Here is a 121,896-nt window from a genome sequence, read left to right as displayed (position 1 = left end):
TCTACCCTGAGGTTTCTATGAGAAGTAAATCACCTATTTAAATTGAGGACAATTTAGAATGTATCATTTAGTCAGTCTTAGAGCCGAAGAGGTGCCAGAAAGCAGGAAACAGTGGGAATCTGTAACACTGAGGCTCATTTTCCCACCCTTTACTGAGAGGCACAGAATTAACCGATATCTATATCTTGATAAATATATGGACTTATTCTTGTATATCAGGTTAAGCACTTCCACCTATACCCCCTTTGAAATAAAAAATTACCTCCATTTTACAGATGGAGATAACTTTAATACTCTGCTTATTTTTCATGATCCAAGTTTTCTAGGCCTCCAGAGATTTGTCTTTACATTTAACCCTTCTTAAAATCCAGTCAAAAATAAAAAGGTCTGTTTTTGTTGAGGAAAATGTGCAAAGTGCTGAGTTTTAAATAATTTTTAAATTTTTTAAATTCCACTCTACCTCTGTGGTTGACTTAGCACTGCTTCTGGACATATGAGAAAAGAAACTTTTGGTTATTCATTCCCATCCTGCAGAGTTTAACACTTTAGGAGTAAAACATAATCTCAAATTCTAGGAAGATCTAAACAATTGGGAGAGTTTCTTTGGGGAGAGGCAGACATCTTAAAACCAAATTACAGCTGCAGTTTGTATAATAGATAAAACAGCTTGGATTAAAAAGCAAAAAGTCGCTATTTTGGGCTTTGCTATTAGCTGGGTAACCTTAGTTCTTAGCCTATCTGCGATCAGTTGGTTCTTAATGGGAAAAATCACAGGGCTAAAATATACAGTGCCTTTCACTTTCAACATCGAATAAAGGGGTTACAATTACCTAGCATTCTCTATAGCACTCTTCCTTTTTAAAAATTTGTAGTTAATGGCTGAACTTTACAATTACTTAGATAAAAGAGGACTGGGATAATGGAGTTTTGCAAACTTCTGATGGAAATTCTAAAAACGATTATTATCTTTAATAGCTAGCGTTGGAATTCTTTCAACAAGTGATTATTTCCCTTTAGTCATACATTGTTATCCCCCCTTCCCATCCCACAAAACAAACTGAAAAGCACAAAATAAGTGAGAAAAAAAATCAGTCCAATTCTAATATTTAGGTAAATTCACTTTCCAATTTTTGTTTAAATGCATACAGTTGTACGTATTGCTTTGTAATATGTTTTGTTTCTCTTTGGACATATATTTCTTATGAGGATTTTCCCATGTAATAACATATTCTTAGGTTGCTTCTAAACAACTTCTTTCATTCTTTTCCTTCTTTCTAGGATACAGGGGCCGAGGAGGCCGAATCTTAGAGCGATGCTGGGTGTTCTGGTGATAGAAATAATATGATTAAGTTTTAGGGTGAGAGAGAGTGGTGGGGGCGGGAAAGATGCTTTGGGAGAGAATAAAAGAAGCAAGCTCCCCAGAAGACCTGAAATTTCCGACTAGAAGATTTGTATGTAGTTTTTAGTAAACTTCAGCAGGGGGCGCTCGGAAATTGTCGCCAGTTTCAGAACAACCTCCCAGACTTTACTCTCTAGAAAACTGTACAGTGTTTCCGGCTCTTCTCAGTTACAGTGGCTCGTTAAGTTTTCGGAGAAGCTCGGGGACTCTGGGTCTCGCTTTCCCGGTTCCAACGCCGCCAGTGCGGCGGTGCAGGGTCTGGGCTGGTTATGGCGTCCCCTTCTCGGAGACTGCAGACTAAACCAGTCATTACTTGTCTCAAGAGCCTTCTCTTGATCTACACCTTCATCTTTTGGGTGAGAGAGCGAGGCGCTGAAGGAGGGCGGGGGTCCCGGGCTTAGGTGAAGGTGTGACCTGAGCGGAGGGAACTTGGGTCCACAGTAGGGTGGGGTCTGGCGGCCCCCGCCGCGGGCGAGGAATGTCTGGGGCGTGAGCTTGGAACTCACACCGTGGTGCGGAATGAAGGTAGCCCACAGCCCGAGCCGGGCCCCAGGCGGGCCAGGCGTTCGCTGCGGCAAGGGAGGACTTGAATTAAACCCACAAAGCAGGAGGCAAGGCTTGTCTGGCTCCTTTGAGTGCTCGCTTACATAATAGTACTGTATCTTTCTTTTCCCTGCTTCATAAGAGGGGAGTGTTTCACAGGTAAGTATGGTATGGCTGCACTCCTGCCAATCTGTCCTTGGGTTTACTTTTGTAGACCATCCCTTTGTATCCTGTGTTCATCCCTTAACTGGGGGAGAGGGATGTTTCTGGAACTAAAACACATTTTTTGTCCCACCAGCATTTTCTTGCAAAGTCAGGGGAGTAAAACAACTAAGGAAGTTTTGATCCCTACAGCTAATATTGTATACCCCGGGCTTGTGTTTAACCCCATCCCCCCCAGATAAATTTAAAGTATTTTGGTAAGATGTCTTGTTCACAGCTTATCTTTGTGTACAGATCTCCTTCCCACCCTCTTCCACTCTCCCCTTTTATTGCACCCACAGGTCTGTGGCCACCGGACTGCTAAATTTTAATTCTCACACCCATTGTGTCTTAAATGCTTCCTGGTTTATGCTTTGAAGATACTAGTGTATAGAGGGCCTAACTATTTCTATTCTCTGATTTTTCACATAGATCACTGGCATAATCCTTCTTGCTGTGGGCATTTGGGGCAAGGTGAGCCTGGGAAATTATTTTTCCCTTTTAAATGAGAAGGCCACCAACGTCCCCTTTGTGCTCATTGCCACCGGCACTGTCATTATTCTTTTGGGCACCTTTGGTTGTTTTGCTACCTGCCAAGCTTCTGCATGGATGCTAAAACTGGTGAGTCCTTGTTTTCCTTAGAATTGATTCTTGGTTTTAGAAAAGCCTTATAAGTTGTAGGCTTTGTTTCTTGGATCTGGCCATAGCCTTTTATAATTTTTCCTGTTCCTTATGAAAACTTACCAAGTAACAGTTAAGCTGCCAATTTCCACTTTCAAAATAGACATTTTGATATTATTTTCCCTGCCGTTTTCATTAAAAGCACACTGAGCTGATTGAGCAGAACGTTTTCCCCCACTTTGACTCCCTTTGCAGCTGTTATATCTTATTTATGCTGACTTGCACTTTCTTTTTATCCCACAGTATGCAATGTTTCTGATTCTCATTTTTTTGGTTGAACTGGTTGCTGCCATTGTAGGATTTATTTTCAGACATGAGGTAAGCCTGAAATAGAGAAAAATAGAGAATCCTTTTGTTTGATACCGGGGATCGAACTCAGGACCTTGTGCTTGCAAGGCAGGCAGCGGCACCACTGAACTAAATCTCTGGCAAGAATCTTAATATGTTAAAATTTACCTTCTAAAAGATAAAAATGGATTAATTTAAGTTGCAGAGTTAGAGAATTTTTAATTGTTTAAAATCACAGCTGACTTTAGAGCTTACTTTTCAGCCTATAGCTGACAGTAATAGCTTTCTAATAAGAATTCTGACCCACTTTTAATATAAATGAAAATTTGGAAATCACCAGCAAAGAATTAAATTAAAGGTATTCAAAATTACATGGGTACCAGTTATTTTTCTTTATATAAATACTTATTCAAGAGGAAATAATGCAATTTATAACTTTGTACTGATAAGAAAATAAAATACAAAACTGATAAGAAAATTGAAACCTCCTCCACGAAAGCCACACATTGTTTTTTTTTTTTTTTTTGAGACAGGATCTCACCATGTAGTTCAGACTGGCTTTGAATTCATTATGTAGCCCAGGATGGCCCTGAACTCATGGCGATCCTCCTGTCTCAACCTCCCAAGTGCTGGGATTATAGGCATGCATCACCATGCCAGGCAGGCTATACATTTTTAAAAGGCTAGATATACTTAATGCAAACAATCAAAAGCTTAATATTGAATTAGAAATAAGCTTGACCTGGTGTTAGGAAATCAGTGTAGTGACAGTTCATCAATGAGAGCATTTTACATACTGTTAGTGCAGTCTCCCAAAGTAAGGTTTAGTAGCTTAATTCCATAGGCGTCAAATTTGTATTCAGTTTAAAGTGAGGAAAGATTGTGTGTGTGTGTGGGGAATAGAACAAGCAATATAGCGCTGCCATTGGGATAAGTACTTTCGCCCACAGCACTTTGAACTTTATAGTAGTTTTCATCTTATAAAGTTTTGCTTACTGGTTCCCTCAGCTAGACTGGAACTCTTAGTGGACAGAATTGAACCAATTACTGCATATCAAATATATTATCATTAGTCAGATGTAAGAATTTATTACTTGACCTAGAACTAGAATATTTACTGGGTTTTTTTTTGCTGTAGATTAAGAACAGCTTTAAGAATAATTATGAGAAGGCTTTGAAACAGTATAACTCTACAGGAGATTATAGAAGCGAAGCAGTAGACAAGATCCAAAATATGGTAAGAGTTTGTAGGTGGTGGCTTCTCTAAAAGGGGACACATTCCCTATCACCTTATTGAAAAGGACAAAGCCAGACCACTACGTGTTGTCCACCTGCATGGGAAAAAAGTGGGATAATGCTAAGTGACATGCCTGCATTTCATTCTCCTCACATATGTCCCTGTTCTCTTCCTCTCCACTTACATCATAGACAAATACTATTAGTGCCAACTATAGCAGGAAAGTAAGGCCAGTCCAAAACTCACAGCTGATGTTAGAATCAGTTGAGGAGAGAGATAAGTGTAGTAAATGTTTTGAGTGCAAACTTCAGATGATGTTACTTTGAATGTTTGACTACAAAGTTGTAATATGTACTATAAATGCCTTTGTTGGATTTTTCAGTTGCATTGTTGCGGTGTCACTGATTATAGAAATTGGGAAGATACTAATTATTACTCAGAAGCAGGATTTCCCAAGAGTTGTTGTAAACTTGAAGATTGTTCACCACAGAGAGATGCAGATAAAATCAACCATGAAGTAAGGAGCCTTTAAAAACTTACTTGAAAATATTTGAGGATTTAATACAGAATCAACTATACTTAATTTTTACTAACATTAGTACACATAATCTGAAGTAGATAGGACAGATAGGGCTTGATTTTATACAGCTAGCAAAAGTAGTATGATCAAAGAATTTATTCTCATAAAGAAAAGCAGAGATCGCTTGTGTTGTACTTAATGTTCTCCTCCCCCCATTAGGGTTGTTTTTTAAAGGTGATGGCCATTATTGAGTCAGAAATGGGAGTTGTTGCAGGAATTTCCTTTGGAGTTGCTTGCTTCCAGGTAAGTCCATGTAGTTCCATAGGCAATGTTTCATTTTCCTTATAGATTTTCACTTTTAAGCTTGAAGGTTTTGCTTCAGGGGCCTGGATCAAGTGAGGGCAATAAGAAAAGTCACATTTTCACAAAGCTGTCAGTTACTAGTCACAGTGTAAGGAATACTTTTATTTTTCTTATAGTGGAGTGACTTGTATGCATAGTATTACTGATTTTGGTTTGTGATTGGGTTGTAACTCGGGTTTTTTTTTAAGAGGGGGAGGGTATCTTAGATCTTTCCTTTTCCAATAGTGATCTCCACCACAACATAGTTCTCCAACTTTATATTTCTGTTGCTATGGCCAATCATGATTTGAAAGTACAAAAAACAAGACTTAGAGTTATCTCATACCAATACATGTCTTTTTAAAACTCTGGGAGCAAGCTCATGTGTGTGTGTTTAATTTTATTCATATTTTCTTTCCAGCTAATTGGAATCTTTCTAGCCTACTGCCTCTCTCATGCCATAACAAATAACCAGTATGAGATAGTGTAACCAGCATATACACAGGCTTATTCCTCTCCAACTTTAAGGTGCGTTTATTTTGGTCCTTAAGTCTGTTAACGATATTTACTCCAGCTGTGCATGTGATACATGGACTGAGTTTGTCAAGGTCTTTCTTGTCCAGCAACATATTCAAACATTGTTTTTGTTATGTAAACCCTGCCACAGGCAAGTTAGGTTCTTGTATATACAAGGCCTGGCCAGAAAAGAATAATTTAGCTTGTCTGTGCCACTTTCTCTGTTTATGCAACAAAAGGGTCCCTCTAGGTTTACATGTTTACATACACATATCAACCTAAACATCAGAAATGGTCCCCTTTCTCACTTAATTTTGACCTAGATTGAAGAGAAACCAATCATTGTAAGTGACCATATTCATGGGGTTCCCTGGCAAGTATACTCTGCTCTTGACCAATATTGGCATTTTCCTTCTCTCTTTACCTAGTTTTCATCCACCAGTCTTTATCAGTACTTGAGAATGTTGCTTTCTTTGCAAAAAGATTTGTTAGTAGCCGTGAACTCATCTAGCCTAACCAGGAACTAGATTTAGGGGAAATGGTGAACTATTATGAGAGTTGTTGACTAGGGCACACTTCACGTTTTAATTGAGCCACAGACTGGGAACACATAGGAAAGTATTCATAAGTAGGAATATATTAGAATGTAAGCAAATAAATACAGATATTGGGGTTTGGGTAATGAATAAATTAATTTTTTTCTTTTCTTTTTTTTCCGTGTACCAGGAATCAAACTCAGGACCTTGAGCTTGCCAGGCAGGTGCAGCAGCACTGAGCTACATCCCCGGCCCTTAAATTAACTTTTTTTCTTCAATTTTAGGATACCTAGATTTCCCTTTTTGAAATCTAAGATCACTTGGATGGAAGACTGGTGATATTAATTACCAGTAAGCTAAAAAACTATAGCAATAGACATTTAATCAATATATTTGTTTAGTACATTCTAAGTCCACCTCTGTCCCATTCATTTTATGTCATTGAAACCTTGTATCCTTCTGAAACACTGGAAGAGCTAATAATCTGTAAATGAAGTAATACTATTTCTCTTGAATTTCATTTTTCTCACTGTGGAGCTTTTGAAAGGCACTGTAAATTTGCTATTTTGATATAGTGTTGGTAGAAACTTAACTCCTCTGCTGAATTTGCTATTGATTTGATGTGATAGAAAATTGATCTCTTTGAACTGGCCCCTTCCCAACCAAGATTATTTGGTTTAATTGTGTAATTTGTACCAAGAAAATAAAATGTTCTATTAGTCTCTGTTCTCCTGACAGGCAGAATCACACTGTGTAATTTAATTCCAACTAGTCATTGGTGGTACCTTGTGCTTGCGAGGCAGGCGGGGGAACCACTGAACTAAATCACCAGCCCTCAACAACTAGTCATTGGATAGAACCTATCATTGGAGTTCCTGGGGGTGGTAACAGTCTAAGGCAGTGGTGGTGAACCTATGGCACACATTTTGTAGCCAGCCGGTGGTTATCATTGAAAGTTCTGAAAAGTTCACCATCACCGGTCTAGGACCTTGGGTCTAAAGCACTGAGAGTAAAAAGCACTATCCGTATTCTGTGATAAATAGGTTTTAGCACAATTTACATTTCCTTGCCTCAATATTAAAGCATCTATACTGATACTATATTTATACTTTCCTGATGGTTTGGAAGGTTCTAATTTTTGCCTTAATGGTGCCAGAATTATTATATTTTCCTTAGGAATTTAGTGGAACTTCATTAACTTTAGCTAGAATTTCCTTAACAGGTTGATATCACTTGTTAATATTATGGTCAACTTTAATAGTCTTCATTTTGATTTGTGACTTTGATTAGTAAATATAAATCTGTTACACAATAAATATTGTTTTCCTGTAAAAGAATTGTGTTTTCTTCTAAAAAATCTACTGAGATGACCATTTTACACTGGCAAAGTGAAGCTCCATATTTCTGCTTGGAAGTACATTTTTAGGTATGAAATGTGACAGGCTTTGACTCTGTTGTTAAAAATTTAACGTCCCTGTGTTAAAAATTATTTCCTGTGGTAGGATTGCATTCCATGTTATGAAATGGTATGTGCTTAGCATTCTCTTAGAGATTAAATTTTTTGTTATATATTTTGCATTAAAATGTATAGAAAAAAATTGTATAGGGAAGGATGTAACCTATATCTTCAATATAATAAGGAAATTAATAATTATTAAAATTTGTGTTGAAACGGGGCCATTGTTTACTTGGTTTTGAGTCTCATTATACATCCATTAGTGGAACCTATTTCATCTTTGATTGCCACATGGTTGCTTAATTGATGGTAAAGGGGAATCAATTACTGTTATAGATAAAATGGACAAAAACTGATTTAAATAATAATGAATTTTGGGTACATGTTTTAAAATGCTTGGAGTTGTTGCATAAGAGGGCTATTTTCCATTAGATTTGATGGGATAGCTTTTGACATAAGGAGTGATTAAAAACAAAATTCAAAAATAGTGTAATAAATCAGAGTTCTGGCTATTAATATTAGTGAAGGTAAAGAAGCACATTTTAAAAAATCATCAGAGCAATTTTCAAACAGGTATAGCCACTAGGATGGTATTGAGAAAACTTCTAAAGTTTTCATTAGTTTTTCCTCATTATTAGAAGGAAAAAGTATAGAAAATTAAAATATATGAAGTAGAAAGAGTAAAACAACATCACACTTCAGGTTGGCTAGTTTGTTTTAAAGGTGGGCTTATGTAAGATGGCCAGTTACAGAAGTCCCTTATAGCTGTGTGCACCAGATTGTAAACCTGAATTCTGAACGTAGTGGGTAAGCAGGCTTTACCTGATGTTAACTAATGCATTGTAAAGTTAGCATGTCTTTAATAATTTGTTAGTTAGAATAACTGATTAGAGTGAGGGGATCTAGTGATGTAAATCAAGCATAACCAGGATTGGCTGGATGGACATTTTTGCCTATGCATGGCAACATCCCTAATGGCAGAGGGGGTGAATTTGCTTAATGCTGCAGGCCTAGACTTTGGTCTTCACAATAAAATTCTTTTGAAGTTTTATTTTATAAGAATGGTGAATTTTTTACCATCTTCCACAATATATGTTTAAAATAATTATCTTTGATGTGCCAGTTATATCCTGTGGGTTGCCTTATTTCTAGGCATCAGATTTCTCACTGCAGAGTGGCTCTGAACTCCACTTTGAAAAGCGGAGACCTGTAGGTGTATATTCTGAAAACTGTGGTAAGCTTGGTAGCTTTCCATGGCCTATTTCACGTGGGTTTTAGGTTTAGGTAGTAGGCATCAAACTTTTGTGTAAATACCTAATACAATGTATAAAGACCATTTCTGTTTTTCCTCAGAGCTCACACAAGGTTGAGATTTGCTGTTTTTAACTCCTCCAAACCAGTACCTAGCCAGTGATGTGACCAAACAAATTTGTTAAATTATGAGATCAAGGCAATATAAACGTATTTTGTGTGTGTGTAAAACTGAGAAAAACTTTGGTTCCTTTAGACTATTCTGGATGGGGTTTTGTGTTTGTAGAAAAAAACCTAACAGGATATAAATACCATTTCTGCTTTTCCTCATTGCATACAGAAGATACTTTGAGATTTAATTTTTAAGTTTGCTGCCCCCTAAGTTGGCAAACTAAATGCTCCTGTTATAGTTGAATGGGCTAAAAATAGTCCAGGTTCTTGTGCACGACAAGGAGAGAATTGCGAAGCATACACCTCATAATAAGTAACTAGATTTATTGAAGAGCATGGGATGGTAGCAGCAGGAACAGACAGGAAAAAAGGAGGAGGAAGAGGAACCCCAATAACTCAGGCTTCCAGTATTTAAAGGGTCAGACATCTTTGACTCCAGATGTTTCCCATTCCATCCCTCACTTGTGTCGATGACATGCCACCTTTGACATCATGACCTCCTAAGCTTAAACATGGGTAAACATTAGGGTGATGTTATGTTTCCAGTTGAATGAAGGGAAGGGAGTGTCTTCTTCAACCTCTTGGTTTCTAATGGTACTACTCCTAATTAAAAAAGAAAAAGAAAAGGGTAGTACATCAGAAAAAATATAAATTGAAACAACTATGGGGAAATGAGACTCATTCTTAAGCACTTAATTTAAAACTTTATCCAGATTGCTTATGAGAAAGGAGCCATTGTTATTTAATTATGGCTTTTCTATTTGGAACCCTACCACACGGAGTTCAGTAGAGTTAAGCACTTGTAATGGCACAGTAAATACTAATGGAATAAATGAATGAATGAGTGTGATTATAAAGGCTTTTTAATGTTCTGTGTGAAATAAGATGTCAATCCAAATATCTTATTGTTATGTGCCCAGTCAGAAGCCACTTAACCTTAAAACCACTGCTAATTTCCTCCTGGTAAAATCACTTTTTGCTGGTTTTCTTTCTTGAATTTGTTGCTGTATTTGATAATACTGATTTTCTTTTGTACCAGGGATCAAACTCAGGATCTTGCACTTGCAAAGCAGGCAGTGGCACCACTGAGCTAAATGCCTGGCCCCTTTTTTTGTTGTTTTGACCTTCAAAATTTTCCTTCCCTTTTATTCTTTTGTTTACTTAACTATTCAAACTTCTTCCTCTTTTTCCAGCGTGGCAGCTCCCCAAGGATTGCATTTAGCTTTCTGCTTTTAGATTACAATGACCTTACTTTGAGGAATTAAATGATCAACAAAACTTACCTCTTGCTCTGAGGCTATGTTCTTTAGCTGTGTGTTGGTATAGCAGCTTACTTGCGTTCCCTTGCCCCCCCCCCACAACTAAAATCTTAGCATTCTGAACATTTAAACATCTAAAACATCTCTCCTATAACACCTCGTGCGTGGACAGTAGTAGGCACTCCTTGTTACAACAGATTGAGCTGGTTCTTTCATCAGGGTGACATGGTTTATGGGAGTTGGGGAAGATGGGGCAGCTGCTCTAAGAGTTATCATTGGCTCAGCCACATTAATTTATTTACATGAGTTCTTTGGGTAAGATTGTCACTCTTGTTCAGGTAGTGCTGTCATTGTCACATCCTCAATGTTTTTGTTAAAATTGAAGTGGTGAGTTGGAAAAGCATTTTTGTATTGCAACAGAAGTTTCTTACTACCTCTTCCCAGAAAACTAGTAGCAACACTCTCAAAGCTAACTGATAGGGCACAGATATGTACAATTCACAAAATAGATTTATACAGTGTAGATGAAAGAGCTACTCATGATCATCACTGAAAAGGTGGAGTAGCTACAATGTGTACATGGGACAACACATTGAGGATACACCACAGATTTTGAGAGCTGTGAGATGATATGCATTCATTTTTACTTTGTTCAGAAAGGCCATGTAACTTCCTAAGCAGGAAAATTGCATATAAGAGAAGGTAGCCTATTTGCACTTTTTTTTTCCAACTCACTTTCTTTTCCAGAGAGTAAGTAAGAGAACTAATATTTATTGAGCACATAGCAGTTGCTCCAGTTGGCTACCTTATATAGGGAGTTAGTGCTATTTCTCTTTTTCCAGAAAAACTAACAAAAAAACTGAGGATTACATTAAATAATTTCCCCAAAATCATACATCTGATATGTGGCAGATCTGGGATCATGAATTCAAATCTACCTCTGAATCCCATACATCTTTCCTTCCTTCCTCCCTCCTTTTTCTTTTGTGGTATTTCACCTTGAGCTACATCCCCAGCCCTTTTCAAATTTTTCTGTTTTGAGACAGGGTTTTGCTAAGTGGCCAGGGCTAGGTTCAAACTTGTGATTCTCCTGCCTCAGCTTCCCAGAGTGCTACGATTATAGGCCTGAGCCACCACACCTGGCCTATGCTTCTTTCATTGGATTTTGCTACATCCTGCTTTCTTTTTCAGTGTTGAGAATTGAGCCCAGGGCCTCTCCTATGCTAGGAAAGAACTCTACTTGTAAGCCACACTCCAGCCCTGATGTTGCTATATCTTAATAGCAAAGAGGGATTGTCTGATATAGACTGTAGCCACAGAATAGAAGTTAAAAAAATAAGATTTTTCTTTAAATATGTTTGGCTTAGTCTTTATTAAATATGAAATATTTCAAAAGAAAGTCTCATGATTTTGTAGGGTGTTCATATACAATAAGCACACTTTAAAAACAAAGAATACCCATTGTTATTCCTGGATTCCACAATATTATTGAACAAAGAAAATGATTAATATAAAGAGTTAATTACAGTTTAAGCATTAACTCCTCCAATTTTCTTTTATGCATCTTGTCACACGGACTAATGCTTCCTAAAGTTTATGAGCTAATATTTCCTGTTAGTAAAGATTTTTAGTAAATTAACTCTCCCTCAAATCAAAATAAATGACCCTCTGCTGCACTGACACACATTTTCCAGAGGCAGAATCACTCTCATCCTGCAGGCACAAATTCAAACTCATGTTTTCATTAAATGGATTTGTTTGCACGTGTGCACATGCATACAGGACAGCAGCAATTTCCCAGGCAACCATGCCCCTTGGTGTGATTCAGGGGATCCCAGGGAGCTTGATACCACAGCGCAATACAGCTTTGAATCCAGCCTGTATTTGCTACTTTCTCATTACTGGGACAAAATACCCAGCACTGAACTAGTTAGAGGAGGGGAGGTTTATTCTGACTCACAGTTTGTAGAGGTTTCAGTGTATAGTTAGTGGGCTGCCCTCCAAGGCAAGACTGAATGGCACAGGGGCATGGCAGCAGCAGGAAGCAGAAAGCAATAAAGAGAGAGAGGGAGACCCTCCCACACCATAGGCCCAGTGACCTACCTTCTCCCAACCAGTTTTCCCCTCCCAACATCACATTTAGCTACAAACTCACCAGTGAACTAATCCACTGATGAGTATCACACACTCATGATCCAGTTACTTCCCCAAACCCCCATCTATGAGCAGATGAGGCTTTGGAGGGACATCCAGATATAAACCATAACATTTCACCCCTGCCCCCCAAAGATTCACTTTCATCCCTTTATGCAAAATGCTTTTAGTCCATTTCTAAGAGTTGCCAAATGCTAACAGTTTCAGAACTGCTGAAAAGTTCAAGTCCAAAGTCTCAGATTTAAGGCAAACTGGTAGCTGTGAGCTCCTGTAAAAATTAAAAGAAAGTTAAACACCACCAACCTACAAAGGTACAGGGTAAACATCCCATTCCTAAGCTGAGAAATAGGGGGATAGAAAGGAATGGAACAAGAGCAAAATCGAAATCCAGCAGGGCAGACATCAAATTCAGTAGTTCCATGTCCAGCATCCTGAGCAAATTGTCATGAAATGGGAACTTCGAGGGGCTTGGGAAACCCCTCCCCTAGTATATTGCCAGTGGTTGTAGCCCTCACTACCTCTCCCTTGGGCTAGCTTTGCTCACTTTTTGTGGCTTTTCTGAGACATTCCACCTTCCTGGCTTCTCCAACATTCTGGAGTCTCTATTGCACTTTTGGGTTCACATTCACAATTTCACACATTACCTTCTCAGGGGCAACTGCCTGGCCTCTGAGACCTTCTTCTGAAATCAGAGTGAAAGCCTCCTAGACACCACAAACCTTCCACTCTGCATGCAGGTAAAACCAACACCATATGGATGACACCAAAGTCAGCTACCAGCTTGAGCAGTAGCTGAGTCCTTTTGCAGCTTGCTGGTGGTTGCAGAGACCTCTGAATTCTTGAATGGGTAAGAATGGTGAACTGAATTCTGGGGAATTAATTCCCATTCTCTAGGTTTCCACCATTCTGGAGCACAGTGCTCCAGAATGTGCTCTGGAACTTTCTTCTCTTTTTTCCACACTTGAGTGTTCAAAGGTTGGGGGCTTTAAATTCCTCCCATGTCTTCAAGTATCTTGGTTATTTTTCTCATTGCTGAGACAAAATACCCAACACTCAAAGTTAAAGGAGGAAAGGTTTATTTTGGATCACAATTTGTAGAGGTTTCTGTCCATGGTCATCTGAATCCAAGACAGAGGGGCATCACAGAGGAGAAACAGTTCATGGAAAAGCAGAACAGGCAGAAAGCAGCCAGCAAGGAAGTAGCAAATGGCAAGCAGCAGCAGTAGCAGCAGCAAGTAAGGACAAAGTAGCAAGCAACAGCAGCAGCTGTCTTTGTGTCCCTTATATTTCATCCAGGCTACCTGCTCTTATACTCACACCCAGGGTGGGACCCTTAATCCCAACAACATATCTTTAATCCTAGCATCACACACTTAATCCAAGCATCACACACCCTAGATCCAGCCCCCTCCAAAAAGTCCCATTTATGACTGTATGAGGCTTTGGGGAACATCTAGATACAAGCCATACCATCAAGCCATGCTACGTATCAAACAGATCCAAAGTACTTCACTTACTTTTAATGCTAGCCTTTTCAACAAATAAGCTGTCCTCTGCTTCAACTTTTTGGGCCCAAACTTTCCTTCCTGGTCAAACTCAATTTTTAAAAAGTCATTCAGCTGGGTCATTTGCTCTTGATTCTCAGTGTAGAGCTGGCTAAAAGCCCTGAGCAGTACCCAAGTCACAGCCTGAATGTTTGTGTTGAAATTTCTTCCACTAGATTTAGTCCATAATCCTTAATCTCAGTCTCTGACAAAGTCTCAGAACAGGAGTAAAATATAGGCAAATTTTCCACCAATTCATAACACATATGGCCTAGAGTCCAGCTGCCAATACAGTCCTTGTTCTCAACTAAAACCTTCTGAGCCTGGTCTTTACTGACCGTATTTCTACCAGCATTCTGGACTTCTGACCTCTGACCAAAATCTCCCATCAAACTGGGCTTATAGCATTCTAGGCCTGCTTCTCGCGCTAGCATCTATAAACCTTCCCAAAGTTCTTCATCAAACCAGTTCCAAAGGCTTCTGAACCACATGGTCAGGTAGTCACAGCAATGACTCCACGTTTCTGCTACCAAAATCAGTCTTAATTCTTTTTCATTGCTGGGAAAAAAATACCTGACACACACAAGTTTAAGGAAAGGTTTACTTTGGCCCATAGTTTGTAGAGGTTTCAGTCCATAGTCAGCTGGCTCCAAGGCAAGGTGGCATGGTAGCAGTGGGAAGCAGAGAGCAATCAAGTGGGGGTAGATTAGACGGAGGGTATATCTTTCCAGGCCACACTCCCAGTAACCCAGCTCCTCTCAACCATACTTCACCTTACAAATTAACATTTAGCTATAAACTTAGCAATGAACTAATCTACTGATGAGTATCACACATCTATGATTCAATCACCTTCCAAAAGCCCCACTTATGAGTACATGAGGCTTCAGGGGGACATCTAGATATAAACCATAACACAGCCCAATCATATTTTCTCCTAAGCAAAGCAAACAGCAGATAGCCTTTTTTCATGAGGTCTCCTTCAGCCCCTCACTCAGCCCTTCTTAGCTTCACCCCAATCTTGGGGCTTTGATATTGGCACGATGAAATGTAGCAGAAATACATCATGGCAATTATTTGAGAACTTTAACTAAAAATACACCTCAAAGAATTTGGAAAACATAAAAATGTTCAGGGGAAATTAAAAATGTATAGTTAAACAAATTAAAGATAACCACTGTGTTGATCTAAAAATAGATGTTTCCTATCCACAAAATGAATACATGAATCATAATAAAATGTATAAAAATTTAGAGTTCAATATCAAATAATATGTGAAAAGTTCCCTCGCCTGCTCACCCTCTTTCCTATGTCCCACAGGGGGTCATCAGTTAAAGTTCCTTCCACACATTACTACATACAAGAGTATCTGTACATTTGTTTTCCTTCTACAAATGGAAGCCACAGAGGAAAGCAGACTATAGAGTCAAACTGAGTTCAGATCCCATCTCTTACTGGCTGTGTGCTTTGTGGCAAATTACCTAACCTCTCTGTCCTTCAATTTCCTCATTTTTGAAAGAGGGATAAATAATATTATCTAGTTCTTAGGGCTGTTATGAGAATTAAGTGATTGCTATATGTCAAGTATTTAAAACTGTCTGGTACATACTAGATGTTATATAAGTATCAGTTCTAATTTTTACAAGGACTTTATTTAAATATATTTTATATATCAAAATCCATTTACTTCAAGTATACAATTCAATGATTTTAATAACATTACTGAGCAATACAATAATCACCATAAATCAACTTTAGAATAATTTCACCTCCTATAAGATCACTTGTGCCCATTTAGAGTTATTTTCTGATCCCCCCCCCCCAATTTAGGCAATCATTAATCTTTCTTTTTTGTAGACATTTCATATAAATGGAATCATACAATATTTGGTCTCTTGTGTCTGGCTCCTTTCACTTCATAAAATGCTTTCGAGGTTCATTTATGTTGTAATATATGTTAGCAGTCTGTTCCTTTTTATCGCTAAGTAGTATCCTATTGTGTGGATGTACCACATTCTGTCTGTCAGTTGATGGACATTTAGGTTGTTTCAAACTTTTGGCAATTATGAATAATGTTGCTGTGAATATTTCCATGTGAGTCTTTATATGGACATATTTTATTTATTCATAAGTATTTTATTCCATTTATACCATTTTAAATGAAATTTCATTCTCAATTTGATTAGAAGTGCAATTGATTTTATATGTTGATCTTATATCCGATTGCCTTGTTGTATTTCTAATAGATTTTTTGTTTTGTTTTGTGGATACTTTAAGATTTTCTATATACAAGATTATGTCACGTGAAAATAGACTAGTTGTTCTTCTACCTTTCGAGCCTGGGCAATACAGTGGGATACCATCTCAAAAACAAACAAAAAAGTATCCAAGTATTAATGTTTTATTATATATTTCTCTCTTGAATTATGTCAATTTTAACTCATATATCTAATCCTCTTTTATTAGGAGCATATATATTAAAAATATCTTTTCTTATTGAGTTGGCCCTTTCATCACTATAAAATGTCATTCTTTAGTTCCAATAACAATTCTTTTTGTCTTAAAGCATGAGTGTCCAAACTTTTTGCTTGCTTGAGATACACTGAGTGAAGAAGAATTATGTTGGCCACATATAAAATATATAACATATTTAGTGTATAAATAATAAAACTTCTATTTTAATATTTTAATTTATTAAGTTATTATATGAAAAAATAGAGGTCCAAATTTAATGAATACACTTTCATGTCTCCTTAATAACAATAAACACCTGTCTTCATAAACACACACATGTAGATAGGTTGAAATATGATTGTGAAAAATCACTGTGTTTTAGTTGCCAAGTTGCACAAGCACATGAAATATCTGATATAGGCGGGTTTCAATTTGACTGACTGTGGCAGGAGCAGGAGATAAAGTTAGCACTGAACTGTACCTTCTCGTACACAGCCTTTCATTGTTGCCTACACAGACTGTGCTTGAGTACTGTGCATTGGAGTAATGAAAAATATTGCTGAAAATCACATAACAACGTTAAAAATTTGTGATCCTGTGGGGCCACATGTGGCCATATATAGACTGTCCAGGGCCACATATAGACTGTAGGGCATAGATTGGACATGTCTGCTCTAGAGTCTATTTAGTCCACTATTAATGAAGCTACTCCAGCCTTTATTTTTCTTGTTGGTTACTGTTTGCATATCTTTCTGTATATACTGCTTCTGTATTTTTTTATACTTTAACTTTTAACCTATTTTGGTCTTTGAATATCAGATGTATCTCTTGTAAAGAGACACTGTGGTTTTTTGTTTTGTTTTGTTTTTTTGGTATCGGGGATTGAACTCTGGACTTTGTGCTTGAGAGGCAGGTGGTGGAACCGCTGTGCTAAATCCCTGGCCCTGAAATGTGTTTTTAATGCATTTTATCTTTGTGTTTTATTTGAAGAGTTTACTCCATTTACATTTAATGTAATTACTAAGAAAGAAGTGACTTTTGACATTTAGCTACTTGTTTTCTGTATATCTTACAGCTTTTACTGTACCTCTTTTTGCCATTACTTTCTTCTTTTGAGAAAAATAGACATACTGTAGTGTGCTATTTTAATTACTTTAAGGTTCTTTCAGTCACTTTGTTGTCTTTTATATATCTTTTGAGTTATTTTCTTAGCATTTGTCCTAAGGATTATAATTACCATCTTAAAACAATCTGTTTCAAATTAATAACTTAATTACAATAATAAATATAACCTTCGCATCAATATAGCTCCATTCCTTCTTTATTTCTTTTTGCTAGAATTCTCACAGAAATTTCATCTTTACATATTATTGATCCATCAGCACAATTTTATAACTATTTCTTTATGCAACTTTAAATTATAGAACACAAAATTTACAAAAATGTACTTGTACTATCTTTTCATTATAATATTCCTTTAATTTTTAAGAATATGCCATGTCTTTAAACATACTAATTATGATTGTCAATGTTTTTATAACACTCTAGTTATGTAATATAAAGATTTTAAGTAATTTTTCCCATGAACCCCATTCTTTTTCAATAAGCACTATTATTTTTTGTGAGCAGTTTTGTAAAATACAAGTTTGGGCTTTTTTTCAGGAACAAATAATGTCTATCACAGCAAAAAAGACTAATGAGAGTATATATTTAGAACTTCAAGCTAATACAATTTGTTCATGGACTTAATGTTAGATGGAAGAACAGGAGAGAAGTCATTGATGATCCAAAGCTTTTTGGCCTAAGCAATTAGAATACTGGAGTTTCTAATTGCTCAATTGAAGCAGGTATATGTGAGAAGCCCAGTTTGAGGGAAAGGGTAAAGCATTTCATTTTGGAAGGGTAAATTTTGATGTCTATATTAACACTCAGGTGAAAATGTCAAGCAGTTTATTGTGTATATGTTTGGAATACAATGCAAGCTAGAGATATACATTTGAACATCATCAGTATGTAGCTGATATTTAAAAGCGTTGGGAATACAGGAAATAATTCAGAGAGTGAATATTGACACAGAGAAAAGGAGGTCTAGGCCTGGGTTGTGAGACTTTCCCATAGTTATTGATTGGAAAAGTGAAAATTCAGCAAGGGATTCTGAAGAGTGCCATGTAAGATAGGTGGAAAATGCTCAGAATGTCATATCTCAGAAGAGAAATAATAAGAGTGTTGTTGTGGCTTGTGTGTAGATGTCTCCCACAAAGCCTCATGGAGTCTGTTTTTAGAGTTGGTTGAATCTGTAGAGTGTGTGATTGATTCATGGTGCAATGCTTAAGGCTTAAGGGCACTAGGATTAAGGGTGTGAGTGCTACCTGCCCTAATCCTGGTAGTCTGAATAATATAAAAGGAGCAGAAAGACGCTGTTGAGGTTTCCTTGTTTGCTTGCTTTTGCTGTCTTCTGCCACTATGAACTGTTGCTCCTCTGCCATGTGCCACCCTCCCTTGGACCCAGCTGATTTTGGACTGAAACTTCTACAAACTGTGAACTAAATAAACTCTTTCCCCTTTAACTTTGGATGTTGGGTATTTTGTCTTAGCAATAAGAAAAACAAATAAGATAAGTATTTTAAGAAAAGGATGTGAACAACTGGGTCAAATGCCTAGACAGATATGTGGAGTGGGGACTGATAATTACCCATTGGATTTATCCACATAGAAATTATTTTGACTTGACGAGAGCTGTTTCTGTAAAATGGTAGGTATGAAAGCCTGATTGAAGTGAATTCTGAAAACACTAGCAGGAGAAGAGGAGGACAAACAGGCATGGTTGAACTTTTCTTGGAGATGTGCTGTAAAGAATAATGAAGAAATGGGGCAGAAGCTGGAGAGGGGATGTGAGGTTGAAGGAAGGTGTCTTTGCTTTAAAATTTTTTATTTTTTAATGCACATTTTATTTTTATTAGTACATGTTTGGATGACAATATGCCTCATGGGGAGTTGGTACATGTACATAACAAATTTTAATACTTTTTCATCCCCTTCCCTCTCCTCTTTCCCCTCTCCCTCCATCCCTTGGGCACCTTCCCCTATGTAGAAGATCTGTCTTCCTATTTCCTATTATCTGTCTTTTATTTTGTTCTTTAATTTATTTATATTTTTTGCTCTTTATTCAAGAGAAGCCATGTGATATTTAAACTTGTGTCTCTGCTTTATTTTATCTAACATTAAGTGTTCAAAATGCATCCATTTTCCTACAAATGACACAAGATTATCTTTGTTTAGGGCAGAGTAGTGCTTCATTGTCTATAAATACCATATTTTCTTTATCCATTCATCTGTTTACAGACATATAGAGCACTTCCAAGATTTAGCTGTTATGAATTGTGTTGTTATAAATATGGGTATGCATGTATCACCATTAATGTTATGACTTCTCTTTTGGGAAGATACCTAGAAGGGGAATAGCTAGGTTGAATGGAATTTCCATTTTTAGTTTTCCGAGGAATCTCCATACTGATTTCCATAGTGGTTTTATTAGTTTACATTCCCACCAATAATGTAGAAGCGTTCCTTTTTTCCCATAACCCCACCAGAATTTATTGTTATTTGATTTCTTGATGATAGCCATTCTTTCTGAAGTTAAGATGGAATCTCAGTGTTTTAATTTGCATCTCTCTAGTGGCCATACATGGTGAATATTTTTTCATGTATATATTGGCCATTTTTACTTCTGAGAAATGTCTATTTATATAGTTTTTTTTTTTTGGTACCAGGGATCAAACTCAAGACCTTGCATTTGCCAGGCAGGCGCAGTGCCACTGAGCTAAATCCCTTACCCTATAATCACCTTTTTTATTGGATCTTTCATCTTGGGAGGTCTTTTTTTTTTAACTTTACTGACATTTATTAATGTTTTATTTTCCTATTTGATGTCCCAAAAAGGGGGGTAGAGCCAAGCGTTTTCTTTCACTTGGTTTTAGAATTGTATCCACTTCCTCTCTAGTCTAAGACTTTTCCATAAGAACAGTCACTTGCACCCGACTTCTACTGCATGGCTGGAAAAGTGGATATGCAGTGACTCTCTCAAGCTCCCCGATGTCTTTCTGTGCTCTCCCACACTTTTCACATGTAGGTGGCTGGCTCTGGCTTTTTCTCAGGATTCTTTCCTTGAGTGTTTGCTGTATAAGTTCTCTCCCTCAAATCATGCGTTCCTGGTGATCCTTAATTTGTATCTGTTCTCTTTCATTTACCTGCTTTCGTCTCTGTGCTTTCTGGATACCATGCTTTTCTGGCGTAGCTTTTGGTAACGTTTCACTGATGGGTTGTGGCTGTCTAAATGTTCTGTTCTTAAATCCTTTGGCCTGGCCTGTTTGATGTATGTGCCTTTCTATCTGTTTCCTCTCTCTCTTGGGTATTACATAGTAATGCTTTTGTTCCTCTATGCTTTGGGTTGTTTCCTCCTCCATTTTCATCTTCATTTCATTGCCCATTGCCTCTTTTTCCATTATGTCCATTATTCTTTTATTATAGTAGGACTCTGCTTTGGCAAGCCAGTAGGCAAGAGAACGAGCCTGCTCCCTACAGAGTGTTTCATACTCCTCTTGATATTTCTGAGTTATCAAGTATCTTGCTGCTGTTGTATACATCCCACCTAGGTTCAAGATCTTTTTCTCCAGTGGGGACTGTTGACCTGCAGCAACCCTAGGGTCTTTCGATGTTTTAGCCCAGGCCAATTCACGGTCACAGGACCAGGGCGACAGCGGTATCTCAAACTCCCTTTGAACGTTCGCCTTTCCCTGGGCTGTGTGACCGGGAGGTCTTTTTAAAAAAATTCTTTATTAGTCCTCTGTCCGAGGTGTAGCTAGCAACATTTTTGCCATTCTGTAGGTTGTCTTTACTCTGTTGGTTGTTTGCTTTGTGGTGCCTCAGCTTTTTAATTTGATATGATCCCATTTGTTGATTCTTGGTATTAGTTTTTATGTAATTGGGGTTCTGTTTAGAAAGCCCTTGCCTATGCCTATGTCTTCATGAGTTTTACCTATTGTATCTCCAGGATATTAAATATTTTAACATTTATATCTTTGATCAATTTTGATTTTAGTTTAGTACATGGTGTGAAATGTGGGTCTAGATTCAGTGTTCTGCATGTGGATACCAGTTTGCACATAACCTTTTGCTAAAGCGGCCATCTTTCCTCCTGTGTATGTTTTTGGCCCCTTTGTCAAAGTTCAGATGGATGAATGTGCCTGGGGTTGTTTCTTCTATCTTCTACTCTATTGATCAACATGCCTGTTTTTGTGCTGTGGGGTTTTTTTTTGGATAATATAATGTGAAGTTTTGTATTGTGTTGTGCTTGCTCTGTTCTTGTTGCCCAGGATTGCTTTTACTATTCTGGGTCTCATTTGGTTCCATACACATTTTAAGGTTGTTTTCTCTAGTACTATGAGGAATAGAATTGGTATTTTGACAGAGATTTCATTAATTCTGACTGTCAGTTTTGGAATTATGGCCATTTTGACAATATTGGTTTGGCCTATTCAGAAACAGGAGATGTCTTTCCATTTTCTGATGTCCTCTTTGATCTCATTTTGCAGAGTACTGGAGTTTTCATTTTAGAGGTCTTTCAATTCCTTGGTTAAGTTAATTCCTAAGTATTTAAATTTTCTTGATGCTATTGTGAATGGTATTATTTTCCCAATTTCTTTTCCAGTGAGTTCATTATTACTGTATGGGAACACTATTGATTTTTGTGTGTTGATTTTTTGTCCTGCTACATTGCTTAATTTGATGATGAGTTCTAGGAGTCTTTTGGTGGAATATTTTGCAGCTTGGAAGTAGAGCATCATGTTCTTTGCAAATAATGATACTTTGACTTCATCCCTTTTTATACACATTTTTTTCATTTCTTTCTCTTGCCCGATTGCTCTTGCCCGAGTCCTCAATGTTTTTGAGGACTATGTTGAACAAGAGTGGTGATTGTGGATGTTTTTGTCTTGTTCCTCATTTTATGGAAAAAACTTTGAGCTTTTCCCGAGGCATTATATTGGTTGTAAGTGGCTTTTATCAAATTAATATAAGGTCCTTCTCTACCTATTTTATTCAGGGTTTTTATCGTGCATGAATTTTGTCAATGGCTTTTTCTGTGTCTACCGAGATGATCATGTGATTTTTGTCCTTACTTCTGTTTATGTGATGTTTGACATTTATTGATTTGCACATATTGAAGCATCCTTGTATCCCTGGGGTGAATTCTACTTGGTCATGATATTTGATCATTGAGATATTTGATAATTGATTTTTCCAGAATCTTGTTGAGGATTTTTGTGTCTATGTTCATGGGCTTGTAGTTTTGTTTCTTAGCTGGGTCCTTTTCTGGTTTTGGGGTCAGGGTAATGTTAGATTTCAAGAAGGAATTTGGGAGTACACATGCTCCTATTTTATTAAAAATTTTGAAGAGTATTAGTGATAGATCTTCTCTGAATTTCTTGTAGAATTCAACAGAGAATTCATTGCATCCTAAACTTTTCTTAGTTGGTAGGATTTTTATTACTTTTTCAATTTCATTGCCTGTTATTGGATTATTCAAATCTTTTATATCTTCTTGATTGTTGTGATAATTTAAAAGTATTTAGACATCTATCCATTTTTTTCTGGATTTCCAATTTATTGGAGTACAGCTTTTTAAAAGTAGTTACTAATAATCTTCCGGACTTCAGTGATGTCCATTTTGATTTCATCATTTTCTTTCCTAATGACATTAATTTGAATCTTTTCTTTCCTTTTTTGGTAATATTAGCTAAGGGTTTTTCTATTTGGTTAATTCTTTTGAAGAACAAACTCTTTGATTCATTATACCTTTGTGTGTGTGTGTTTGTGTGTGTGTGTGTGTGTGTGTGTGTATTGTTTGTTTTTTAGTCTCATTCATACTAATTTCTGCTCTGGGTCTTAAAATTTCTTTCCTTGTACTACTTTTGGATTTGGATTGTTTTTGTTTTTCCAGGTCCTTGGGGTGCATATTAGGTTATGGATTTTGGCTGGCTCTGTTTTTCTGATGTGGACATTACAGAAGTATAAGCTTCTCTCTTATGACTGCTTTAATTTTATGCCATATCTTCTTTTAGGTTGTGGTGGCATTATCATTTTTATCTAGAATCTGTCTAATTTCTTCCTTGATTTCATCTATGACCCATTTATTATTCAAGGGAGTATTGTTTAATATCTATAGGTTTGCATAATTTCTGTGGTTTCTTTTGCCATTGATTTCTAGTTACATCACAGTATGATCTGATAATATGCATGGAATAATTTGGATTCTTTTGCATTTATGTAAGCATGCTTTAGGGGCTAGTATGTGGTCTATTCGGAGAAAGTTCCATGTGTTGCTGAAAAAAATATGCATTTTGTTGTTGAGAACAATATGCATCTTGGTACCTGTTAAGTCTATTTGTTCAAAAGTTTGCTTCAGCTTTCATATTTCTTTGTTGATTTTTTTTCTAGTTTAACTGTTTGTGGCATTGGGATAATGTAGCCTTCAATGTAATTGTGTTTATGTTTCCCTGATTTTTTATATCAAGTGGGTTTGTTTTATAAAGCTTAGAGTCCCAGTGTTTGGTGCATATACATTTATAATTATTACCTCTTCCAGTTGAACTTTTTTTTACCCAATATACAGTGACCTTATTTGCCTTTTCTGATCTGTTTTTGCTGGAATTCCATTTGAAAATAGGAGTTACTCCTGGTTGTTTTCAAGTTCCCATTGTATGGAAGATTGTTCTGCATCCTTTGACTTTTTATATGTGAATTTCTTTTTGGATTAAATGTATTTCTTGTGTACAGCATATCATTGGGTTTTGTTTCTTTATTCTGTCAATTTCTTTTAATTGGGGAATTGAGATCACTCATATTGAGAGTTATTACTGAAAGATATTGATTTATTTCTGTAATTGCATTATTTTCCTGTTGATGATTCCCTTTTATTCCCCTTATGGTTAATTGCTCACCCTTTCTGGTGTATTCATTCCAGTAGACTTTTTGGCATTGTTGCCTTCATTGTCCCTTTCTAGGATATCCTTTAGAACTTTTCTGTAGTGTTACTTTGGTGGTCTTGAATTTTTAAGGTGTTCTTTGTAACACAAAGATCTTATTTCTCCATCAATTTTGAAAGATAATTTTGTAGTGTATATCAATCTGGGTTTGAAGTTGTTTTGTTTTAGGATTTGATACACTTCACTCCAAGCTCCCCTGGGCTTTTAGATTGGTGTTAAAAAGTCAGCTGTAATTCTAATGGTTTTACCTATATAAGTGATTTTTTAACTTTTCTCTAATAGTTTTTACTATTCTGTCTTTCTGTTGGACTTCTGGAATTTAGACTATGATGTGTTGTGAAGAAATTCTTTTTTGATCATGGCTATATGGTATTCTCTATGACTCATTCACCTGTATGTTAAATTTTTTCTCCATATTTGGAGAGTTTTCTGCTATTATTCCTCTAAACAGGTTTTTATATAATTTGTGCTGCCTTCTGATTTTTCAGTAATTCCAAATAATTTTACATTAATTTTTTGTGCTGCCTAGCAGCACTTGGATCCTTTTACATGTTCTCTTGTTTCTATGGTATCTTTGAGTAGATGGTCACTGGCATCAACCCTGTCTTCTAATTCTGACACTCTGTTCTCACACAGTAATATTATATTATATATGTTTTTAATAGAATTTTTAACCTCCTGGATTTCTGTTTGGAATCCTTTCTTGGACTCTAATTCTTCGCTAAACTGGTCATTCATGTTTTGTATCATTTTGTTTAGCTCAGCTAGATATTTATTAGTGTGTTCCATAAACTCACTGAACATTTTGTCTATTGTCTATTTTTATTTCTATCTTCTTTGCACTTGCCAAGAACTTTATTAATGTAGATTTTTTTTATCTCTTCTTTCATCATTTAAAATAATTTTGAATAGATCTTTTCCTCTGTGGTAATGTGGTACTGGAAATCCTGAAGCCCATTTGTTTTGAGGCTTAAACAATTAACTCCTTTCCCAAATGGCTCCTAATTAAACTCTTAATTATGGCAGGTACTGCAATGGATTTCTTCTCCAATTCCAGCTTGCTATGCAAAAGGAATCACTCTCAGAGGAAAATCTCACACTGTTTTTTTTTCGCTTTGCACTAGGAGCTTTATTGAGGTATAATTGTGGTGCAATAAATTAGACACATTTAACACAAATTTGTGTAAGTCTCCACATTATACACTAATGAGTCTATCACCACAATCAGGGAAACGGGCATATTACATCACCCACAGGTTTCATTAAGCCTTTCCTTTTGCCTCTCCTGGTCTTTCCTCTCTTTGTTCCAGGCAACTATAACAATTGATAAGTTCGCATCTTTTATAATTTTGTAAAAATAAACATTTATTGTATGTACTTTTTCTTCTGTTTCCTTTTTTTGCTCACTATAAATGAGATTCATTCATATTGTTTTGCATGGTAATAATTTATTCATATTTTATAATTGTATGGATAAGGGAATATTTACTAATTTATGAATCAATAAAATTTTGAGTTGTTTCCACTTTGGGTCCACTGTAGATAAGTTTGTTATAAACAGTCGCGTGTAAAACATAATATTTTTATAATGCTATGATTTCATTTCTCTTGGTTAATAAAATAGGTGCATGCTTAATTTAAGAAACTGTGGAATTGTGTTTTTTTTTCCCTTAAATTCTTTTATTGGTGCATTTTAGGTAAACAATACCTTTACATTTATTATTGGGTGCTTGTACCTGTACATGATGTATTTTGGTTCTTATTTTTTCCCCATTCCCTGTGTGCCCTTCCCTATCTCACACTGTTTTTGCAGTTTATAGTAACCATAGGCTTTTCTTGGGGCTAGTGCTGCTGGCCCAGTCCATTGTTTCTCCCTGGATCCATTAGTTACTTTCTCATTACTGGAACAAAATACCCACAAGTTAAAGGAGGAAAGGTTTATTTTCACTCATAGTTTGTGGAAGTTTCAGCCCATAGTTGGCTAGCTCCAAGAAAGGGCAGTATGGCAGAGGGGCATGGCAGAGGAGAAACAATCCCTGACAAGGCAAGCAGGTGACATCAGGCAGCAAGAAGCAGCCACTTTCCTTCTGTCCCTTTATATTCCATTCAGGCCATAAGCCTATTGATTGGTTCCTCCCACACCCAGGGTGGGGCTTCTATTATCCACACCCAGAACTATGCTGAACTAATTTAGTTATGACACACTCTTTAATCCAAATTCACACATTCTCGATCCAGCCACCTCTGAAAAAGTACCTGAGTGAGTGAGGCTTTGGGGGGCATCTAGATACAAGCAATAACACTAGAGCTGCCAACCATCTCTGGGCTTCCCTTGTGTCAGCAGAGACAGGTCCTCCTCCCCAGGAGCTGGCGAGAGCTTTCCAGATTGCTTCGTTCTTTTCTCTATGTTATGCTCTGTTTCACAAGCTTCTTTGTAGTTTCTAGTTTTCCTGTCAGCTCCCTCCAAATTTTCAAGGATCTACCTTGTTGTTCTCCTCACCAAGCTGTAATTTTCCAGGTGTCTGGATTCCAGGTCCCAGAGAAGCTGTATTTTGCTGCTGGTCTTTACTCTGACATTTTAAATTCCCCACTGTCTTTTATATTTATCTATATTGTTATTACTGGTGTTTATTTGTGTGCATTTGACTTACTAGTCAGTCTTTTACTAGTGAAAAATACTTTCAGGTTTTTAAAATCTGGAAATGCATTAATTTCGGTTTCAGTTTTGAAACTAAGTTTTGCCAAATATAGAATTCCTGACTGACAATTATTTTCCTTTCATTGCTTTAAGTATATCATCTCAATCAATCAACTCTGGCCTCATGGCTTCTGATGAGAAATCCACTGTTAATCTTACTGAAGATCACTTGTACATGATGAACTTGTTCTCTCTTTCTGCTTTTAAAGAGATTTTCTTTTTATGTTGGGTTTGTTCTATTTGGACTTTATTGAGCTTCTTTGATACATACATAGATCAAAGTTCTTCATGAATTTTGTGACATTTTTGGCTATCGTTTCTTCAAATATTTGTTTCATTTTAAATTAATCTTTCTTCTTGTTTTGCCATTCTTATTGATATGCTTGCTGCTATCCTACACAACTTTGAGGTTTTGTTCATTTTCTTCATTCTTTTTACTCTTTGTTACTCAGACTGGATTATCTCACTTATCTTTGTTTTCTCTGAGTTCTGATTTTCTGCCAGCTTAAATATGTAGTTGAACCCCTCTAGAGAAGTTTTCATTTCATTATTGTACTTTTGAACTCAATGTTTTAATTAGCTCTATTAAAATTTTTTATATTTTTACTGACATTCTGTATTTGGTGAGATGTTATCATACTTTTCTTTAATTCTTTACATGGTTTCCTTTAGTTTTTTCAACATAATGTCTAAAAAGTGCTTTGATTCATTGCCTAATAAATCCATGTCTGATTTTACCTAGGAGTTTGTATTGGCTACTTTTCTACCCTATGTATGGGCCATAGAGTCTTTTTTATTATTTATTTTATATATTTTTGGTCAAAGCTGGACATTTTAGATAATATAATTTGGCTACGCCAGATCACATCTTTCTCCCTCCACAGAATTTGATGTTGTTGCTGTTTTGTTTTCCTGTTACTTTCTGTTATTCTTTTGTTTATGATTTTTCCAGACTAATTCTGTCAGTTTTATACTTCCTTTAATATGAGACATCATAAGTCTGCTCATCTCAGTGATAAAGCTAATGATTTGTTGGATATTTCCTTAAATGTCTCAAAACAGTAATTTACCACCCTTTGACAGAAGTGAGGAGGCTCTGTGCCATTTGGGACATTCCTCCAACATTCAGGCGGGCAGTTTATAATTCTTTCCTGGGCATGCACACAGCCCCATTCATGCATGTGGCTTGAAATACCTGGAAATATCTCACAACTCTTAAAACTCACTATAGACATCTAGATCTTTCTTTTAAGTTTCTTTTGAGTTATTTTAGGTAGCCATCATGTTAAACAACTGGAGTTGATTATTGTTGACAAGTGCACTACAAGCTTTTCTCATGGAGAAATCTTTGAGTCAAGTCAAATAATGAAAAAAAAAACCTCTATAAATGAGCTTTTCTCAGGGACCTATGAGACAGGTTAAATAGTGATATACTCTAGAGAAGGGCTTTATGAGGAGCTCCAAACCCAGTCTATCTCCTTTGGTGGCTATAAGGTTATTGTTTTTCATTTCTTCTATGATTATGAATCTGTTAGTTTTCCAGGTGACTGTGGTGTTGGGGAGAGGGACATGGGAGTAGGCTAAGTTAAAAATCTCATGAAATGTTCTTGTGGAAGTTCAGTAGTTTTTCTTGAATAAATGTTCCTTAAATTGTTTTAGGTCATTGGTTAATTTCCAGATTTATAAAAAATTTGATTTTTATAATTTTGCTTCTTTTTTGTTGCTTTTTTGGAGGAGCCATTCTTCCACTCCAGAAGTCCCACCTAATTAGCTATTATTTTACTTTACAAGCTATTTTTCAGTTTGCTTTCTGCCACCTCCAATTTTAACAATTCTTCTTGAAACTTTATTCTTTAATACCAAGTCATGCTCATTTTGTGTAATGGGGATGCAACATTTAACTATAGGTAAAATGCAGTTCCTTCTGAATGAAGATCTGATATACCTAAATGCCAGGTAAAGTTCAGAGTGACATGTATTATGGCAAATGTAAAGAAAACACCTTCTTTGTCTAGGGTGATGCCTACAATTATATTTGTTATCTTTAGGGGACTTATCACAGCTTCCAAAAACTTTGCCAAGTTTGCTTGATGCGTAGTTTTGTTCTTTCACATCCTCCATACATGGTCATTCCCAGGCTATGGATATTATGTTACTCAGAGAAGGCCAGCATGGAAAATTATTGAGTAAGGAGAACACAGGGACTGGGATGGCAGCTTGGAGGATAAGTAGATATCTTACTATGCTGCCACCAAGGGCTCCTTGCTGACCTCAGAAAAATTGTTTTAATGTCTCTGTTTCTAAATCTCTTAAGTGATTCAATGAATTAGCAGGAAGCACAAAAAGCATTAGAGAAGCACTGCAGTGGTTCTTACCATGATCATACACTATTCAGAGAAACCGAGTTTGATCAAATAAACCGCTCCTAAAACTAAATCTCTTCTTCTCCTCACAATAACTTTTTACCTTAGTGAGTTTAAGAAAAAAGTTACCTTTCCCTTTGAAATTTGGACAGTTATTATAGCGTAGTAATTAGGTGTGTGAGCTCTGGAACCAGGATGCATGTTCTGGTATCCTGGATCTGCCAGGGTATATAACCTTGAGCAATGTCTTAGTTTCTTTAGTTGTAAAATAGAAATAATAATAGTTCTTATCTCATTCATGGAATTTCTATAAAGATTAAGTTAGTTAACAAGGAAAGCACTTAGTACTGGGCCAATAATAAACACACAATAAACACTAGCTATTTTTCAAAATTAATTATAAATGCCCTCTTTTGCCTAGGCCCCAAAGAGAAGCCAATAAGACAGGTGGCAGCAGAGAGCTAGCAATTATGACAGCAGGGAAACCAGAGGCTTTTTTCCAATCCTCTGGAGAGGATGTCTAACAGAGATCATAGTTCTGATGATGATGTTGCTGACATAATAGTCAGTAACTGTTCTGACTATGATATCTGGGTGTTTTGTAAAATATATGAATGTTTTGGAAAACATATGCTTTGGCTATTTGCATCAGAATCACCAGGGGAGGGAAGAATTGGTAAAATACAAATTCCAGAAATTTATCCCAAAGTTGAAGAATCAGAATTACTGGACCACAATCTAAGACTGTATGTTTTAAATAGGTACACCCAAAAGCTTCTCAGATAGACTGCATCTTGAGGATCACTGGACTCTGTATACTTAGATATAGTTTGGCCAGCACACAGGGAGCAGGCATTAATACTGACAATGATGTCAAGTAGTGCTTGTATATGAATCAAGATAATGAAAAATGCAAGTTTTGAACCCAGACAGCAGGATATCCTGTTTCTGAGCATGATAAAGAAAATTTTAATTCCTAGTTCTATAAGGCTTTTGTCAAATAAATTTTTGATACTGGCTGTAGCTCTTGATTTCACCAGCAGAGAGCATAGTTATTCTATTGATTTTAAACTTTGCATGAGAAAAAAGCCTGAGATGGTCTTTTCTCTCTTTACTATGGAAATCTTATCCTCCTAGTTGGATAGTAGGAAACAAGGGCCCCTCTCTGTGTTATGGCAGAGCAACTGTCATGTAGGAGTGCTCAGTTTTTAAAGATGACAGAATGAAACTGACAGAATAAATTTCACTATATATGAAAAATATGGTCTAGACATACCACTTCACTCCTTGAAATAAAGCTATTTTTTTCATGAATAACATGGGTTCCAATTGAACACTTTGGACGAGTGTGTGAAAAATATAGAAATATGTAAGAAAAATTATGATATGCTGAAAACAATGTGCTTGAGCAAGTGTAATTAGATACCTACAGGGAAATACTTGAACCTAAGATTTCAATTTTCTGCAGTTGATGGTGATTTTTTTCCTCAGCTCTCTCAGACTACTTAAATATGATCTAAAAAAAAAAAACTGGATGGGCTGGGCCAGTGGCACACATATACCTGTTATCCCAGCACTCTGGGAGGCTGAGACAGGAGATCACAAGTTGGAGCCCAGCTTGGGTAATTTAGCAACTTAGTGAGACCCATGCCTCAAAATAAATAAATAAATAAATAAATAAATAACAAGTAAATAAACAAATGAATAAATAAAATTTTAAAAGACTGAGGATATAGCTCAGGGCAAAGGTCCTGGGTTTAACTCCCAATACTACAATAAACAAACAAATGACTCCTGGAAAAACAAAACAAAACAAAGCAAAGAAAAGCAAAAGCAGCTGCATGGGCACAGGTTTGATGGCTTCAGAAAAATCTAAAACTTGGGTTAACTTGCCTTCTCCTTGTCCCAACTCCCCAAAGTCAAAATATCTGAGACCACCATAGAAATGTAGTACCCTTAAATGAAAAACCCATGTCAGTGTTTCCTTCACAACTTTTTATACAGTCAAAGATAAGAATTAATTCATTAATAAAATGTAGACACTGGGAAAAACAAGTTTTATAATAAAAAATTGTATTGAATGTCAAGATAATTAGAATTTTTATGAAACAATATCTCAATACTTGAAGTAGGCTTCATTGTTAAGATGCCTAAATGTAATACTGGGTCAAAACACTGTTGGTTAATATTTATTGAGGGTCCACAATGAATGTTCAATAGGGAATTGGATTGTGTTAGTTATCCTAAAAGCTAAACAAGTTTCAAAATAATACTTTTTTTCTCTATTTTCTCTCTGGTGACCTAAATAGTCATCATAGTTTCTCTAAATATAAAGGCTTATGCTCTTGGGATTTTTGTATAAATTGGTTACAGCCTTTTATATCTCTAAAATGATATTCATTGGAATGACTGATGGGATCCACTGATGGTGCAAAAGATGGAGGTATAGAAAAATAAGTGTGAATTATTGTCTACTGGAAAGAAAAGGTAAATTTCCCTGGGTGATAGTAAAATAAAACTTGTGTTTTCTGGCCTCAGATTCTCACATCTGCTCTGTGTATGATGTGTCATGAAATTTGCTCTGCTAGACACATTTTGATACCTTGCAAAGTAGAACTTGAACTTTCTCCAGTCAATTTAATTCTGTTGAAACAAAACTTATTTAATAAAAAATACCATTTTATAAAAGCCTTACTCCAAAATCTAATGAAGATTTTTGAAAGAAACCTGTTCCCACACTTTTATTCAAAAATATGATTTACTTTGATTCAAGAGAATGAACTATGGTTTTTCTAAAGGTTTTCTTTCTTTCTTTTTTGAACAAATTCTAAATCTTTTAGTATCCCCCCTTGCTGGTAAAAATGAAAAACAAATAAAAACCTTGAAAAATATAATAGCAAATAGAATTGCTTGCTTTTTCATATACTATCTTCGGGTATAATCTATAAACTATAGTAATTACATACCACTGTGTTAACTTAAACATATGTGATCAGTCTAAAAAAACCCCCACAAAGTCAGCAAAATTGTTCTTGGTTCTCTTCCTACTCTTGGCCTTTCCACATGTACTGCCTTGACTTCATAGAGCCCTCTAGATGCTTTTCCTTAACGTGTCCTGTTTCTCCATGAGTGGTTTTGGTTCCTTTCTGATTTCATTCTTGAGAGAAAAAGTTAATCTCCTAGACTGTTTTGCAATCCTATGAGAATGAGTCTTAATATGTTAGCATTTTACCATATTTGGGAGGCCTGTCATTCCATCCGTGAGTGTGCGCAGATCCCAGGCATCAGCTGTGTGGCCCAGACTAGAGAGGCTGCAGGCAGATCCCAGCTGGGGGTCTGCCCCAAAACCAAAGGCTCAGGCACACACCCCCTGGGCCAGGAGCCTGCCCAGAGAGAAGCTGCACAGGCACATAGGCTCCCTCTGGAGGCCCACGATTCCATCCCTAAGTGCAGGCAGATCCCAGGGAAGAGCTGTGTGGCCTGGAACAGCACAGCTGCAGGCAGAGCCTAGCCTGGGCTCCACCCTGACCCCAGAGGCTAGGGCACATCTGCCCAAGCCAAAGGCCAGCCCAGAAAGGGGCTGCATGGGCACACGGGCTTCAGCCAATGGCTAGCCATACCATCAGCCACAGCTAGGGACCCGCCTGGAGAACAGCTGTACAGGAACACAAGCAATACCCAGAGCCTAGCCCTGATACCATTGATAAGTGCGAGGAGACCCTAGCCAAAGCCTGTACAGACAACAGAAACTGGGGTGCGCAGCTCCCAACCAAAGGCCCTCCCAGATAATAGCTACATATGGGCCCCAGTGAGAGGCACACCTAGATACCATCCCAAGTGTGCTCAGGCCCCAGCCAGAAGCCAGCTGAGACAACAGGTCAGCTCAGGGATCTAGAAGGCCACCACTCTGAACCTAGGAATTGGTATACTGGTGAGCAGCAGAGTAAAGGCCGCTCAGTGGCTTGCTGAGAGTTCAAGACCACTGGTGAGCAAAAAGTCACCTCAACAAAGACACAGCAGGCTGCATCTGTTGAAATAAGAAGACACATTAATAGGTCCCAAAACCAGACTTCCAGACCACCTAAGGGAACCCCAAAGGGCAAAGAGATGGAAAAATCTGATACTCAACCACCTGGACCCCCTGAACTGGCAACGAAAGGGGACCTGGAAAAAATGAAATCAGAAATAAATTCTCAGATAACAGCAAAGATTGTGCCCATAGTACAAGACATGATTAATAAATCTAGAGAGGACACAGATAAAAAAATAGAGGAGCTGAGGAATATGATGGAATCCCAACATAGGAAACAAATAGAATCCATAAAATAGATGCAAACAGATTTCCAGGAGATTAAAAACTCCATTGAAAGGTTATGCAGCAGAATGAGCCAATGGTAGAATAAAATTTCAGATGTAGAAGATAGGATTGTAATTAGTGACCAGGAAAAGAAAAATTTCTTAAAAATAGTAAGGGACTATGAAAAATCAATCCAGCAGCTGCTAGACAATGCAAAGAAGAATAACATCAGAGTGATTGGAGTCAAGGAAGAAACAGGACAGAGTGCAGATAACATAAAGAAACTGTTTACAGAAGTGATGGCAGAAAACTTCCCAAGCAGGGGTAAAGAACTTGACATACAGATAAGTGAGGCATATAGGACTCCAACTAACCTTGATAAAAAAAAAATCTACACACAGGCATATAATAGTTAAGATTCCAGAAACCCAACAGAAGAACAAAATTCTACAAGCAGTTAGAGAAAAGAAACAAATGACATACAACAGAAAGCCCATCAGAATCACAGCAGACTTCTCAACACAAACCCACAAGGCAAGAAGAGTGGGGAGTGATGTATTTCATGCCCTACAGGAAAAAAACCTCCAATGCAGAATTATGTACCCTGCAAAACTATCTTTCAAAATTGATGGAGAAATAAGATAGTTTCATGACAAAGAGCACCTGAGGAACTTCATGACTACCAAACCAGCACTCCAAATTTTTAAACTATATCCTAGGAAAATACAATGAGAATCACAACCCCAGGAAGCCCTGCAGAATGAATCCATCAGGAATGACAAGAAATTAAATGCAAAGGGGAAGAATCCAACAAAAAGAAAAAGTCATGACAAGGATACGTCAATACATATCAATTATAACCATCAATGTTAACTGTCTCAACTCACCAATCAAAAGAAATAGACTGGCAGAATGGGTCAAGAAGCAAGATCCAACAACATGCTGCATACAAGAAACACACTTAATTAAAAAAAAACTCATAGACAGAAAGTGAAAGGGTGGAAAATCATATTCCATGTGACAGGAACCTGAGAAAAAGCAGGAGTAGCTATCCTCTTTGAAGATCAAGTAGATTTCAAACCAACACTGATTAAGAAAGACAAAGAAGGACACTACATCCTTGTAAAGGGAACAATCCAAGAGAAAGAGAAGACAATCATAAATACCTATGCACCAAACACTATTGCACCCAAGTATATAAAATAAATACTAATGGACATGAAAAATCATATAAGCACAATACAATAGTAGTGGGGGACCTTAATACCCACTCTCACAAATAGATAGATCAACTAGACAAAAAATAAACAACAAAATACTACAACACAATCAAACTCTTGAACAAATGAACAGATGTTTACAGAGTGATCCACCCCACAAAATCAGAATACACATTCTCTTCAGCTGCACATGGGTTGTTCTCTAAAATAGACCACATACTCGCTTATAGACTATGTTTAAGTAAGCACAAAGGAATTGAAGTTATCCCCTGTATATTGGCTGACCATAGTGCGATGAAATTCGAGATCAATAGCAAAAGAAACCACAAGAATTTCATAAACACATGGAAACTGCACAACACACATCTGAATAACCAATGGGTCACAGAGGAAATTAAAGAAGAAATCAGACAGTTTCTCCAACTAAATGACAATGCCAATACAACATATCAGAATCTCTGGGACACAAAGAAGTCTTAGGAGGGAAATTCATAGCAGTGAATACTAACATTAGGAAAACAGAGTGAGCCCAATTAAACAACCTGATGCTGAATCTCAAGCTTCTAGAAAAAGAAGAGCAGGACAAACCCAAAGCCCATAGAAGGGTGGAAATTATAAAGATCAGGGAGAAATCAATGCAATGGAGAGTAAGAGAATGATACAAAAAAATCAATGAAGCCAAGAGTTGGTTCTTCCAAAAGAATAAACAAAATTGACAAACCCTTAGCCAACCTTATCAGAAAAAGGAAAGAAAAAAGCCCAAATCCATGCAATTAGGAATGAAAAGAGTGAAATTACAATGGACGCAGCAGTAATCCAGAGGATCATTAATACCTACTTCGAGAAACTATATGCCAATGAGATGGAAAACACAGAAGAAATGGACAGATTCCTAGATATGTCTGAATTACCAAAGTTGAACGAAGATGACCTAAAAATTCTAAATGACCCAATATCAATCAATGAAATTAAAAATGTAATTTAAAACTTATCAACAAAGAAAAACCCGTGTCCTGATGGCTTCAATGCTGAATTCTACAAGACATTTAGAGAGGAACTACTGCTGCTACTGTTTAAACTCTTCAATGAAATTGAAAGGGAAGAAATACTCTCCAGTTCATTCCTGGAAGCAAGCATCACCTTGATCCTCAAAGCAGAGAAAGACCCAACCGAAAAAGAGAACTATAGGCCAATCTCACAAATGAACATAGATGCAAAAATCCTTAATAAGATACTGCCAAATAGAATGCAGAAGATCATCAAGATGGTCATGCACCCTGACAAAGTGGGATTTATTCCAGGGATGTAGGGATGGTTCAACATATGCAAATCAATAAATGTAATACACTATATTAATAGAACCAAGGACAAAAACCATATGATCATTTCAATGGATGCAGAAAAAGCATTTGACAAAATCTAACATGCATTTATGATAAACCCCCCCAAAAAACCAATCCAAAAATTCGTTTGGAACAAGAAGAGACCTAGAATAGCAAAAGCAATTCTAGGCAACAGAGACATGGCAGGGGGTATCACAACCCCCAACTTGAATCTATAGTACAAAGTCGCTGTGATAAAAACAGCATGCTACTGGAAAAAGAAACAGGCCCAAGGACGAGTGGAACAGATTAGTAGATGCAGACACAACTCCAGACATACTCAGCCACCTCATCTTTGACAAAGGAGCCAAACACCCTCACTGGAGGAAAGATAGCTTCTTTAGTAAGTGGTGCTGGAAAAATTGAGTTTCAACTTGCCAAAGATTAAAACTAGACCTATATCTCTCACCATGCACTAAACTAAAATCAAAATGGATTAAAGATCTAAATATTAAAACAGAAATACTAAACTGGCATGAAGAGAAGTTAGGAAGAACTCTTGAAAACATTGGTGTAGGAAAAGATTTTATGAACAAAACCTCAGTTGCCCATAAACTAGCACAAACAATCACCAAGTTGGATCTCCTTTTACTAAAAAGCTTCTCCAAGGGCAAGAGAAACCACCAACAATGTGAAGAGAAAACCCACAGTGTGGGAATAAATTTTTCACCAGCTGCTCCTTCGTCAAAGGTCTACTATTGAGAATATATAAAGAACTTTAAAAAATCAGACCTCCCAAATTTAAAGGCCCAATCAAAAAATGGGCATCTGAAATGAACAGGCATTTCTCAGACAAAGAAGTAAAAATAGCAAATAAACATATGAAAAAGTGTTCAACATCAGTGGTCTTTCAAGAGATGCAAATGAAAACAATACTGAGATTCCATCTTACCCTAGAAAGAATCGCTGCCATCTTGAAATCAACTAATGACAAATGCTGGCAGGGCTTTGGGGAAAGAGGAACCCTACCTACTCCACTGCTGGTGGGAGTGTAGACTGGTGCAATCTCTGTGAAAATCAGTATGGAGTTATCTTAAAGAAGTAGGACTGGAAGTCCCATATGACCCAACTATTTCCCTGCTGGGTATCTTCCCCAAAGAATTAAAAGAATCATACCACAGTGATATATGTGCACCCATGTTCATAGCAGAACAATTCGTGATAGCTAAATCTTGGAAACAACCCAATTGCCTATCAGCTGGAGACTGGTTAAAGAAAATGTGATTTTTAAAAAATAAAATGGAGTATTATTCAGCCATAAAGAAGGAGAAACTGGAGGCATTTATAGCTAAAAGGATGCACATTGAGATGATACTCTTAAGTGAAATAAATAGGACACACATGTGTAAATACCGAATAGTTTCTCTGGTGTAAGAAACTGAAAGTGTAAATAAGGACTAAAAGGTATAATAGATAATGTGAAATAATAAGAAAAGGTGCAAAGGGGAAGAGGAAATGGGAGGGTTAGAGGAAAAGAAAGAAGGAAATGGAATTAATATGAGAAAAAAATGGAAAAAAAATCTTTATAGATAGGAGGGGTGGAGGGGTTGAAGGGAGGGCAGGGGAATGGGGAAAAAATAAGAACCAAGATGGATTATGTAAAGGTGCAAATTTTCAATGATGAATGTCATTATATTGTATACCTTAAATGTACCGATAGAATTAACAAAAAATATTTTACCACATTCAAAGCAATATATTTGCATGTAACAAATTTTAAGCGACAGAAACTTAATACAAAAGGAATAACTTTTTAATAAGAGGGAGTCTAGAGCCCATGACAAATTACTAGATATTGCCAAGATTGCTAGGACTACCGCCTCTAGTATGTCTTTTTACCTTTTTCAGTAACAGTTTTGATTTTTCTTGAAATGATAATGCACCCAGAACAAAGACTATTACAAGTCTTCTTTGAAGCTATGTAAGGTGAAGTCTCCATAAAAGATAAGGGTGGCCTTTTGTCCTGTTCAGCTTCTTTTTGATGCCAATTTGAAATTTGTATGTAATAGCTAGAATAAGAGTTATTTTTAGGTCAGGAGATTATCTTGAGGATGAAAACCATTATGTTGAGGATGGTAGAACAGAAAGAGGTGGTGCATGAGTCAGTTTACTGGAAAATTTGGACTACCTGTTTCTTCTTTAAGTTACATATTTTGGGGATTTGGTATATACAATTAAACTTGATTCTAAGGATGAAGAAAACAAATATCTTTGGAAAATCAGGTTTTGCAATTATCTCAGCATAATTGACAGGCTGATTCTGAGAAAACACTGTTGGCTTTTGCAGGAAGTTGTTTGTTCTCTGTGAGCACATAAAGAATTATTGTTGCCCTGAATCCTCCTGAAAAAAATTCTGTCTCCCACTTTATTAGTTGTTTATAGGGTATAGATCTTATCATACTGAACATTTTATAAATGACTGGATAAACAAAGAGAACATTATTTTCTATAAGCTATGTCAGTGTCAAAAGGAGTGCTAGAATTTTCATATCTTGTTGATCATATTAGTGTAACAATTACTCTAGGTTATCATGCCCTTGTAGGAAGAAACTCTCAAAGAGAGAAGTAATTTAAAGGAACAGTAAATATAAAATATAGAGCACAAACTGTTCTGATTTCAGCATGATACAATTTAGCACAATCAAAACATCAAAAGCTATTATGAGGACATGGGGGGTTTACATCACAGCAGTTCACTAGATAGACGTGGCAAGAAGAGGATTACTGCGTAAGAAACAATCTCCAACCCAAAGAATTGATATCAGTAAGCACGGTGAGTTTGTGAGTCACCTTACCACATGGGCTCCTGTGCAACATAAATAAGCTCAAATATTCCTGTTCTATTTCTAAATAGTCATACTGCTGCTTTTTGCTTTTTGCTTCAGCAACTCAACCATGTCCAGGTCTTGCACACTAAATCTCTTGCCCTTGGCAGATGTCTTATTTATTGCTTACTGATGATGGATGATATGCATGTAAGTCTGAATTTTGATCTAGTAGCCAGCATCTCTGTAAGAACAGCAGAAATACTGTAGCTGGTAGAAAATTTAGAATGGCAGATGATAGCTTCCAGCAGAAGATAAATATAAACAAAATATTAATATCACTTTCAGAGATTATCTCAGCACTATGGAATTGCTATTTTGTTGCTATTTGTTTGTTTTGGTTAAATTATTTACTGTGGCTTAATCTGATTCCCTTATTCATTTTGGCTCTTTCTGAACCCTTTTAGTAAGAACAACAGGCACGAGTATATAAGGAGAGGCTAGAAGAAAAAATAGGTAAATGGAACCAAATATCAAAGCAGCAAGTAAACAAGTAACAGCATTGGGCTACAAATGCTAGAGTTTAATATTGATCTAGACAAGTTATCATTGTAGTCAGTGGTAAATAGCTTTTGTACAAATTGATTAAAGATGTCTTAGGAGAGTTTGGAACAGGACTTTATAAAACCAGGAGCAATATTTTTATGTGTACATTCATATTTAGCTTTTAAATATGGAACCACTTTCCTTCTTGTTAGGGAACAGCATGCTGTCAGCAAAATTAAGCACCAGGATGAAACTTCTTCAAAAAAAGTAAAGCCAAAATAAAATCATTTTTAAGGGTATAAATAAAATAGATCTACGCATTTCCTGACAGCCTGAATGAGAAGGTCCATATTTATCTCAGTAAACTTTCAGTGTTAGACTTTAGGAGCCAAAATGACAGTTTTGGACTCATCCAGACAGTGATCCTTATATATAAAGACTCAAAATAGATTTCCTTTGCCCCTAGTCCTGCCAAAGAGCCATTTTAGGTGTGCAGGAAGGTGCTGAGCACACTAATGCAGTGTCCTTATGCTGAGTGGGAACAATGGATGGCTTTGCCTTGTCTTTTCTTGATTGGAATTTAGATCCCTAAAGAATATGAAAGGTAATATGATATTTCTTGTGATTTCACAGCAGATATGCTTTTTCCATTTTTCTTTTTTATGCATAGAATCATTGAAGATTGCAGTGAAAATGCAAAAAGGCTGCCTTTGTATAATGGAAATAGATCATGAAGCTTGGGCAATCATCGATGCATATGATCATTCTGGGATTAGAGGGATTTCTCACTCTTGTAGAAATTGTCAAAAGATGAGGAATATAAAAATAGATTTAAGTAAGATATGAAATTTTACCCTCAATTTGGATGGAACTCAAGACCAACTTTTTGAAATAAGGGTCTGAAGAGCTTTGTAGCTGTGCTTTTTGCAGTTTCTTTTTCTTCTTCTTTCTTGCCCCCCCCCCGTCATTTTACTCATTGCTCTTAATTAAAACATTTAAAGGTCACCTATATATTTTAGATACTATACCAGCTTGTAGACTGCAAAATGAGACAGAATATACATGTTTTTCTTTTTTTTTAGAACACACACATCAAAGTTATATCTAAAGAGCATGTACATTAAGCAATATTAACCTATACAGGTATAGAAGGAAGTAGAGAATATTTATATTTCATGTTTAGGGAAGAGGAACACGAGATTTAAAAAATCTGCTCATATTACTGTGAGAAAACTCTGTAAAAGAGGTAAGAGATAGGGTAACTGGACAAATAGAGTATGAAGCTAAGGTTCCTGACAAAAGCCAAGTGGGTCAGTGGGAGGAGAGAAGGGATAAGAGTTGATACTTGTGAGTGGTTTGGTTAACGACATCTTGAATGCAAGTGAGACTTGATCCTTAATATCATAAGTAGCTACTAGACTCTCAGAAAAAGAAATAGCATTAATAAATTCTGTAAGTGAAAAATAAACTTTGTGTAAAAGCATTTATGTTAGTTTCAATCTACAACCTGGCAACTTCAGCAGGAAGGAGGTAGCAATAGCTGAACTATGAAATAGACTGTGGCCAGGACTATAAGCTGGGCTCAGGAAAGACTAGAAGAAGTAGGAGAGGCTGCTGTAGCTTTTACTGAGTTGATCTGAGGGCAGTATAAGACATGATTTAATGAGTCTTGACTCAGGATTCAAATAAGAGACAAAAGTCTATGACAGGAGAGATATCATAACTTATTTTCCCACCTGGCCTCAACCTAAGGTGAAGTAACAGACTGGTGTGTTTGGGATTGTTTGATGTTTTTTCTTTTTTAATCTGAGTTTTTTCTTTTATCTTTTTCTTTTCTTACCTTCTTTCAGTCCTCTTTGAGCATGATCTTGCTTTTCTTTTTAACCCATGGTCTGCCTTATTAAGGGATCATACTTTCCCACTGTGAAATTACTTAGAGATTGAGGTATTTAATTTGAACAAGAAATGCTTTCTGAAGTAAAAGAATGTGAATAGGAACTCTGAGCCTGAAAATGTGATATGGCCTCTTCTAGCATGTATGTGTTTATGCACATAGCATATGAAACTATAGTTAGATGGGTGTAAGTTACTGTATTGGTGCTTATGTAGTTTGAATATCTTATTTTTCTTTAGAAATAGTTTCTATTTTATTTGTATCTCCCACAGAGCAGGGTGCATATAGTATACTAGAGATTTCATAAAGTAGAGTGTCTCAGAAATTCAAAATTATTGGCTGATCTTTAAAAAATATTAAAATGAATGATTTATTTAAAACAATAGTAGAGAACATCACAAAGTCCACAAACCTCAAATTAATCCCATATTTTACATTTTTCTATTTCAACTATAAATTAATATCTTATAATAATCTAAGCACTCCAAAATGATTAGATGGCTTCTGAATCAATAAAAAAGAAAATATGTCTATGTTATACATTTTTAGATATATCTTATTGTGCTCTTTTTCTCTGTGAAAATTAGTATTCCAAATACAGCATGTATACTATCAGTGACTAGCTAATCTTCACCCTGAGCTATATCCCTAGCCCTTTTCTTATTTTTCATTTTGGGACAGGGTTTCACAAAGTTGCTAAATTTCCTAGGTTGGGCTCAAAATTTAAGTCCTCATGCCTGAGCCTCCAAGAGTGCTGGGATTGTGTGTGTGCCACCCTGCCTGGCTTGACTAGTTCATCTTAACTCAGCCTTGGGCAAAGCTGTTTCTATGTATTCTCTCAACTATTAAATGGGAGAAAATGAATCTTGGTCCACAGGCACCTTGGTGAAGATTTTATTTGAAAATATCTTTCTGACAGAAAGGTACAGACAAGTAATTTTAGGACACAATAACTTTGAAGTTGACCAATGAAAGATGCTACCTTCAAATGAAACTAGAAGGGATGACAGATTGGTAGAGCATGAATTCTGAAAGTTGACTTGGCTTGGACATCAAGGTTAACATTACCCACTAAGCAATTCTTTTTCTTTCCCCTATGTCCATTTTCCCCTTCCCAAGCAAAATATGGGAAACTGGAAAGTAGGCCTTATCCTTTCTTTAAGCAAGTGGCATATTGCCAGTTTCCTATAGTTTGGGAGGGGAAATGCTATTTATTTCTTCACCTGAGTAACTTCCTACCATTCCTATTTCTGTGAATGATATTTATCAGTCCTGATTTTCAGATAATTGCTTTGTAAAGTTGTGTAACTTGACACAGATCTAAAGAGAAGTCAGCCATAAAAGTTATACAATACTGAATTTGTCCAAAGTTGAATTTCTGTTCATAAGAGGAGAGCATAGGACCCTTTTTCTAAGTTAGTTTTCTCTTTTTCTGAGTCTGAGCACTAGGAATATTTTAATTTTAGCCTTCTGTGACTCACTTCCTGTCCAGTGGCTTAATAGATACTGAAACAGGCCCACAATATGTCTTTCAGATAATGAAGCATTGGGGTTATGCACAAAATGATATATTTTTATGCATCACTTATGGGGCCATTTTTTCATCATTCCCACATTTCTACTTTCTCAATACAGCAGAGTAAAATATGGAATTTGACAATTATTATGCCTTATCCTTTTCTACTTTCAAACCTGATAATAAAGTGCAACTCTCCATTGTTGCCATCCATGTTAGACAGATCTGCTCCATTTTAGTTACCAGGAATATTCTTAGCAAACACTTACCCAGCATGTTCAGCAGCAATCAGGCCATTGGTGATGATGTAGATGTTTATTAGAACATGAAGAGAGGAATTACCTACAAGCAGTTCTGGAGAACTGGCTATTAGGAACTAAATGCCTCATAGGCAGAAATTCATTGGATAGCATGCATCTATTATATGTTGGCTGACAGAAAGTTAAGTATTTGAACTCAAACTTCCTATTAGACCCTCCCCAGCATGCGGGCCACCCACCAATTGCAAGGCATGATGACACGACAGATGACTCGTCCTCCTTGGTAGCAGTATGGATATGGGTAATAACCTAGTAAAGGTTCACAGACGCGACGGCAGTAGCGGTTGCCTCGGCGGCAGTATATACAGCAATAACCTCTCTCATCCAGCATGGGGTCAAATTCTATTCCATTTTCACTCTGAAAGATGAAGAAGACAATATTGGAAGGAAAAGTTTACTAGGAGAGGCCCTATCAAGCAGGGAAAGAATTACACCACTCTATGAATTAAGGGGCTCGTGAGAAATTAAGTTTCTCAGGCTGACCATAGCCGTGTATCAATATATCAATATATAAGCCACCTAGAGATTCCAAGTTTCTTATACATTTGTTTGTTAAAACCATGACCATGCTGCCAATGATTGTGATCTGAGGGGAAGTAAGTTTTATGAAGGCTTTTTGATCCTCCTCTAAAAAGAGTAAGATGAACATAACTCACATAGTCATTTATTGGAAGTTCTTCCTCACTTGCTTGTCTGGTGTGACGGGTCTTCTCCACCTTTACTTGAGGAACCACCCACTGCTCATTTTGTTCAATTCCCTTTTTTCCATTTGTAGGAAAGTGAAGATCTTCACCATCTTCCTCTAAGTCTTGTAACTCAGAAACTAAGACAATAAATACAAGATTGTGATGCAACTGTTCTGCAAGTGTTTCTGAAAGAAGTGTTTGGGGAAAATAGTAGTTGAGGATACAGATTTTCATTGTGTCTTCTGACTGGCATAATTTAGGCTCATGTGGACCACTTTTCCAAGCTTCTTCAATTGACACCTTGAGTATTTTCCAAAAAACTTCACCATTCCCATACACACAACTTCTTTGCTTGTTTGACATTAAACATCTACTGCTTTGCCTTATTAGTGTACTACATAAAAAACTGAAAAAAAGGAATTTCTATGTATTCCACAATGATTTATGCATAAGTACTCAAAAATATTTCTTGGTTTCCTAATTTGATTTGATATCTCTTTCTATCTCTTCCCTTCTCTTTTCTAAAAAGTCTTAATTTTAAAAAATTCCCTACTTAGAAATAATCTTAGATTTACAAAAGAGTTGCAAAGATAGTACTAAATTTCCGTATACACTTTACCCAGTTTCTCCTACTGTTATCTTACATTACCATGGTAAAAATGATCAAAAGTAAGAAGCTAGCATTAAATTGTCAAAAACCAAGTTAGTGACTTTACTTGGACTTCATCTGTATTTCCACTAAAGTCCTTTTTTTCTGTTCCAACATCCAGTCTAGGACACCACATTGCATTTAGTCACTTTTTTCTTAAACCTCCAAAGAATATCAGTAGATGCAAACATTCATAGGAGCATCCTCTATAGAATAACAGTACTGTGTGCTGTCAACCGTGCAAAACACGAAAGTTTGTATTAACTAGACAGAATAAAACGTCTAGGGACCTCGCTGGGCTGAGTAGAAGTTGAGGGCTAGACTTTTCTACTCTGGACCGCTAGCCCTCACTTGATTTTATAATGATTCTTAAAACAGTCACAAAGAAATTTGTACTGCAGTGATTGCCCTGTCTTCTGCAGAGAATTCCATCATTTGACATAGAGAATCCTTGAGACAACATAACATTGTTTTGGCCCTTCTCTCCTGTGTTCTTAAGTTGGACCCACACTGGCTTGAGTAATTGTGTGGTATTCCTTCTGCAATGAATATAAATGTTCAAAGAAAGACAGATTAGCCTTTTGCTATCATTAGATGCATTAAGGTGGTGTTACCTCTGCTGAGATATTTAAAAGCCTGTCAGCATTCATTTATCTGATTTATAACCTGGCTGTGAAAAATTGCCTCCTTATTGGCAGTCAGCACATACAGTCTCATCCAAGAAGATATAAGCTGATCATTTGTTTTCCTAGAAGTGTAGTTTCTCAATGGTGGAAATATTAATTGTTACTGTGTTTGGGAGGAAGAGAAGAAGGAGGATAAGATGTATACCTGCTATTAGAGTGGGATTGATCCAATACATGGTCACATTATCACAAATTTCCAGAATTTTGGAATTTTTAAGAAAGTCTCGGTTTTCAATAGGCTTTTCTGCTGGAACCCAAATTACTGACTGTTCAAAGAAAGTTGTGGTAATTTCTTCATTCTGAAAGAAGAAAATGATTCAGGGTGGGGATTGGCAGAGAAATTTTAAAAAGAAGAATGAGACCTTTGAATCTGAATAACAATTTCAGTCTAGAACTGATGGTGAACTACCTCTGTGCCCGCGCTTACAGTAGATACCATTGGGGGAGTCAACAACTGATCTTTCCCTCCTGGGTCTAATAGCAAGGCATCTCACTGCAATAGGAGATTTCTTTGCTACCTTTTCACTTAAAGTCAGAAAGACTTTCTATTATTCTCTAGGATTCCCCCTGGGCTATGTATGTTTTAATTTGAACTTCTGGAACCCGAAGTGATTTACATTTTCTCTCTTTTAAACAGGTGCTATGAATGTCTGCTTTATTTTAAGCTTCAGCTAGGTTGCAACCAGGATTTGCTTTCAAACTGAAAAAAATCCTATAATCCAAACTAGTGAGATCAGTTAAACAGCAACTGAACATAATATTTTGCTTTTATGAGATTTTGTGTTAATGGCAACTCATTGTGGTACAAAAGATGTCTTTTTATGTTTTAAAGTCCAGTCTCCAACTTATGACTTTGCTGGACTCACCATTATTTTATTCCTTTCATTCTAAATGTGTAGGATTTATCTCAGAGTGTTTTTTGCTTTAGGAAGCCTTTCTAATATTATTAAGAATGATATCTTTTTTTCAGTTCCTAGTGTTGTCTTACATAATTAGTTCTTACTCATCATTAAGGCTTCAATATTCTCCCATTTTTAATAAAGCTTTTTCTTTTCTCCTTTGTTTCTTTTTAGCTTTATGAGCTCAGTGTTTTCATTTATTCTCTGAAATATACCTTTGTTAATTTTGCCCTAAGTCATTTACAGCTTTCAAGTACTGGCTCTTTTGCCCTTGAGTCTGTAAAGACCTTCAGATGGATTTAAGGGTATTGTGTAAAACGAGGGTGATGTGTTAACTAGCTTTGTTAGCAAAATCAGGTTTATTTATATTCCTGCTCTTCATGTTTAACGTGCACACACCATGGATACAGAGATGAGGGAAGGATAGAATAAGAAGGATTTTTTGTCTTACAGGACTACAAATTTGATTGATAAAAAATCTGTAGTTTGAATACAAAAAAATAGAATTTTCTTCAAGGTGCAATAATTTTACTATCATGAAATGAATACTTGTGTTATTTAAAAGATTTAGCAAAATTAACTAAAAAGTATATTATGGCCCAACTGAAACTTTATGAGTTTTTCATTCATCTCTTTTAGAAAAATAAATTGTGTTATATCATTTGAAACTTTCATTGGTAGCTGGCCATACTCAAATTCTTACAATATTTTCTGTAAAAATCATTGTATGATATTACAAAAAATATTAATCCTATCGCTTGTCCTTCCTTTTTTATTTTTGGAGTTTTTGAGACAGAATCTCTCTATGTAGTTCAGGCTGGCTTTAAACTCACGCTGTTGTCTAGGCTGGCCTTGAACTTTCAGAGATACTCTTGCCTCAGCCTCCTAAGTGCTGAGAGTACAGGTGTGTGACACCATACATAGCACTGATTCTCTTTTTATCCTATCATTGTTTCCTATAGTCATTATTAATACCTTGGAAGTTGATTTGTTTCTCAGAAGCATCTAACTTAAGCTTATTTAGAAAAACAATGACAATGTCTGTTACTTTCATAGACCTTGGGAGCAGAGCATCATCTTTGGTGATATTTTCTTAGAAATTCTAGCAACGAGACTCTGTAATTTCTCTAACTGTAAGGAGACCAGTAGCATGAAATGGTACTGTGGGAACCAATGACAGCTGTGAGATTGGGGTAAGAAGAAGGAAAAGGGGCTCCCCACCCCACCTCCCAAAAAAAGAAAAGAAAAAGAAAAGGATAAATGAGCCATTATGAATAATGATGAAGAGAGTTGGGTTGGAGAAAAGTGAAAAAGAACAGAGTAGAAAGAGAAGAAAAAGAAAGAGGCTTTTGCATCATATAGAGGTCACTATGCTATTATCATAATCCAGTTTAGAATTGCTGGTTAAACACTAAACCAAAACAAGTCAATCTAAGCTAAACAAATGCGTATTTGTTTCTTTTTATAGTGGGGATATGCTGTCACCATATGGCTTTAGCTGAGGTTTTTCTTCTCTCCATATTATAGTTACAGACAGAATACCAGGGAAAAATAAAAAAAACCTCAAGAGCTATAATGATGGTTTTGTTCTAGGTAGTAGTGATCCATCTCCCACTAGGCTTTCAAGGGCCATTCAGTGATTGCATCATGTTATGGTTTGTATCTAGATGTCCCCCCAAAGCCTCATGCAGTCATAGGTGGGGCTTTTTGGAGATGAATGGATCTAGGGTGTGTGCTGATGAGATCAAGGATGTGATGGTGGGATTGATTCATGGTGCGATGTTAGGATTAAGGCTGCCAGACCCTGGGTGTGAGTGCTAGCTCCTGAAAGGGTGAGTAAGTCTGGATAACATATAAGGGACAGAAAGAGGGTTGTTGCTTGTCACTTGTTGCTTCCTGCTTCTTTACTACTTTGTTGCTTTGCTGCCTTCTGCCTGCCATGAACTGTTTCTCCTTTGTGATGCCTCTCTGCTATGCCACTCTACCTGAAGCCAGCCAACTATGAACTGAAACCTCTAGAAATTGTGAGCCAAAGTAAACCTTTCTTTTTTTAACTCTAGGTGTTAAGTATTTTATCTCAGCAATGAGAGAAAAGTAACTAAGACACACTGATATCCTAGGTTCCCTCACCCTAGTCTAGTAGTGTTTTCAGAGAATTCATATTGTGTGAATTTCTCACATTCTTTGTTTTACCTTTCCTAATGAGGAGTAATATGGTTTATTCCATTAATAACTCAGCCTAAAATGGTAAGGTGAAAAAACAGAAATCTTTAAAATAGGTGACTGTTGGAGTGTGACAAAAGTGGTTAGATGCCATGTGGCCTTGGGACTTATAATTTTAAAAGTTTATCCTAGGAAAGATTGATTTTGTCCCTCTGGCTCACGTTTCTTGCTTCAAATCTTTGGTTTGGGAGCAAATATACATAATGTTGATGGGTATACAAGTATAAAAAATACAGTTATACACAGAAAAGCATAAACTTTAGTTCTTTGAGTTCAAGACCCTGATCTACTACTCACTACCATGGGACCTTGGACAAGTTATTTTTGGTTCTGAGTCTTAGTTTCCATATATGAAAAGGGAGATTATAGTAGTGCCTATCAGTAGGGTTATTTGAGAACCAAATGAAATTATAAAAAATAGTACAATGTTTGACACGTTGTTAGCACCCAGATGATACTGTTTACTACCACCATTATTCTTACATACCTCATCTATTTCCTCTTCTGGTTCAGAAAATTCAGGAATCACTTTAATCTGAGTTTTGATAAAACATTTTTGAAGACCTACAAAGTAGATGCCAGTATATCCCTATAACAAATAAAACAATAATAAAATTTCCTGAAATAGTCACAATAAACAAGTTTGATTATCTGTCAGGGCCACAGACTAGCTAAATTTAAATTCAAAGGAAAAGCTTTGTCTTTTAAATTTAGTGAACCTAAAGACTATTTTTAATTTGTCTCAATTGTCCTAAATTTTAAGTGATAAATCTTACGGGGAAAACATCCAACTTACATTTTTAAAGTCATGCACTTCCAATGTTTCTTCAGTGCCATTTCCGCTTCTGAATATTTCAGTTTTGGTCATGGGATCAATTTCCATGTAAATCTTCTTTTTCTCTCCATTGCTGTAGAAAGTATGCTCCATGTCATAGGTCTGGGAGAGCAGAAGAAAACAAACTCTGATATAATCACTGTGCCCCTTCATAAAATACTTTAATTGGGTACTATCTGAGGCACCTTCTCTTTCTGGAGCCTTTGTAGTGAGGTGTCATCTCAGCTTGATACTGGAAATTTGCTGAAAATTGAGATTAAAGTGGGGTGGTTTGGATAATATGGCTGTTTCAGAGCCAATATTTTGTATTCAAGCCAAGTAGCCGAGCTAATTACTAAGAATTCCAACAATTTTCTTGGCAGCATTGACTAAATAGAAAATGATATTCTGCAAACCAACTTGTAAAGTATGTTCTCCTTGTGTTAAGCCAAGGGGTCAACTACAACTATGCTGTTTTTAAAGCTACCACTTCCTTTTACAAGTGCTCTGCAATCGCCCCTTCATTTCTCCCCTCTCCATGAAATTTACTGCAACTGAGAAAGAAATTTGAACATGTTTGGAGTAGTTAGGTGTTACTTCCTATCTTTCTATCTATGAAGGGCTTTAATATTTTCTTGATAGTCTTGGGTCTGTCCAGTTTAGAATCTAAAGAGTTCTCCCTGATCAGTGTTAGAAAACAATCTTATCCTATTCTCATTTGATTCATTTTTCTCTTTAAACTTCAGGAAATATTTATTGCCTTTCCTCAGCTTTCTGTTTTATAGGCTAATCAACCCTACTCAGTTTATTCCTGGCTTCTGTTTTCCAAACCTTATTGCATTGTCTTCAAGTTCTCTAGATTCATTTTCTAGATATATATGTGTGTATATATATGATATATGCACATATATATGTATATATATGTAAAATTTGGCAACTCTGTGAAGTGTCATGCATTAAGTAACAAGGAACTTCCCAAGAGGAGTGCCTTGGAAAGGGTCTTATGAGGTCTTTCTAGAGTGGCTGAAACAAAACCTCAGACTTTCTTTTGCCCTCTAAAAGAGATAATTCTCTTTGTAAAGACTAAGATGCAATTACCATAAAATTTAGGAGTAAACATGTAACCTGTAAATTAGGACATATTTATAGCTAGAAGTAAATAAGTCTAAACGAGTTTGCTACCTGTCACAATCTAGGGCAGATTTGCTGGTGCTATTTGGATGACTTACTTCTATTTGTTCTTAGGAGGTCTTTATCTATTAAATTTCTTCATATCCACTTGTCCCTGTGAAAAAAGTTTGGAAAACTGAAAGCCTAAAAAAGTAAGTTGTGTATAGAGCTAGAGCTGCTTTCTAATGATACATTTTCCAGTGACAGCTTTGTAGAGCCTGCACTGAGTTGGGTTGTTTTTTAGTGTCTGTTGATTTCCCTGACAGCATATTAGTTTAACCTGGTCAAATTTTCCCCAACTCAAGCAGAAAAACAAGTTAGAAAGCTTTGTAGAAATGAGTGTTATTTCCAGAGTGAAAAGTCTAATGTAGCTGCTCACTAGAAAAACAGAGGCAATGTGATTTATCTCTTTGTATCCCCGCAGAGCCTTGGACATGGTTGGCAGTTGAGTATTTGTTGAACAAGTTTTCCCCACCAATGGTACATACTTTTCTTCCTAAAGAAAGATTTTGAACATTGGCAAGGTCTTTTGAGAGATCATTTTTAAAGGAAAGGAGGAAGATAAGATCTTTCTCAAAAGAGAAGGGGATCCAGAGATGGAGGGAAGGGGAAAGAGGAGAGGAAAAGGGGATAAAAAAGGAATTCAGATGTCTTATGTACATGTACCAACTTCACCCAAGGAATGTAAACATTATGTACTGCAAGCACGTACTAATAAAGAATAAATTTTTAAAATGGGAAGGAAAGAAGTATTGAGCTCCCTTCTGGAACTACACAGTTAACTCTGAACGTCTGACATGGTTTGTGACAGGTAGTAAATTCCTTTAGGCATGTTATTTGCTTCTGCTTATAAATATGTTCTCAGTTCCAGCTCTGCAGCCAGCTGGAGAAGAGAAACTTGTACCTATAGCAACAAATTGAGCTTTTAGTCAGTCCGACCTAAGCAGAGGACAGAGGCATCTAGGTCAGATGCAGTCTTGTCAGGTCTCCCAACAGGGGGTAGTTTCCTTAGAAATACTATCCATTGTTAAGACAAATGTTGACACTACTAGTCGTTGAATGTTGGGAGAGTGTTTATTTTATAGGTAGCAACACTGATAGATTATTGCTTGGAAAAATTAAGTTAGAATCTAGGGGATTTTGGACTGCTGCCTACCTGGGCAAAACAAAAAGTACAGGCTGTATATTCAATCATTGGTAGAAGACTATGGAACCATACTGGTGACATTTAAAATGTTCAGTGTACTTCTGTGGAATGAGTTTTCCTGCACTATTGGCAATGTACTACTTGGACACCATGCTAAATGAAAACTATTGGAAACTGCCAAGCTCAGCAGATCTTGATTATTTTCAACATTCCTGCAGAGGTTTTTCTTTTCCTTTTTTTTTTGTGCATGAGAGAGAGGGTTCTATTTTGATTGGTTCCATTAACTAACTTGGTTTTATGTTAGAAATGATATGTTGCTAAACAGAGTGAGATCAGAATGACTTCATATATGTGTAAATCCTTCAGGGACAAGAATAGGAAGCTATATATTTACCCAGGTGGAATTTCACTATACTACACTTGATCTTAGCCAAAAGGCTGAGAAGCGATTTAGAATTTCACTGTAAAAGATATCCTTTTGGAACAGGTTGGTTGTCTTTTGTCTAGGAAGATGATGCCAGTCACTCACTTTGGACTGTGTTGGGATGAGTTTGAGCAAATCCAGACATACTGTCTCACTCTAGTCCCTGTGGAGCACATCATTTGGGTAATGGTTATGCAAGCTTCACCAGCTCATATGAAGACTGAGCTCATACCTTTGGCATAAGAAGTGCTTTGCTCTCTACTAAACTCACTGTCTAAGGGGTTGAGGGTCCTTCTAGTGATGAAGGAATAAGTGTCTTTGTCCTCTCCAGGAACAAACTAAAGCAGAGACAGCCTGGCTGGTCTGATAAAGGTGTGGGTGGACTATAAGCAGCTCATCTAAGGCTATATCCCCAATTCAGCTTTATTCAGGAAGAAAAGCCATGAGAGGAGTATACTACCACCAAATTGGCAAATACTGCTAGGAAAAGTTAATGTTTGTGCTCCCCTTTTCTGGTATATTTTCATATCCTGTTCACTCTGTATCCTCAGAGCTTTTCTTCAGGGTCTTTCCATTTCCATCTTATCTTAGTTTCTTTCTTCATTGTTGGGACACATTACCCAACACCCACAAATTACAGAAGGAAAGTTTCATTATGGCTCACAGTTTGTAGAAGCTTCAGTTCATAGTCAGCCAGTTCCAAGGCAGGGTAGCATGAAAGAAGGGCATGGGAGAGGAGAAAGAGCTCATGGAATGGCAGCAGAATCAGCAAGATCAAGAGAGGAGGGAGAGAGCTATATCATTCTAAGCCATGCTCCTGGTGACTCACCTCCTTTCTCCAGGCTTCACTTTCAAACATCACATTTTAGCTATAAACACATCAGAGGACTAATCTCCTGATTAGAATCATGAACCTATGATCCAGTCATGATCCCCAAAGCTCTACCTATGAGAGCATGAGGCTTTGGGGGACATCTACATATAAACCATAACATTCCACTCCTGGACCCCAAAAGATTCATGTTCACCTTTTATGCAAAATGCACTTTTAGTTCATCTCTAAGAGTTGCTAACGTCCTAACAGGTTCAGAACTGCTGAAAAGTCCAAGTCCAAAGTCTCCTCTAAGATTTAAGGAAAACTATTAGCTGTGAGCCCCTGTAAAAATTAAAAGAAACTTAAATATAGCTGACATACAAAGGCACACTGTCTGGCCTCCAAGGCATTGTTCTGAAATCTGGGTGGAAGCCTTCCTAACCTCACAACTCTTGCATTCTGCATGCACCTAAAACCAGCACCACATGGATGATGTCAAGGTCTGCCTCTGGCTGGAGCAGTAGCCACGTTTCCATCTATCATGGCTGGGTGTCTGGGTGGCTGAGCATTAGGAATTGAATCCTGAGTAACAAATTCCCTAGTCAGCAACTACCCTGGCGGATGACACACTGGGGCTCTCTTCTCAAAGCAGTCTTTCACCTTTGAAATTTTGAGCCTGCCAAGGACAGTAGCCTTAGTGGTTCCTCAAATTTCCTCAAAGCATTTTTCCTATTGTCCTGTTGTAAAGTAGTATACTTGGCTTCTTTTAAATGCTAATCTTTTAGCCCCTAAGCTCTCCTCTACTCCATCTTTGCAGGCCCCAACTTTATAGGAGTTTCTTTTCTGGTGAAACTCAAAACTTTTAAAATCATTCAGCTGTGTCTTTTGCTCTTGATTCTCAATGTAAAGCTGGCTAAAAGTCTATAACAGTTGCCATGCCTCAACATTAGAATGCCTCAAAATTTCTTCTACCAAATATATTAGTCCACCATCCTTACTCTCAGTCTCTCATAATGTCTCAGGACAGGAGACAAATTTTCTGACAAATTTATAGACAAATTTTCTGTCAGAGCATAACACATATGGCCTGGAGTCCAACAGCCAATACAGTCCTTGTTCCCAACTGAAATCTCCTGATCCTGATCTTTACCAGCTGCATTTTTATCAGCATTCTGATCTTCTGAGCTCTGTCCAGAATTTCCCATCAAGCTTGGTTTACAGTATTCTAGGGCTGCTTCATAAGCCAGCATCTCCAAACCTTTCCAAGTTCTTCCTCCAAGCTAGTTCCAAAGGCTTCTGAACCACATGATCAGGTAGTCACAGCAACAGCACCCCTTCTCTGGTACTGAAATCTGTCTTACTTATCTTCTTTGTTGCTAGGACACAATACCCAACACCCATAAATTAAAGGAGGAAAGATTTATTATGGCTCACAGTTTGTAGAGGTTTCAATTCATAGTCACCTGGCTCCAAGGCAAGGCAGCATGGCAGAAGAGAAAGAGCTCATGGTATGGCAGCAGAACCAGCAAGATCAAGGAAGGAGGGAGAGAGCTACATCCTTCCCGGCTGTGCCCCAGGTGACCCATCTCCTCCCACCAGGCTTCACTTTCCAACATCACATTTAGCTATAAACTCATCAGTGAACTAATCCACTGATAAATATCATGCATCTATGATCCAATTGAGGGAGGAGACTAGGATGTGGCAAAGATGGCTGGGAAAATTAAGCATGACATTTTAATTACAGAATTCTAGGACATGTGTGCAGAACAGTTCCCAAAGCTTTGCACGTTAACTTCTAGAGAGAACTGGCACAGGTTTTCAACAGGATGGCCCAGACCTGATATCAGTCTGAGGAGTGGGTGATACAAAAAGGATGGTCAATGTTGAGCTCCTTGCTACTGTGTTCTTTCATAGTAGTCCGTTCTTATGCTGTAGAGTGTACTTTTTTTTCTTTTACTTGGCCCAAACTTACTCTGCAGAACATATTTCTTTTCCTACCTTTAATAAATGTTAAACTTTGTTACCATTTGAGCTTGTTGTGACAATTCTTTACTCAGGACAGAAATAACTGAGAAACCACTTCTAGAAAGAGAGTCCAGCACCCCAAAATCTGGTAACACCATCACTTCCCAAAAGCCCCACCTACAAGAGCATGAGACTTTGGGGAAACAGCTAGATATAAACCATAACACATTTGTCTCCATCTCTTGTCTAGACATCCAGGAATTTCATGGTGCTTCAAGTACCTTACATAAGACAAGAAATAAATCTGAGAAATATTTCACATTTAGATATTAACAATAGATGTTTATCTTTTTAAAGAGTTGGGTGCAGTACTTTACTTAGAGTAACGAAGTAATAATTGAGGATTTTAGGCAGTGTCACCAAGAGCCAGAGATATTTAGGGGCAAATGTATCTATCACGCAAGAGGCAAATAAACTCTTGCTCCATTTACAAATAAGACTGGCTGTATTCACACATAAGGGCCAAAATGTTGGAACAGGACAGGGCAGCCAAAGGCACAGGATACAAATTAGAAGGGATATGAGACTGATGTATGGTTAAACTTAGGCAGTAAGAAGACTATAGTGACAAAATATTGAGACAATACAAACCCATTTCTCTTCCCTGCCTAGAAATTCAGTCCTCAGTCCAGTTAAATCCTCTACTCAGGGAGCAAATGAGCCCTAACATCCTCCTTTCAGTTTTCTGTTTCCTTGCCTGTATTTGTGAGGATCTCTGAGATCAGAAAAGAAGGCTTTTTATAAAGAATTAAGCTGCCTTACACTTTAGTGTGATGGATCTGCTTTAGTGGCAAATAGCTTTAGCCTGTTCTGACAGGGATTTGAGGACATTTGGCTTAGGTTTGTTTTTGGAAGCTTGTGATTAATCTTGCTGCTGTTCTCTCCACCTTCATCCTTTACTATCTGTTTATGAGGTATACGTTCCAAAGGTGAAATACATGCTCAGAATAGCTGGCTAGCAGGTGTTAGGCTGGAAGGAAGGGAGAGGACAGCACTGTACCATATTATTATTGACCCAGCCTGTAGGAATTAAAGGGCCTCTAGATGTTTCTTTGCCAACACAGCAGACAGACTGTTTCTTACTCAAAACTGAACTTCTGCACCTTCAATCACCAGTTCTCAGCCCTGAAAAAAATTGGCATAAGTGGCTAGAAATCCTTTTTCAACAAGAAAATGCTATTTCTTTCATCTACAATCTTGAGCTAGCTGGGAAGTTTCCCCTATCCACAATCCCCACCCCTGGTTCTTAAATGCAGTTGAAAAATACTAGTGGAAAGAGTATTCAGACTAGGTTCAAGTCTTACTCTTAGCTCAGCTACATACAAGCAATGTGACTTTGGGAAAGTCTCTACATGCCTCTGAGGGCTCGGTTCCTATCTTTATGCCACATCTTTTCCTAGCTGCAATGTTGAAGAGGTGGCAAAAAACTAGGTGCTTAATTTGGGCTGATATCTGGCAGGTTAATTTGGACTTCTACTACCTGCTATCACCTGAACTATTTTCTCCTATAGTTCCATTGCCACTTGAAGTCATCAAGAACATCTCTCTTTGAAATTTCAGGCTCTCCTTGCTGGTGCAATATAAGATGCTCAGCAAAGGCCACGTTAGGAAAATGAAAAGGTAAGAATGTACCCATCAGAGTCTGGCTTCATGTAATTGGTAAGAGTCTGAGTTGTCCAGAGTAGTAGCTTGCTCAGTGAGAGCTGTGCAAGGCTGGACTTGGATTTTGCAATGCTTTAAGAAGAAAAGAAAATGAAGAGAGGTTCTCTTTTCTAAAACGCCTATGCAACTGGTGAAGATCAGTTTCCTTGCTAAAGATTCCAGCAACATCTCCAATTTTTTTTCCTTGGGGATATAAATGCTTCATCAGACCCACATTTCAACCTCCAAACTGTTGTGTATGAAAAACCTAAGGAGGAGAGTTTTCTTTTTATGTACCTAGAGATGAAGAAAGAAATTTGATCTTAGGTTATATACTCTTAGAAAAATAAACACAAAGAGAGCGGGACCCAGACTTGGCAAGAAGGTACTTCTTTGGAGTAGTGGATTTCCACTTTAGGATCTTATTGGGCTCAAAAGACTGGGCAGGACTATTTTAATGGTTCTCTGCAGTTGAGGTGGGGGTAAGGAAGGCAGAAGAACACCTATCTATCCCCACCACTTCTCATCTCATACTGGTAGTATTAGAAGTTGAGGGAACATCTCCAGGAATCTTCTGATTGCTGTGTGGGTCTGATGGCTTCTAAACAACTCTAACCAAACCTGAAGGACCTATTTTGTTTATCTAATTTATTGGCTTTCTACCTCATTCTACAAAAGATTGGAAGGATGGGTTACAAAATCTGTTTTATGTTCTAAACTGTTGGTTTAAGGGTGGAACTTTTCTGATTTATCTTCTCCATGTTGCATTAATTAGCTAGGAATTTGGCTTCTAATTATTTCAAGTTAAATGTGGAATACAGGGAGCCTTAAGTAAAAATGTTTCTCTAGTGAATCTGCTTCAAGGGTCCCAGGGCAGTCACTGCCTGGGAACGAAGCCTTAATTTGATGCTCTCTTAAAATCTTTGAGTATGAATTCGGTCTCTTTGGCTTAGTTAAGTAAGTTGAGTAGAGTGCCTTATAGAGCTGGCTGTTATTTAGCTTAAGCGGCTCCTATATATGGCTGTGGCTTGGGGGGTGGGACCTAGAAGGAAGTATAGCAGCTCACCCAGAATTAGTCCTCCTTGTTTCATTTTTACTCTCCAAAATGTGTGTGTGTGTGTGTGTGTGTGCATACACACTCATGCTTGAGCTTTGTGAGAAGTCCAACTTGGCTTGCTCCCTTTTTGGGAACTGGAATCTGGATCTTGTCTACATACCAAAGTGAGAGGGAGGGAAAGACTTACTAGCATGCTAGCATGGAAATGTCAACACCAGATGTAAGATGTTAAACAAGTATTGTTTCTTATAAACAGATGTAAAAAAAATAAAAAGGAGGTATGCTGGGCGCTGGAGGAGCAAACACTAGCAGTTTGGAGGAAGCCCAGGGACAACAAAGAAATTACTTCTGTCAATAAGCACAATTGTATCAATAGCTCTTTCTAAGGGCCCCACACTCCTCACAAGTACAATAGGCTTGGGAAGGAAAATATAGAAGAGCCTGGATTTCAATCTTCTATCTGTTGTTTCTTGCTAGGCCACACTTTTAAAAGGAGATTCTCAAATTTGTACAAGATGCAATTTCTTTACCAATGTTCTTCCAAAATTAATCTGACTATTCACCTCCTCCTAGGATTCCTAACTCTGTTTGGCGGCAGCCTGATTTGCACTCTTAGCTATTGGGAATGTGAATGGTCTCCGAGGCTCCTTTAGGATTTTAAAGGTAGTAGTAGTATCTGCATTTCCACAAGATCTCCTAATTTACAGTGGACCCGATCTCATCTTGTGATGAAAGCCAGACTTATGTATCAAAGACTGTAAATTGCAATTCCCCATTAGAAGGAAAACAAACAACCTTTGTACATGATAGAAAAACATGCCCTAGGAGACACTTATTGTCTTTTATCTGGATTGCTTCATAATAGCTTTGTTCATTTCAAAGAATCCCTTTGTTGAAAATTATATCCCAAGATAGATTACTTCATGAGAAATTTGATTTTTGATAAATTTTATTAGTGTAATCCACCTTTTCACTGTAGGCACTAAGTTTTACTTTTGGTTTGAGAAATCACAGAATTGATGTCTAAAATTTATTCCAAGAAGAATTGGAAAGACAAGCAAAGGTGATAAAATAAGGAAGCAGAAGAAACCATGAACCATGGTAGTGAGTTTGGAACCTTACAAGATAAAGGCAAGGTCCCCACCCTGTCACTCATAGCTGGACTGAGACAAATAGCACTACATGTTTAAAAAATACATAAATCCTTTCAGAATAATTGTGCTACCAATGGGTAGAATAAAACAAAAAAGGCCATTTGGCTTCCTATTTAGGCAGTCATCTATGGATAGCCAAAGGATTAGCTACCTACCACATCCAGTTACATACGTTATAGTCATGAACAACAAAAAGATTTGTGGTCCTCTAATGCATGTACAACTTTCAAGAGGATACAAGATTCAATTTGTGAGGTGGCAGTGGGTTGGACCGCTAGAACTGCAACAAAATAAAATGAAGCAGAAACAAAAACAAAAGGTCAATTTGTGGGACAACATGTTTACCTTGGTAATTACTTAAGTGGTACCAGAATTGTTTCAGAATGCATTTTGGCACACTGATTCATTTGGTATTTCCTTCATGATTTTGATTGCTTTGTGTACTCTGCTAGTTTGAACAGAGGTGGCTTCTCTAGAAAGACATTTGAACATTAAGTGGTTTAGAAGTGTTGGAGATGGGGTATGGTGCTAACTATAAGCATTAGGTGATGCTTGAAATCCTTTCTGGAACAAAGTATAAATAAAAAATGCAAAAATGAGTATGATAGAGGTGGAGAATCCAGGAGTAGCTATAACATACTTCTCTGTTTCCTTTTGGATACTTAGCCAATTTTTTTCTATGTCTCCCTCTCTGCCTGGCTTTCCTTATCAATTCACATTCTTTGCTCTCTGCTCCTATTGTTCCTTTGTCTCCTAATGGTCTGTGCCAACCCATTTTCTTTTCTATCTCATCCTCCCTCCTAGATTGCACTTTTTATCCTTGCATCTGCGGCCAAATATAAATGAGCATTTGGGACAACAAATTAGCAGCAGCAGGAGCAGCAGCAGCAGCATCAACAACAACAACAACAACAGCCCACACAGAGAGAAAAACATGACAAAGCCAGAAAAAACATTTTTATACTCTGTTGCCTGTACATTTACTAATTTTTAATGGAAATTTTTATTATGTAAAGGTTGTGATTTTATTTGGGTCACATCTAAACTTGTCCATTGCCTGTGAGCCTGGGAATAACAATAACAGTAAAGCACAGTAATGCAGTCTGCAATAGTTAACCAAGCCTCATTGGATGACTCCAGCATCAAAAGCTTTCTGACATATCTGTGATTGATGACTTGATTTGCTTGCAGAAGCTTTGTGGCATTACTAGCTCAGTGGGATAGTGAGGATTGTGGTAGAGAGGAGCTAAAAAGCCCTCATTTTGTTTTCTTTTATGTCGTAAATAAATGTAAACTCAGGTAGGAGAATTACTCCTTCTAAAAGGAGTTTGTTGCCTATCTTCACAGCAGATACATTAAGTCAGAAACACAATCCCTGAAAAATCCTTTGTTGCCATTTCTGGTTGTTTCTCCTTATGTGGTGGTATAATCTTTCATCAATTTCTGCCCAGATAATTGAAAGAAAAAAAGGAAGTATTTTTTATTACAGTAAAAAATTTGTTTCTAGAAGGAGACTAAACTCCTTAAAGTCAAGCATTATAAAAGAATGAGTAAATATACATGTTATAATTACTAACTGAAATGCAGAAAACAATTTTTCTTACCAAAATAGGCAAATTAAAGAGAAAATCTTGATTGTTTTTTATACCACCAGAAAACAAACACAAAAGGGACTTAACAATTTTTTATTTTCAGAGTAGTTTACATATAAACTATTAGTGAATTTCAATTGAACTCAGCAGAAGCATTGGATAATGATGTGCATTGACTTTACTTACTTTCTTGGGTGCCTCCGGCCACAAGTGCTTACTCCCCCAAAACCAGATGATTAGAGTTAAGGCCAGGATACTGAACAGCAGTCCACAAATCTTAAATGATTTACACATCTTCTTGGATTTAAAAGCTTCTGCCTAAGCAAGAACAGAGAGAATGAAACAATGCACAATAACTCTGAAAATAGCAAGCCATAATTCAAAGTCTCCTTTGGTTTCACTTTCTAGTGTTCATACCATAATAAAATAAATCCATGAAACCATGCTTCTCCTCAAAAGGGAAAAAATGTGAATCAACTTACATTTATAATGTGACAGTCCTCACAGTTCTCTGGGCGGTTCTTTGCCATGTCTCTCAGCACACAGTACTCTTTCCCTGCTTTGCGAGGACTGAGAGACTACTGCTGAAGTGGAGTTGCAAGTGAGTCTGCTAACAGATGCCAGAAGAGAAGTTCAATTTATATGGCTCAAATATGTCATACCAGAGCCCAGGGGGCTCCTGTGCTCTGATTTGTTACATAGATATATCCATATATGCATATAACTTCTGTGCACAGAATTTCATTCAGAATGGTAAAGACAGAAGGTGATAATGAAGGGGATCAAGCCTAGGACACATTAAAATGATTTTTCATTATGAACTTAAACTATCAGTGGCAATACATGCTGCACACATTAGAAATAAGCAAACAAAACAAAAAGGGAATGAAATTCTAATTTTAATTCCATTTAATTCAACAAATATTTATTATAAGGGTATTAAACGTCAGGTTGTGCTTGATATTGGAGATTCAGAAATGCATAAGATAGGATCTCCTCCACTATATAAAAAAATCACTGATTATTAAAACTACTAAGCACTCAAGTAATTATAATTAAAAACAGGATACAATAAAGACTAATTATGAGCTTTCCATCTTTATCTTATCTCTCTGATTATTTTTCTTTCTTGAGCCCCTTTTCTCAGTAGGTTCCCTCACATTGATGTTCATTGTGGTTATATCCTTGATGGTATTTTCAAGTTACATACAATTTTTAGATAATCTCATCCACTCCTATAGTTTAAAATATTACTTGTATATCAGTAGTTTCCAAATCTGTACTTGTAACACTGTTTTAAAATTTCAAAGTCTTTTGAACATCTCTACCTGTTTGTACCTCAGGAATTTCAAACTCTACATGCTGCGTATCAACTCTACTTTCAACACTTCCTTCCTGCAACTTACTTTCTTTTCCATAATCCCAATTTTGATTGTGGCTATATTAGTTTTCTAGAGTTACCACAAAAAAGTATCACAGACTCAGTGGCTTAAATAATAGAAATTTATACAGTTATATATCACATGCATGTACATTTATACTCTTGTGGGTCTGGAAGCTAGAAGCCCAAGGTCAAGATGTCAGCCAGGTTAGTTTCTTTGGCCTCTCTCTTTGCCTTGTAAATGGCCATTTTTATGTTTACATGGCATTCTTCCTCTATGTGTGTTTGTGTTCCAAACTCTTAAATGGACACTAGTCATGTTGGTTAAGGGCCCATCTATATTTTAATTATTTAGTTGAAGGTCCTATTTTCAAACACAGTCAAATTCTGAAGCACTGGGAGTCAAAGATTCAACATATGAAATTTGGCTGAACACAATTCAGTCCTTAGCAGTGGAACAAACATCTGGTCTTCAAAAGTGAGGTTTGTATAAAAATCCTTACACTTTTTTACAATCCTTTTATCCAATCAAGTGCCAGGTTCTATCCATTCTAAATTCTTACTTCTTTCAAAGCTGTTCTTTCCTCATTTTGCTCATAGCAAAAGCCTTAGTTTAGGTTGTCATCCTCTCTGACAAATCTCAAATCCATAATTCTCACTGGAGCTGCTCTCTCTGGGGCTTCAGACCTATGTGTCCATTTAACCTACTAGATATATCCACTTGCAGATATCAAATACATGTACCAAACTGAATTAGTTATATCCACTTACAAACATTTTCTTCCTGCTGTACTACCTCTTTGATTAACTTACACAATCATCAATCTCTAGATTAGAAACCTCCAAGTAATCTTTGATTTTTTTCTTTGCTTGTTCACCCCCACATCTAGTTAGTTACTAAGTCTAGGAAATTCTGCCCCTGAATTATCTACAATCTTATCCTCTGCATCTTCTATATTACCTTAGTTGAGTGTCTATAATTACTTTTACTGATGTAAGAGAATTCTTACAATTTTCTTGCCTAAAATCCATTGTCTTCAAAGTAGTCTTTCTTTCTTTCTTTTTTTTTTTTTTTGGTACCAGGGACCGAACTCAGGTCCTTGCTCTTGCGAGGCAGGCGGCGGAACCGCTGAGCTAGATCCCTGGCTCCAAAGTAATCCTTCGAAGACACAAATCTGAGGATAATCTCTCTGCTGAAAGTCTTTAATATCTGTTCGTTGTTTGGAAAATCCAAACCACTTATGGTGTTACAGTAGTCACTTCATGGTCAGGACCTTATTTATCTCTATAGTCTTGATTTTGAACAATTTCTTCCAGAGAGAGAACCAACTAGGGGTCTCTGCTGGGCAGGGCAATGTGGCATATACATATGATTCCATTTACATCCTCATGTCTCAAGTAAAACAATTTTCTCTTAGAGATGTTGTTATGCATGTAATTGATTATATGAATTTACTTTGTTAAATTCTTTTATTGGTACACTTTAGGTATACAACACAATTACATTTCTCATTGGGAATTGTACCTTTACATAATGCATCTTGGTTCTTATTTTTTCCCCATTCCTAGCCCTCCCTTCACGCCCTCCACCCTGCCCTATTTACAAAGACTTTATTTCCATTTTTTCCATTTCTCATCATTTTTCCTTTCCCTTCTTTCCTTTCCCCTCCCCCTCCCACTACCCCTACCCCTTTGGACCTTTTCTTCCTATTTTACATTATCGATTATTCATTCTAATAATTGGTACATTTTAGGTATACAATATAATGACATTCACCATTGGAAATTTGCAACTTTACATATTCTCTCTTGGTTCTTATTTTCACCCTTGCCCAGCCCTCCCTTCCACCCCTCCAGTCCTCCCTATTTACAAAGATTTTGCTCCTATTTTTCCATTTTCTCACATTAATCCCATTCCCTTCTATCCTTTCCCCTAGCCCTCCCACTTCCTTCCACTTTGCCACTTTTCTTCCTATTTCACATTACCTATTATACATTTAGTCCTTATTTACACTTTCAGTTTCTCACACCAGAGAAACTACTTGGTATTTACACATCTGTGTCCTATTTATTTCCCTTAAGAGTATTGCCTCAATGTGCATCCACTTAGCTATAAATGTCTCTAATTTCTCATTTTTTATGGCTGAGCAGTGCTGCATTTTATTTAAAAAAAAACGATATTTTCTTTATCCAGTCTCCAGTTGATGGGCATTTGGGCTGTTTCCAAGTTTTAGCTATCACAAACTGTGCTGCTATGAACATGGGTGCACATATATCACTGTGGTATGATTCTTTTAATTCTTTGGGGAAGATCCCCAGCAGTGGAATAGCGGGGTCAAATGGGACTTCCAGTCCTAGTTCTTTGAGGTATCTCCATACTGATTTCCACAGTGGTGGCACCAGTCTACACTCCCACCCACAGTGGAGAAGGGTTCCTTTTTCCCCACAGCCCTGCCAGCATTTGTTACTGGTTGATTTCATGATAGCAGCCATTCTTTCTGGAGTGAAGTGGAATCTCAGTGTTGTTTTTATTTGCATCTCTCGAATGCCCAGTAATGTTGAGCATTTTTTCATGTATTTATTTGCTATTTCTACTTCTTTGTCTGAGAAATGTCTGTTCATTTCAGATGCCCATTTTTGGATTGGGTCTTTAAATTTGGGAGGTCTGATCTTTTTAAGTTCTTTATAGATTCGAGATAGTAGACCTTTGTCTGAGGAAGAGCAGGTGAAGATTTTTTCCCACATTGTGGGTTGTCTCTTCACACTGCTGGTGGTTTCTCTTGCTGTGCAGAAGCTTTTTAATAAGAAGAGATCCCACTGATTGTTTGTGCTAGTTCATGGGCAACTGAGGTTTTGTTCATAAAATCTTTCCTACACCGATGTCTTCAAGAGTTCTACCTAACTTCTGTTCCAAGTGGTTCAGAGTTTCTATTTGAATATTTAGATCTTTAATCCATTTTGATTTTAGTTTAGTGCATGGTGAGAGATATAGGTCTAGTTTTAATCTTTGGCATGTTGAAGCCCAATTTTTCCAGCACCATTTATTAAAGAGGCTATCTTTCCTCCAGTGAGGGTGTTTGACTCCTTTGTCAAAGATGAGATGGCTGAGTGTGTCTGGCGTTGTTTCTGCATCTTCCAATCTGTTCCACTGGTCCTCAGGTCTGTTTCTTTGCCAGTACCATTCTGTTTTTATCACAGTAGCTTTGTAGTATAGTTTCAGGTTGGGGATTGTGATACCCCCTGCCATGTCTCTGTTACCTAGAATTGCTTTTGCTATTCTGGGTCTGTTCTTGTTCCAAATGAATTTTTGGATTGTTTTCTCAAGGTCCGTGAAGTATGCTGCTGGGATCTCAATTGGAATTGCATTGAATCTATATAGCAGTTTTGGAAGTATGGCCATTTTCACTATATTAATCTTCCTACCCAGGAGCAGGGGATGTCTGTCCATTTTCTGATATCATCTTCAATCTCTCTTTTCTGAGCGCCATAGTTTTCAGAGAAGAGGTCTTTGCTTTTTTTCTTTCCCCCATTAAGTTTATTAGTACATTTTCGGTATACAATACAGTTACATTCATCATTGGGATCTTGTACCATTATATGAGTCTCTTGGTTCTTATTTTTTTCCCCTTCCCTTGCCCTCCTTTCAACCCCTCCACCCTTCCCTATTTGCAAAGACCTTGTTTCCATTTTTTTCCTCTTCTCATATTTTTTCCTTTCTCTTTTTTCCCTTCCCCTACCCCTCCCAATTCCCCTGCTCTTTTAGACCTTTTCTTCCTGTTACACAATATCAGTTATATATTTTTAAAATTACAATATTAAGATCTAGGAGATATTACCACAGATTTTACAAAATTTAAAAGGATATAGAAAGCATATTACAAAAAACTTTTTTGAAATAAATTTGACAACTTCTAAGAAGTACCTTGGAAGACAAATTAATGAAACTAACTCTGGAGGAAATATAAAATTTGAATAGCACCTATTGAAGAAAGTATATTCCTAGTTTGAAAACTTACCTATATGACAATAGTAGGCTCATAAACATTTTAACTGATATATTATATCAAATAATTAAAGCAGAAAAAAGAAGGAACACTTCTCCCCTCATTTTAGGAACTCAACATTGTGGTAATCCTAAAACTGGGTAAAGATAATAGAAGAAAAAAGTATGAACATAGATAGACATTTGTTTAACAAAACAAACTATTAGAAGTCAGATCTGGCAGTATGTAGAAAGTGGTTTTGTTATAGAGATGGCAGTGTTGGTTCAGCATTGGAAGATCCACCCCCAAAAGTCATCATTTTAACAGAGGAAAGGAAAAAGCTATATGATCCTGTCACTAGTTGGAGAAAAAGTATGGGACTAAATTCTACAGCTGTTCATGGTAAAAGCTATCAGGAGATCAGAAGTAGAACAGAACCTTCTCAACAGATCAAAGACAGGTACTCCATACTTCCAGAAAAAATACCTTATAATGAATGGAGAAGATAGAATGCTTTCACTCTAAGGTGGGGAACAAGGGCTAATATGCTGACTCCTCACCTGTCAATTAAACTTTGAAACCTAGGCCTAAACCAAAATAGTCTGGCAATAAAATGACACAATTAGGAAAGGATTGGCAAGATAGAAGCAAAATCTTTATATGTCATGACAATATTTGTTCTACAATTCTTTCTTTAAAAATGTCATGAGAGGCTTGTGTCCTATATGAACCCAGAAGTCAGCTGCTTCTTCAGAGTTCTACCTTGAGCACCCGGAAAGAAGCTCCCCCACTGCCATCCCAAGCTCCTAGGGCAGAGATGGTGAGCCGCATGGGTGCCAGAAGCAACACCCCCGCCCCCCCCCCCCGGGGAAATGAGAAGACTCGTAAACAAGCCTCAAAAACAGACTTCTGGATCACCTACAGAAACCCCAAAGGAAAATGAGATGGAAAAATCTGATACTCAACCACCTGGACTCTCTGAATTGGCAACAAAAGAGGATCTGGGAAAAATGAAATCAGAAATAATTACTGAGGGCTGAATCACCCCACTGCAGACAGGCAGGTCTGCCCACACCCTACCGAGGTCCCCAGTTGCATAGAACACACGCTGAATCAGCCCGCTGCAGACAGGCAGGTCTGTGCATGGCCTACCGAGGTCATGGATCACGCGGAAGACATCAAATCACCCTGCTGCAGACAGGCAGCCACCTGATTCCACACTACAAAGATGCAGAGGACAACAAACCACCAGACCAAGGTACTGAGTCCCACTGTTCCAGGCCCAGAGATAGGGGCTTCTGAGCTGTCATCCCACTGCTCCTGGTCCAGAGGAAGGGGCTTCCCAGTCACCATCCCTCCCGCTGCTCCCAGCCCAGAGGAAAGGGCTTTTGGGCCACCTTCTGTCCCGCTGCTCCTGGCCCAGAGGAAGGGGCTTCTGAGCCACCATCCCACTGCTCCTGGTCCAGAGGAAGGGGTTTCCCAGCCACCATCCCTTTGGCTGCTCCCAGCCCACAGGAAAGGGCTTTTGAGTCACCATCCCTACCACTGCTCCCGGCCCCTGTCCCACCTCACCCAGCCCAGAGGTAATCCATGCAGGTGGTAACAGCCCCCCACCCCAGTCAAAATGAGAAAACACATAAATAAGTCTCAAAACCAGACTTCCAGATCACCTACAGCAACCCCAAAGGGAAATGAGATGGAACACTCTGATACTCAACCACCTAGACCCACTGGACTGGCAACAAAAGAGAATCTGGAAAAAATGAAATCAGAAATAATTTCTCAGATAACAGGAGAAATTGTGCCCCTAGTGCAAGACATGATTAATAAATCTAGAGAAGACCTCAGGAACATGATGGAATCCCAACATAAGAAACAAATGGAATCCATAAAACAGATGCAAATAGATTTCCAGGACATGAAAAACTCCATTGAAAGTCTACACAGCAGAATGAGCCAATGTGAGGACAGAATTTCAGATATAGAAGATAAGACTGCAATTAGTGACCAGGAAAAGAAAAATTGCTTCAAAATTCTAAAGGAACATGAGAAATCAATCCAGCAGCTGCTAGATGATGCAAAAAAAGAATAACATAAGACTGATTGGGCTCAATGAAGAAACAGGAGCGAGTGCAGATGACATAAAAATTCTCTTCACAGAAATAATGGCAGAAAACTTCCCAAGCAGGGGAAAAGAAATTGACATACAGATAAGTGAGGCATATAGGACTCCAAATAGCCTTGATCAAAAAAAATCTACACATAGGCATATAATTTCAAGATTCCAGAAACTCAACAGAAGAACAAAGTTCTCCAAGCAGTCAGAGAAAAGAAACAAATCACATACAAAGGAAAGCCTATCAGAATCACAGCAGACTTCTCAACGCAAACTATCAAGGCAAGAAGAGCTTGGAGTGACATATTCCAAGCCCTAAAAGAAAACAGCCTCCAACCCAGATTGATGTACCCTGCAAAACTAGCTTTCAAAATGGATGGAGAAATAAGATACTTTCATGACAAAGAGCACCTTAGGAACTTCGTCAATACCAAACCAGCACTCCAAACAATTTTACACAATATCCTAGGAACAGACATTGAGGATCACAACCCCAGGAAGCAAAGCAGAATGAACCCATCTGGCATGACAAGAAATTAAATGTAAAGGGGGAGAACCCAGCAAAAAGAAAAAGTCATGGCAATGACAAGTCAATACATTTCAGTTATAACCATCAAACTTAATGTTCTCAATTCACCAATCAAAAGAAATAGACTGGCAGAATGGGTCAAGAAGCAAAATCCAACACTATGCTGCATACAAGAAACACACTTAATTCAAAAGGAAACTCATAGACTGAAAGTTAAAGGGTGGAAAACAATATCCCATGTAACAGGAACCCCCCAAAAAAGCAGTAGTAGCTACCCTCTTTGCAGATCAAGTTGATTTCAAACCAACACTGATTAAGAGAGACAAAGAAGGACACTACATTCTTGTAAAGGGAAGAATCCAAGAGGAAGAGATGACAATCATAAATATCTATGCACCAAACACTAGTGCACCCAAATATATAAAACAAATACTAACGGACATGAAAAGTCATATATGCACTAATACAATTGTAGTGGGGGACCACAACACCTCACTGTCACAAACAGATAGATCAACTGGACTAACAATAAGTAATGAAATACTAGAACTCAATCGAACTCTTGAACAAATGAACTTAACAGATGTTTACAGAGTCTTCCACCCCACAAAATCAGAATACACATTCTTCTCAGCTGCACATGGGTCATTCTCCAAAATAGACCACATACTCATACATAGAGCATGTTTAAGTAAGTGCAAAGGAATTGAAGCTACCCCCTGTACATTATCAGACCATAGTGCCATGAAATTGGAGATCCATAGCAAAAGAAACTCAAAAAATTTCATAAACACATGGAAACTGAACAACACACTTCTGAATAAGCAATGGGTCACAGAGGAAATTAAAGAAGAAATCAGACAGTTCCTTCAATTCAATGACAATGACCATACAACATATCGGAATATATGGGATACAATGAAAGCAGTCTTATGAAGGAAATTCATAGCAGTGAATATGCACATTAGGAAAACAGAACGAGCCCAATTAAACAACCTGATGCTGAACCTCAAGCTTCTAGAAAAAGAAAAGCAGGACAGCCCCAAAACTCATACAAGGGAGGAAATTCTAAAGATCAGAGGAGAAATCAATGCAATGGAGACTAAGAGAATGATACAAAAAATCAATGAAGCCAAGAGTTGGCCCTTCGAAAGAATCAACAAAATTGACAAACCCTTAGCCAAACTTGTCAGAAAAAGGTAAGAAAAAGCCCAAATCCATGCAATTAGGAATGAAAAGGGTGAAATTACAACAGACCCAGCAGAAATCCAGAGGATCATCAATACCTACTTCAGGAACAACACGTCAATAAGATGGACAACACAGAAGAAATGGACAGATTCCTAGATACATATGAATTACCAAAGTTGAATGAAGAAGACCTAAAAATTCTGAACAACCCAATATCAAGCAATGAAATTGAAAATTTAATTAAAAACTTATCAACTAAAAAAAGCCCAGGCCCTGATGGCTTCACTGCTGAATTCTACAAGACATTTAGAGAGGAACTGCTGCCACTACTGTTTAAACTCTTCAGTGAAATTGAAAGGGAAGCAATACTCCCAAATTCATTCCTGGAAGCAAGCATCCCCTTGATCCCCAAAGCAGAGAAAGACTCAACTGAAAAAAAGAACTATAGGCCAATCTCACTAATGAACATAGATGCAAAAATCCTTAATAAGATACTGGCAAACAGAATTCAGAAGATCATCAAGAAGATCATACACCCTGATCAAGTGGGATTCATCCCAGGGATGCAGGGATGGTTCAATATATGAAAATCAATCAATGTAATACACTATATCAATAGAGCCAAGGACAAAAACCATATGATTATCTCCATAGATGAAGAAAAAACACTTGACAAAATCCAACATGCATTTATGATAAAAACCCTAAAAAATTGGAATAGATGGTCTCTACCTCAAACTGATAGAAGCCATCTATGAAAAACCAACAGGCAATATCATACTAAATGGTCAAAAACTGAAATCCTTCACACTCAAATCAGGAACAAGGCAAGGATGTCCACTATCACCACTCTTGTTCAATATACTTCTGGAAACATTAGCCATGGCAATTAGACAAGAGAAAGAAATAAAAGAAATAAAGATAGGTAATGAAGAAGTCAAATTGTCATTAATTGCAGATGACATGATACTCTATATAGAAGACCCCAAGAACTCCACCAAAAGTCTCCTAGACTTAAGAACCAAATTCAGTCAAGTAGCTGGTTACAAGGTCAACACACACAAATCAATAGCTTTCCTCTACACCTATGACAGAATCACTGAGAGAGAAATAGGGCAAACAATTCCTTTCACAATAGCATCCATAAAACTGAAATACCCAGGAATCAACCAAACGAAAGAAATCAAAGACTTCTTCTGTGAAAACTATGGCACTCTGAAAAGAGAGATTGAAGATGATATCAGAAAATGGACAGACATCCCCTGCTCCTGGGTAGGAAGGATTAATATAGTGAAAATGGCCATACTTCCAAAACTGCTATATAGATTTAATGCAATTCCAATTGAGATCCCAGCAGCATACTTCACGGACCTTGAGAAAACAATCCAAAAATTCATTTGGAACAAGAAGAGACCCAGAATAGCAAAAACAATTCTAGGTAACAGAGACATGGCAGGGGGTATCACAATCCCCAACCTGCAACTCTACTAGAAAGCTACTGTGAGAAAAACAGCATGGTACTGGCAAAGAAACAGACCTGAGGACCAGTGGAACAGATTGGAAGATGCAGAAACAATGCCAGATACACTCAGCCATCTCATCTTTGATAGAGAAGCCAAACACCCTCACTGGAGGAAAGATAGCCTCTTTAATAAATGGTGCTGGAAAAATTGGGCTTCAACATGCCAAAGATTAAAACTAGACCTATATCTCTCACCATGCACTAAACTAAAATCAAAATGGATTAAAGATCTAAATATTCAAATAGAAACTCTGAACCACTTGGAACAGAAGTTAGGTAGAACTCTTGAAGACATCGGTGTAGGAAAGATTTTATGAACAAAACCTCAGTTGCCCATGAACTAGCACAAACAACCAGTGGGATCTCTTCTTATTAAAAGGCTTCTGCACAGCAAGAGAAACCACCAGCAGTGTGAAGAGACAATCCACAATGTGGGAAAAAATCTTCACCTGCTCTTCCTCAGACAAAGGTCTACTATCTCGAATCTATAAAGAACTTAAAAAGATCAGACCTCCCAAATTTAAAGACCCAACCCAAAAATGGGCATCTGAAATGAACAGACATTTCTCAGACAAAGAAGTAGAAATAGCAAATAAATACATGAAAAAATGCTCAACATTACTGGTCATTCGAGAGATGCAAATGAAAACAATGTTGAGATTCCACCTCACTCCAGAAAGAATGGCTGCTATCATGAAATCAACCAATAACAAATGCTGGTGCGGCTGTGGGGAAAGAGGAACCCTTCTCCACTGCTGGTGGGAGTGTAGACTGGTGCAAGCTCTGTGGAAATCAGTATGGAGATACCTCAAAGAACTAGGACTGGAAGTCCCATTTGACCCCGCTATTCCTCTGCTGGGGATCTTCCCCAAAGAATTAAAAGAATCATACCACAGTGATATATGTGCACCCATGTTCATAGCAGCACAGTTTGTAATAGCTAAAACTTGGAAACAGCCCAAATGCCCATCGACTGGAGACTGGATAAAGAAAATGTGGTATTTTTATAAAATGGAGTACTCCTCAGCCATAAAAAATGAGAAATTAGGGACATTTATAGCTAAGTGGATGCACATTGAGGCAATACTCTTAAGTGAAGTAAATAGGACACAGATGTGTAAATACCAAGTAGTTTCTCTGGTGTGAGAAACTGAAAGTGTAAATAAGGACTAAATGTATAATAGGTAATGTGAAATAGGAAGAAAAGTGGCAAAGGGGAAGGAAGTGAAAGGGCTAGGGAAAAGGACAGAAGGGAATGGGATTTATATGAGAAAATGGAAAAATAGGAGGAAAATCTTTGTAAATAGGGAGGCCTGGAGGGCTTGAAGAGAGGGCTGGGCAAGGGTGAAAAATAAGAACCAAGAGAGACTATGTAAAGTTGCAAATTTCCACTGATGAATGTCATCATATTGTATACCTAAAATGTACCAATGATTAGAATGAATAATTGATAATGTAAAATAGGAAGAAAAGGTCCAAAGGGGTAGGGGTAGTGGGAGGCACAGGGGAAAGGAAAGAAGGAAAAGGAAAAATGAGGAGAAATGGAAAAAATGGAAATAAAGTCTTTATAAATAGGGAAGGGTGGAGGGCATGAAGGGAGGGCTAGGAATGGGGAAAAAATAAGAACCAAGATGCATTATGTAAAGGTACAATTCCCAATGAGAAATGTAATTGTGTTGTATACCTACAATGTATCAATAAAAGAATTTATTACAAAAAAAAGAAATAATTACTCTGATAACAGTAAAGATTGTGCTCATGGTGCAATACATGATTAATAAATCTAGAGAGGATGCAGATTAAAAAAATAGAGGATCTGAGGCACATGATGGAATCCCAACAAAGGAAACAAATGGAATCCATAAAACAGATGCAAACAGATTTCCATAGATTAAAATCTCCATCGAAAGCCTGCGCAGCAGAATGAACCAATGTGAGGATAGAATTTCAGATATAGATGATAAGATTGCAATTAGTGACCAGGAAAATAAAAATTGCTGTAAAATTGTAAAAGGAACACAAGCAATCAATCCAGTAACTGCGAGACAATGCAAAGAAGAATAACATAATATCGATTGGAGTCAATGAAGAAAGAGGAGAGAGTGCAGATGACATAAAAACCCTGTTCACAGAAGTGATGGCAGAAAACTTCCCAATCAGGGGAAAAGAACTTGACATACAGATAAGTGAGGCATATAGGGTCCACCTAGCCTTGATCAAGAAAATCTACACATAGGCATATAATAGTTAGGATTCTAGAAATCCAACCAAAGAATAAAATTCTACAAGCAGTGAGAGAAAAGAAACAAATCACATACAAAGGAAAGCCCATCAGGATCACAGCAGACTTCTCAATGCAAACTCTCAAGGCAAGAAGAGCTTAGAGTGATGTATTTCAAGCCCTAAAGGAAAACTACCTCCAACCCAGATTGATGTACCCTGCAAAACTATCTTTCAAAATTGATGGAGAAATAAGATACTTTCATGACAAAGAGCACCTCAGGAACTTTGTGAATATCAAACCAGCACTCCAAAACATTTTAGACAATACCCTAAGAAAAGACAATGAGGATCACAACCCCAGGAAACCCAGCAGAATGAATCCATTGGGCCTGAAAAATTAAATGTATAGGGTGAGAACCCAGCAAAAAGAAAAAGTCATGACAAGGCTTTTAAAACTTTTGACTTCATCTCCCTAATGAGTGTATAATTCAATCTTGTTATTGTACTGATTAGTATTTTTCTGATTCTAGAGTTGCACACCTTTCCTTGTGCTATACTCGCTATTTATCATCTTCTTATATCTACTTTTTAATTGGGTTGCTGATTAATGAGCTGTAAGAGTTCTTTATGTATTCTGGTCATAGGTTATATGCATTGTAAATATGGTCTGTTTTAGGACTACTTTTCATTTTATTGATGTCATTCAAAGTTCTAAATTTTGATGGAATCTCATTTATCAAGTTTTTTCTTTTATACATCATGGTTTTTGTATCCTAGGTAATTCTTGCCTACCCTGAATTCATAAACATTTTCCCTTATAATTTCTTCTTAAAGTTTTATGCTTGTAGGCTTTCATATTTAGGTTCATAGATCCCTTCATGTTATTTTCATGTATGGAAATAAATGGTTAAGGTTAATTTTTTATATACAGATACCAGGTGTTCTAGTGCCATTTGCTGAAAACACTATCTCTTCCTTGGCTCTTGAATTGAGTTTATATTCTATAAAATGCTAATGTTAAATAATCTTTCAAAACTCAGTGGACCATATATGTGTGATTCTATTTCTAGATTCTCTGTTTTATTCCAATGACCTATATGTCTTTCCTTACACCAAGACTGCCTTGATTACTGTAGTTTTTTGTCTTTTTATTTTTTTTAACTTTTCTAGATCTTTTGTACTCCTACATAACTTTTAAATTTCAATATCCAATTCTTCATTTATAGGAAGTATACATAGACCTGAATTTTTATATATACGTTGTGTGTTCTAATCCTGCTAAATTCAAATACAAGTTCTAGGGGCTCCTAGAGATTTCTTAGTATTTTCTCTGTAGATGATCATTTCATCTACATATAAACATTTTTCTTCTACCTTGCCAATCCTTTCCTAATTGTGTCATTTTATTGCCAGACTATTTTGGTTTAGGCCTAGGTTTCAAAGTTTAATGGACAGGTGAGGAGTAGGCATATCTGCCCTTGTTCCCCACCTTAGGGTGAAAGCATTCTATCTTCACCATTCATATAAAGCATTCTTGCTGGAAGTATGGAGTACATGTCTTTAATCTGTTGAGAAGGTTATGTTCTACTTCTGGTCTCCTGATAGCTTTTACCATGACCAGCTGTAGAATTTAGTCCCATACTTTTTCTCCAACTAGTGACAGGATCATATGGCTTTTTCCTTTCCTCTATTAAAATGATGACTTTTGGGGGTGGATCTTCCAATGCTGAACCAACACTACCATCCCTATAACAAAACCACTTTCTACATACTGCCAGTCCTGACTTCTAATAGTTTGTTTTGTTAAACAAATATCTATCTATGTTCATACTTTTTTCTTCTATTATCTTTATCCAGTTTTAGGATTACCACAATGTTGAGTTCCTAAAATGAGAGGAGAAGTGTTCCTTCTTTTTTCTGCTTTAATTGTTTGATATAGCTTATCATTTAAAATGTATATGAGCCTGCTGTTGTCATATATGTAGATTTTCAAGCTAGGAATATACTTTCTTTAATAGGTGCTATTCAAATTTTATATTTCCTCCAGAGTTAGTTTCATTAATTTGTCTTCCAAGGTACTTCTTAGAAGTTGACAAATCTATTTCAAAATAGATTTGAGGTTCTATATCCTTTTAAATTTTGTAAAATCTGTGGTAATGTCTCCTAGATCTTGATATTGTAATTTAAAAAATGTGTAATTGATATTGTGTAACAGGAAGAAAAGGTCTAAAGGAGTAGGGGAAGTGGGAGGGGTAGGGAAAAGGAAAAAAAGGAAAAGAAAAAGTAAAAGAAAAGGAAAAAAATGGAAACAAAATCTTTGCAAAAAGGGAAGGGTGGAGGGGTTGAAGGGAGGGGGAAAAGGGAAGGGGAAAAAAAATAAGAACCAAGATACTCATGTAATGGTACAAGATCCCAATGATGAATGTAACTGTATTTTATACCCAAAATGTACCAATAAACTTAATGGGGAAAAAAGTGTCATAAGTGCTGTTAGACTAAAGAATCCTATGTTTACTTGGTCAAATAGTGTCTTTCAACAATGTTACCCTATACCTCTAATGCCTCCCTCACACTTTATATTTTTTTTATTCATTAAGTTTATTGGTACATTTTAGGTATAGAATATGATGACATTCATCATTGGGCATTTGTACCTTTAAATGATATATCATGGTTCTTATTTTATTCCCCATTCCCCTGCCCTCCTGTCAACCCACCCCCCATTTACAAAGACTTTGTTTCTATTTTTTCCTTTTCTCATGTTTATTCCTTTCCCCTACCCTTCCCACTTCCCCTTCCCCTTTGGACCTTTTCTTCCTATTTCACATTATCTATTATACATTTATTCTGGAAGAATATGCTATGCTTGTACACACCATAGCTTATTTGAGGGGAGGAAGCACTACGGGTTGAATGTAGGGCCTTTCCACTAAGCTACATCTCCTGCACGTCTTTATTTTTATTTTTTTAACCAGCATCTTGGTAAGTCTTAAATTGCCCAGGCTGAGATCCAACTTACTATCCTTCTGCCTCAGTCTCCAAGACTGCTGGAATTAAAAATGTGCACCACCACGCCCCATTATACACCTTAGCTCATTTATATATGCTATATTCATTATGTGGATTTCCCTTCCTCCACCTTATTTACCTGTGAAATTTCCATTTAGCCCTGAACATTTTACTTAGATGTTACTATCTTCTGAAAGCCTTCCTTAATCTCATCTTTACCACTTCATTGAGTTTATGACTTCTTCCTTGCTCTAACTTTGTATCTTACTCCCATTTCAATCATTGCACTTAGTACACTGTACTATAGATAAATTTTATATATTTCTTTCCTGAACAGATTTTGAGTTTTTTATAACGTGCCTTCCCTTGTTGAAAAGATTGAAATAGAATAAGGGTCAAAGCCATATGTCATGGAAAAATTGAAGGAGGAATGATTAATTCTAACTTGGGAGAGCAGGAAAAATGGCACAAAGGACATGGTATTTCAATAGGTTGTTAATTTATTAGCACATATTTATTCAGTGTTCTCTCTGGGGCAGGTGCTGCAATTGGTACTGGATATTTAGTATGCTAAATTTCAGAGTCTAATGAATGAGCCAGATGTTACACTAAAAGTGAAAAACCATGCAAATAAATAAAAATAGAAGTTATGAAATTTTGGACTGAGTTTCCCAGTGAAATTCATGCTTACACTCAGAACTGAATAATGAATACAAGTGAGCTAGAGAAGAGTGCAGCAATGATTACTCCAGATAAAAGGAACAGTACATGCAAACACCCTGAATTAGGAAAAGGGGTGAAGTGTTCAAAGAATAAATGGAAAGTCAGTGTAGCTGAGGACGAAAGTTGCATGAGATAAGGTTGAAGAGGTATGCACAGGCCATGTCATCCAAAGTTGTATCTATGAGGACTGTTTTGGCTGCTTGTAACAGAAACAAGTTGTGGTGGTTTTCTTACATAACAAGAAGAGCCTCAATTATAGCTGTCCAGGGCTAGTTAAGTGTAAGGACCCATGGTTCTTTCTATTCTGTGATCCTATGACCATAGCTTCCATCATCACCTTCTAAGAAGTTGCTCCACCTCAAAGAAGGAAGAAATGGAGATGTCAAGGTCCAAAACAACATGGACTAGCTGAGTTTATCCCTTTCCATCAGTAAAGTAAGTTTTTCTGGAAACACTATCCAGTAGAGTTTTGCTTTTTGTATTGACCAGAGCTGGGTTGGATAACCACCCCTAACTATAATCATCTGCAGAAGTTTGATATCCACTCAGCCTATACTACTAATAATATTTGGCCTTTGGTATACGAGGGGTATAAAATTTTTGTTTCAGAGTCATGGTAAAGGTTTGAGGTTTATTCTAAGAACAATGGGAATTCATTGAAAGGTTCCAGAAGAATTCCTTGTATATTTATTAACATCTCTATGGCTGCTGTGAGAAGAACAAACCACAAAGGGACAAGAATTTTGTAAGATTACAGTTAGAAGGAAATTGAAAGAGGTAATAGTGGTTTGGACTAGGGAAGTGATAGTATAGAGATGGAGAGGAGTAGACAGATTTAAGAAGTAGTTTCAGGGTAGCATATACTTGTTGATGGATTAGGTATAGAGGCAAGAGAAAGAAAGGAACAAAACATAAGTACTAGGTTTCTGGTGCACTTGGATGGAAACTTGCACCATTCACTGGGATTTGGAAGCACTGAGAAGGCCTAGGTTGTGGTAAATGATTAATATGGTTTCAGATATTTTTTTATAATTTGTTATTATTTAATTTTTATTTTTATTAGTATACAGTTTCTGTACATAATGATAATATTCATTGTAGGGAGTTGGTACATGTACATAACACATCTTAATTCTTTTTTTCCCATTAAGTTTATTGGTACATTTTAGGTATAAAATACAGTTACATATATCATTGGGATCTTGTACCTTTGCATGAGTATCTTGTTTTTTTTTTTCCCCCTACCCCTGCCCTCCTTTCACCCCCTCCACCCTTCCCTATTTTCAAAGACTTTGTTTCCATTTTTTTCCTTTTCTCATATTTTTTCTTTTCTCTTATTTCCTTTCCCCTACCCTTCCACTTCACCTGCTCCTTTAGACCTTTACTTCCTATCACACAATATCAATTACATATTTTTTAAATTATAATATCAAGATCTAGGAGACATTACCACAGATTTTACAGAATTTAAAAGGATATAGAATCTCAAATCTATTTTGAAATAGATTTGTCAACTTCTAAGAAGTACCTTGGAAGACAAATTAATGAAACTAACTCTGGAGGAAATATAAAATTTGAATAGCACCTATTAAAGAAAGTATATTCCTAGCTTGAAAATCTACATATATGACAACAGCAGGCTCATATACATTTTAAATGATAAGCTATATCAAACAATTAAAGCAGAAAAAAGAAGGAACACTTCTCCTCTCATTTTAGGAACTCAACATTGTGGTAACCCTAAAACTGGATAAAGATAATAGAAGAAAAAAGTATGAACATAGATAGATATTTGTTTAACAAAACAAACTATTAGAAGTCAGGACTGGCAGTATGTAGAAAGTGGTTTTGTTATAGGGATGACAGTGTTGGTTCAGCATTGGAAGATCCACCCCCAAAAGTCATCATTTTAATAGAGGAAAGGAAAAAGCCATATGATCCTGTCACTAGTTGGAGAAAAAGTATGGGACTAAATTCTACAGCTGGTCATGGTAAAAGCTATCAGGAGACCAGAAGTAGAACATAACCTTCTCAACAGATTAAAGACATGTACTCCATACTTCCAGCAAGAATGCTTTATATGAATGGTGAAGATAGAATGCTTTCACCCTAAGGTGGGGAACAAGGGCAGATATGCCTACTCCTCACCTGTCCATTAAACTTTGAAACCTAGGCCTAAACCAAAATAGTCTGGCAATAAAATGACACAATTAGGAAAGGATTGGCAAGGTAGAAGAAAAATGTTTATATGTAGATGAAATGATCATCTACAGAGAAAATACTAAGAAATCTCTAGGAGCCCCTAGAACTTGTATTTGAATTTAGCAGGATCAGAAAACCCAACGTATATATAAAAATTCAGGTCTATGTATACTTCCTATAAATGAAGAATTGGATATTGAAATTTAAAAGTTTTGTAGGAGTACAAAGGACCTAGAAAAATAAAAAGAAAAAGAAAATAAACAGTGTTGGAAGACATTTGGTACCTAATTTTAAGACAAGACTTCCTCTAAAGCTACAGTAATCAAGGCAGTGTTGGTGTAAGGAAAGATATATAGATCATTGGAATAAAACAGAGAATCTAGAAATAGAATCACACACATATGGTCCACTGAGTTTTGAAAGATTATTTAACATTAACATTTTATAGACTATAAACTCAATTCAAGAGCCGAGGAAAAGATAGTGTTTTCAGCAAATGGCACAAGAACACCTGGTATCTGTATATAAAAACTTAACCTCAACCCTTTATTTCCATACATAAAAATATCTTGAAAGGATCTCTGAACCTAAATATGAAAGACTAAATGTATAAAACTTTAAGAAGAAATTATAATGGAAAATGTTTATGAATTTAGGGTAGGCAAGAACTTCCTAGGATACAAAAGACATGATGTATAAAAGAAAAAAAATTGATAAATGAACTTTAGAACTTTAAATGACATCATTAAAATGAAAAGTAGTCCTTAAACAGACCATATTTACAATGCATATAACCTGCGACCAGAATATATGAAGAATTCTTACAGCTCATTAATAGACAACCCAATTAAAAAGTAGACACAAGAAGATGATAAATAGCTAGTACCCCACAAGAAAAGGTGTGCAACACTAGAATCAGAAAAATACTAATCAGTACAATAACAAGATTGAATTATCCACTCATTAGGGAGATGAAGTTAAAAGTTTTAAAAGCCTTGTCATGACTTTTTCTTTTTGTTGGATTCTCCCCCCTTTGCATTTAATTTGTCAGGCCCAACGGATTCATTCTGCTTGTCTTCCTGATGTTGTGATCCTCATTGTCTTTTCCTAGGATATTGTCTAAAATTTTTTGGAGTGTTGGCTTGGTATTCATGAAGTTCCTAAGGTGGCCTTTATCATGAAAGTATCTTATTTCTCCATCAATTTTGAAAGATACTTTTGCAGGGTACATCAATCTGGGTTGGAGGCTGATTTCCTTTCAGGCTTGAAATACATTACTTCAAGCTCTTCTTGCCTTGAGGGTTTGCATTGGGAAATCTGCTGTGATCCTGATGGGCTTTCCTTTGTATGTGATTTGTTTCTTTTCTCTCACTGCTTGTAGAATTTTGTTCTTTTGTTGGGTTTCTTGAATCCTAAATATTATATGCCTATGTGTAGATTTTTTTTATCAAGGCTAGCTGGAGCCCTATATGCCTCACTTATCTGTATGTCAAGTTCTTTTCCCCTGATTGGGAAGTTTTCTGCCATCACTTCTGTGAACAGGTTTTTTTTTTTATGTCATCTGCACTCTCTCCTGTTCCTTAATTGACTCTGATCAGTCTTATGTTCTTCTTCTTTGAATCGTCTAGCAGCTGCTAGATTGCTTTCTCATCGTCCCTTACAATTTTAAAGCTATTTTTATTTTCCTGGTCACTAATTGCAATCTTATCTTCTATACCTGAAATTCTATCCTCACATTGGTTCATTCTGTGGTGTATACTTTCAGTGGAGTTTTTAATCTCCTGGAAATCTGTTTGCATCTGTTTTATGGATTCCACTTGTTTCCTATGTTGGGATTCCATCGTGTTCCTCAGCACCTCTATTTTTTTATCTGTGTCCTTTCTAGATTTATTAATCATGTCTTGCATTATGGGCACAACCTTTGCTGTTATCTGAGAAATTATTTCTGATTTCATTTTTTCCAGATCCTCTTTTGTTGCCAGTTCAGAGAGTCCAGGTGGTTGAGTATCAGATTGTTCCATCTCGTTTCCCTTTGGCGTTACTATAGGTCATCTGAAAGTCTGTTTTTGAGGCTTGTTTACATGTCTTCTCATTTCTACGGGTGGGGGGTGCTGCTTGTGCCCATGCGGCTCACCTCCTCTGCCCTAGGAGAAGTGGAATGTTTTCAGGTATGTTGAATTTGAACTGTCCATCAAGCATCCAAGAGGAAATGATTAATTTTCATTTGGAAATATGTGTTTGGACCTCAGATAACAGGTCCTGATGTGGAATATACATTTGTTGCCCTTTGCCTTTGGGAAAGCTATGGGAGTTGATTACACAGTCTAGGGAGAGAGTTCAGAATAGCAAGTGAAGAGGGTTCAAGATTGAGCCTCAGTGAATCTTTATAATTATTTATTTTTAAAAATGCTTTTAGAGTGGCTTTCAATTTTTTTTTTTTGGACAGCATCTTACTCTGTAATTTAGACTGGCCTTGAACTCATGGAGATCCTACTGCTTCATCCACCTGAGTGCTGGAATTACGGGCATGTTCCACCATGCTCGGCTCTCATATATTTATAGGAAAATAGATCTCATTATACAACAATAAAAAAAAGAAAGTACCAAAAAGAGGGAAAATCTCTTCAAATTGCACTAACCAGGAATAGCTATTATTGTACCAAATTTTACTTCTCTGAATAAAAGGAGGATTAAAATAGCACTTATATATAAGGTTGTTGTGATAACTTAATGGAGGTAATCCACTTCAAGTGTACCTGGAAAATAGTGACCATTTAATAAATGGTACCTGCTTTAGGATTAATGAACATTATTCTGGGTATCACTTTTATTATATAATAGGATTAAGTTGCTAGACAATTTTAATAGGAATAACGTGCATGCTATTTTTTCAAAGTATGGTTTTTAAAAGTGACAGTGTCTTGCTATGTTGCTAAGGCTGGCCCCTAACTCCTGGGTTCAAGTGATCTATCTGCCTCAGCCTCCTGAATATCTGGGACTATAAGCATTATTGCACCCAGTTAAATGTATAAAATTTTTTTAAATGCTTGAATTGTACAAAAGGAAAATAAATCCAAGTGGAAAGTAAAGTAATTGATAAACTCCAGATAAATTTTTCCCTTTGAAAAACTTGTAGTCTCTGAAAGATTATTATAAAGGTAATATTTATATTGAAAAATAGAAACATGTTTCAGCAGCTTTTGGTAGTGTTGTTTCCTGAGTAGTTGGTTAAGAGAATGCATTCTAGAGCCAGCCTAATTGAGTTCAAAACAGTTCTACCACTTACTAGCTATGTAAAGGCGAGCTAATTATTATTTAAATTATTATTCAGTTCACTCAACTCACCTCTGCAATAGGAATTATAAAGTACCCACTTCTTTGGGTCATAAGGAATAAATGAGCTAATACTTGTAAAATACTTCTCACCATGGTTTGTAGATAGAGAACCATTATTATAAATGTGAAGAAATTAGCTATAATGAAATACAAGGAAATATCTCTCTGTACTTCCCCTCTCATCTCTTTATTTCTCTTAGCTATATTATTACTTTTTCTTTCTTATAGTTTATAATATTTACATTCTGTTCCCTGGCTAGAATTCTGTAAGGTTTTTTTTTTTGGTCTTAGTTCTATGTTTAAAGGAATTCAATATTTAAAACTAATTCTTTTATAACAGCTTCTTTAGTCCTAAGATTTTATTTTGTTACTTCTCTTGATTGTTTAGATATTATTATGTATTAATTAAAAATAAGTACTCATAGTAAACTATTATTATGAATATGAGAAAGTTAGCTCATATTTCCATAGTATGTTGCATTTCTCCAACTTTCTTGCATGCTTCAGTCTGCTGAAGGGCAAAACAATAGGATACAAAATTATTGGGTCTCAATGTCATTTTCTCAGGACTTGGTCAATATCGCTTCATTGTCTTTTCATATTATGGATTACAGTGAGGTGTTACAAAAGCCAAGAGAACAGTGTATCTGACAAAAGCGGCAGCGATGAACTGTGTCAAAAGCTTCTGCAAGGCTTTGAGGTTGTGAAAGATAGGATTTTGGTGGGGAGAAATGTGGAAGAGGTTTCTGGGCTAAAAGAATAACATGGGCAAAGTCATACAGGTCTATAACTATGTATTTGAAATGGGAAAGTAAAATAGTTCTGTGTGGATGGAATATTGGTTGTATGAGAGAGAAGAAGTTAAGATACATCAAGTTGTCTAGATCTCTTAATTTTTCCCTGGCTGTCCTGTTTTTCCGTTCTGCCTTCCCATTTAGCTTTACATCTGGATTTTTAAGAAACATTTCTGAGTTATATTTTTTTTCTCCTTCCTTTACTGTCTCCCATCTTTCTCCATTTTTTCCTATGGGATAAAAGAACAAGGTTTCCAGTGATGTGTCCATACATCAATTAATAAATGTGATAAAATTTGAATATTATCTAGTAATACTACAGTGCATAAGATAGTATAGTGAAGGAGACATGTAAACCAATGATCAGAGCTCCGTGTGTAGTAAGTACTATCTTGGGGCAGCATAGAGTGCTTGGGGATATAGAGAAGTGCCTTGAATGTAGCTTTGCAAATTTATAAGAAGAGGTGGGTGATATTCAGGGTAAGCTTCTGGCAGAAGGTGATAAAGAAACCAAGATATATGTGATAAATAGTGAAGAGAAATGGTCAGAGGGTCTGTTCTAGGCAGAAGGAAAAATTAGGAGCAAATGCTTAAAATATGAAAAGAAATACTTGAATAATTGAAAGAATTTTAGTATGGTAAGAGGGTTAACATTTTTCTTACAAAAGAAGCACGTGTTCACAGATAAATAATCCATCAAAAGTAGGAAATAACTTTATTTCAATTTTTTCCATTTCTCACCATTTTTCCTTTCCCTTCTTTCCTTTCCCCTGCCCCTCCCACTACCCCTACCCTTTGGACCTTTTCTTCCTATTTTGCATTATCGAAAAAATAAGAACCAAGATGCATTATGTAAAGGTACAATTCCCAATGAGAAATGTAATTGTGTTGTATACCTACAATGTACCAATAAAAGAATTTTTTTTAAAAAAGTAGGAAATAAAACAAAATTAAAGCTGTTACCCATCTCAAGTTCCTAATAACCACTGTTAACAATTTAATGAGCATTATTTCCTATTCTTTTCTATTTTTATGAAAATATACATTGAGATGTATGTACAGGTATATGTATATAATTTTCTTTATTAGTTTTTAGAATATATGCCTTTATTAAAACAGTTGGCTATTGTCTGATTGACTTTGTCCCCCCTAAATTCACACGTTGAAATCCTAACCTTACTCTCCAAAGGTGATGGTATTAGGAGGTAGGGCCGTTGGGGGGTGATTTGACCACAAGAATGGATAACTCATGAATGAGATTAGTGCTTCTATAAAAATGGTCCTAGGGAGACCCCACACACTTTCCACTAAGGAAGGACACAGGTAGAAAGCACCTGTATGAATCAGGAAGAGGCCTCACCAAACACCAAGTCTGCCAGGATCTTGTTCTTGGACTTCTTAGCTTCTTATGAAAGATTTATAAACTTATGATTGTTTATAAGTCATCTAACCTAAGGTATTTTGTTATAGCAGCCCAAATGAAGACACATTCATATGTTTGTTTGTTACTTCCTCTTTATTTAAAAATATGTCATAGATGACCTTCCTTATCAGTACAAGAATGCATTCGTAAATAACTGTATAACATTTTATATACAATGAGATGTACTGTAATGTATTTAACTGGTTAGCTATTGATGGACATTTAAATTACCTGTGGATTCTTTAAGACTATAAAGAGTGCTGGAATGAATTCACTAGTACATTATAAATATTTCTGCTTGCTTCTGCAAGCACTTCTCTACAGTACATTATTACTAGAGTGTGTTAGTTTCCTAGGAGTGCCATAAATTACCAAAACTCAGTGTCTTAAAACAAAGGAGATTTATTATATTCCAGTTCTAGAGACTAGAATATTCCTAAATTAAGGTCTTGACAAGGCCATGCCACTTCTGAAGGCTCTAAGAAATAATTCTTCCTTGCCTTTTCCTAACTTCTTGGGACTCCTTATTAATCCTTGCCATCCCTTAGTTTATAGCTGTATCACTGCATTCTCTGATTCTGTATCATATGGCCCTTTTCCATGTGTATGGATCTATGTATCTACAAATCTAAATATAAGGACATGATTCACTAGATTTAAGGTACACCTTAGTCTTAGAATTTCCTTTTAACTTGATAATGTCTACAAAGTTACTATTTACAAATAAGGTCCGATTTATAGGTACTGGGGAATAGGTCTTCAAAATTTCTGGGAGAAAATACATTTAATTCACTACATAGGGGAATTCTGAGCCATTAAATGTGAATATTGAAATCTTGATTAATGTTCTAATATTGTCTCCAAGAGGTTGTACCAATACACACTTATTCCAGCCATGTATGATTGTACATTCTTGTGCCATATAACAAAGTTTTGGTCGAATATGGATTACGTATATGATATGGTCCCATAAGATTGTAATGGTTTGTGTATTTACTATAATATGCATTTTATTATTATTTTAGTCTATACCTTATAAAAACATTTACTGTAAAAGACGATGGCATATTAAATCAACAGTTTCATACATTTTGTGCTTACTGCAGCTCTAGATTGCATCAAGAGTCCATATTGAGTGATTGACCTATACTGTTTAGTTTGTATAAGTACACTCTAAGATGTTCACACAGATGAAATTGCCTAATGATGAATTTCTCAGAATGTATCCACGACATTACATGATGCATGACTGGTCCTATTTTGCTGTATTTTTCAAAGATGGGCTAGCACTCCTATTTATCTTTAATATTTTTTATAATCTGAGAGACTAAAAATTAAGTCAACTTAATTTTAGTCCTCTTCTGTAAATTTTCTGTTAGTATCCCTTACCAAATTCTGTTTTTAATTTAATTTTATAGAGATATAATTCAGACCAAAAAGTTCACCGTTAAAAATTTATGATTCTACGGTTCTTAGAATATTCGAGAGCTGTGCAAGTAACATCACTATCTAATCCCAGGACGTCATCATTACCTCCAAAAGAAACTTTATATCCATTACCAGTCACTCTACTTTTCCCTTTCCTCAACTCTTGACAACCACTAATCTACTTTTTGTCCATATGAATTTTCCTAGACTGGACATTGTGTACAGGTGAGATCATTGGTTGTGACCTTTGTGTGTGGTTTTCTTCACTTTCCATAATATTTTCAAGTTTCATCCACTCCTTATCATACATAATTATTTTGTTGTTATTACCAAACAATATTTCATTGTGTAGGTGTAGTACATTTTGTTTGATCATTCAATTGAAATTGGACATTGGCTTGCTTACATCTTTTGGTTATTGTGATTAATACTGCTCTGAACATTTAGATACAAGGTTTTGTGTGAACTTATGTTTTTAAATTCTCATATGGTGACTGTGTTCAATTTTTTGAGGAAACAACAAAGTATTTTTCACAGTGACTGCATCATGTTATATTCTCATTAGCGATGTACAAAGGTTCTAGTTTCTCTACATCCTTACAATACTTGTGAATGGTAATTTATTTTCATATTGTAGTACCCTACTGGGTGTGAAGTCATATCTCATCATGGTTTTTATTTGCATGGCCCTAGTCTGTAATGATTTTGAACATTTTCATATGTGTATTAACTATTTGTATATATTCTTAATATCTATTCACATATTTTACCTGTTTTAAAAAAATCATTGAATTTTAATAGTTTTTCTTATATATTCTGGATAAAATCCCTTGTTAGGTATATGATTTGCTAATATTTTCTCGCATTTTATGGGTTACGGTTTCATTTTTTTTTTTAGTACTGGAGATTGAACTACCATTTCACTTTTTTAACAAGGGTAACCTTAGACAATTCATACTTTTTTGCTTTCAGAAAGCTACAGTGATCAAGACAGTGTGGCATCAAAACAAAGGCAGATATATAAACCAATTGAGCTGAATAGAAAGTCAAGAAAAAAAACCTTTGCAGAAATGGCCAAATGATTTTTGACATGGATGCCAAGATGGTGAAAAGTCAGTCTTTTCAACAAATGGTGCTATAAAAATTGGGTGCACATATGCAAAAGAATGAATTTGGATGCCTATCTCAAACCATATCTATAAAACACTGCCTGAGGTTATTTGTATTTTTCAAAAAGGTTTTTGGCTATTATAGATCCTTTACATTTCCATATAAATTTTAGGCTGTCAATTTCTACAAAAGAAGCATAAGAATTTTGATGGGGATTGTTTTCAATTTGTAGACCAATTGATTGTCTTCTTACTCTGGAATATATTTCCACGTTTTTAGGTCTTTAATTTTTTTCAATAATTCTAGTTTTCAGTGTAAAATGTTACATTTCTTTGGTTACACTTATCCTTCATATTTTATTCTTTTGATATAATTATAAACAGAATTATTTTCTTAATTTCATTTTTGGACCATTCATTTCTTTTTTTAAAAAATTCTTTTATTGGTACATTTTAGGTATACAATACATTTACATTTATCATTGGGTGCTTGTACCTGTACATGATGTATCTTGGTTCTTAATTTCTCCCCATTATCTGTGCACCCTTCACCCCTCCACCCTTCCCTATTTACATAGACTTTGTTTCTATTTTTTTTCTTTTCTCATGATTTCTAATGTATAGAAATTCAAATGGTTTTTGAATGCAGACAGTCTTCACTCATGGTTTGATTTATGCTTATTTGACTTTACAATGGTATAAAAGTAATAATATCAGGAGAAATCATACTTCAGATTTTGAATTTCAATCTTTTCTCAGCCTAGCAATATGCAGCTTGAGAACTCTCTTATGATGCTGGGTGGCAGCAGAAAGTTGTAGATCCTAGCCAGCCATGGGATCACGAGTGTAAACAACTCGCACTTTACAATGTATTGTGCTGCCATTGATTTTTGGATACAGGTATTCAATAAATTACATGACATATTTAACACTTTATTTTTTTATTTTTTTATTTTTTGGTACCAGGGATCGAACTCGGGTCCTTGCGCTTGCAAGGCAGGTGATGAAACCACTGGGCTAAATCCCCGGCCCTTTTTTTTTTGTTTTGTTTTGTTTTTTTTTTTGGTACCGGGGATCGAACTTGGGACCGTGTGCTTGTGAGGCAGGTGCCGGAACCACTGAGCTAGATCCCTGGCCCTATTTAACACTTCATTATCAAATAAGTCTGGTTTTAGATGATTTTGTTCAATTTGAAGTTACTGTATGTATTCTGAGAATGTTTAAGGTAGGCATGGCTAAACTATGATGTTAGGTAGGTTACACGTATAAAATGCATTCTTAGCTTACAATATTTTCACCTCATGATGGGTTTATTGGAATGTAGTCTGTTGTAAATTAAGGAGCACCTATATTGATTTTGTATTCTTAAGCCTTTATTGAATTTATTAGCTTCACTATTTTTTAGTGGTGGATTCTTTGGCTTTTTACTATTAGACTACTTCATACACAAAGATGATTTTAATTCCTCCTTTCTAATCCTTTTTAAAAATTCAATATTTATTGACAATTTTTAGAATACAGAGCTTTGCAAGCTATAAGGACATCAACTTTCAGAAAATTTTCAGCAAGAAAAATACTGACTTGTGTAATATCAAAAGTTCAGAAATAAGATGGAGATAGATGTTACTATAAACATTCAACATTTTCTGGAAATTTTAGAAAACCACATAAAATGAAAAATAGAAACAATAGGTTTGTCTTAATGACTTTTATCTCATTGCTGAGACAAATATCCAATATCCACAAGTTAAGGGAGGAAAGGTTTATTTAGCTCAGTTGTAGAGGTTTCAGTCCATAGTTGCTGGCTCCAAGGCAGAGTGGAACATGGCAAAGGGCCATTGCAGAAGAAAAAAATAGTTCATCTCAGGCAAAGACAGCAAAAGCAACAAGGGACCACAACAGTGTTTTTCTGCCCCTTTTATCTTATCCAGACAATTTAGGGCCTGTGGCACTGACACCCTTAATCCTAGTGCCCTTGAGCCTAGCTTTGCACAATGAATCAATTCCAGCCTCACACACTCTAGATCCAGCCACCCTTGAAAAAGCCCCTCCTATGACCACATGAGGCTTTAGGGGGACTTCTAAAAACAAGCCATAACAAGGTTAAAACACTGAAAAGAAAGAGAAAAAAACAAGCTGGGAATGGTCATGGACTCCTGTAATCCCAGCACTTAGGAGGCCGAGGCAAGAAGATAGCAGAGAGTTCAAGGCCAACCTGGGCTACATGAGTTCAAAGCAACTTGAATTACCAAGCAAGATCCTGTCTCAAACCACCTCCCCCCAAAGGGAAAAAAACCAAATTGCTATTAGATAATATGAATATAGACATTAACAAATGATGAGTAATAAGAGCATTTCCAATCCTTATACTCTTCCTTCTTCCCTCCTTTCTTCTTTCCCTCCCAATGTGAGTACCTTGATCTAAGACTTATCAGATTCCAGAATTGTGAGAAATGTTTGTTGTTTAAACTACCCAGTCTAGACTGGACACTCCCCTCCCCGCTCCTCTGTACAGCCCACCTGGTTCCACACTACAAAGACACAGAGGACACCGGACCACCAGACCATGGTACTGAGTCCCACCCCTCCTGGCCCAGAGGTAGGGGCTTCTGAGCCACCATCCCACTGCTTCTGGTCCAGAGGAAGGGGGTCCCAGCCACGACACCTCCTGCTGATCCCAGCCCAGAGGAAAGGGCTTTTGGGCCACCTTCTGTACCGCCACTCCTGGCCCAGAGGAAGGGGCTTCTGAGCCACCATCCCACTGCTCCTGGTCCAGAGGAAGGGGCTTCCTGGCCACCATCCCTCCGGCTGCTCCCAGCCCATAGGAAAGGGCTTTTGGGCCACCATCCCTACCACTGCTCCTGGACCCTGTCCCACCTCTCCCAGCTCAGAGGAGGTAATCCGTGCAGGTGCCAACAGCCCTCCCCCCAGATGAAATGAGAAAACAGGTAAATAAGTCTCAAAACCACACTTCCAGATCACCTACAGCAACCCCAAAGGGAAATGAGATGGAACACTCTGATACTCAACCACCTGGACCCACTGAACTGGCAACAAAAGGGGATCTGGAAAAAATGAAATCAGAAATAATTTCTCAGATAACAGGAGAAATTGTGCCCCTAGTGCAAGACATGATTAATAAATCTAGAGAAGACCTCAGGAACATGATGGAATCCCAACATAAGAAACAAATGGAATCCATAAAACAGATGCAAATAGATTTCCAGGAGATGAAAAACTCCATCGAAAGTCTCCACAGCAGAATGAGCCAATGTGAGGACAGAATTTCAGATATAGAAGATAAGATTGCAATTAATGACCAGGAAAAGAAAAATTGCTTCAAAATTATAAGGGAACATGAGAAATCAATCCAGCAACTGCTAGATGATGCAAAGAAGAATAACATAAGACTGACTGGAGACAATGAAGAAACAGGAGAGAGTGGAGATGACATAAAAAAATCTCTTCAGAGAAATAATGGCAAAAAACTTCCCAAGCAGGGGAAAAGAGCTTGACATACAGATAAGTGAGGCATATAGGACTCCAAATGGCCTTGATCAAAATAAAATCTACACATAGGCATATAATTGTTAAGATTCCAGAAACTCAACAAAAGAACAAAGTTCTACAATGAGTTAGAGAAAAGAAACAAATCACATACAAAGGAAAGCCTATCAGAATCACAGAAGACTTCTCAACACAAACCATCAAGGCAAGAAGAGCTTGGAGTGACATATTCCAAGCCCTAAAAGAAGATAACCTCCAACCCAGATTGATGTACCCTGCAAAACTATCTTTCAAAATGGATGGAGAAATAAGATACTTTCATGACAAAGAACACCTTAGGAACTTCGTGAATACCAAGCTAGCACTCCAAGGAATTTTACACAATATCCTACGAACAGACATTGAGGATCACAACCCCAGGAAGCAAAGCAGAATGAACCTATCTGGCATGACAAGAAATTAAATGTAAAGGGGGAGAACCCAACAAAAAGAAAAAGTCATGGCAATGACAAGTCAATACGTTTCAGTTATAACCATCAAAGTTAATGGTCTCAATTCACCAATCAAAAGAAATAGACTGGCAGAATGGGTCAAGAAGCAAAATCCAACACTATGCTGCATACAAGAAACACACTTAATTCAAAAGGAAACTCAGATTGAAAGTTAAAGGGTGGAAAACAATATTCCATGCAACAGGAACCTGAAAAAAAGCAGGAGTAGCTATCCTCTTTGCAGATCAAGTAGATTTCAAACCAACACTGATTAAGAGAGATGAAGAAGGACACTACATCCTTGTAAAGGGAAGAATCCAAGAGGAAGAGATGACAATCATAAATATCTATGCACCAAACGCTAGTGCACCCAACTATATAAAACGAATAGTAACGGACATGAAACATATATATGCACCAAAGACTAACGTGCCCAACTATAAAACAAATACTAATAGACATGAAAAATCATACAAGCACTAATACAATAGTAGTGGGGGACCTCAACACCCCACTGTCACAAATACATAGATCAACTAGACAAAAAAAAGCAATGAAATACTAGAACTCAATCAAACTCTTGAACAAATGAATTTAACAGATGTATACAGTGTTCCACCCCACAAAATCAGAATACACATTCTTCTCAGCTGCACATGGGTCATTCTCCAAAATAGACCACATACTCATACATAGAGCATGTTTAAGTAAGTGCAAAGGAATTGAAGCTATCCCCTGTACATTATCAGACCATAGTGTGATGAAATTGGAGATGCATAGCAAAAGAAACTCAAAAAATTTCATAAACACATGGAAATTGAACAACACACTTCTGAATAACCAATGGGTCACAGAGGAAATTAAAGAAGAAATCAGACAGTTCCTTCAATTCAATGACAATGATAATGCAAAGTATTGGAATCTATGGGACACAATGAAAGCAGTGTTACAAGGGAAATCCATAGCAGTGAATATGCATATTAGGAAAACAGAATGAGCCCAATTAAACAACCTGATGCTGAACCTCAAGCTTCTAGAAAAAGAAAAGCAGGACAACCCCAAAGCTCATACAAGGGAGGAAATTCTAAAGATCAGAGGAGAAATCAATGCAATGGAGACTAAGAGAATGATACAAAAAATCAATGAAGCCAAGAGTTGGCCCTTCGAAAGAATCAACAAAATTGACAAACCCTTAGCCAACCTTATCAGAAAAAGGAAAGAAAAAGCCCAAATCCATGCAATTAGGAATGAATAGGGTGCAATTACAGCAGATCCAGCAGAAATCCAGAGGATCATCAATACCTACTTCAGCAACCTATATGCCAATAAGATGGAAAACACAGAAGAAACGGACAGATTCCTAGATACATATGAATTACCAAAGTTGAATGAAGAAGACCTAAAAATTCTGAACAACCCAATATCAATGAATGAAATTGAAAATGTAATTAAAACCTTATCAACTAAAAAAAGCCCAGGCCCTGATGGCTTCACTGCTGAATTCTACAAGACATTTAGAGAGGAACTGCTGCCACTACAGTTTAAACTCTTCAGTGAAATTGAAAGGGAAGCAATACTCCCAAATTCATTCCTGGAAGCAAGCATCCCCTTGATCCCCAAAGCAGAGAAAGACCCAACCGAAAAGGAGAACTATAGGCCAATCTCACTAATGAACATAGATGCAAAAATCCTTAATAAGATACTGGCAAACAGAATTCAGAAGATCATCAAGAAGATCATACACCCTGATCAAGTGGGGTTCATCCCAGGGATGCAGGGATGGTTCAATGTGCGCAAATCAATCAATGTAATACACTATATCACTAGAGCCAAGGATAAAAACCATATGATTATCTCCATAGATGAAGAAAAAGCATTTGACAAAATCCAACATGCATTTATGATAAAAACCCTAAAAAATTGGAATAGATGGTCTCTACCTCAAACTGATAAAAGCCATCTATGAAAAACCAACAGGCAATATCATACTAAATGGTCAAAAACTGAAATCCTTCACACTCAAATCAGGAACAAGGCAAGGATGTCCACTATCACCACTCTTGTTCAATATACTTCTGGAAACATTAGCCATGGCAATTAGACAGGAGAAAGAAATAAAAGAAATAAAGATAGGTAATGAAGAAGTCAAATTGTCATTAATTGCAGATGACATGATACTCTATATAGAAGACCCCAAGAACTCCACCAAAAGTCTTCTAGACTTAATAACCAAATTCAGTCAAGTAGCTGGTTACAAGGTCAACACACACAAATCAATAGCTTTCCTCTACACCTATGACAGAATCACTGAGAGAGAAATAGGGCAAACAATTCCTTTCACAATAGCATCCATAAAACTGAAATACCCAGGAATCAACCAAACGAAAGAAATCAAAGACTTCTTCTGTGAAAACTATGGCACTCTGAAAAGAGAGATTGAAGATGATATCAGAAAATGGACAGACATCCCCTGCTCCTGGGTAGGAAGGATTAATATAGTGAAAATGGCCATACTTCCAAAACTGCTATATAGATTTAATGCAATTCCAATTGAGATCCCAGCAGCATACTTCACGGACCTTGAGAAAACAATCCAAAAATTCATTTGGAACAAGAAGAGACCCAGAATAGCAAAAACAATTCTAGGTAACAGAGACATGGCAGGGGGTATCACAATCCCCAACCTGCAACTCTACTAGAAAGCTACTGTGAGAAAAACAGCATGGTACTGGCAAAGAAACAGACCTGAGGACCAGTGGAACAGATTGGAAGATGCAGAAACAATGCCAGATACACTCAGCCATCTCATCTTTGATAGAGAAGCCAAACACCCTCACTGGAGGAAAGATAGCCTCTTTAATAAATGGTGCTGGAAAAATTGGGCTTCAACATGCCAAAGATTAAAACTAGACCTATATCTCTCACCATGCACTAAACTAAAATCAAAATGGATTAAAGATCTAAATATTCAAATAGAAACTCTGAACCACTTGGAACAGAAGTTAGGTAGAACTCTTGAAGACATCGGTGTAGGAAAGATTTTATGAACAAAACCTCAGTTGCCCATGAACTAGCACAAACAATCAACCAGTGGGATCTCTTCTTATTAAAAGGCTTCTGCACAGCAAGAGAAACCACCAGCAGTGTGAAGAGACAATCCACAATGTGGGAAAAAATCTTCACCTGCTCTTCCTCAGACAAAGGTCTACTATCTCGAATCTATAAAGAACTTAAAAAGATCAGACCTCCCAAATTTAAAGACCCAACCCAAAAATGGGCATCTGAAATGAACAGACATTTCTCAGACAAAGAAGTAGAAATAGCAAATAAATACATGAAAAAATGCTCAACATTACTGGTCATTCGAGAGATGCAAATAAAAACAACACTGAGATTCCACTTCACTCCAGAAAGAATGGCTGCTATCATGAAATCAACCAGTAACAAATGCTGGCAGGGCTGTGGGGAAAAAGGAACCCTTCTCCACTGTGGGTGGGAGTGTAGACTGGTGCCACCACTGTGGAAATCAGTATGGAGATACCTCAAAGAACTAGGACTGGAAGTCCCATTTGACCCCGCTATTCCACTGCTGGGGATCTTCCCCAAAGAATTAAAAGAATCATACCACAGTGATATATGTGCACTCATGTTCATAGCAGCACAGTTTGTGATAGCTAAAACTTGGAAACAGCCCAAATGCCCATCAACTGGATACTGGATAAAGAAAATATCGGTTTTTTTAAATAAAATGCAGCACTACTCAGCCATAAAAAATGAGAAATTAGAGACATTCATAGCTAAGTGGATGCACATTGAGGTGATATTCTTAAGTGAAATAAATAGGACACACATGTGTAAATACCAAGTAGTTTCTCTGGTGTGAGAAACTGAAAGTGTAAATAAGGACTAAAATGTATAATAGGTAATGTGAAATAGGAAGAAAAGGGGCAAAGGGGAAGGAAGTGGGAGGGCTAGGGGAAAGGATAGAAGGGAATGGGATTAATGCTAGAAAATGGAAAAATAGGAACAAAGTCTTTGTAAATAGGGAGGACTGGAGGGGTTGAAGGGAGGGCTGGGCAAGGGTGAAAAGTAAGAACCAAGAGAGACTATGTAAAGGTGCAAATTTCCAATGATGAATGTCATTATATTGTATATCTAAAATGTACCAATGATTAGAATGAATAATCGATAATGCAAAATAGGAAGAAAATATCCAAAGGGGTAGGGGTAGTGGGAGGGACAGGGGAAAGGAAAAATGATGAGAAATGGATAAAATGGAAATAAAGTCTTTGTAAATAGGGAAGGGTGGAGGGGGTGAAGGGAGAGCTAGGAATGGGGAAAAAATAAGAACCAAGATGCATTATGTAAAGGTACAATTCCCAATGAGAAATGTAATTGTGTTGTATACCTAAAATGTACCAATAAAAGAATTTAACAAAAAAATAAAAATAAAAATAAACTACCCAGTCTATGTTATTCTGTTATAGCAGCTTGAACTAAGACTCTATCTTGTATTCCTTGCAATTATCAACCCATGAAAGAAAAGAAAGCTTAGAGGTGGAGAATTATCATTATTATTATTTTTGTTTTGTTTTGTTTGAGGTAAGGTCTCCTTATGTAGCTCAGGCTGTCCTTGAACTTGAGGCAATCATCCTGCCTCGTCCTCCAGAGTGCTGGTATTATAGGCATGTGCCACCACACCTGGCTGGAAAATTATTTTCTAATCCAAGTTTACAAATTCCATGTAAAATAACTGACTTGTATTAAATGGTATCGAATTTCATTTTTAAATTGCTAACACCATCATAACTTTACAGCTTCATGCCACTTTGTATTTTTTTTGTGCTTTGACTTCTGCCCCAATTAATCAGTTAGCCTCTTGTTATTTCCCTTTTTACTTCATATGCTCACTCACAGTGTGTTTCTTTTATTAATCATTACACCAAGGAAAATTGGGACTAAAATGACCTTAGAGATTTTCTACTTCAACCCTCTTATTTTTGCAAATAGGAAAAATGAAGGCCAGGGTCATGAACTACCTTGCCCAAGGTAACATGGATAGTTTGTTGCCTAGTCATGACCCATGCCTGCATATCCTGATTTTTTCCAGGATCTTTCTACTATAGTAAGGAGGCTATGTGCAGAGAAGATGAACTAATAATTGTTCATACATTCTTTTAGTAGGACCAGGACAGGGTGCAAACGAAAGAATTGGAGGAAAATAGTGAGTTTTTTTTTTAAAAAGCTCGGTCTGTTAAAGAGGTTTAACTTTCGACTACTATATTAGCTTTCATTTTTTCCTCCGTTCTCTGCCAGAAATAATAAAATGACTACTGTGGCACTGTGAGGAAGGTGAGGTATTATACTTAAATCTGAGTTTAAGTGATTTACAATTGGGTTGGAAAACTGTCTGGTGTACTGAGTTTACCAGGCTATTTCTGAATGCCACAGACTGGCCATGTGACCCTCATAAAATCATGGTGAGGAACTTTTCCTCAGTTTTTTTTTTTTTTTAACAGAGATGATTCTACTCAGAGTACTTAAAAAGGAATTAATTATGTTCAGGAGGATATCAACTCTGGGCAACTTACTAACTGCTTTTTACAAAGGGTAAGATTTAGGCATAGAAGTGAATGGAAATCTTCACTGCCTCTTACTGTGGCTTGATTAATATTCATTTTTTAAAACTTTTAAAGAATTTTACAAAATAAAATATTATATTACAAAATGGGAGAAAAATCTGGAGTAAAAAATGTGTTTTATTTCCTGCTTATCTTTTTCTTTCTAAATAATCTCTCTGGTTATTACTAAAAGAATCATCAGAAAGTGAGTGTGAAAGAGAGACAAGAAAAGAGATTGTTCAGAGACTGACAAAATAGCAGCAACTGTAGGAAGAAAACAACCATAGTGAGATGTGGTAAAGTCAAGTAATTTGGGTGAACAGAACATGTGCACTGTGTAGGATAGGTGGAAAAAAGCATGTGCCTGGCTAAATAACTTTTAAAAAATATTTGAAAACCTGAGAACAGTAGGAGATAAATGGACAGTTGCCCAGGTGCTCTGGAAAATCAATCACAAACATCATCTAGAAGCAGCTGACTTAATTCATTCTATTCCTATTACAATAAATCTGACTGGCATATAAAATACGTTTGTCTGGAAACACTGGCCTGAAAAATTACTTTTGAGCTCTTGCTTGAATTTTTATGTGAATAAAGAAGAACAGAAAACCACCAAAAAACACAGAGAGCCCAATCATTTTCTTTTCCAGAGAAAGTTTCAAGGACCAGATCCAGCCTAGGGTGTGGGTAGCAACCTATTATATAAAATAATTTATAAACATTTTGGTTATCCAAAGTGAAGAGGCTGCCCTTATATGTGAAGATGCAGAGCTTCCACTAAGACAGGTATTTGAAATGTCTTTTTCATATGGCAAATAGTTTTGTGCCAACTCATCTGTATTTTATCAACCAGTCTCCCTCCTATTTAATGCTAAGAGGCTGGCTCAGGAACAGAATAAATTGAATGGCCAGTACAGGAGTTGGGCCCATGACAGAGGCCTCATTAGCACCCTGGCTCAGCCAACTAATTCTAATGAAAGTGCCACTGAAGTGACTGGGATGGATTCCTACGCCTTAAATTAGAGTTACTGCAAAAGAACAACATTATTTCACAACTAAGCTTACTACAGATCCACTCTCACTGATGATAAGCAAATCACTTCAAGTGATCAGTCTTTTGTTGTGCATTTTGCTAGGTACCTGGTGGGTTCTTTTAACGCATGGATTTGCATTCTTCAGTTCTGGAAAGTATTCTTGAACTTACTTGCTTATTTGATAATTTTATATCCTCCATTTTCTCTCTGAACTACTATTAAATGGGGATTAAACCCCTGGATTGATCCTCAAAATTTTTTCTGCCTTTTTTCATATCTTTGTCTTTTTTTTCACTATTTTATTAAAATACAATTTATTGTTTAGAGAAGTTTTAGGTTCACAGCATAGTTGACTGAAAATTAGAGAGATTATCCACATACTCTGTCCTCACGTACACACAGCATCTCTCACTATCAAAATCCCACACCACAGTGGTGTATTTGTTATAACTGATGAACCTGCATCAACGTATAATTATCATCCAAAGTCCACAGCTCACATTAGTGTTTACTCTTGGTTTTGAACATTCTGTAGGTCTACCATTATAGTACCATACAGTCATTTCACTGCTCACCACTTCATTTGTGATTCACTTATTCATCCTTTCCTCCTCTCTAACCCCTGGCAACCACTGATCCTTTTTATTATTTCTTTTCCTTTTTCCAAGATGTCATGTAGTTGTAATCGTGCAATATGTAGCCTTTTCAGATTAGCTCCTTTCATTTAGGTTCTCCATATCTTTTTGTGGCTTGATAGCTCATTCTTTTAACACCGAGTAATATTTCATTGTCTGGATGTAATCATAGTTATTTATTCATTTGCTGACTGAAGGACATCCTAGTTACTTCCAACTTCTTGTGATTATGAATAAATCTAGAATATCTGTGTGTAGCTTTTACACAAACATAAGTTTTCAACTCATTTAAATACATATCATGAAGCACAAATTTTGGGTCATAAGGTAACAGGATGTTTAATTTTGTAATAAGTTGCCAGAATGTCTTCCAAAGTGGCTTCGCTATTTTTGTGTTCTCTATAATAAATGAAAATTCTTGTTACTCACAGCCTCATCCAAATTTGATAATAACTAGTTCTTTTTACATTTAAAGTTCCACAATGACATTATCATGTTAAACATCTTTTAATATGCTTATTTTTTTCTATCTATATATCTTCTTTAGTTAGATGTCTAGTTGGGTGTTTTGCCCAATTTAAAAATCGGGTTGTGCTCTTGTTGACTTTTAAGAATTCATGGCATATTTTGGATAATAGTGTTCTGTGAAATATGCCTCTGTAAATGTTTTCTTCCAGTATTTAGTTTGTCCTCTTGTTCCATTGTCAGTGTTTTATACAGGGTAGACATTTATTTCAGTCCAGTTTATTCATTCTTTCTTTCATAGATTTTGCCTTTGGTGTTGAATCTACAAAGACATCCCCACACCCATGGTCATCTAGATTTTCTCCAGTGTTATTCTACAGGATTTTGTAGTTTATATTTTACACGTAGCTATGAGATCCATTTTGGGCTAATTTTTGTAAAGGGTTTAAGGACTCTTTTTTTGGTATATTGATATCCAGTTGTTCCCACACCATTTGTTGAAAAAGCTGTCTTTGCACCATTGTATTTACTATGCTTCTTTATCAAGAATCAGTTGATTATATTTCTATGGGACTATTCCTGGACATTCTATTATGCTCCATTGATATATTTATCTAATCTTTCATCAATATCACATTGTCTCAATTACTGTGACTTTTGTTTATGTTGCAAATGTCTCCCAAAGGCCTCACATATCATAGATAAACCTTTGGAAGAGGACTGGACCATACAAGCATTATAGTTGTCTTGCTGTTAGGAAGCAGGGTCTGTTAAAGGAGGCAAGTCCCTGGGAGAGTAAAGTAGAAGGTTGTATCTCTTTCCTTGATTCCTTCCTTCTCTCCCTACTTCTTGATTGCCATGATGTGAGCAGCTTTTCCTCTGCTCTGCCCCCTGCCTTTCTGTTCTGCCTTGAAGCCAATGTATCATGGACTATAACCATGAGCTAAATTAAACCTCTCCTCCTTTAAGTTGAGAGTATTCAGTATTGTGTTGGAATGAGAAAGTGACTAAGACAGCTTTACAGTAAATTTTGAAGTTTGTAAGTCTCAATCCTCTGAGTTTGTTGCTCTTTTTAATATCATGTTATTCTGGGGTTATTTTGCCCCTCCATATAAATGTTAGAATTAGTTTTTCAGTCAATATCCAAAAAACAACTTGCAGATATTTTGTTTGAGATTGCATTGAATCTATACAACAGGTTAGGAAGAAGTTACATCCTGACAGTATTCGGTCTTCTTAGTTCTTTTAAAATTTTAATTATCAGGGTTCTGTAGTTTTCTGTACTTAGATCAAATGCATATTTTGCTAGATTTATGAACATTTCCTATTTAGATGCCAATATATATGGTATTGATTTTTAATTTTAAATTTCACTTGGTCACTGCTGATATATAGGAAAACAATTGATTTTTGAGTATTAATCTTGTCCTGCATTCTTGCTATGATGGCTTATTGCTTGAAGAAGGTTTTTGTTTGTTGCTGTTGATTCCTTCAGATTTTCTACATAGTCATGTTATCTGGAAAGAATGACAATTTTATATTTTCCTACTCAATCAGTATATTTTTTATTTCTTTTCTTGCCTTATTTTATTTGAAAAGACTTCAATATAATATCAAAAAAGTGTTGAGAGGAGATTTCTTTTTCTTCTCATAATCTTCCTGGGAACACCTTGAATTTTCTTACCATTAAGTATGACTTAATTTATGGCTTGAGGTAGGCTGTAGGGCTCTTAAAGATGTTCTTCATCTCATCTACTCACTCTGAGCTGACCCAAGGGGAGGAGCTATGGTGATTGCCAGCTCAAACTGCCATCTTTGTTCTCACTGGCCCCAGGCACCTAGTTGAGTTACTTTCTATGGTAAGTTTGCTGAAATTTTTTATCATGAATGTATATTAGATTTTGTCAAATTCTTTTCCTATATCTACTGCTATGATCATGTGATTTTCCTTCACTAGGCTGTTAGTATGATGGATTACATTAATTAAATTTTGAATGTTGAACCAGGCTTGCACACACTTGGAATAGATCACATTGGTTATCATGTGTAATTACTTTAATATATTGTTGTATTCAATGGTTATTATTTTGTTGAAGATTTTTGGATCAATGTTCATGAGTGATATCGGTGTATAGATTGTATTTCTTATATGCCTTTGTCTGGATTTGTTGTTAGGGTAATTCTGGACTAATAGAATTGAGTTGGGAGATATTCCTTCTACTTCTATCTTTTGGAAGAGGTGCCAAAAATTGGTTTAGTTTCTTCCTTAAACATTAAGTAGAATTCACCAGTGAATCTATCTGGGTCTGATACTTTCTGTGATGGAAGATTATTAACTATTCCTTCAATTTCTTTAATACATTTGTCCTACTCAAGTTGTCTATTTCATTTAGTGAGAGTTTTGACTGTTTTGCTTTTTTTTGCTTTGTTTTGCTTTTTAAAGAAAAGTTTTTTATGTTATCTTCCAATATTTTGATTACAGGTCTTTTATTTTTTTTTGTACCAGGGACTGAACTCAGGACCTTGCGCTTGTGAGACAGGTGGTGGAACCACTGAGCTAAACCCCCGGCCCTTGATTACAATTCTTATGAAGTCCTTCCTTTTTTTTTTAATGTCAAGGATTATCCAACATGACTGACTGGAGAAAGAGTCATGTCAAAGATGGTCAGAGAAAATTCATTGAATCTACAGGTATCTTGGAAGACAAAAGTTTTATACCCTGAACCATAAAATTAATTAGAAAGATGATACAAGTAGATCACACCTAATAACTGTAACATTGGAAAGGAAAGCAGAGACACTACAGCAGATCCACACTATTCTAGCTTCTGCCCCTCTAAAGGACAGCCTTTATGACAGCATTTCAAATAGCTTGAGGGAGGGAACTAATGAAGGAGCACTGGACTCTTGATTCAGACTCTTATATACCAGCCCCATCACCCCATCACCTCTCTTCCAAACACCTGGGAATGCTGCAGTTCAATGGCATCCTCACCAGTGCTCACCAAGGGCAAGAAAACTCCTCCCCTCACCTAGGGCAGAGGGAGGATAAAAATATTTTGCAGACTCTTGCCTGAGAGTGAATCACCCACCTATCCCTATGGTTCAATCCCAGCAATTATCCTGTCTGCAGAATCCCCTGTGTCAATGCATTCATGGATTCCAGAGAACCCACACCAGAATGCAAGTGTGTCCCCATCTCCATGGTCCCAGAGTGGCAAGTGAACCTGCCCATGTTCTCATGCTTGGTATGTGTGTGTGTGGGGGGGAAGAGGTCCTAAATCAAGACCACAGACAGCATTGGACTCTACCTGCAAGCTGGCAAAGAGAAATCTTGCAACTGAATGTTTAGGTTAGGGAGTGCAAAGCAAAAAGGAGATTCTGGTATGATTGCATGCAATCACACAGCAACCAAGGCAAGAAAAAAATTCTATGATTGTTACCAGGTATTGGGGTGCTGGAGGTTCCTTCTAGATGTAGTTTCTAGGTTCTTTCTTTCCTGAACAAAGAATTTGTCAAGTCAAGCATAAAAGGTAGCCAGGTTTTACATTTATTAAAGGTATGAAAAGGAAGTAAATCTACTCTGCAGAGTGAGCTCAGGGCAATGGAAAGTAAAAAAAAAGTATACTCTATAAGGTGAAAGGGGACCACTGTGAAAGAGAAAACGCAGTGGCCAAGAGGAAAATGGTGGCTGTCTTTTGTATCTCCCACTCTTCAGGATGATGTCCGGTCTAGGCTATCCTATCAAAAACCTGCTTGGGTTCCCTGTAGAAGTATTGAAGATAGCACCCTCTGGTTGGTTCCATATGCAAGGCTTTGGAAATTGTTCTGCAGATATATTCTGACACTTTGTAATTGACAGGTCATGCCCGCTTTCCTAGCCAGTTTCCCATGCCCTAATCTCCAGCCTCATGACCACTAAGGCTTTTTGGCAAAGTAGTCACTGGTGAATCCCATGTACATTCTCCTGTTAGAGTATTTAAAGTGATTTCCAGCTGGATATTTTTTGTGGGTTTTTTATTGTTGCTCTATTTCATTAAGAAAATAGGTACAGAAGGACTTTATCTCACTCTGATATAAGAATTTATGACAAGCATCATATTGAATGGAAAGAAGCTGAAAGCTTTCCTCTAAAATCCGGATTTTAGAAGAGGAGAGGGATGTCCACTATCATCACTCTTGTTCAATACAATTTTCAAAACACTAGCCAGAGTAATCAGGCCAAAGGAACAAAATGGGTATTATAGGAAAGGAAGAAGTCTAATTATCACTATGTGCAGATGAAAGCGTCCTCTACATAGAAGACCCAAAAACTCCCACCAGAAGACTTCTAGAATAAATAGCCAAATTCAGCAATGTAGCAGGATACAAAATTAACACTAAAATAATGAACTCACTGAGAAAGAAATTAGGAAAATAATACTATTCACAATAGCATCAAGAAAAATTAAATACTTAAGAATTAACCTAACAAAGGAAGTGAAAGACCTCTACAATAAAAACTGCAGTACTCTGAAAAAGGAAATCAAAGAAAACATCAGAAAATGATTGGGGTCAGGGATTTAGCTCAGTGGCATTGAACCTGCCTCGCAAGTACAAGGTCCTGAGTTCGATCCCCAGTACAAAAAAAAAAGGAAAAGAAAATGGTAAGATATCCCCTGTTCCTGGATAGGCAGAACCAATATTGTCAAAATGGCCATACTTACACAAATGATATAGATTTAATGTACTCTCAACCAAAATGCCAATAACATTCCTCACAGATCTAGAAAGGACAATCCTAAAATTCATATCAAACCAAAAGAAGCCTAGCAGAGCAAAAGCAACACCGAATAAGAAAAGCAAAGCATCAGGCATCACAATCCCAAGCCAAATGTACCTAAACAGACCTATAGAGCATTCCACCCAACAATACCAGAATATACATTCTGGGGACATTCTCCAGGATAGATCACATGATAGCTCACAAAACTTAACAAATTCAAGAAAATTAAAATAATACAAATATGCTTTCCAACCAAAATAGAATTAAACTAGAAATGTATAACAGAAAGAAAACTCTAATATTCACAAATACCTGGAAATTTTAAAAAATAAACTTTCAACATCAATGAGTGGAAGAATATTTCAAAAGGATGAGACAGACAAAATGTAACAAAATGTAAGGCATGCAACAAAAGTAGTACTAGTACTTTACAGTGATAAATGTTGACATAAAAAAAGAAGAAAGAAAAGAATGAAATCCTGTCATTTATGACAACATGATTGGAACTGAAGATCATTATGTTAAGTAAGATAAACTAGACACAGACAGACAAATACTGCATGATTTCACTTATATATGGAATCTAAAATATGATCTCATAGATGTTTGGAGTAGAATAGTGGTTAACAGCATATGGTGAGAAGGGGTGGAATAGGGATGACAAAAATATTGGTTCAATGAACATGATGTTATAGTCAGACAAGAGCAAGAAGTTCTGGTGTGCTATCACACAGTAGGGTGACTATAGGTAACAATAATGTACTCTACATTTCAAAAAGCTAGAAGAAAGGATATTGAAAGCTTTTTTTGCTATAAATACATGATAAAGGTTTGAAGAGATGAATATATTTAACCTGACTTAAACATTATACAATGTATACGTATATCAAAACATAATACCCCATTAATATGTACAATATTTATGTTATGTTTCAGTTAAAAATGAATTCAAAAAAGGAAAATTCAAAAGAAGAAAGATCTCAAATAACATACCTTTGTACCTTAATAATTAGGAAAAGTAGAACAACAAAGGCCAGAATTAGTAGAAGGAAGGAAATTATAAGGGTTACAGCAGAAAAAAATAGAGAATAAAAAAACTAAGTATTGCAGTTTTGAAAAAACAAATAAAGTTGACAAAAATTTAGCTATACTTAGTATGAAAGAACATTTCAATAAAATTAGAAATTAAAGAGGGAAGATTACAACTGAAGCCATAAAAATGTAGAGGATAACAATAGGATACTACAAATAATTATATGTCAACAAAATGTATGACCTAGGAAAAGTGGATAAATTTCTAGAAACATAAAAATTTCCAAGAGTGAATCATTGCCGGGGATTTACCTCAGTGGTGCCTTGCCTTTCTCATAAGCTCAAGGTCCTAAGTTTGATCCCTGGTACTCCCCCTTCCCCAAAAAAGTGAATCATTAAGAAATAGAGTGTGAACAGACCTGTAATCTGTGAGGAAATTTACTTAGTAATAAAAAAACTCTGAAAAATGAAGAATCTAGGACCAGATGGTGTCACCAATGACTTTGACCAAACATTTAAGGAAGAATTGATGTACATCCTTCCCCAAATCTTTCAAAAAATTGAAGAGGAGGCAATACTTCTGAAATCATTTTGAGTCTAGTGTTACCCTGGTATCAAATTCAGACAAAGACTTCATAGGAAGAAAAAAAACCCTACTAGCTAATATCACAGATGATTATGAATGCCAAAACCTTCAACAAAATGCTTGCAAATAATTTAACAGGCCATTAAAGGGATCACACAACCTAACCAATAGGATTTATGCCTGGGATATGAGAATGATTCAACATATACAAGTCAGTAAATATGATATACCACATTAATCGAAGGAAGGGTAAAAATAATATGAACATTTGACTAGATGAATAAACAGCATTTGACAAAATTCATCACCTCATGATTAAAAGCTTGCAGCACACTAGGAATAGAAGACAATTACCTCAACATTATGAAGACCCTAAAGATTTTACTAAAGCACTATTAGAACTAATAAATAATTTCATTAAAGTTTCCAGTTAGAACATTAACATAAAATTTGTATTTCTGAACATTAACTGTGTTGGTCAGCTTTTAGTTTCTGGCACACAGTACCTGACACCTGCAACTCAAAGGAGGAGAGTTTTAATTTGGCTCACAGTTTCAGAGGGCTCAGTTCATCATTAACTGGCTCCAAGACATATTAGAAAGTTTTGGAAGAAAAGTTGCTCAACTCATGATAGTCAGAAACACAGAAAGAGACCAGCACCAGGGTGGAAAGGGCCAGAAACCAGATATAGACCACAAGGTCATGCCTTCATAACCCACCAGTCATACTCAGAGAGTGCTTTGTCCATTCCTTAGGCAGCTCCTAACCGAATAAGCATGATAGTTACGCTTAACCATCACATTGCACTCCTGGTCAACTTCATACCTCAAAATCTCCTTAAGCCATGCTTAATCTCCAAATATAGATAAGGACAAATTCATAATTCCACCTACAATGATACAATTATCCTGTGTACAACCAAAATGCAATTCCTTCCCCAAAGTCTCAAAAGTTCCCAAATCACTCAAAGGTCCAGGTCAAAGACTCCTCTGAGACTAAAGGCAAACTCTTAGCTGTGAACCCCTGTAAAAACAAACAAACAAACAACAACAAAAAGTTTCACATCTCAAAGTACATGGAAACCATTCCCATTCTAAATCAGAGAACTAGGGCAATAGAAAAGAACAGGACCAAAGCAAGATGAAAATCTGGCATGGAAAAGATTAAGTCTTGTAATTTTATATCCAACATCTGGGGGATATCATGGTAAGATGTGTGTTCCAGATGGTTTGGATAGCCCCAACCCTATGTCCTCACCAGTTGCAGTCCACAAAGCCTGTCTATTTGGTTGGCTTCTCTCACAGCCTGCAGCTTTCCTCAGCAGATGTCCCACACTCCTGGCATTTATGACATCAGGGGGTCTTCACTACACTCTTGAGTTCATTCTCTCAAATTCACAACTGCCCTCTCAAGAAATTCTTTCCTCACCCCACAAGTCTTCCTTTGAAATCTGGGTGGAACCCTATGTGATTCTCCAACTCTTGCATTTTGCATACTGGTAAAACCAGCATCACATGGATGATGTCAAGGTCTGCTGTTAGCATGAACAGTAGCTAGATGCCTTTAGACCACAGCTGAAACAGACTCTGAATACCTAGATGGCTGAGCATTGTGAAATGAATTCTGGAACAAATTCTCTAGATGGCTGTTCTCCAGCAAGGAACTCAGGAGCTCACTTCTTAAGTGAAGGGTTGACATTTTTGCACCCTTGAGCCTGCAGTGTGTGGGGTTATGCTGATTCCTGAGATGCTCTCAAGACCTCTTTCTTCTTGTTTCAATGCACTTGGTGTCTTTTTAATGGTACCAGCTTATTTAGCAACCACAGCTCCTTTGACCCCAACCTTGCATGTTTCTCTTTTGGACAAAATTTAAATGTTTCAGATTTTTCTGTTCTGCTTTTAGCTCTTGAGTCTCACTGTAAATCTGGCTAAAAGCAGTTAGTAGTTCTCATGCCACAGCCTGAACATTGGCTACTTGAAATTTCTTCTACCAGATCAATTATTCCATTGCTCTTAAACTCACCTTTCTGCAAAGTCTCAGAACAAAGGCAAATTTTAGGCAAGTACTTTGGAAGAATGTGACACACAGGCCCTCTACTCCAACTCCCAGTAGAATCCCCATCTGAAACCTCATGGCAGTGGCCTTTACTGTTATTGGAAATAAGTCCCCAGGTTCAAATTGTTGGTGCCAGGAAGAATGCACTCAGACATAGGCAAAAGGTCTCAACAAGGTTTTTTCCCCCTTTTGCTTCTGCAGAAGTGTGCAAACATGAGGTAGCAGGTGCATGCATGACAAAGGAGGGTGGGTTCTCTTATCCCTAATGCAGGAGGAGCGGTTGACCTCTTTCTCATTGGTTGGTTGGAGGTTCACAATCTATTCTGATAGGCTAATTCAGGCAGTGTGAGGGAAATCCGGAGGATTGCTGGGGTGGGGGTGGGAGCAGAGTGAGAGAGGATGTGCAAACACAATGTCCTTGCCTTTTAATAAGCTATCCTTGGTTTGTAGGTGTGCTCCCAGGATTTCAACTGAGCAGACATTTATTGTAACTTAGTGCATTAAGGAAAGGCTATCTAGAGTGGGCCAGAGTCCAAGATGGAGACACTCTTGTATGATAGAAAAGAGAGAACTCATGTTGCCCACACTGTCTGTATTTGTACCAGGATTCCAGGCTTCTGAGCTCTGACAAGAACCACTCATCAGGATTTGGGTCTTAGTTACTGTCTTCATCACTGAGACACAATATCTGACACCCACAGCTTAAATGAGGAAGGTTTATTTTGGCTCACAGTTTGTAGAGCCTTCAGTCCATAGTCAGCTGGCTCCAAGGCAGGTTGGCATAGCGATGGGCATGGCAGAGGAGAATTGCTGATGACATGGCAGGCAGGAAGCAGAGAGTAATTAAATGAGGAGGGGGGAAGACATACTCCCATAGTGCTAGTGACTCACTTCTTCCAATAAAGCTTTCCCTTCCAATATCACAGTTAGACTCATCAGGGGACTAATCCATTGATGAGTGCATGCCCCATGATCCAATCACCTCCAAAAAGCCTCACATCCAAAAAGTTCATGTGGTTATCAGGAGCTAACTAAGTATAAACCAGAACAATCTGCTTACAGAATTTTGGGATTCCCTAACCCTAACCTCCAAACTTTTACAAACTTGTACCACAAACCAATTCTAAAGGCTTCCGAACCATATGGTTATATATAGTCACAGCAATGACCCCTATCTTGGTACTAATTTCCTGTATTGGTCAACTTAGCAATTGCTGGTGCAAAATATCCAACATCCACAACTTAAGTGACAAGAGGTTTAATTTAGGTCATGATTTTGGAGAATTCAGTTAATAGCTGGCAGGATTCAAGGCAGGAACATCATGGCAGAAGGGCTTGGCAGTGTAATGCTGCTCTGCTCATGGTGGCCAGAACCTTAGCAGAGAATCAGCACCAGAGAAGAAAGGGCCAAGGTCTGGATATAGATCCCAAGGTTATACCTCTACAACCCTCACAGACACATCCAGAAACGTGATTTTCTAATCCTTTAGGTGTCTCCCAAGCCAATCAAATCAACAAGCTTACCTGTCATATTAACAACAAACTCTCTGAAAAAGATATTAAAACAATTCCATTCACAATGGAATTAAAAATAAAATATTTAAGAATAAGTTTAATTATGTGGTGAAATTTTTGTACACTGAAAACTCTAAAACTAGATTAGAAAATTGAAGAGAAATAAATTGCATAACATTCACTTTCCGTGAATTGGCATATTAAATAAAATGATTTGTACTGGCATAAAGACTGACATATAAAGCAATGGAATACAAATGAGAGTCAAAGAACAATTCATGTGTATAAAGTCAACTGATCTTCAATTAGAGTCCCAGGAATACACAATACAGAAAAGCTGTCGCTACAACAAATGGTTTTGGGAATACTGGACATTCACATGCAAAAGGATGGAATCAGATCCTTATATCACACCACATGAAAAACTGAACTCAAAATATATTAATGACTAAATACAAGGAAACTAAAAAATTCCTAGAAGAAAACTCTCCTTGATATTGGCCTTGGCATTGATTTTTTAAAATATTACACCAAAAGTAAAAAATGTAAAAAACACATGGGATTACAATCAATTGAAAAACCTTCAATAAAGCAAAATAAGTCTATAAAATGAAAAGTCAACCTATAAAATGAGTAAGAATATTTATAAAGCATGTATCTCATATGTTAGCTACCTTTCTCATTGCGGAGACAAAATACCCAACACCCAAAGTTAAAAGGGGGAAGGTTTATTTAACTCTGTAGGGCTGTAAAGGCTTCAGTCCATAATCAGCTGGCTCCAAGGCAGGGTGGCACATGAAAGAGGGAAAACCATTCATGGTGGACTGAAAGTAGCAAAACAATGAAGGAATCTTTTGGTCTCTTTTATCTTATCCAGGTTATCTGGATTAGGGTGGTGCTAAACCAATCAGTGTACTGGTTAGGTAATAACACGCCTTTAATCCCAGCATCACACACTCTAGATTCAGCCACTTCTGAAAAGCTACCTATGACTACATGAGGCATTGGGGGATCTCTAGACCCAAACCATAACATCTGATAAGGGATTAATATGTAAAATATATAAGAGACACATAACTCAATATTAAAAACATAAAAATGAGCAAAGGACTTGAATAGACATTTTTCCAGAGAAGACATAATATAGCCATTAGGCACATGGAAAGCTTCTCAAAATCCCTAATCATCAGAGAAACACAAGTCAAAATTACATTGAGATATTATGTACCACCTCTTAGATGTTTATTATTTTTAAAGACAACAACCATTGATATGAATTTGGAGAAATTAGAACCCTAGCACAGTAAAGAGATTTCTCAGATAATTAATAATACAACTGCCATATGATCCGGCAGTAAGTGCTTCTGTATATTTTTTCCAAATTGATTCTTGATGTTAAAGAGATATTAGCTTCCCAAATCACAATGCAGCCTCAGTCAAAATAGCCAATATGTGGAAATATTCCAAATGTTCATTGACACATGAACTGATATTGAAAATGTGGCATATCTTTAACAATGGAATATTACTCAGCCTTTAAAAGGAAGATAAAATCTCATGTTAAGTGTTCTTACCACAATAAAATTAAATTTAAAAAAGAAGAAACAGGGCCGGGGATTTAGCTCAGTGGTTTCGCCCCCTGTCTTGCAAGCACAAGGTCCTGAGTTCGATCCCTGATACCAAAAAAAAAAGAAGAAGAAGAAAAAACAGAGATACATAGATCTATGAGTTCTTATCTACAATTCCCAAATATATAATGGTCTATAAAGGAAAGATTTTTTTGTTATAAATACTGACATGAACCAACACAAGGCCACTTAGATTCTTTGTTTATTGCACATTTTGCTGGTAAAAGATTTAGATTCTATAAAATATATCATACATGTATTTGTTTCTTAAATTATAATAAATTGAAATCCAAATAATTTGTTACAAGAAGTTCATTTCATTCTGATGACTTGACTGTAGTTTATACATTATCTTACCATAAGAAAAATTTCCCCATTACTATCTCTTTCTTCCCAACATCATAATTTGTATTGTTTAGAAAAGGTCATGGTTGTGAATATCAGAACATGAATTAAAAACTGGAGAAGAATGATTAGCTAGGCCATGCCTCTTAATGTACCTAAGCTTTCTTTTCTTTTCATTTTTTTCTTTTAAAGAAAATAAAACATAGTGATTTAGAGAATGGGCTTCAGAAAAAGAGTGATGCGGAATCATAAACCTACATTTTACTAGCTGTATAACTTTAAGGTAGTCATTTGACTTTCTAAATCTCTGCTATTTTTATGTGAAGTAGGGATTAGAAAAGAATTGTATACCTTGTAGGACTGATATGAAAGTAATGAAATATTGCATGGAGAGAACTTGGAGAAGTGCCCGGTTCATATATATATTTAGTAAATATTATTGTTATGATAAATAAATCTGTTCTAAAATCAAAATAAAAAGGGAGAACAAAGAAATGTTACTTTACTATATTCTTAATGAATAGGATTGCAATTCTGTATAACATTTATAACTATTTTCTAAACTAGCAATTTCTGTGATTGCATTCTGAAACAAAAATCTGACCTTGCTTCCAACCTGTGATAATCATGCTTACTATGTAAACATGACTTAAATTATCCTATTCTAGAAAGAACAAAGAGGTGACACTGGGTTTAGGGGTATAATTCAGTGGAAGAGAGCATGCTTAGAGTGCTCAGTGTTCAGTCTTCAGCACCAAAAATAAAGGAGATGATGCTATGTGTGATGATATCTCATTGTAGTCTGGATTTGCATTGTTCTCATGTTTACTGGTGTTGAGCATTTTTCTTATGCTTGCTGACCATTTTTCTGTCTCTTTTGGAGACATGCCTTCATTAGTCAGTGCTTACTAGAGAAACTGATTTAATGCAAGATACACAAATATATAATCAGTTCCAATCAGTTATGGAAGAGTACAAAAAGGCTATCTGTGCACTGGAGATCCAAAGAATTCAGTCTAAATGTCAAAAGCCCAAAGGTCACTGTAGTATCCCCTGTGAGTCCATATCAGGAAGCCGGAGGGTCTGTGCTGGAAGGTTGAAGTGTCTGAACTGGAAGCCAGGAGATGACATCCAAGCTGAAAGTGAAGACTGGAGCGCCTCTGAAGAAACAGAAGCGAGCCTCCCTTTTTTGATTCCTTTTTATTCTATTCAGGTAACAAGCCTGCCCAGGTTGGCCTTCTGTCTTCAGTAAATCCCCTCAGCCACACTCAGAACTAGGATGATCCAATTTAGTTGAGTATTTCTTACTCAAGTTGACAACAATTGGTTAACTATCATTTGTCATTTATTCATTTTTATTTTTATTTTTAAGGTTTTGTTCTTTAGCAATGTGAGTTCCTTTATATCTCATAAATTAACCTCTTATTACATATGTGATTTACAAATATTTTCTCCTAATCTGTAGGCTGCCTTTTCATTGTATTGATTGCTTCCTTTACAGTGCAGAAGTATTTTAGTATGATATCTCAGTTTTAAATTTTTGCTTTTATTGCCTAAGCTTTTAGTGTGATATACAAAATACCAACAACAAACATTGCCAATACCATATCAAGGAGATTGCTTCCTATATATTTTTCTGGGAGTTTTATGGTTTCAAGTCTTTCTTTCGGTCTTTAATCCATTTTGAGTTGATTTTTGTGCATTGTGTAAGATAAGTGCAATTTGATTTTTTTGCATTGGTTATCCAGTTTTCCCAACATCATTTATCAAAGAGATTGTCCTTTTTCCATTATGTAGATTTTTTTCACTGTTCAAGGTTTATTTGGTGTTGTAGTTGGTATGACACTTAGTTGGTTACATTGTTCACAGGTAGATCTTTCCTTCTTACATTATATGGCAATGTACACTACTGATATATATATATATATAAATAAAATCCTTTAAAACAGTTATGCATATGATATGCAATAGTGGATTATACACTGGATCCAAGGCTGTAACCAACTGGGAAAGAAGTCAGACTAGGCTTGGTTGGTGAAGTTATATAACAGAGTAACATACATCTGGTTGGAAGAGCAACTGGAGCCCATGTGATATTGGCCGTGGTGTCTCAGAAATGGTAGGGCTACTTTATACCAACCAGGTTAGGACTACCCAAGTTAAGTACCATCCAGCATCAGGATAGAACTGTGGAGTTTTGTGAACCATTTCTATTTCTAACTTTAGGAAACTGATGTTTTTCCCAGACCATCTTAATACTACTGCTTCAACTACAGAGCAGATAAAAAGGTCAACATGCTCAACCTTCAACTAAATCCTCCCATAGCCCAGACAATGAAGTGGTGCAACACTGGAAGACTTTAAAACTTCAGCTCTTTCTGGATCTTCCATAGGGTATCTGCACTCTCCTTCAAACAGGCCTCTTCCTCAGGAGTCAGGGTCACCTTCACAACATCTGACATCCCATTCTGTCCCAAGACACAAGGAACACTACAGAAAACATCATCTTTTATTCCACAGAGACCCTTAATCATGGTAGAAATTGGATGCACTCTCATAAGATTCTTCATTATGCTTTCTGCCAAATCTGCCACAGACAGTCCAATGGCCCGAGATGTGTAGCCTTTTAGTTTGATCACTTCATAAACACTGTCAACCACCTGTTTGTAAACCTCTTTCCAATGCTCCTTATTCCTATCAATTCCTAACTCAGGGTGCAGATTCTTCAGGGAGACACCAGCAACATTCACTCCACTCCACACAGGCACACTAGGCTCTCCATTCTCCCTGAGGATCCATCCATGGCATGGATGAACTCCCAGGCTTGCCCCCATCAGGTAATGGAACCTCAGGCTGAGTCCATATTGCAACCACTTCCAATAGCACAGTTTTTGGGAAACCCACTTATCTTTCAAGCCACATAGGTCAAGATATCCACTGGATTGGAAAAAACAAGCAACTTGCAGTTTAGGCTGCACTTTACAACATTAGGAATGATGAACTTAAAGATGTTCACATTATGCTGGACCAAATTAAGACAGCTTTTGCCTTCTTGCTGATGTGCCTCAGCTGTGATAATAACCAGTTTAGAGTTTGCAGTTACATTACAGTCTTTGCCAGAGACAATTTTTAGTGTTCCAAGTAAAAGGCTGCCATGTTGGAGATCTATCATCTCTCCCTTCAATTTGTCTTCTATGACATCAACACAAGCAAGTTCATCTGCCAAGTCCTTCATTAAGATACTGATGGCACAGACCATGCCAACAGCACCAACCCTGACAACTGTAATCTTATTCTGGGGGACCTGTCATTCCTTAAGGAGATTCACAATCAGCTGATCCTTGAGACTAGCCATCTTGGACTTAGAAGCAAAAGGAACTCATAGTGCACATTGGGCAGGCATTGGAGTGCACTGTTATAAGGTCCAGACTAAGCAGCAGTGGCTTGAGCACACTGTGTAGATTATTTTTAATATCTTCTTGATGAATAGGATTATAATTCTGGATAACATCTAAAACTACTATTGAGATCACTCAACCATACATGTGTAGATTGATTTCCGGGTTCTCTTTACTGTTCCATTGTCCTATATGCTTGTATTTGTCAGTATCACACTGTTTTGGTTAGGATTTCTACAGTCAAAAACATGAGCCAAAAAATATTGGCAAGGGTGTGGAGAAAAGGAAAACATTGTATACTTTTAGTGGGAGTATAAATTATTTTAAAACCATTAGAGAAAACAGTATGGTGGCTTATCAAAAAATAGAACTACCGTATGACCCAGCAATTCCTCTACTGGGCACATAACTAAGGAAATGAAATTAGCACTATTCCCTTGATTTGCTTCCCTGCCACCTTGAACTGAGCAGCTTTGCTTCATCATGCCTTTGTGCCATGAGCTTTCTACCTTAGGGCCTGATGACCATGAACTGAATCTCCTGAAACTGTGAGCTGAATAAAACCTTTCCTTTCTTAGATTTTGGGTGTCAAGTATGGTCTCCAGCTACAGTAAAGTTATTAATGTAATATTGTATTGTAAATTAAAATCTTCCTAGGAAAGTATATTTTAGCATGTTGCTGACCTCAGGCAACAGTCTGCTTCTCCACATAGAACCTGGGAGTAGGAGATTTAGAATCAAATCTCTTCTCTCGCCCCTCTCCTGGTTACAGATCATTTAAATATATGTTAGTGTAACTTTGCTTCAGTGGGATATTTTTGATCTTCAGCTATGTGTTTCATCTTTGTCAGCAACCTTATCATCAAACAGTATCACTAGCAATGTTACTAACAAGACAGATCCTCACTCCATGAATTCCTGCGTGTTCACTGGGAATCTCAACACAGTTGTGGTAAAGAATCCTTATATGGAGGCAATGTTCTTGAAGTATGGTGAAATTGTGGGTTGTTCTGTTCATAAGGGCTTTCCTTTCATCCAATATGTTCATAAGAGAAACATCCAGGCTGCTGTAGCTGGAGAAGATGGCAGAATGATTACTAGCCAAGTTTTAGATATTAATCTGGCTGCAGAGCCAAAAGTGAACAGAGGAAAAACAGGTGTCAAACAATCTGCAGTGGAGATGTACAGGTTATAACAGTGTACAATGTTTTCCTTTTCTCTACACCCTTGCCAATATTTGTTGCTTCATGTCTTTTTGACAGTAGCCATCCTAAATGAAACAGTATGGCACTGACATGTACAAACATATAGAACAATGGAACAATAAAGAGAGCCCAGAAATCAATCCACCCATGTATCATTGACGGATCACTCTTCTCTTTCGCCTCTATTCAGATTTTTTAAAAATTTGCACTATGACTTTCGGCGTGATTATTATGACAGGATGTACAGTTGTCCAGCACATGTCCCTCCTCCTCTTCCTATTTCTCTGGCTGTAGTTCCCTCTAAATGTCTGTGCTTATCAGGAAACACCTCATGAAGGAGCAAAATGGGTTCAATTCTAAGAATAGACACTGGAAATAATCTTTTAAGTCTTGAAAATTGAAAATAAATGACCTTCAAGCCATTAAGAAGGAACCAACCCAGATAAAACAAAAGAGGATTCTTTATGCGAAAGCCTGGAGAAAATTGAGAAAGAGCAGGGCAAACAAGCACAGATGAATCAGTCAAAGAAGGAGGAGCAGGCAAGCACCTCCCTGAAGAAAGATGAGAATAATGTAAAGATGGAGTCTGAGGGTGGTGCAGATGACTCTGCTGAGGAAGGAGACTTAATGGATAATAACAATGAAGATTTAGGGGTAGACCAACAGGAGTTGATAAAGGAAGATGAAAAAGAAGCTGAGGAAGGAGAGGTTAACAGAGACAGCACCAATGGCAAGGATGATGCTTAAGCACATAATGGAGTTTAGAAGTCTTGTCCCATTATTGCTTTACCTACGCACTTGTCTAAGATCAAAATTTCACCAGATCCTCTCCCCTAATATCTTCAACACATACTCACTGCTTTCATTATCTTTGTCCTTCACATGTCCTCCACCTAGTACCACTTTCACTTCCTTTGATGCTCCTAGTAATTTTGTTAAATCTTACCCTCTAATTTTTCCTTTTTAATTTGATGCCTCTTTATACTTTAACAAATAAAAAGGTCATAGAATTTCTGTCAATTGTCTCCACAATAATATTTTGTTATGCAGGAAGTACAGTTCTTTCCATTCATACATGACTTCAATAGTCGTTTCCCTAACTGCAAAGACAATCTCATTCAGTTGTAGCTCCTGACAGAAGCTTTGTGTTAGAGGTATGTGTGTTACCCCATATTGAGTACTTTGTGGGGCTATTGAATACAAATGTAACAGTGTATTTTTGTGAAGGATAGTTGGTATGTCAAATGCATCCTCTAGAAAAATTATTTGTTATCTAAAGTTGATGTTGTGAATTGTTTTTGTGAAGAGCCTGATGCTTGGGACCTTTTTTTTCCCCTCAAAATAAATAAGTTCTTATTAAACAAGGAATTCGGAAAAACAAACTTTTTTGAAATTTTTGCATTTTATAATTGTTTACTTCAAATTTTTTGCTTTACTGCAGCCTCCACAGAAACCTTAGAACATACTAAATACATTTTTCTTGTAGTCATTCACAGTCATTAAGCAAACTGCTATACACAACTCAAGACAGATGTTGCATTAAGTAGCAAAGTAACTTTTGACATAGAGTGGAGATTATTCTAATTACTACTTACAGCCTAAGTGACCTTCTACTAGATTTCGAGTCTCTGCCTCAGTGTTATTAAAAATAAGAAAATGCTTTCTTAGTCTTCTGTGGTTTGTGCCCTTCCCATGTAACTGAGAACATGATGAGGTTTCCTACATTCATTTTACTTCGAATGACTTTTTATCCATATGAACTAATCCTTTGTCATTACCCTCAATTTGATTAATTGCATTAATTTTTATGGCACTGTACTAGTTAGTACTCAGATTTCTAAGAATAGATAAAATAAACAACTGCCTGAGTTGTGATGCTTCCCTAATTATCTATAAAGACACAGTATATTCCTATTTATTCTTCAGTTTTTCCAGTATAGCATTAAAAAACAGATATTTTAATGTACATAGACCTTGGATTCATTGTAAAGTGGCTATTAGTTGATATCACACAGCACAGGGATTTGTCACATCCTACTTTCTATAGAAAAAGTTATATTTTTAAAATAAGCATTTATGATCCTTTTATGTAATAGGTAATGAAGCACATATAATGAAAAATTGAACTATGGCCGACCTCAGGAACCCAAATGTACATTATAAAAGTAGCTCCGGTCAAATGTTAATTCAGTCAAAAAAACTTGTACCCATTGTTTTCTGATCTAATATCACTTCTGTTAAACGTTTATCAGGTAACCCTTGACTAAAAAATCAACTAGATATGCAGAAGAAAATCTTAAAAGACCAAGATGGTAATAACAATTATTTAACATAAAAATAAAATAGGTTTTAGGTGCTCTTATCACAAACATACAAGAAAAGTAACTGTGAAAGATGATAGATATATTAGTTTACTTATCTTAGTGATCATTTAATTATGTATATGGTTAAAAATATTGTGTTGTATATGTTAAATATATAAAACAAATTAATTTTAAGGGGAGGTGATGGGAGTGGCATGTAGCTCAGTGTTAGAATGCCTGCTTAGTATACATGAAGTGTGGGCTTGATTCCCAGCACTACAAAATAAGTAAGTAAATAAGTAAACAGGTGATGCTATGAGTGCTATGGGTAGTTGAGTAGAACTGCAAGTTGTAGAAAATTCACAACACTCTCTGTAATTTTTTCAAGTCTACCAATTCAAAAAAACACAACTTCCCTCAAATATCTACCCATGTTTAAATACAATTACAATGAGAGTAATGGATTCTGGTAACAAACTTGCCATAATTCCTAGTGAGATAAATCAAGTGAAAATTAAAGAAACAAACTGGTTTCTGAGCAATTTATTCATACATATATTGATTGTAGAAGGGTCATTAAAGCTAGATAATAAAGTATAACTATTATTTACAAATGAGGAAATAAGAACAAAAGATGTTACTTCATTTGCTTAATGTGACAGAGGTAATAAGTAGAAGAAACAGGGCTAAAATTAGTTTTCTGAGCTAAATTTTCAGTCTTTCCATAGTAAAACGCAAAGTGTACTATTTCAGAAAAATGTGTAAACTATAAATTTGTTCTACATGAGTAAGAAGACAATGAGCTACAAGAACATGTGATATTATCTGAAAATATTGTGTGTTCTTGTTCTTTATTCTTCATTCCAAAGGATCTTACTCTTGTTTTATGGATTCAATAATTTGTCAGTACTCTGAGGAAGCTAATTATAGTTTTTGAAAAACTCATTTTGAAAAACACTCCTCTCTCTTTTTCTCTCTCTCCATCACATACATACATGCATCTGTCTGTCTACCATCTATCTATCTATCTATCTATCTATCTATCTATCTACCATCTATCTTATCATCTATCTATCTTACTGTTATATTCGAGTGGCTGAATGAGGGCACTCTCATGTGAGAGTATCAAAGATAAGAAGGCAGATATTGGCACAAGCAACAGCAAAAGCTTATTTTTCCAGCAGTTATAGTACTCCATTATCACATAATAAGGTGGTGTTAGCTTATTTTCATTGCTGACACAAAATACTCAAATCCCAAAGTTAGAGGGGAAGGGGCTTATTTGGCTTATGGTTCATAGAGGTTTTAGTCCATAGTCAGTTGGCTCCAAGGCAGGGATTGGCAACCAGGCATCTCAGAGGAAAAACAACATGGTGTACACAAAGTAGCAAAAGCAACAAGGGACAGTGTTTTTCTGCTCTTTTTATCTTATTCAGACCACTGGGATTAGGGCAGTGCTAAAACAATCACTCACATGTAGTGGTTTAGTAATCACACACACACATGCCCTTAATCCTAGCATCACACATTCCAGATTTAGCTACTTTCAAAAAAGACTGCATGAGGCTTTGGGGGGACCTCTACACGTAAGTCACAACATTCTACCCCTGGCCCCCCCAAGACTCATGAACATCTCTGTATGCAAAAAGTATTTAGTCCATCTCCAAGAGTTGCCAAAGTCCTAACAGTTTCATCATTGCTGAGAAGTCCAAGTCCCATGTCTTCTCTGAGATTTAAGGCAACTCTTAGCTACAAGCCCCTGTACAAGTGAAAAGAAAGTTAAACACTTCCTACATACAATGGCACAAGATAGACATTTCCATTCCAAAGTTTACAAACAGGGAGACAGCAAGGAATGGGAAGAAGGCAAGTTCAAAATCCAGCATGGCAAACATTAAACCCCTCAGTTTTGATCATGGCTAGTTGGAGTCCTTTTTGCCTCACTTATCTGTATGTCAAGTTCTTTTTCCCTATTTGGGAAGTTTTCTGCCATTACTTCTGCAAACAGCTTTTTATGTCATCTGAACTCTCTCCGGTTTCTTCATTGATTCCAATCAGTCCTATGTTATCCTTTGCATCATCTAGCAGCTTCTGTATTGATTTCTCATGATCCCTTACTATTTTTAAGAAATTTTTCTTTTCCTGGTCACTAATTGCAATCTTATCTTCTATATCTGAAATTCTATCCTCACAATGGCTCATTCTGCTGCATAAATTTTCAATGGAGTTTTTAATCTCCTGGAAATCTGTTTGCTTCTGTTTTTATGGATTTCATTTGTTTCCTATGTTGGGATTCCATCATGTTCCTCAGCTCCTCTATTTCTTTTTATCTGTGTCTACTCTACATGTATTAATCATATCTTGTAATATGGAAACAATCTCTGTTGTTATCTGAGGAATTATTTCTGATTTCATTTTTTCCAAATCCTCTTTTGTTACCAGTTCAGGGAGTCCAGGTGGTTGAGTGTCAGATTTTTCCATCTCATTTCCCTTTGGGGTTCCCTTAGGTGATCTGGAAGTCTGGTTTTGAGACTTGTCTTCTCATTTCAACAGATGCAGCCTGCTGTGTCTTTGTTGAGGCCACTTTTTGCTCACCCAGTGGTCTTCAATTCTCAGCGAGCCACTAAGTGGCCTTTTCTCTGCTGCTCACTAGTGTACCAATTCCTGGGTTCAGAATAGTTGCCTTCTGGATCCCTGAGTTGACCTGTTGTCTGGGTGGGCTTCTGGCTGGGGTCTGTGCACAGTTGGGATGGTATCTAGGCATGCCCTGGCTGGACCTGCCTGAAGCCAGGCTGCTGTGGTCCACACCTCTGCTCTGATCCATACCTCTGCTCAGTGGGATCTTCAGGCACTTAGCAATGGTATGAGGTGGGCCTCTGGCTGATGCTTGTGCCCCTGTGCAACTCTTTTCTGGGCAGCCTTTTGGCTTGAGCCTGTGTGCCCAAGCCCCTGGGTTCTGGGGTGGGATGGGACCCTGGCAGGGATCTGCCTGCATCTGCAACTCTCTGGTCCACACTGCTGCTCACTGGGATCTGCAGGCACTTATTGATGGTATCAGGGCAGGCCTCTGGCTGATACTTGTGCAGCTGTGTGGGTCTTTTCTGGGCAGCCCTTTGGCTTGGGCCTGTGTGCCCAAGCCCCTGGGGTCCAGGAGGGCTATGGCTGGGATCTCCCCCGCAGTCTCACTTCCAGCATCCTCAGCAATCTGTGGCACATTGTGAACCCCAAAGGGCTTGGGTGGCGCCACACCTACCACAGTGCTGGTGGTTGTAGCTACCATGGCTTTGCTCTTGGGCAGGCTCTGCTCCTGCCTTACAGTTTTCCACAGATGATCCACAGTCATGGCTTCTCCAAACTTCTGGGGTCTACACTGCACCTTTAGCTTCACACTCATAGCTTCACACACAGCCCTCTTAGGGGCACACTGCCTGGCCTCTCAGGCCTTCTTCTGGAATCTGAGTTGAAGCCTGCCTGACCCCACAACTCTTCCATTCTGCAAGGAACTAAAATCAGCACCACATAGATGATGCCAAGGTCTGCTGCCAACTGGAGCAGTAGTAGACAGTCTTCCTCTCTCTTGGCTATAGGTGTTGAGTGCCTGGATGGCTGAACACTCTGAATCCAATTCTGAGGAACAAATTTTCTAGGTTGCCACCATTCTGGAACATGGTGCTCTGAGGCTTTCATCACAAAGCAAAATCTTTCACCTTTGTAATTTTGAGATTGAAAATGGTGGAATCCTGCTGCTTCTTGTAATGCTCTC

General features: G+C 36.9%; 3 protein-coding genes and 3 pseudogenes across 4 annotated transcripts; 2 read left to right on the top strand and 4 right to left on the bottom strand.

Moving 5' to 3' along the window:
* Positions 1-1,537: 1,537 nt before the first annotated feature.
* Tspan6 (tetraspanin 6) lies at positions 1,538-7,939 on the top strand. 2 transcript variants are annotated; one of them, XM_004872590.4, is made up of 8 exons: positions 1,539-1,755; positions 2,576-2,764; positions 3,068-3,142; positions 4,251-4,349; positions 4,732-4,866; positions 5,089-5,172; positions 5,633-5,739; positions 6,454-7,939. In XM_004872590.4, exons 1-7 carry the CDS (start codon positions 1,669-1,671, stop codon positions 5,699-5,701), a joined length of 738 nt encoding a protein of 245 aa, XP_004872647.1. In that variant the 5' UTR covers positions 1,539-1,668; the 3' UTR covers positions 5,702-5,739; positions 6,454-7,939. The 2 variants fall into 2 exon arrangements, with proteins under 2 accessions (XP_021106137.1, XP_004872647.1); XM_021250478.2 differs by lacking the exon at positions 4,251-4,349 and having other exon boundaries at positions 1,538-1,755.
* Positions 7,940-20,426: 12,487 nt separating this feature from the next.
* Positions 20,427-21,738, bottom strand: LOC101701283 (putative uncharacterized protein ZNRD1-AS1). The gene is given in 2 exon segments (XM_013068421.2): positions 20,427-21,350; positions 21,705-21,738. Coding segments are annotated over 2 exon segments (921 nt in total). The 3' UTR covers positions 20,427-20,463.
* Positions 21,739-42,637: 20,899 nt separating this feature from the next.
* Tnmd (tenomodulin) lies at positions 42,638-61,210 on the bottom strand. Its single transcript, XM_004872591.3, has 7 exons — positions 61,062-61,210; positions 60,766-60,897; positions 49,535-49,675; positions 49,226-49,327; positions 45,762-45,915; positions 44,252-44,418; positions 42,638-43,953 (listed from the first exon to the last, which is right to left on the bottom strand). The coding sequence occupies exons 1-7, from the start codon at positions 61,107-61,109 to the stop codon at positions 43,744-43,746; spliced, it is 954 nt and encodes a 317-aa protein (XP_004872648.1). The 5' UTR covers positions 61,110-61,210; the 3' UTR covers positions 42,638-43,743.
* Positions 52,160-52,319, bottom strand: LOC147822524 (U2 spliceosomal RNA; annotated as a pseudogene).
* A 52,377-nt stretch (positions 61,211-113,587) lies between the features above and the next one.
* On the bottom strand, positions 113,588-114,582 carry LOC101722221 (L-lactate dehydrogenase A chain-like; annotated as a pseudogene).
* A 637-nt stretch (positions 114,583-115,219) lies between these two features.
* LOC101701642 (heterogeneous nuclear ribonucleoprotein C-like) lies at positions 115,220-116,577 on the top strand (annotated as a pseudogene).
* Positions 116,578-121,896: the final 5,319 nt, after the last annotated feature.

This window comes from Heterocephalus glaber, unplaced genomic scaffold (genome assembly GCF_053883595.1).
Source record: "Heterocephalus glaber isolate CG9 unplaced genomic scaffold, H.glaber_assembly_v1.0 deba00001613, whole genome shotgun sequence".
Classification (NCBI taxonomy): domain Eukaryota; kingdom Metazoa; phylum Chordata; class Mammalia; order Rodentia; family Bathyergidae; genus Heterocephalus; species Heterocephalus glaber.
This window is presented reverse-complemented; position numbering and strand designations above follow the sequence as displayed.

Coding starts and splice junctions, on each gene's coding strand:
- Tspan6 (XM_004872590.4), top strand. CDS start 1,669: ATGGCGTCCCCTTCTCGGAGACTGCAGACTAAACCAGTCATTACTTGT. Junction 2,765..3,067: donor CTGCATGGATGCTAAAACTG/GTGAGTCCTTGT, acceptor TTTATCCCACAG/TATGCAATGTTTCTGATTCT. Junction 3,143..4,250: donor GATTTATTTTCAGACATGAG/GTAAGCCTGAAA, acceptor TTTTTGCTGTAG/ATTAAGAACAGCTTTAAGAA.
- Tnmd (XM_004872591.3), bottom strand. CDS start 61,109: ATGGCAAAGAACCGCCCAGAGAACTGTGAGGACTGTCACATTATAAAT. Junction 49,676..60,765: donor GGCCGGAGGCACCCAAGAAA/GTAAGTAAAGTC, acceptor CTGCTCTCCCAG/ACCTATGACATGGAGCATAC. Junction 43,954..44,251: donor AACTTCCAATAAATGACTAT/GTGAGTTATGTT, acceptor TTCATCTTTCAG/AGTGAAAATGGAATAGAATT.